This window comes from Odocoileus virginianus, chromosome 12, assembly GCF_023699985.2.
Source record: "Odocoileus virginianus isolate 20LAN1187 ecotype Illinois chromosome 12, Ovbor_1.2, whole genome shotgun sequence".
NCBI lineage: Eukaryota > Metazoa > Chordata > Mammalia > Artiodactyla > Cervidae > Odocoileus > Odocoileus virginianus.
Window position 1 is genome coordinate 45,932,612 of NC_069685.1, and position 144,179 is coordinate 46,076,790.

At 43.2% G+C, this 144,179-nt stretch overlaps 1 protein-coding gene across 6 annotated transcripts; it reads right to left on the reverse strand.

Annotated features, from left to right (window-relative positions):
- Positions 1–3,464: 3,464 nt before the first annotated feature.
- On the reverse strand, positions 3,465–96,217 carry LOC110149985 (transmembrane protein 132B-like). Of its 6 annotated transcripts, none has more exons than XR_011490654.1 (6): positions 95,985–96,217; positions 70,200–70,394; positions 68,430–68,762; positions 22,629–22,726; positions 17,472–17,696; positions 3,465–4,023 (listed from the first exon to the last, which is right to left on the reverse strand). XR_011490654.1 is itself a non-coding variant. In XM_070475077.1 (6 exons), exon 6 carries the CDS (start codon positions 16,530–16,532, stop codon positions 16,059–16,061), a length of 474 nt encoding a protein of 157 aa, XP_070331178.1. In that variant the 5' UTR covers positions 16,533–17,307; positions 17,472–17,696; positions 22,629–22,726; positions 68,430–68,762; positions 70,200–70,394; positions 95,985–96,217; the 3' UTR covers positions 7,946–16,058. The 6 variants fall into 6 exon arrangements, 4 of the variants coding, with proteins under 4 accessions (XP_070331178.1, XP_070331177.1, XP_070331179.1 ...); XM_070475077.1 differs by lacking the exon at positions 3,465–4,023 and adding an exon at positions 7,946–17,307; XR_011490653.1 differs by lacking the exon at positions 3,465–4,023 and adding an exon at positions 7,949–10,766.
- Between the last annotated feature and the right edge of the window lie 47,962 nt (positions 96,218–144,179).

Here is a 144,179-nt window from a genome sequence, read left to right on the forward strand (position 1 = left end):
AATTAAAATGACAGAAGAATTCATGAACTGATATATGTCTGTGTATAACACACACAACCACACATCCATACACATAGTATTTCAACTGTGTTTCTTCATCTCTGGTGCATATAAACAAAAGCTATTTTAAAAATCATGATGGGTCATATCAATATTTCTCAGTTAGAAGAATAGAATCTGTTTCTTGTTATATATTTAAAACTGGCTCAGAGGCATAATATATTGATTCTGGATAGTACATATTTTAACAATGTTTTCTAGCAGGTAGACTGTTCCACTGGTGATGTATAAAATAATTTTAGGTGACCCCAGAGAACATTTAACAACATAGGGGCACATCATGGGACATTTGGACTTTCAATTTTTACTTCAACTCTCTTTTAACCTTCCCCGTGGCATTAAGGAAAAAGTTTCATTTTGAAGATGGGATGTCTTTGATATCTCCACCTCTTCTTGATTTTGTTGGGGGAACCACTGACTGATACCGCTCACCCTGACCAGGCCCAGTAGTAGCCATTTGGTTGAGTTATCTTACAACAGGAGGTCCTGGTAAGGAATGCAGGACTAACAAACTACCACCAACCATAATTCAGGAAAGGTCCCACCAACCTCCTAGAATCCTCCTCTCTGGAATCCATCCTGGCTGAGTAATGCCAAGTAAGGACCACCAGTAAGGACCCTGAGTCACAGTGACTGGCCAGAGACAACCTGGAAACTAACCTCATCACCCTAAAACCTGAGACTATTAGCCATGTGGCAGAACAGTTCTCCTGGGTTCCCTGTCCCTCCTGCTCTCTGCCCAGGTGCCACTTCCCAATAAAGTCTTTTGCTTTGTCAGCACATGTGTCTCAGAAAATTCATTTCCAAGTGTTAGACAAAAGCCTGCTCTTGAGCCCTGGAAGGGATCCACCTTCCTGCAACAGCTTTCCTTTTCATTGGGGACAGCAGTGAACATACCAGCCAGTAGCTGTGGCGAGAATCTGGAGGCATTTCTTTGGACCAGTTAGAATGTTCAGCTACAACTAACACCTGATGATGAATTAGCTTGCACAACCAGCTGTCTGAAGGAATGCGGCTCTCAGAGATCTAAGTCTGTGCTTCTACACGGATTTGCTTTTCTTACCTGGAAACATATGGTTACCTGGGCTTCAAACATGAAATGCTTGCACATTATTGGCTTTAAAGCAGGAAAATGATTAACAACAAAAGTCTTTGAAAGACTCTTTTTCTTCTTGGAGTTTCTGCCTGCCTCCCCTATATTTTGGTTTGTCTCTTTGTTTTTCCAGAAGCTCAACTTCTGACTGCCCTTTCTACCTCTCTGGTCATTACTGGGTCACGTGCTCATCTTTAGACCAGTCCCAGCAACGGAGTGTGGTCTCACAAGTCCAGCTCAGACTAATCAAGCCTCATTCCTCAGGACTTGGGGAGGGGTTATGGGACCACTCTGTACAAAGCTGGGGTCGGTTGGCAGGGAGAGAAAAGTGGATTTTGGTTGGGCAATGATGACAGTGGGTCACATTTTTATTTGCATAACATTTTTCTTTTAAAAGCCATTTATAACAATGATATGAAACAGAAAAATTGTCAGATAATCAGAAGAAACACTGCAATAATTCTACCTTATTAGGTAGTTATTAATGTGGGCTTGTTTGTCTAGCCTTTAGAAGAAGTTGTAGTATTCCCATACATTTGTTATTTTGAACTATTATTTTATATACATTTTCTTTTCTTATCAGATGTTTTCTTAGTTTATAACTCCTTGTTCAAGTTACCATCAATCTCAAGTGAAGAACTTTTGAATTAATGAGGTTTATGGATCAGAAATGTTTTTTCTTTTCAGAGCAAAGGATGACTTAATTATGTCTACAAATATATGTGGAAGTCTCTCCATTGCCTATTTCCAACTATTCTACTTCTCCTCACTTTTGCTGATACAATTCACTACCTTGAGGGTTTTTCTGATCTCCTTTGTCAACAACATGTGACTAAATCCTTGGCAAAGTTACCTGTTGGAAAACCTGATTGAGGGCTTCTATAACGGCACTTTTTCATTAATTAAAGAAACCACCTGACTTTGTCCTGCTTTAAATATGATCAGATGAAGACATGATGCTAGGAGCAATGGAAGCTATTTTGGGGTCATGAGGTGATGACCATAAAGACTGAGCTAACAGACTGAAGAAACTGAAGCAGAAACATGGGAAAATCCTGGGTATTTAAAGATCTCTACAAGCTTCTGAACCAATTATGTGGTTGCTCTGCTTTAGGCCTCTGTTGTATAAAAGAGCAAAATTCTATTTTATAAATCCATCTACTTGAGTATTTGTTAGTGGGCACTGATGCAAAGTTGCATTGGAGAATTCCCAATGAAACCAAGTTTCAGTGGTCAAATCCCCAAAACTATAATGCTTAGGTGACAAATATATTCTGGCTTCTGTACAGTTTTCCCAGAGGTTCTTTAAAAATGCAGAATGTTTCCTATTGTTTTAGCATGAAACTGACCTCAGCACAAATATCCTTTCTTTGACAGTGCAAATTTTAAATACTTTGTCACATGTATGTTAATATTGGCTTAGTTCATGGCACACATCAGCAAAGTATACAGACCCTTCTATTCCTCTATTCAACATTTCAGGGATCTGACCTGGATATGTGAATTTCAATAAAGAAAGACTGCTAAATGCAGTCAAAACCATAGGGATGTGGAATTGAGTTATGAGGGTCAGGGAGTCTGGCTTATTTCTTTTTATTTCAGCAAAAAGCACTACTTCGTGATACCACAGTCTTTGGAAATATCTCATAAGAAAAATACAAAAGTACATTTCCTTTTGTCAGCTTGATAAGTGACCCAGTAAAAATTCCAAACTCTCTTAGCAGACTGAAAATATGAAAATTATTTTCCAGTTCAGATATATTTATTCTTCCTAAAAAAAAAAAAAAGAAACCTTCAAGCTTAAGTTGAGCTCCCTCCAATAGTTTCCAGGATTTTTACTGGGTTTATAAAAAGTAATGATTTTATTAAACTGTAAAACCATGACAGATGGAGAAACTATAATTTAGAGAGATTAAATGAGCTGAATTTTATATGCCTCTAGCATTTAAGGCATTGAGAAATATCAAAATAATTGGAAAACGATGCATTGTAGACACCAGGCTATTTCTCAGCTGAACAGCTAATAATCACTCCTTACAAGATTCCAGATGTGTGTGTTTCCTCTAATAATGGGGAGTTAAAAATAACACTCCTGATTCTTCCTCCAAATGATGATCAGCTGTCCCACTGCTACCAAGCTTTCCTCAGGAGGGGATGTCATTGAATATCTCAGAGCCGCTCAACAATAAATAAATAAGCATGTTCATCCCATTATTCAAATGCTCTCTTAATTACTTTAGAACTTACTCCAAACTTTTCCAAGTCGACTCATGGTAATGAGCTCTTGGGTTTTCGTCTTCCAGCTCACAACTTCATGCTAAATGGACTGCAACTGGACATACTGCCAGATGAATATTTATCAGTGCTGGATTGTTGTTGGATTTTGAGTCTCGGGATCTGCTAGCATAATTCAACTCCCTACTCACCTTCCCAACTCATCCATCTTTGTGGGGGTAAAAAGCATTATGCTAGCATAAGCTTCCCGTGCTGCATTGAAAGTTTTACAGCTCAAGGGACTGACTGTACAATTAGCTAGATTTTATACGTAGGTGTTACTGAATCCAAGCTTGGTCTGCTTGCAGCAGAACAGGCCAAAAATTGGGAGACAAGGTGCTGAAGCAAGGAATACAACTTTATTTGGAAAGCTAGGCGTCTCAGAAGATGGCAGGCTAGTGCCCCAGAGTATCATCTTATCTGGGTCTGAATGCCAGTTTCTTTTATAGACAGAGACAGAGTAGGAGGTGAGGAAGTGATGTAAAAAGTGAAGGAAAATATCTCTTGGCTTGGCCAGCATCGGGGAGGGGATGTGTTAATTTCTTCTTTCCTGTAGCCATTCACAGGTGGGCAGGGTCAGAATGTCTCCCTGTGAGCTGAACAAAGACACTTCAGTTTAACATTCAGACAGAGAGGCAGGTTCCTCAGGCAGGCCATTATGTATGCTCGCAGCTATAGACAGCATCCTTTTAGTGATTATAGTAACAAAGGCAATGGAGAGCAAACATTAAAGACACACAGATCCAACATGGAGTCAGACTCTGTTCTTCCCTGTGATGTGGGGAAGTGACTCCAGCCCTTCCTCCAGCCAGAGAATACGGTGGATGATGCAATGAGAAATACTGATGGTCTCCTAGGCTTGAAGAAGAGTTGTGGCAGCCTCCTCAATGCTCCACGCAGCATGGTAGACTTTTGGCTCAGGGTTATGAGAATAAGCCATGGATGGGGAGGAAAGCTTGGATCTTAGTTTCAGTTGGCACACCAACTCACTGGGCTGGGGGGCAACTTCTAACTGCTAGGGCCAGTTCATCCATAAAATGAAACTAGTATTCTGACTGTTAATTACAAATTGGCACTTGCCATCCACCTCTACAAAGGATTAAATCATGTGCTGCTGCAGCTGCTGATTTTCAACACTCCCTAAAATGAGGTCGAGGTGGAGAGCAGAAACGAGGCCCTCTGTGTGTGGGAGAAAAGCTGGCAGGACAGCTCTTCAGAGAGTTGGATAGTTTTAGGAGCTGAGTTTTATGAGCCCAATTCTTATACCTCCCCATATCTAGAAAAACACTAAAATCCTTCATTGTGATGACTGCATCTCGCGGCTAGCAGAAAGCTCACCAGACTAGCAGAAACCTTCTAGAAAAAAAAAAAAATCTGCTTGATTGCATGTATATTCCCCTTTCACCAAAATCACATACATACTAACCTCTTTGGAGCAGGTTCTCAGAGTTATCTGAGGTGCTGTCTCCCAGGCTGAAGTCCTCATTTTGCCCCAAATAACTTGCAACTCTCACATTGTACAGTTTTTTTTCAGTCTACATGGATGTGGTTCAATCACTCATACTTATGTGATGAAGCTCCAGTAAAGAAGCTCAGATGAGCTTCCAGATGGCAATGCTTTGTGCATGATGTCACACGTCACAGCTGGGAGGAAGCAATGCTGTCCAGGGCTCTGCAGGGAGAGGTTAGTTGGATCCCTCCCAGGCATCCTTTCTTTCGACTGGTCCTAATTATACCCCTTAGCTATAATAAAGTCGCAGTTCTAAGTGTCACATGTTCCTTAGTTCTCTGAATCATTCTAGTGGATTATTACAACTAGGAGTGGCTTTCAGAAACATGCCAATGAAATTGGTATTAGAAATGTCTCATGGAGACTTTTCCCCTCTTTCCTTCATCCTGTACAATTATCCATAGTCAGCTGAGGTAATGAACACAATCTCACTTCCTTCATTAAAATATCCTGTCCACTGTACAGATCAAAACCATGCTCTTGATTTAACTGCCTGAACTTTTCCCCTCCCCTCACTTGGGTCTCCTTCTGCAGGAGGTTTAGGGTGAGACTTCTTGCTTTGTCTCTCCTCCTTTGATCAACTCTCAGCCTTTGAGTGATGTTGTGGCCCCCTAAGGTCTGAGCAGCAGATCCTGAGAAGAGATCAGGGGTTAGGAAAAATCTTACTCAAACTGTTCAGTGAGTAAAAGAACTTCACACTTTCCGGATCCAGCACACATGAATGCCACATCTTTGGTCCTTTCGGAAGTTCTCTGTAAGGTTCACCCTTCCTGCAACTTCCATGATCAGGAAACACATGTCACCCATTCAGCAGGCCACTGCTCTTTAAAGAGATAAAATAGTAACAAAAGGAAAAATGCAGATATTCCTGCCCTATTCTTTTTACATAATTTCAAGCCAAAGAAAGAAAGGGAAGAGTGACATGTCAAGAATGACTTCATTCTTGTTTACACTTTAACAAAGTAAAATATGTTTAAATGGGTAGAAAAGTCAGTCATACCAACTCAGGGAGCTCAAACCAGGGCTCTGTGGCAACCTAGAGGGGTGGGATGGGGTGGGATGTGGGAGGGAGGGAACATAGGTATACCTGTGACTGATTCATGTTGGTATATGGCAGAAACCAACACAACATTTTAAGGCAATTATCCTCCAATTAAAAATAAATAAAAAAAAAAAAAGTCAGCCATACAGACCTCAGATACCAAAACAACCCTATCTCACTGTAAAGTTTTCCAAGGAATAAAAAAGGTAGCCTTTCCTTTCTCAGCCTCTGCAGTATCTTAAGAGACCATACTCAACCTAAAAACCAAAATAAACACATGGCATCTAAGCAAGAGAACCAGACCAACAATGAAAGCCAGACTCATTTTCACAATTCTCTTAGCTGGTTTTATCTATCAATAATATTCCAACCTTCTTAGAGTAAGAGGAACATTTCCCTAGGAGATTTTAATGCCCTTGGATGATTACTTTCCATCTACAAAGTCACAGTATTCCACTTGTCTCCAGCTAGGGAAGAGATTATATTCAATTCTTCTCTGCACTTTCTGATATATTTAAGTTTTCTAAAAGCAAACAACACCCCCTACCATAACCCATATAAACTATAAATTCAGGGAGACATCTTCAGTAGGTACTAAAGAACTTCAAGACCAAAAAAAAAGCTTAAGTGCAGTATTTGCACTTTGCACATAAACTTCTAAATAAAAAGTGTTCTTTTATGAATCTCGTTTTAAACTTTCCCTGTTCCTTCTATTTTTGAATCCAATTATACTAACAACAGTTATACAGACACACTGGGCTCTGGGAGGAGCTCTCGGTAGCCAGTGGCTCCATCCTCCTGTTTTCCATTAGAAAAAGAACTAGCCGAAGCTATTAGTGAAAAATGTCTTTTTTCTTTTTCATATTTCCAAAATAATGCTGATGGGGGAAAAATGGACTTGGAAATTTGGGAAAGCATTTTGATTCATATTCTGCCAACTCTTTTGAAGCAAGAGTCACGCTGCTTCTTCGCACATTCAGCTTCACAAAGACTGTCTACATCTCTGTCCACTTATTCACAGGCTCCTGTGGGGCTTAGAGAAAGACCAGGCTTGGTTTGGGCAGGGGGAGTTATTAAGACGTAGCAAGCTATTCAAACCCTGGATCTCCAAGGAGATTTTGCGTTTCATCCTGAGAGCAATATGTGGCATTTGCCAAAGTGGTCAAGGAGATGCTGGCAGTTTCCAGAGTGTGCACAGTGAGTGGAGAGACTTTGGGGCACTTGGCAAAAGCACCCACCTGTCTTGCCACTGGAACATCTGCACAAGTCTTCAGAGATTCAATTAGAATCCCTCGCAGTTTTATGTTTTTCTTAAGTCTCTGAAGTTTTGCCTCATCTGCACCAGTCCCTGGTGATCTTGTCCCTATCCCTACATATATATGAACACAGAGAGATACCTACATGCTCCTAGATACATATGAATTAAAAAGCTTTGTGGGGACTCGCCTGGGGGTCCAGTGGTTAAGAATCTGCTTGCCAATGCAGGGGATATGGGTTCAATCCCATCTCTGGGAAGATCCCACATGCCTTGGGGCAACTACTGAAGCCCATGTGCCTAGAGCCTGTGCTCCACAAGAGAAGCCGCTGCAACAAGAAGCCGGCAGACCACAACTAGAGTAGCCCCCACTCTCTGCAACTAGAGAAAGACGGAGAGCAGCAACAAAGACCCAGCGCAACCAAAAGTGAATGAATAAATGAAAATAAAAAGCTTTTGCATAGCGAAGCTTGCAACATCAACGAAACAAAAAGGGAATGGAAGACAATATTTGTAAATAAGGTATCCAATAAGGAGTTAATACCCAAATTATTAAAAGGAAAACCCAAACGATTAAAGAAATCACATAATTCAATGTGAAACAAACATACAATTCACTTGAAAATATGGGCAGAGGACCCACAGAGACATTTCTCTAAGGAAGGCATTCAGATGGCCTACATGCTCGAGAAAATATGTTCCGCCTCACTAATTGGGACTTCCCTGGTGGTCCAGTGGCTAAGACTCCAATCTCCCAATGCAGGGGGCCCAGGTACAATCCCTGGTCTGGGAACTAGATCCCACATGACCCCACTAAGTACCGGGGTCCAGCCCCGGCGGAGTCCAGGGGTTCCCTTTGGATGAGCGGCATCGGCGAAGAAAAGAAAGCGAGTCGAGTCTTGGTTGAGTGCAGGATCAAGACTACTTTATTCTTTTACATCAGTGCTTATATACCCTAAACCAATAATCCTTTAAAGAGGTTTAAGGAGGGGGGAATGATAAGATTGTACCAGGTGCATAATCATGGGTTACATCATAAATAACTTTCCAGAACAGTCAATACCTACACATAACTTTTAAACAATTCAATGGCAGCAGCTAGTCAACTGTGAAAAGCCATCTACAAACCTTATCTTGGGAAGCTCAGCCCCGGGCGGACTTAGCTCTGGTATGTAATCCTAAGGGTCAGAGGTCTCATGAATTCCCTCCTGATCACACCCTAATGAATCTTCTCAATGGACTCTATCTACTTTTGCTTATGGGATAGATAGGCCTGTTTATTGGGACCCATGTGCCCCCAGGGACTGTGTTGCTGCCACGCAAAAGTTTCAAGGAGGGATTTTAGGTAAGAGTCAGACTAGTTTTTAGGGAATACAGAAGAACGCCTAGCATCAGAAGATGAAAGGACGAAGGCCTGGGAGTGGATGGTGGGGCCGTCTCGAGAAACCCCCGGAGGTCCAGACGCCTTTGCGTGCCAGCTCCTTGAACCCAGACCTTGTCATGGGCGGGGTTTCTCTTGCCGGCTCCCGACAACTAAGGGTTCACACGCCACAGCTAAATATCTCACATGCTGCCACTAAGACCCAGCACCGGCAAATAAATAAATACAGAAATGAAAAAAAGAATTTAGAAAAAAATCACAAGAAAAATGAAAATCAAAACCACAACGTAACCACCCAGGAGTGACTGTAACCCGCTAACGGACTCTGTCCTTTCTCCTTACAAAGCCCTCTTTACGGAGGTGGGATGCTTTTCCATTTGATGGGAAGCTCTGCCATGTTTTCATTCTTTATTAAAAAAAATGTATTCATTTACTGGCTGTGCTGGATCTTAGTCGCTGTGTGGGCTTTTCTCTAGTTGTGACGGGCTTCTCACCGTGGTGTCCTCTCTTGCTGCTGAGCACCGGCTCTCGGCGTGTGGGCTGGCTGCAGTAGTTGCGATTCCTGGGCTCTAGGGCACAGGCTCAGTAGTTGTGCTGCATAGCCTAAGTTGCTCCAAATCAAGACCAGGGACTGAACCTGTATCTCCTGCATTGGCAGGCAGATTCTTTACCACAGAGACCACAGATGCCCCCAAGTTTTCATTGCTGGTTTGCTTCTTCCACCAAGCCCAGCCCTGTTGCCATGGGAACTGCTGTCATCTGCAGGCTACTTTCAATAGGTTCCTCATCGCTAAGGCGATACCCCTTGCTTCCCCATCCCCAGTGTAAGTCTCCTTGATCTCCACCTCCCCAGCCTCTGTAAAGTCTCCGTGTCCAAAGGGGGATGCCTAGCTGGCTATGACTCATCCTGTAATTGAATTTAGACGCTTCTATTTTAGAAATGAGTTCCCATTATGCCTGGGCCAAATGTCAAGTATCCAAATGGAGAGAATATTGAAAGTAACTTGGAGAAGTGGCAGGCTTCATTTGAATAATCATGTTGAAATAGCAAGCACTTCTCTCTACAAAGTGGGGCCACCTCTCCTCTGGTCACTGTGGAGGTTCATGGAATTATCCCCTGGCTAATACAGGAGCTCTTCCTACAAGCACTAGCCACCTTTCCAAATAATCTTTGTTGTTATTCTTAGTGGTGACTTCTGACCATTTTCACTTTTATATGTGCACACACTTTTTAGATATTTGACGGTAAATACCCTTCTCTATAATTATGAGAATGATTGGTTAAGACAGATACTGCAAAGGATCGAGGACTTCGGGATGAACTATAATTTGGGTCCAGGTATGGATGGTTGAGGCACCCCATGAAACACCCACATTTGGACTAGCTCATGATGCATGTATATTACAGCTGTCATTTCCAGAGTGAGTTTGGACAGTCACTAGTGAGTCCTCCAATAACATAAAATGCTTCTTATTTTCTCATGGGGACCCATTAGGCTAAGTGCACTAGAGGTGAAAGGTAGTGGCTTTTAAAGATAACATAAATTTCCTTCTCTTTCCTAGCAGAAAAAAAATCAAGGGTAAATGAGAGGTTTTTTTCCCCTCTAGGTCAACCTGCTCACATATTCAGGGTAATGTCTTAGAGGTTCTTATAGGGAGAGTTGAGTCTAATGTTCTCACTGCTGTAGTATCTTTTATTTTTACATCAAATGATTTGGATCACCTGGCTTTATTTTTTTTAAATCAAGCTTTACCAGCCTCACTTTTTCAACGTAATTATAACACCTTCAGGACGTGATTTTCACCCTGTTCTCTCTTTCTCTTTCATATACACATGCATATACACATACACAGACAGAGTGCAGGAAAAGCTTAGGGGAAACTGGTTTGGATGTTTTCACCCTTGGTCAATGATTAGAAGAGGATGGTTGTGCCCTGTTGTGAATTCCTGGGTCATCAGCTACTTGGAGTCATGGAGTTGCCTCTGATGACTATTGTAGGACCTTCCTTCCAAACCGCTCCTTTAAATTCCATTTCTTAGATTTGGTCGTCAGATATGCAAGTTCTACTCTTGAGGTTATGTGAGCTAGTTATGAGCACAGGCAGGACAAAAGGTTCCATAAACTGCCTCACACAGGATAAGCCATCCTCCTATAGGAGAGCAAAGGCAGAAGGGAGAACCACTGTTGAGATAAGAAGGTTGTCTCCTACACTGTTGGTGGGGATGTAAATTGGCGCAGCCACTGTGGAAAACAGTATGGAGGCTCCTTAAAAACTAAAAATAAAACTATCATATGACACAAGAATCCCACTCATAGGCAAATATCCAGAGAAAACTCTAATTCAAAAAGTTATGTGCACCACAGTGTTCATAGCAGCACTATTTACAATAGCCAAGACATGGAAGCAACCCAAGTATCCATCAGCAGAAGAATGGATAAGGAAGACATGGTACATATATACAGCAAAGTATTACTCAGCTATAAAAAGAATGAAATGATGCCATTTGCTGCAAGATGGATGGAGCTAGAGATTATCATACATAAGTGAAGTAAGTCAATAGAGAAGGACAAATATCATATGATATCACTTGTATATGAAATCTAAAATATGACACAAATGAACTTATATACAAAACAGAAATAGACTCACAGACATTGAAAGACATCTTACTGTAACCAAATAGCAAAATGGGGGAAAGATAAATTAGGAGGCTAGGATTAACAGATTCAGACTACTATGTAAAAAGTAGGCTTCCCCAGTGACTGAGTCGGTAAAGAATCCGCCTACAATACAGGAGACCGCCTGTAATGCAGGAAACATGGGTTGATCCCTGGGTCAAGGATATCCCCTGGAGAAGGAAGTGGCAACCCACTCCAGTATTCTTGCCTGGGAAATCCCATGGGCAGAAGAGCTTGATGGGCTACAGTCCATGGGGTCACAAAGAGTTGGACATGACTTAGCAACTAAACACCACCATCTCCATATATAAAGTAGATAATCAGCACGGACCTATAGATAGCACAGGGAACTAGATTCAATATTTTGTAATAACCTATAAGGGAAAAGAATTTGAAAAAGAATGTATTTATAACTGAATCACTTTGCTGTATGCCTGAAACTAACACAAATTATAAATCAGCTATACTTCAATAAAAAGATAAGAGAGTTGCAACTGAAAGGCAGTGTCAGAATAACAATAGTTAACCTTTTCGGAGTCATCATGGTACACCATGTGCTGTCCTAAACTCTATCTCTCATATTAAAATTTGTATCATAAAATAGTTTGAAATTATAGAACAATAATGAGGCCAATGTACAGACCATAGAAATATAGGATGTTTTGTATTTTTGCTTAAGTTCTAACTTTTTTTTTCAATAAATAAGACATTACTGATGCCACTTAAAAATTAAAAAGCTTAAAAATTTTAATTCCTCTCTCCTGTGCCATGATCGTGACTTTCATTCAGTTTACTTATGTTTAAGCAAATATAATCGAATTCATTGTCGCTACTATTATTTTGAACAGATTATCTGTTAGATCAAGAAGAAGAAAAATAAAAATTTTTACTATGACCTCAAAAATGTTTCTTCTTAAAAATAATTATTTATTTTTGGCTGTGTTGGCTCTCGGTTGCTGTGAAAGTGCTTTCTCTAGCTGTGAGGAGTAGGGGCTGCTCTCCAGTTGCGGTGCACGGGCTTCTCATCGTGGCGGCTTCTCCTGTTGTGGACACAGGTTCTAGTCATGCGGGCTCCAGTAGTTAGGGTGCACAGGTTCCGTAGTTGCAGCTCCAGGGCTCCAGAATACAGGCTCAACAGGTGTGGCGCACAGGCTTAGTGGCTCCTCTGTATGTGGGATCTTCCTGGATCAGAGATCAAACCCATTTCTCCTGCCCTAGCAGGAGGATTCTTTACCACTGATCCATCAGGGAAGCCCCAAAATCTTTATTTCTTAGTGATGAAAGGGCTCCACAGAGACTGGTGAACCACTCTAGCTCAATATCCATTTCAGCAGATCCTTTTTTCTCGGCTGCACTGGGTCTTAGTTGCAGCATGCGGGATCTAGTTCCCTGAGGAGGGATCGAACCCAGGCCCCCTGCATTGGGAGTGTGGAGTCTTAGCCACTGGACCAACAGTGAAGTCCGCTCAACAGATTCCATCTTAAGAAATAAAAATTATGTTAAATCTGCCTACTCTCAAATTCTTGCTTTGCTTCACAGCATTCCTGTAGTTCATCTGGTAGCATTTTATAGGTTATCTAAGAATAGTGCCATATGCAGTTTCTTTCTTCCTTGCCACTGGTCTCCAGTCTCCTGTTTTTCCTAACAACAATATCTTGGATTAGTCATTTCCTTGTATGATGTGTGTGTCTGTGTGTATGTATTTGTGTGTTCTTGTGTGTGTGTGGCTCACTCTTTGTGCATCTTGTGAATGTTTTGTCTCACAGGAAAACAACTGTGGATATTTTACTGGTCATCATCAAGCTAAGTGTTGTACATACCCTTAGATTGGAAATATCATTCTATTTCTTTCTTTCTTACTGTTGCTCAGGCAAATGGCAAGCCTCCTCTGAGGCTGTTTCCTAGGCAATTTCCTTTCTGTGCACATCAATACTATTTTTAGATTTCAGATTGGATATAAAAAAATGATGCCCACACAATGCTTGCATAAATAGAGCTAAAAGTAGTTTGAGAAATTTGACCCTCAGAAATGAACTTCATTTGTTTCCCATGAAATCCGTGCTGCCGGAGGGAACAAAGACAATTGTGTTTATGGTTCTCAACATTTCCTCAAAAATTCAAGCAGTAAAGAAAGGCTGCATGTAAATTTATTTGTTAAATAGCACTGTTTTATTGATACCCATTTATTTAATAAAACCTTTTGTCCAATTCAGATATAAAATATTCCATTAAGGAAAACCAGGAAAGATAAAGGCTTCCCAGGTGGCACAGTGGTAAAGAACCCGCTTGACAATGCAGGAGATGCAGGAGATGCGGGTTCAATTCCTGGGTCAGGAAGATCCCCTGGAGAAGGAAATGGCAACCCACACCTGTATTTTTGCCTGGAAAATCCCATGGACAGAGGAGCCTGGAGGTCTACAGTCCATAGGGTCCCAAAGAGTTGGACATGACTGAAGTGACTTAGCACACATAGGAAAGATAAAGTAGGGAGGAGAGTTTAGGTGCCACCCTGAAAACTAAAGTGATGAAGGTGGGGAAAACCAGCATCCAACATGGATTTCCAGTAAGCGACATGACATCACAAATCCCAGAAAATCAAACTTACATGCCAATCAAACAGACTGTGAGGAAAAGGCTGACTTATTCCCTCCATTCATGTTTCTAAAAGAATCTAGAAACCAGAGAAAGTAGCTTTTGATGCACATGCAGCGCAGAGACTGGTGGGGCTGAATGAGGAGCCAAAGGCACAAAATTTAACGAGGTCTTCATTCTCAGTAGGGCTTCCCAGATGGCACAGTGGTCAAGAATGCACCTGCCCATGTAGGAGATGCAAGACGCTTGGGTTCAATCCCTGGGTTGGGAAGATACCCTGGAGGAGGAAATGGCAACCCACTCCAGTATTCTTGCCTGAAAAATTCCATGGACAGAGGTGCCTGGTGGGCTACAGCTCAAGGAGTCTCAAAGAGTTGCACATGACTGAGCGACCAAGAGCACACACACACACACACACACACACACACACACACACACACACACCACTCTCAGTGTTGTACAGTGTACACCCCTGGCATCCTGGACCTCAGTCCCAGCCCTTTGCATATGTGAATAAAAGCAAGAGCAGAGCTTACTACAATGAAGTATCACCTCACACCGGTCAGAATGGCCATCAGTCAAAAAGTCTACAAACAATGAATGCTGGAGAGGGTGTGGAGAAAAAAGAGAACCCTCCTACACCATTGGTAGGAATGTAAATTGGTGCAACCATCATGGAGAACAGTAGGCAGTTTCCTTTAAAAACTAAAAATAGAGCTACCATAAGGTCCAGCAATCCCACTCTTGGGCATAGATCCTGAGAAAACCATCATTCAGAGAAGTACATGCACCCCAGTGTTCACTGCAGCACTATTTACAATAGCCAAGACATGGAGGCAATATAAATGTTCATCAACAGATGAATGGATAAAGTTGTGCTTCATATACACAATGGAATACTACTCAACCATAAAAAAGAATGAAATAATGCCACTTGAAGCAACATGGATGGACCCAGAGCTTATCATATTAAGTGACATAAGTTAGACAAAGACAAACATCATATGATACCACTTATATGTGGAATCTAGAAAAAAAAATGATGTGAATGGACTTATTTACAAAACAAAAGCAGACTCACAGACATAGAAAACAAACATGGTTACCAAAGGGGAAAGGAGAGGGGAATAAATTAAAAATTTGGGATTAACAGATACACACTACTATATATAAAGTTGATAAACAACAAAGACCTACTGTATAGCACAGAGAACTATATCCAATATCTTGTAATAACCTACAATGGAAAAGAATCTGAAAAAGAATATATATAATATGTACAACTGAACCATTTTGCTGTACATGTGAAACTAACACGATACTGTAAATCAACTATACTTTAAAAAAAAAAGAGCAGAGGTCATTGTTAATAAGAGCAGTGGCTACATTCTGTTACCTTTTTAAAAAATCATTTATTTGTTTATTTATTTTTGGCTGGGCTGGGTCTTCATTGCTGCGAGGGCTTTTCTCTAGTTGCTGCAAGTGGGGGCTACGCTCTAGTTGCGGTGCATGGGCTTCCCATTACAGTGACATCTCTTGTCACAGAGCACAGGCTCAGGGCATGGGCTTTAGTAGTTGCTGCTTGTGGGCTCACAAGTTGCAGTTCTCAGGCTCGAGAGCACAGACTCAATAGTTGTGATGCACAAGCTTAGTTACTCTGCAGCATGTGGGATCTTCCCAGACCAGGGATCAAACCCGGGTCCCCTGCGTCGGTGGGTGCATTCTTTACCGCAGAGCCACCAGGGGTAAAGTCCCTGGTCTTTTACATATGTCTACTCTCGGGCCACAAACAAGTGATGATCACTGAACTTTACCAAGGACTTACAAAAGACATACTCTCAAATCCTTTCTAAACCAAAAGGCTATTTCCCCAGAGATAATGAGTAACATCCACGATTTCTAGGTTTATTGGGTTAGCACTGAGCTGGTCCCAAGAAGTGTGCAAAAACATCCTATGAGCTTCCCAGGATCCCTTGGAGTTTATCTAGGGGCACATTTTGGTTTCCAAACCCAGCTACTTTGCTCTCTCTGATATCTGCTTAGAAAGGGATCCCGCCAGACCACCACAAATGAAGTTCTGTTAAATCATCCCCTATTGCTGATCAGACTCACGGCTCCACCATTCAAAAAACAGAAGGCATAAAGGTGAATACAAACATGAGAAAGGAGTTCACATCTGGTCCTGCAGCCTCTCCATGTAGTCTCTGAAGCCCTGGGACTCCCCCAGCCCCATATCTGGGCAGACCCACTGGATGTTGTCATCACTGTCAAACAGGATGGAGTTGGTGTAGGGGCCGCCGTCCTCTGGGAGGATGGTGGTGTAGGAAGTAAACTTGACCCTCTTCCTCTTGGGGCCTGTGGAACTCAGAGGGTCGTTTTTCATGTCTTTCTCATAGACATAGTCAGAAGGTCTGAGCAGCTGACTATGGAAAGTCTTCTGGGAACCGCCATTCAGAAGGAAGTTCCTCTCCTTGAACTGCAGCCCCCTGTCAATCATGGTGGTGCACTCCTCCGATGGGAGGGTCACGTCCACCGGGTTCTCTAGAAGCTCCACGTCGTTCCCCAGCCAGACCCAGTCATGGGAATGGGGGATGTTGCTTTGCTCACTCATGGTAAATCTTCTGTGTCTGTATATCCATTTCATACAACTCCATTCATTATCCCGGTATAAATAATATGTGTAACCCCATGACTGGGAGGAACAAATGTGTATACTCTGATGGATGCAGTTGGATGTATGTGAACTAACTGAATGTCACAGAGATGAATCTGACTTTGAATCTTCTCAAAATGGTTTAAAAGATCACAGGATACCTCTGAGCAGCCCATCAGGCTACTCCTGGAGATAATATCACCTCAAGCATCCTTTATTAGGAAGACAAGCTTCTCTGAAGCATCTGAGAAAAGAGGTATTATGCAGATAGGTATGCTTGAAAGGCTCAGTGACCTTGGTATAACTGAAATGGATTTGCTACAAGATTAACGATGGAGCAGAGGTTTCAAGTTGTCCATAATTAATACAAGCCAACAGATACTTAGGTGCCTGTTAGCCACACTGGCTTAAGCAGGGGAAATAGAATTTTCAAGTACCAATTATTACTTATTTTAGAAAAGAGAAGACGTGTGATCTTTAGTTGTGGTCTGAGGCAGTCTTCTTCCCACGGATAAGTGCATGCATCCTAATTTGCTTCAGTCATGTCTGAATCTTTGTGACCCTGTGAACCATAGCCTGCCAGGCTTCTCTGTCCATGGGATTCTCCAGGTAGGAATAATGAAGTGGGTCACCATGCTCTCTTCCAGGGGATCTTCCTGACCCAAGGATCGAACCTGTGTCTCTTATGTCTCTTGAATTGGCAGGCAGGTCCTTTTCCATGAGAGCCATCTGGGAAGCCCCTTTTGCACAGAAAACCTGCCACAATCTGATAGTTGGGACACATGGTCAGTGTGTAAAAGCTTAGAGACAGGATAAGAAGCAGGAAGAAGTTTCAAGAATCACTACTCCAAGCTATGAACCCCAGCTCTACCGATCTCCTTTGAGAAGCGGTCACAACTGTGCAAGAACAAAAGATCTCTGGAATCTTACCTGCTGTGGGGCTTGAAGAATGTCCTGTGCAGCTGCTATTGAGATGATGGCTCTTTCGTCCAATCTGTGAGACTGCAGAGAAAGAGACAAGCTGGCCACCAGCTGCACACCCAGGTCCATGATAGTGATGTGGTCATCTAGGACGGTCATTGTCTTCTCAGCCAGGATGGAGTCAGAGAGAGGCAACAGAACCTGTAGAAACCCTAGTTTCTGCTCCTCACAACACTAATGAGAAAAAAGGAAAGAAAAAGGTAGAATACCTACAGAAGTAAATGGAAGAGGAGCCCTTTATAATCAAGGGCTATGAGCTCATGGTCATCAAAGAGTTAACTTCTTCCATTTGATGGGGTTATAGCATCTGTAAAACAACAAGGAAATGTGCATCTGTTATCTAGGTACTTCAGGGAGGAACCAGAGATTCTGTGATTGCCATATGACTGATTTAATATTTGAGTTCTTACCAGTTTTCCTAGCCCAAATCCAATTTTGTCACTACATAGCCACATCCTTTCAATCATTAATTCTTGAGCCTGGCTTTTGTAAGTCAGTGGAGACTTGAGAGACTGCAGCTTTTCCACAAACAAGAGGCAGACTGAGACATGGGGGAAGGGTCTGTCCCAGGAAGGCCCCACAGGGTCCTGGTCTGTTACAGACTTGCACCAGGGCCCTCATTGTTACAGGCACCCCCTCCCTTTCTCCTCCTCCTCCATGTCTTCACTCTCTTAGTGGTCTTGGGAATCAAACAAAACCAAAATGAGCATAATAAGTATCTTCAATTTTCTAGTGATGGTGGGACTCTACAGAGTAAAATGTCTGGGCAGGGCTCCTCTCCAGATCAGAAAGGCCCATCACTGATTTCTTTACCAATCTCTTCAGTCATCAGGCACTAATTACTGCTTCCTGTCCAGAATCTAGAAGACAAAGACACTGTCTCTGGCCTTCAGTTTGGTTTTGCTCAAGTGAAAGATACAACGTCAGACAAGCCATTACAGGATGAAAAGGATGAGTCCATGGTCCCTTAATTTTTTTACATGTTAGAATCCCTTGGTGGGAGGCTCAACATCCCACTGCTATTTCAGCCCATGGCACTTCAGTTAGAATGTCTTGGGGTTGGAGCCAAGAATCCATACATCCTAAAGTAACTATTTTATTTATTGGCTGCACCATGTGGCATGTGGAATCTAGTTCCATGACCAGGGATCAAACCTATGCCCCCTGCATTGGAAGCACAGAGTTTTAACCACTGGATAACCAGGGAAGTCCTGAGAATCCATTGATTTTAAAGAGTCCTTGTTGATTCCAGTGTGAAATAAACCTTGGGAACCACTAGTTTGAGCTCTAGAATGAAACAAACCCAATTCCTTGACCAGGTCCACTCTGTCTCAAAGGACTTGAGCACCCGATCCTTATATAAAATCCTTATGTACCTCTCATGTGGATTTTGTATTTAATAGCATTAGGGAAATAAGACAGGCCATATGTTTGGTCTGATGACGGTATGTAGCGCTCAACAGAATTTCAGAGTGATGGTTATTAAGGATGCTAGGAGGGAATTTCACAGGGTTCAGCATAGGTTCTGTAGGACACAGAGAAAGAATGACTCTCTGGATCTTAGGGAACCACTTGCGGGGGAGGAAACGGGCTTGTTAGTAATGACAAACCCCCCATGTCACCGCCATGGCTCTGAACTGGTGACAAAACACAAAAGATTACAACAAAAGATGCTCCTACGCCTTTTATAACTTAAATTCTAAGGGTTTAGGGAGATGGGAGACAGAACAATAGATGACGACTAAAATATCTATTTATGAACTTCCATGGTCGTCCAGTGGTTAAGAATCTGCCTGTCAATGCAGGGGACACAGATTCGATCCCTGGTCCAAGAAAATCCCATATGCTGTGAAGTAACTAAGCCTGCGCGCCTCAACTACCAAGCCCAGGTGCCTAGAGCTTGTGCTCCAAAAAAAAGTAGACCCCACTCACTGCAATTAGAGAAAGTCTGCATGTGGCAACAAAGGTCCAGCACAGCCAAAAATAAATGGATACATAATACAATTAAATTAAAAAAATTAAAAAATATATCTATTTATATCATGATGTCACAAACAGCCTGTAACATGTCATCAGCTCTTGGGGGGAATATTCCTGGCTACATCACTGTTATTATTTCCTATATAGACCATATTTCTAACCCAGGGGCTTTTTCTAGTTGCCCTTTGTCTCCCAGAGGGCATCGGGACCCCCACTAGCACCCACAGCCTGGACAACTCTCCCTCACCTAGCAGAACTCTGGTCTCATCTATCTTTTTCAATCCGTACATCTGCCCAGCAGCAAGATGAGCAGAGTGGCCATTCGCAGGAAGCTCCGTCTTCTCCAATAATAGCGTCCACTTAAGAGGCTGTTAGATTCCATGAACATAAACGCTCTTCTCTCTAATTCACTTTTTGTTTATGCAACAGGACGGGTGCTTTATCTTCTCCTTTCAGCCTGTCTTCTGCCTCAAAAAATCAGATACTCAGCCGCAGGCAGTTATCAGCTTTCTCATGATGCTCCCATGCTGGGGAATTCATTGCCTCCGAAATGCTTGATTCTCAGACCTGATAACTATTTCGAAAGTCAAGGCAAAGCAATAACAACAAAAAGCACTTATTTGTGGTGGTATTTGGGAAAGTTTCCTTCTTCTTTTTCTCCCTCTCAGAGTGTTAATACTATATGTCTCTTTATAGACTCTGCAACACCCATAATGGAAAAGAGAGATGATAAAAGCAAATTTATGTCACCATACTTTTGTTCTGTGACAATGTTACGGAAGGGGCTCATGGCAGGCTATTCCAAAATGCGCCAAGGTGGCATATTGATTATTCTGAATTAAAGTTACTGGAGAAACAGCTGGTGCAAGAAGGGTGCTCTTACCCTTTCTTCTGTCTCCTTGAAAGCAGGAAATGAATCTCCCCTGTGAAAGGTACCCTCCCTTTACCAGGAGGTAGAAACACATCCCTATCACTGAAGAGGAGGAATTCAGGATCCAGAAGCCTATATAAACAAAACTTGTAACATTTTCACTAATTTACCAGCCCAAGCTCAAATTTGTCTTGTCAATTTTTCACAAATGCATTGTTTCTCTGCCTAAAAGGTATGAACACTGCCTGTTTCGGTTACTTCTTTGGGCTTCCCTGATAGCTCAGTTGGTAAAGAATCTTGCCTGCAATGCAGGCAACCCCAGTTTGTTTCCTGGGTTGGGGAGATCTGCTAGAGAAGGGATAGGCTACCCACTCCAGTATTCTGGTTTGGAGAATTCCATGGTCTGTCCAGTCCATGCGGTTGCAAATAGTCGGACACGACTGAGCGACTTTCACTTTGAGCCTCATATTTCTATGAACTCCCATCCGCATGACATTCAAATCTTATTTTCTCTGTCTCATATCCATTTAATTCTTAGAGCAGCCAGAATAACCCAGAAGGGAAGATGAGAATGTTTGCCTTCCCGCCACAATAAAGCAGCTGCAAGCACACCGCTCTAATCTGGGCTATCCTGTTTCCTTTTTAGTTCGGCTGCACTGGGTCTTCATTGCTGCCCTCCGGCTTTCTCTAGGTGCAGCAAGCGGAGGCGGAGGCGGAGGCTACTCTCTAGTTGTGGTGTGTGTTGCTTCTCATTGAGGTGGCTTCTCTGGTTGTGGTTAAGAGACTTAGCTGCTCTGCGTCACATAGAATTATCTGGGAGCAGGGATCAAATCCATGTCTCCTGCACTGGCAGGCAGATTCCTAACCACTGGACCACCAGGGAAGTCCTGGGCTATCTTGTTTCTTGATAGTTTTTGGATAAAATAAACCCATGAGAACACTTCCCAAAGGAAGCACCTGGATAACAAGCCTAAACAGTATTGACCACTCACTCCCTCCTATTTTTCAGCAGCGATGACACATTATCCTAGAATTTGTGTTAGACATTATTCTTCCTCCAAACCACGAAATTCTTTCCCACTGGTCCACCCTGATACTCAGCTCCTAGGGAAACTGCTGTGTTTCCTTGTGTTTGTGCAAGTGTGCTTCTGGTTTCTGTTCATGGAATAAATAATGATTGATTAAAAAGACCACAGTCTGGACAGAAGCCAAGCGCCAGTGCTCTGAGGTGTTTGGGGGGTTCCTGGCTTCACATATCCTTGGTCATGACCTCAGGGGACATTTTCCCGCTCTACTGATTCAATGCAAGCCAGCAGGTTGCAGAAACAGAGCCCATAGAACTTTACAATCGGCAACGCATGCCTGCTCAGCTGCTCAGGCACATCTGACTCTTTGGGACTCCAGGGATTGTAGCCTGCCAGGCTCCTCTGTCCGGGGGATTTCCCAAGCAGGAATACGGCATTGGGTTGTCATTTTCTACTCCAGGGGATCTTCCTGACCCAGGGATTGAACCCGCATCTCCTGCGTCTCCTACATTGCAGGCGGACTCTTTACCACTGGCCCACCGGGGAAGCCCCCTTAGAATTTGCAATACTATTATTAATAGAAAAAAGGCAGCAGAGATCATAGGTTTCGCAACAATCCACAGACTCTGGTTACAGCAGACAAGCTTTTTAGTTGGGAGTCACCTTTCACAGACACCCCTCCACCCAGGCATGGCCACGTGACTATTCTCACCAATAGAGTTCGAGGAGAAAAGAAAAGCCATTCCTAGCATAAGGCTTCAAAAAAGTACACTTTCCTCTCCATACTCAATTTTCCCATCCAGTAGCCAACAGACAGATTCTGGGTCCCTGAACCACTAAATGAACAAGAGTCAACTGTCAAGCACAGGTACCCACCAGGGATGGATATGAGAGTGAGAAATATACTTACTCTATTTGAGCCCTTATGCATTTATATCATCACACTGCACTATCCACTGTATTATGTACTATACATACATATGCACTTGAACCTTAACAACCAGGGGCTTAGGGGCACTGACCCTTGTGCAGTCAAAACTCCAAGTATAACTTTTGACTCCTTGAAAATGTAACTACCAAATAGCCTACTCTAGACAAAAAGTCTTACTGATAGTAGTTGATGAACATGTATTTTGTATATATATTATATACCATATTCTTCCCATTAAGTAAGACAGAGGGAAAAAATTGAGAAACAATTTTATTAAGAAAATCACAGTGGGGATTTACCTGGCAGTCCAGTGTTTATGACTCTGAGCATCCACTGCAGGGGGTGTAGTTTCAATCCCTGGTCTGGGAACAGAGATCCCACATTCTATGCAGCACAGCTGAAAGAAAAAAAAAAGATCAGAAGCAAGAGGAAATATATTTACAGTGTGTGCATGCATGCTGAGTTATGTCTGACTCTTTGTGACTCCACAGATTGTAGCCCACCAGGCTCCTCTGTCCATGGGATTCTCCAGGCAAGAATACTGGAGTGGGTTGCCATTCCCTTCTCCAGGGGATCTTCTCAACGCAGGGACTGAACTCCTGTCGCTTGCATCTCCTGCTTTATAGGCTTTTACAGTACTGTCAGTGTTAGTGGTAAAGAATTCACCTGCCAAAACAGGAGACATGGGTTCAATCCCTGAGTCAGGAAGATCGCATAGAGAAGGGAATGGCAACCCACTCCAGTGTTCTGGCCTGGAGAATTCCACGGACAGAGGAGCCTGGCGGGCTATAGTCCATGCCGTCACACAGAGTCAAATACAACTGAGTGACTTTCTCTTTCACTTCACTTTTAAGAATAGACTAGTATCCATACAAATTTTACACATTCATGACAAATCTTATAATTTTCTCAATATTTCTAGACTACATGGTTTGTCTGCTAGTTTTTTTCAAATTGTTACAAATCTCAAAAAAAAAAAAAACCTTCAAACATATTAAAAAAAATAATCCACATAACTAGTGGAACTGCATAGTCCAAACCTGTGATGTTCAGGGTCAAATGTATATGTAGTATGCGTGTGTAGTATATATGTATAGTAATGATATATATTGATATAATAGATAATGTATATTGTAGATATGTGATATACTATATAGTAATATGTATAGCAATTATATATAATTTTTATGTATGTTTAATGGATTATTGTGAATTTCATGTGCATTTTCTACTTATATAATATACAAGCAATTGATATTTATATGTATTATATATGTATATTATATATTTGTGGTAAATAATTTGTATGTATGTTTTATAGATTGTCTATGTCATTCATTATATATATATACAATGTGAATATTTTATATTTATATGCATTATATTCATCATGTGCATGTGAGCATGCTAAGTCGCTTCAGTCATGTCCGACTCTGTCAGACCCCATGGACTGTAGCCCGCCAGGCTCCTCTGTCCATGGGATTCTCCAGGCAAGAATACTGGAGTGGGTTGCCATGCCCTCCTCCAGATGCAACACAGATATGCACTATATATATATACCGTGTATACCTATACATTTACTAATAGAATCATTGGAACAACAATATGGAGCAGTACTATCATTCCCAATAGCATATGAGAAAGTGAAGAATAGAAGGGTTAAGTACTTGTCTCGGGCCACTGAGCTCTAAGTAGCAGAATCAGGATGACCACTCAGAAGGTCATTCCAGCACCTCCCTCTCCATGGTTACACCACCTCCAGCAAATGTGTGTTGACTTCAATAAGTAGTAAAAGCAAAATGATAGAAGAAAGCGCCAGTGGGTCAACAGAGCATGAGTGAATGGACCTAAGAACCTGTCCCTAATGCTTGCGCTAACTCTGTCTGACTCTGTGTGAACCTATGGCCCGTAGCCCTCCAGGCTCCCCTGTCCCTGGGATTCTCCAGGCAAAAATACTGGAGTGGGTAGCCATGTCCTCCTCCAAGGGATCTTCCCGACCCAGGGATCGAACCCAAGTCTCATGTCTCCTGCATTGGCAGGAGGGTTCTTCACCACTAGCGCCACCTGGGAATCCAAGAAATGAACCCAGAGGAGTTAAATAATATTTTCAAGTCAAGTTGCTAGAGGTTGACAAAGCCTGACTTTTGAGTACATGCCCCCCATCACTACCTTCTGGCTTCTCTCACCACAAATGGGTGGCACATCAGAGCCATCAGAACCCCAAGCTCAGGCTGTCACCCCCTATGGATACTGCTTCCCTGAGGCCTGGGTCCCACCTTTACCAAAAGTCCTGGGGCACAGAGAATGGGCCCACCATCCTCTCTCTGGTTCCTCTCCTTTTGTCCGAGGACCCCGGACCCCTCCATCTTCTGATCTGGCTCAGCTCCGGGTCTAAGATCTCAATCTGCAGGAGGAGTCTGGGCTCCCAGATGGTGACCTCTAACTGCTGGGTGAAGGTCACAGTTGTGTTCACTCTACTCTTCACCTCCCTCCTGTTCACAAAAATGGAATCACAGACTTTGGAAGCGGCGGGTGGTGGGGAGGGCTGTCTCGAGATGTACCAGCAGAGAAAAAAACAAAAACAGGAGCAGAAATCCACAACAAGGAAGGTTCATGAAACTACAAGGGCTCTGGTTTATAAGTCATCAGGACAACTGGAGAAGACATATCTAACATGCTTTCAAGCACTAGTTAGTGACAAATGATGATAAATATATTACAGAAAAAGCAAGTTATCCTAATCATTCATAACTCACAAAAGTGTAAGCCCCACTTAATGGAAGTATATAATCTCTTTAGCCTCTTTGTGTGTGTATATATGTGCATATAAGTGTGTGTATATGTGTATGCATGTGTGTGTGTATATGTATGTGTATATTTGTGTTTATTTGTGTGTATGTGTTTGCTTGTGTTTATATGTATATGTGTATGCATGTGTGTATATATGTGTATATGTCTGTGCTTATCTGTGTATGTGTATGGATGTGTGTGTATGTATGTGTATATTTCTGTATGCCTGTGTATTCCTTACCAGATGTACTCAGTCCTTCATAAATCAAATCTCAGATTCATTCAAATTTTATGCTTGGGCCATTTCTGACAATTCCTAAGTGTTGACCATATGGAACTAAAATAGTTTTATGCCAACCATAAACAGGATCCTTTAACAAATTGAAACAGTAGAATTTTTTGACAGATTGAAATTCTACTAGGCTAAGCACTCAACAAAGGCTTTTAAAAAAGGAGTGTAGGTATTTTTAACTCCTTGAAACTGTAATTTTGCAGAATGAAAGTGATGGATAACATTTTCACTATGGCCTTTGTCTTCAGCCTTCTGAGAGCTCTCTAATCAGAGGTTAAGGATGAAATAAGTAAGGCCCCGTTTTACTTCACATCTTCCTGTTGAACAGACACCCCACTTTATGACTTTTCAGGCCCTCAGGAAATAGCACAAAGGTACATGGATGGAGGAGACTCATGAACAATTATACTTCCCATGAAAAAGATGCCAGATGCAAGAAAAGTTCTCCCCAGAATCACAAGCAAAAATGGGTCCCTCAACCTCGTTTTTCAAAACAGAAATGGAGACCCAACAACATGACAAGGCTAGATCCAGATAGCCAAATACTTTCAGAGACAATGGCAAATTTGGGCTGTTCACAGAGCTCCCCACTGTCATGAACCATTATTCCAAATCTCTCTAAAGCTCTCAAAATTTTTAACAGACTTATAATAAGGTCCAGAATAGTCACTAGACTAGAGATTTTGTCTCTTTTGGTCACTGGTATATCCAAGGCACATCAAGCATTGTCTAGCACCTAGGAGGCACTTTACAAATGTTTACTGAATCACAAGTTTTAACAAAAGATACAGAAAAAAATAAATGTCAGAAGATGGAATTGTGCAGATGCAAGAACACCCATGAGAAAATATAGAGAACAGGTGGTCTTTCAAATGTTTTCTTCATGTATCTTCCTCTCCTATTTCAGAGCTACTCCTAGATATTCAATGTTCCTATTTAATCAAGACCTGGCTATGGTCTAATGAAAGCATCTAACCCCAAAGAACCCATCTGTGAGTCCTACACTCTTGTTTGCTCTCCGAAGACCAGAAACTGGGATGCCCCATTCCCTTTATTTTCCAGTTATTTACTCCAATATCTCCTTTGAGACTCAGATTCACTAAAGTAATATGAAGATTACAGTATTTTTTAAGATAAAAAAAGCAAAGGAACATCTAGTTAAGAGAAAACACAAAACATTTGCAATCATACTAAAAGATACCTAATAACACTACTATTCAAAAACATGTAATCAAGGACTTTCCTAGTGGTCCAGTAGTTAAGACTCTGCCCTTCCAATGCAAGGGGTGCAGGTTCGATCCCTGGTCAGGGAACTAAGAACCCACATGCTATGCATCAAGGCCAAGAAAATTTCTTAAAAATGCAATCAAACATTCTGAACATACAATTTTCTAGATTTATAAAATGTGTTAAGTAATCCAGGTTGGTTTCTAAGCAGAGGTGTGCTAATCCTGGCTCATTTTGGTTCACAAGAGGTGATAGTTAAATTGTCAAAAATAATTTGCAGGATTCCTCTAAAGCAAAAGAATTCATGTCAACTTCTGAAGTGTTAAACTATTTATTTTCCAATGGAATATTCCACAAACCATAAGTAAATCCTTTAATGTATTTGGTATTTAGATAGTAATCTCCAGACCTTTAAAATAAAAAGAAAAAATATATATACTTGTTTGTTTTAATGTTATACATATTATGCAAGTGAAAGTGAAAGTCGCTCAGTCGTGTTTGACTCTCTGTGATCCGATGGACTATATGGAATTCTCCAGGCCAGAATACTGGAGTGGGTAGCCTTTCCCTTCTCTAGGGGATCTTCCCTACCCAGGGATCGAACCCAGGTCTCCTGCATTGCAGGCAGATTCTTTACCAGCTGAGTCACAAGGGAAGCCCTATGCATATTATATACAGATATAATTATACACATATAGATAATATATAGATGCAATATGTTAGAGTTAGAAAATTATATTAAGAACATTAATAGCTGCTATAGAATATATTTATTTACTGTTTTAAGTACATATATTATAATACAGATAAAATATGTGATATATATATATATATATATTATCAGTTCAGTTCAGTTGCTCAGCTGTGTCCGACTCTTTGTGACCCCATGGACTGCAGCACGTTAGGTCTCCCTGTCCATCACCAACTCCCAGAGTTTACTCAAACTCATGTCCATTGAGTTGGTGATGCCATCCAACCATCTCATCCTCTGTCGTCCCCTTCTCCTGCCTTCAATCTTTCCCAGCATCAGGGTCTTTTCCAATGAGTCAGTATATATAATACAAATTCTTAAGAAAGGCTACTGAAAAGCAACTCAGTCTCCCTCTTAGTAAAAGCACATCAATAAAGACAAAATGTTTGGGGAAACATGGGTTGTGTGTCATCCTGTTTTTGTGGATGTCACCGTCCAGGAGCATCCAACAGACAAAGCATCCTGGTCCATCCATTTAGTATCACAAGACTGTTAGAAGGGAGCAGAGAGAGGCATTCTGATAACTGTTCATACTTCCCTTGAGCTTGCCCACCTCATCCATGCCATTGGATATTCCCAAAATAGCCAGCCATGTGAATTATACCACATTAAAAAGGTCACTCTGACAGAGCCATTAATTGTTTTTTAGAACAGATCTGAGGGATTTAAAACCTCATTATTATGTCCAGGTTTGTAAAAAGGATAATCTTAGCAGGATTTTCAGTAAGAGCTAAAAATGGAATGAATGGCCATCCTTTGTTTTCTTAAAAGCCTATGATGCTGACAAAGCTGAGCCTAACAGCCATTCCTTCAGGCTCCTTATTGAGAATCCTTCATTCCATCCTCTTCAAGTCAGCTTGGTCCTCATGCTGCAGCAGTCCCAGGAATCATACATGATACAATACATCCAACCAGAGAAAGGAGTGCCTTTGTGTCGCTTTGTAAATCCAGTAAGTCTCTTCCAGAAGCACCGTCCCTCACTGTACTGATTTCTGTATTTCCATTCTTATATCCATCACTGGCAAGAAGGACTAGAGTAAAATGACCGGAAGCATATGATTTTTTTTGAGAAATGTGATTGGGGTAAGTGTTTTTTTTTTTAAGAAAATAAGAAAGTGTGTATGTATGTTGGAGCATATAAAACATAGTCATGCAGCAAGTCTCCAATAATATCTGTGTCTGATATGAATGATGACACAGTCACAGTCAAGGGAAGTTCTGGAGAAAAAGTATTCCAAGTAAATGGAGAATCAGTTGTAAAGCAGTCCTTTCATATCTGCATAGTCAAAGCTATGGTTTTTCCAGTAGTCATGTATGGATGTAAGTGAATGAAAAGTGAAAGTCACTCAGTCGTGTCCGACTCTTTGCGACCCCATGGACTATACAGTGCATAGAATCCTCCAGGCCAGAATACTGGAGTGGGTAGCCTTTCCCCTTTCCAGGGGATCTCCCCAACCCACAGATAGAACCCAGGTCTCCCACACTGCAGGCGGATTCTTTACCAACTGGGCCACAGTGGAAGCCCAAGAATACTGGAATGGGTAGCCTATCCCTTCTCCAGGGGCTCTTCCTGACCCAGGAATTGAACTGGGGTCTCCTGCATTGTAGGTGGATTCTTTACCAACTGAGCTATCAGGGAGGCCCTGATAAGATGTTAGAATTGGACCATAAAGAAGGCCGAACGCTTTCCAACTGTGGTGCTGGAGAAGACTCTTGAGAGTCTCTTGAACAGCAAAGAGATCAAACCAATCAATCCCAAAGGAAATCAACCCTGAATATTCATTGGAGGGACTGATGCTGAAGCCAAGGCTCCAATACTTTGGCCAACTGGTGCAGAGAGCTGACTCACTGGAAAAGATCTGATACTGGGAAAGACTGAGAGCAGAAGAATGGGGTGACAGGGGATGAGATGGTTCCATGGCATCATCGACTTGATGGACATGAGTTTGATCAAACTCTGGGAGATAGTAAAGGACAGGAAAACCAGGCATGCTGCAGTCCATGAGGTCGCTAAAAGTAGGACATGACTTAGTGACTGAAAAACAACAATCTGCTTTTTATTCACAGACACAGCTCCCAGAGGAAATCAGATAGATCTTGCATCCAAAGGGGCAAATATGACCTTTTGACATAGAAATGAGTCCTATTTGTATCACATCAATCATTGCCTGTGTATTGGAGGGACTAATGTTGAAGTGAAACTCCAATACTTTGGCCAACTGATGCCAAGAGCTGACTCATTTGAAAAGACCCTGATGCTGGGAAAGATTGAGGGCAGGAGAAGGGGACGACAGAGGAAGAGATGGTTGGATGGCATCACCAACTCGATGGACATGGGTTTGGGTGGACTCCGGGAGTTGGTGATGGACAGGGAGGCCTGGCGTGCTGCGGTTCATGGGGTTGCAAACAGTCGGACACGACTGAACTGACTGACTGAACCATTGCCTGTGTGTTGGGGGGGATAGGGGAGAATGGAAGGGCAGCAGACACATAGAACAAAGGTCATAGTCAGCAGTCTGTCATTGAGCTAAATGATACCTTCAGGGTTCTCTGAGTCTCAAGGACAATGAGAAACAAACATAGGGCATCTAACGTTGAGAGAACTGAAGGCCACGTGAAATTCGATAGGAAAAGTTAATGGTTTATGTCATCTGACTTTGTGAACACATGTGAGATGATCTACAAATATTATCTAGCAAAAGCTGTCTTTGAATATTGCTTTCCTCCAAGATCTGGCCACTGTATTACTCTAGAGCAATAGCAGCAGCAAGAGACGCTTCAGAGGAAAGTATCTTTCATATGTGGGTCTCATAAGAAATATCCATTGCTTTCTTTTCCATTTAGAAGAGAAGCAAGAATTTAATAAGCGTGATTCCTTTTGCAGAGTCTTCCACTGTATTAACCTTCCTCAACTAAGGGACACCTGGTCTTCCATAATAATTCCTCCTTGTCAGCCTGCTCTCAGCATGAGAAATGTAGAGCTATGCAGAAAAGCTCCTGAATCAGAGGTTTCTCACACATACGCCAAAAATGCATAGATCTATATGAAGATCTATGCAAACTACATAATAACCATTTACTAATCAATTTTCCTGAGAATGAGATATTTCACATCTTTACAGAGTTTTGCAAAGTGAATGCTTAGAGTTTGACACTTAGGGAGAACCTACATCTTTTTTTTTGTTTTGCCTTGTATTCAAGTAAACTCTGTAGTAAGAGTAGGGGTAATAATCACTACCCTATATGGAGTGCTCATTATGAGTTGGGCATGATTCCTAGAACTTAATATCTACTGTGAAGGAAAAATGTTGCCAGTCACTTCAGTAAACAAAGGCCACTGCAGCCATCAAGCCACTATTGTAAACCCAGAAATTTAGGATGGAAACAAACAAGTGGCCAGCTGCTAAGCCCTCAGCCACTGCAACCACCCCCAAAAGTGACTCTAAGGGGATTCAGGATGGAGAAAAGCAGGATACTGGTCCTAGATGGTTAAGGTTCATAACAAGGGAATGATTTTAATGAGTCCAGTCTTATATCTTCCCATCAATAGAAAAGTGCTATATTTATTAACTTAAGATATCCGTTTTTCTTTAATAAACAGTAATCTTTTGACGGGCTTCCCCAGTGAATAACAGGTTTTTTTTTATAATAGCTGATTAATAGGTTTTTTTAATGGCTATCTTAAGAGGTTTGCTTCATACACAGAAACTCAAAGGTACTAGACAAGAAAGCAAGGGTGAATACTTTTAACTAAAGGTACCTCTTCCTCAGTCTTATCGAAGTACCAGAGAATTTTTTGGCAGTAGATGCCTCTAAACTTTCTTAGACCAGCCTTTGCACACCACGTGTAAGCACCAAACCAACCCTTCTTTGCCAGTTTTAAAACTCATGGAAGAGACTCTTTTGCCCTGAGAAGGGGTCTGAAAGTATTAAAGGACTCACTACGTAAAAGTACAGAGTGGAGGAACTGAGGTGTTTTTGCAGCATTTGGACAAGTCTAGAATTGCTTCCCAGATGGCTCAGTGGTAAAGAATCCGCCTGCAAATGTTTGATCCCTGGGTCAGGAAGATCCCATGGAGAGAGAAATTGCAACCCACTCCAGTATTCTTGCCTGGGAAATCCCGTGGACAGAAGAGCCTGGCAGGCTAGAGTCCATGCGGTCACAAAAGAGTCAGACATGACTGAGTGGCTATAACAACAACAAGGACAATCTTTTGCCATTCCAACTACCTGGTCTTTGCTACAAAAACTGTGGTTTTTTTTTAGTTTTCTTAAAGGAATCTCCATACTGTTTTCCATAGTGGCTGTTACAATTTATGTTCCCAACAACAGTGCAAGAGGGTTCCCTGTTCTCCACATCATATGTAGCATTTATTGTTTGTAGATTTTTGGTGATGGGAAGCTGCTATATAGCACAGAGGGCTCCGCTGGGTGCTCTGTGATGACCTGCAAGGGTGGGATGAGGGCAGTCAAGAGGGAGGGAATATATGCAGACATATAACTGATCCATTTCACTGCACAGTAGAAGCTCACACAACATTGTAGAGCAATTATACTCCAGTTTAAAAATGAATAAATTTAGTTAAATTAAAAAACCAAAACTCCTATATATGATGGCTCCTTCATTACCTCTTCAGAGCAGTCCCTCAGACCTGTCTTAGAGGCTGTGTCTCAGGTTTAAGTCCTCAGTCTGATGAATAAAACATAATTCGCAATTTTGAGGTTGTGCTTTTTTTTTTTCAATCAACAATAGTTGCATAATCCTCACAGGAATTCTGCAAAGTATTCTTATTCTTATAATGCAACAAATGAGGTGCAGAGAAAAAAAATTCCAATTGGTCCAGGGTACAGAACTATAGAGACAGAACTAGAATTAGAACACATAGTATCTGAATGCAAAACCACTGTTCTTAGCAAATTTAGTTTAATACCTGAGCACAACTGCCCAAGGAGAAGACAGAACTGTCAGCTTTGGTAGTGACTTGAACCAAGGAAGCTGAGCCCTCTGGGCTCTCCTGCTGCCTGACTATGTCCCAGATCTCACACCCATTCTCCTAAAACTACACATATACAAAATAAATAGTAATTAGTTAAACTAATTGGGGTTCCTTATGAGAAATCACATTTTTAGTAAGAAAAAGTAACTTTGATTTTTTTCCCCTGGTACAAAAAGAGTTTCTTTTTCTTACATAATTGACTCCAGAAAAGCTTTCTCTGCCTCCTTTGAAGTGTATGTGACTCTTTTCAAAACTAAATAAGCATTTGTCTACAACTCAGGAATGTCTTCTTTCTTTTCAGTGTTAATAGCAAGATAACACCTCTATCTCCCAATTTCTGTGGGAGGGTCTTTGTAACTTCCACTGATACCTGCCTCCAGGTTGTAAACCCACCTTCCGTCTTAAAAATAGGAAAAATTTATTTTTCTTAAAAAAATTTTTTTATTGAAGTATAATTGTTTACAATGTTGTGTTAAGTATCTTCAGTGCAGAATCAACTATACGTATACATGTATCTCCTCCCTCTTGAATTTCCCTCCCACCTCCCCTCCTACCTCTCTAGGTCATCACGGAGCCCCACACTGGGCTCCCTGTGCTGCGAGAAATTTCTTTCTCCTTAGATAAAAGCAATTTGCAAGCACCAGTGAGGACCCTAATTAACAGGAGAGTTTAGGATGAAGTCCCTCTGACAAACAGTGCTATTGAATCCTTTTACTTACTGAACTAGTTATTGTTTATCTTGAGAACATATACAAGAGGGGTGGTACCAGTTTAGCTCTATACGATGGTGAAATGAACGGCTTTCTGTCTTTGCAAGGTATTAGTAATGAGCCTGTGATGTGCAGGTATTCTGGGTTAATACTTACTTGATAATAATTTTTCCCTTCTTCTGTTTTTGGGAGAGGTTTTCTGAGTTGGCAGAGATACAATTTTTCATTATATTTCCCCAAATCTCCCATGGGGGCCTGGCAGATGTACACAGACACTGGTTTTCATCTCAGATCTCTAACAAGGGTCAGCTGCTCACCTTAATTTGGGGCAGACAGAACCGTCTTCACAGCAGGGCTCCCTGACACCCTTCTCCAACCTCCAAAACCTCCATCAGACAGCAGGGAATGTTTGTGATTCTGTTTGATGGGCTACTCCCAGGGGAAAACCAAGACTTTTTTAGTTGTTTTCCCCTAAAGAAAAAAGTCTACCCAAAACACTTTCAATAAGGCTTTACTCTTTCTAAAGCAGGTATCTTTCAAAAATTATCTCTTATCCAAATCTCAGAGCATCCTAAGTCCCAGACTATGACTCCACACAAAATTTAGCACTTATTTTATTTGCAGAATGCTTTCACTTTAGCATTTCCTCCCTAGACCTGGAGAACTTTTTAAGTGTCACCCATGAAAATTAGCAGGTCCCTCCCCAACCCCCTCAGTACAAAGGCCCCTCCAAGTCCCCTGCCTCTTGTTTACAGAAAAGCAACTGAGCGACTTCCTTGGTGGTCCAGTGGTTTAGACTCCGAGTTTCTAATTCAAGGGGTGCAGGTTCAATCCCTGCTCAGAGAACTAAGATACGACATGCCTCATGGTGTAGACAAAAAATAAAACAGAATCACACAGCTTTAAAAAAACTTCTTTCAAAAAGCACTGAATCTAATGGACCATAAAGAAAGCTGAGCACCAAAGAACTGATGCTTTTGAACTGTGGTGTTGGAGAAGACTCTTGAGAGTCCCTTGGACAACAAAGAGATCCAACCTGTCCATCCTAAAGGAAATCAGCCCTGAATATTCATTGGAAGGACTGACGCCGAAGCTGAAACTCCAATACTTTGGCCACCTGATGCGAAGAACTGACTCATTTGTAAAGAACCTGATGCTGGGAAAGATTGAAGGTGGGAGAAGGGGACAACAAAGGATCAGATGGTTGGATGGCATCACCAGCTTGATGGATATGAGCTTGAGCAAGCTCTGGGAGTTGGTGATGGACAGGGAAGCCTGGTGTGCTGTAGTCCATGGGTCACAAAGAGCTGGACACTACTGAGGGACTTAACTGACTGAGACCTTGAGCCTTCTTACACGCTCACTGTAACACACTGGCATCTAAATGACATACCTACCAGAGCCATGGCAGTTCTGAAGAACTAAAGAGCCTCTTGATGAAAGTGAAAGACAGTGAAAAAGCTGCTTAAAGCTCAGCATTTAGAAAACTAAGGTTATGGCATCCAGTCCCATCACTTCATGGCAAACAGATGGGGAAACAATGGAAACAGTGAGAGACTTTATTTTTGGGGGCTCCAAAATCACTGCAGATGGTGACTGCAGCCATGAAATTAAAAGACGCTTGCTGCTTGGAAGAAAAGCTGTGACAAACCTAGAAAGCATATGAAAAAGCAGAGACATTACTTTGCCAACCAAGGTCTGTCTAGTCAAAGCTATGGTTTTTCCAGTGGTCATGTATGGATGTGAGAGTTGGACTATAAAGAAAGCTGAGCACCGAAGAATTGATGCTTTTGAACTGTGGTGTTGGATAAGACTCTTGAGAGTCTCTTGAACCACAAGGAGGTCAAGCCAGTCAATCCTAGAGGAAATCAGTACTGAAGATTCATTGGAAGGACTGATGCTGAAACTGAAACTCCAATACTTGGGCCACCTGATGCAAAGAACTGACTCACTAGAAAAGACCCTGATGCTGGGAAAGATTGAAGGCGGGAGGAAAAGGGGACGACAGAGGGTGAAATGGTTGGGTGGCATCAACAACTTCATGGACATGAGTTTGAGCAAGCTCTGGGAGTTGGTGATAGACAGGGAAGCCTGGCGTGCTGTAGTCCATGGGGTCGCAAAGAGTTGGACACGACTGAGCGACTGAACTGACTGAGACCTTGAGCCTCATTATATGCTCACTGTAACACATTGGCATCTAAACGACATACCTACCAGAGCCATGACAGTTCTGAGGCCAGCCATAAAAGGCCAAAAAGTGGACAGTGGCCCAATTCCTAGAAATCCCCATGCATTCTCCAAAATAGCTGGAATAATCCTCCAATTCATCAGCCCATGAAATTACCCAGTCCGTAAAAACGAACCACACCAGAAACTTCCCTGGTGGCCTGGTGGCTAGGACTGCACTCCTAATGCGGATGACCAGGGTTCAACTCCTGGTTGGGGAACTAGATCCCACATGCCACAACTAAGAGTTCACATGCCACAACTAAAGATTCCCACATGATGCAACTAAGACCTGGCACACAAAATAGACAGACAAATATAAAAGACAAAAACAAAAGCACCATCTTCAAGAAAACAACAACAACAAACTAACTATGTCGTATTTCGGGGCCTCTACCCTTCTGAAATGGCCCACACTTGGTCTGTGTTTCTGTCTAAATAAGTCCACTTCTTACCTACCCCACCCCCCAAAAAAAGAATAATTAACAGATCTCTTCCCCAGCTTTCCCTTCAGTAATCTCACAAACTACCTACATAAACAGAGAGCACTGGGAAAAAATCACAGAAAGTCAACAAACCTGCAGAGTCGGGGATGATTCTGGCCCCCCAATTTCAGCAATTAACTGAGATTACTTCCATATTTCCCTTTAAAAACTTTCAGAGCAGAATCTTTGGAGATGGGTTTGGGGGGATAGAGTCCACTCTCTCCCTAGATGGCCAGCACTCTGATTAAAACCAATTTTCCTTTCTGCTAACATTCGCCTCTCTCGAGTACTGATCTTTGAGTAGCAGGCAGCTGGACCTAAGTTCAGTAGCACCAACACTTGTTAGCATAGGAGAAGATCCAAGCGCTTCACATGATTCAAACAGCAGCCCAGGAGGGATGAAGAGCTGTTTATCTGGTGAGAGCCCAGCACATGGTGCTGCGCAGCCTCCTGTACCAGCTCGGACAGCAGACACTGAACCTGGTGGGAAGCACGCTGAATGAGCTTCCATTGGCACAGAGGCTGGAGTCACAAGCTTAGGGGTTCAGGGTTTGCACATGAATTAGTCACATTTTTTTCTTTCTTTTTTTTTTTTTAAGGTATTTTGGCAGGATCAACAGATTTTCAAGGTGGGAAATAAGAAAGGAATGTCTACAGAATTTTTCTAACTCCTATTAAAGCTACTTAGTAAAGTTCCTATTAGGAAAAAAGAAGACCCTGTGAATATAAGAAAATTGTGTATCGTGCATTGTGAACCTAAGGTGCGTAGGCAAAGAATGTCAGCTTCTGTATCAGTAAACAAAGATGTAGCAGCCATCAGCCACTGAAGTCACCCTGGCCTGTGTATCCTGAGGGAGCTCAGGGTGGAGAAAACAGGATACTGGCCCCAGACAGTTAAGGTGCATATCCAAGGAATGATTTCAATGAGACCAGTCTCTCGTATCTTCTCATTCAAAGAAAAGCACTAAATTCATTAACTTAAGATATTTGTTTTTTCCTTTAATTAACAGTAATCTTTTAATAATCTGACTATCTACCCAATCTTTGTTGCAAAAAGTCCTATACTGAAAGTCCCATACATAATAACAAGTTAGCCTAGGTACCCAACTAACACGATCAGCTATATAGCACTGCAGTGTAACAGGTTTATAATGCTTTTTGCACAAATAATACATGAAAAACAAGCAAACAGAAAAAAATAAAGCAAACATTTTTAAGCTTATAGTACAGGATCTTGAAAATACAGTACCAGCTACAGCACTGTTGATTTTTTTTTTTAATATATTGATTTTAATTGGAGGATAATTACTTGGCAATACTGTGACGGTTTTTGCCATACATCAACATGAATGGGCTGCATTTATGCTTGCTCCTGGACATCTTGGGCTTGAAATAAAGATACTGTGCTACTGTATCCTATACAGTGATGCTCAGTAAAGTACACAAAAGCATAACCACATGTAGAGGATGCACACACAGGACAACGTACGCCGGACACACAAGCTGACTTACGTGATTGGACATGTAAAAGTCCGTCCTCGTCTTTGAAAGTTCATTCACAACTTGGAACTTTGCACGTAGGGGATCTTACTGTACATCCTGGCTCCTCTCTTACTTCTTCAGAGCAGTCCCTCGGAGCTTCTTTAGAAGCAGTCACACAGCCTTGAAGTCCTCAGAAACTCCACCGAATAAAACAGTATTCTCAAATTTTAGGGTGTTTATTTCTTTCATCAATAATGGACAGTTTGCTTCTATGATTCCAGGGAAGGGGAAATAAGTGAATATAAATGTAAATAAATAAATTTTTTAAAAATGTGACCTCTCAACCACTTATTCCACAGAGTCAAAAAGAGGGACTAAGAAAGACCTCAGCTGGCAGGACCTGGCAGATACGGATGGGGTGCCCGCTGCCAAACTCCCAATCTTGGGGTATTTCTCAGAAGACTCAGAAATCCAGAATCCAGCCAAGCCCTAGTAGTTTCAAAGGGAAGTTCTTGGTGCACAAGCAACGCCTTCAGCATTACAATCTTACCATGGATGGAGTTTGTGTTCTTCCAGCCATGTATACAGAGAAATCAAACCCTTGCCTCTGCAGGACCTTTTCTGAGCTGTCCGAGAAATTGTGTGTGCAAGCAGTGAGCTCACCAATAGAAACAACTCTTAACCCCTACCCCGCCCTCTGCCCCTACTGCCGTGGTGAAATGATACCAATTTATTGCTTCATGGAAAACCTCGGCTTAAAGTAGTAAAACAGAACAAACTTATCATCATCTCATCTTGTACGGCCATAATATAATTCAAATTACAAAAAGCTAATTTACCCATAAATTCTCAGTGCTCCTGGACAAGAATGGTATTTCATGATGTGTCTGGACTTAAAAAATATTCTCAGCTTAAAAGAGGAGAGTTATGTTTTATTCAGTGGGAATTTTTTTAGGACTTCAAGCCCGGGACACAGCATCTCAAGTAACCCTGAGAGAACTACTCCGAGGAGGCGAGGGGAGGAGCCAGGTTATATAGAATTTTTGCCACAAAGGGCAGGTAGTCTGAACATCAAAAGATTGTTGCTAATTAAAGGAAAATCAGATATCCTAAGTTAAGGAAGTTAGCGCTGGGAAGATGCAAGAGTCTAGGCTCACTGAATTCACTCCTGTGATAGTCTCCTCAGCTGTCTGGGCCAGTATCCTGCAGCTCTCCATTCTGAGTTCCCTCAGGCTCCTGAGTCCTGGTGAGCTGGGTCTACTCTCTAGATGAGGTGAGCAGGCTTCTTGTTGAGGTGGCTTCTCCTGTTGCAGAGGGGGGCTCTAGAACACACAGGGCTTTGGTAGTTCGGCACGTGTTTTCAGTAGTTACAGCTCCCCAGGTCTGGCACACAGGCTCAACAGTTGTGGCACGCAGGCTTAGCTGCTCCGAGGCATGTGGGATCTTCCTGGATCAGGGATGGAACCCATGTTCCCTGCATTGGCGGGCAGACCACTGAGCCACCAGGGAAGCCCTAATTTTTTTTTTTTTTAAGATAAAAATCCACAGATCATATCATAAAATTCAGCTTATAAAGTGTACAAATTAGTATTTTATTTAGATACATAAGTATGCGATATTAACTATTAACAATAGTAACCCTACTATTAATTATAGGATTTTTTCATCACCCCCAAAGGAAACCTCCTTCTCATTAGCAGTCACTCCTCATCCCTTACACCCTGCCTAACAGCTTCTGGCAACCACAAGTCCAGTTTCTGTTTCCATGGACTTTTCTGTTCCAGACCTTTCACGTGAACATAGTTATACAATGCATGGCTTTTCATGACCGACTTCTTGCACTCAGCATGTTTTTGAGTCTCATCCATGTGGTAACATCTACCAGTGTCTCATTCCTTTTAATGGCTAAATAATACTCCGTTGTAAGGATAGACCACATGTGTTTATCCAATTACCAGAAAATGGATATTTGAGGGTGTTTTGGTATTACAAATACTGTTGCTATGAAGATTCATGTACAAGTTTTCACTTGGACATGTATTTTTATTTCTCTTGGGCATATACCTAGGAGTGAGAATTCTGGATCTATGAGAACTCCATGTTTAATATTTTGAGAAACTGCCAAGTTGTTTGCTAAAGCAGTTGCTTCATTATACATTCCCACAAGTATGGGTATTCCAATACCTCTGTTCTCAACAGTCATGATTTTGAGAACAACTCTCCATACAAGCTATGAACTGTTACATTCCAGGCTTCTCTACCCATCCACCAGCATATATCTGAGAAAGATCTTGCTTTGGATTGTTCATCAAAAAGAAAAGTTCTCCATTAGGGAGGATGCCCTATGTATAAAGTGCCACTTGCACAATATAAATGGAGACACAGAAGCACCAATGCAAACATCTATTGGTTTTTGTTTATCAATCTGGACATTATTTCCTTCCAAATACCTACATATCAACCAATAATGCTCTTTTTTGATAAACCAGCTGGAGTAGGTATTCATTAAGTGCTGCACTGAACAGATGACTGGGTATATGCATGACTGAATAATGACTGAATAAATGAATAATAGATGGATGAATGAACAAACTCTGGGAATATTTACTGAACACCCTGTAGATACCAGATGCTGTGCTGGATGTAGATACAGAAGTGAACTCCAGAGACTTGTGAGAACCCATAGGGATCATGTTCTATTGTGGACAAAAGACAGAACCAAGCAAATAACAAGTGAAAGAAAAATTCCAGCCCATGGTTAATGCTTTAAAGGAAACAAGGATTTTAGTATATTGTTTGGATTTTGGGAAGAGAACTTTAATAATAACCTTTCCTCTAGTCTAAGGACCACCTGTATTGCTGTCAATTTCATTATTTCCAAAGATAATTTAAAAGAATTCTCACCCAGTGGCCATTGTCCAATGACCCTTCTCTGACTAGAGTAAACCTGAAACTCATTTGCTCAGCTTACACAATCTTCATAATTCTGTTATGGAACTGGTTGACTAGACTTGTGCCAGGGTCCTACCCTGAGCCGAGACCCCCTGTCTTAGCCAGGGAGGTTCTTTTTCCAATCAGATTCGAAATAATGACACTGATGCTGAGACTGGAACAGCACAAGATTTATTCAATGGCTAAAGAATGGAGAAATGGGAACCTAGCTTGCAAACAACTTCTCAACCCAATTTGGGTGTCGGGTGAAGACACCACATATACAGGAAGGCTGAGGTAAAAGGGAGGGATTTGCAAGAGTGAGAGGAATATTCATGAGTTATCCAAGAACAAGGGTGTGGTTTGGACCCGGAATGGATGCAGCTGTCCTTTTCAATCCTTGTTTGGGCTTTTCTGGTTGTTGTCATGGTAACTGTCAACTGTCATGGTGCCGGTTGGTTACCATTATTCAGTAAGGTACTGTGAAAGTGAAAGTGTTAGTTGCTCAGTCCTGTCCAGCTCTTCGTGACCCCGTGGATTGTAGCCTTCCAGGCTCCTCTGTCCTTGGAATTCTCCAGGCAAGAATACTGGAGTAGGTTGCCATTCTTTTCCCAGGTGATCATCCCAACCCAGGGATCGAACCCAGGTCTCCCACATTGCAGGCAGATCCTTCACCACCTGAGCCACCAGGGAAGTACTGGTGTACAATACCAAGGCTACAGTGAGGCTCAAGGTTCTCTGGAACCTTGAGAAATCCTTGAAACCTTGTCAAATCCTCTGCCAGCTTGGATCTCGGTGGTTCTAATGAGTTTTTGCTTTTTCCTCTTTGCAGCTTCCTCCTGACACTGAGATAACAGTTATCAGTATTTGTTTATCTGAGGGAGGGGCATACATAGGATTCTGGGGTGACACTTATCCACCAGTATCATCGCTGACACTTGCCCTTACAAGATGAGCTTTGAGACAATTGCTATCTCCTCTATTTTCCCTAGCATTTTGGGAATTTTATTTAAAAACTGGCCAAAGCAATAACCAACAAGGACCTACTGTATAGCACAGGGAACTCTGCTCAATGTTATGTGGCAGACTGGAGGGAAGAGGGGTTTGAGGGAGAATGGATCCATGCACACAAATGGCTGAGTTCCTTTGTTGTTCACCTGAAATTATCACAACATTGTTAATCAGCTATACCCCAATACAAAATAAAGTTTAAAATTGTGGGGAAAAAATGGCCAAGGCTTTTTCAACTGCGAGAATGCCTTATTTCTCATTGTCTTCCTAATCAAATTCTGTCTGCTCCCTCATAAGTCCCATATCTGCTTCCAGACCCTTTTCAATCATTTCCCAAATCACTAAAATAGAGTTTCTTATCACCATCTGCTGAAATGACGTAGGGTATTATCCCAGTTTAGCTGCAAATCTAATAAACTGCACTGAAAACCTTTCTGAGGCAGGACACAGGTGAGCTATTTATCTTTATATCCTCAACACTCAAGACAGTGAATAGTACAAAGTACATGATTGATGGATGGGTGGATGGATGAATGAATAAGTTTCTTATCTTCTCCTTAGCAGGAAACCCCTGCCCAACAGGAGAAGAGATGAGCCAACTGGAGTCTGTCAACTCCCCCGAAACACAGACAGCTCCAGAGTGACTTGCAGATTTGTTACTTAAGCTGGAATAGAACGCTTCCTGGTGCTTTTGGCTTGAACTTGGTTGGAAAAGATTCTTTTCCTTCCTTATTACAGAGTTGCACAGATATGAGTTTCAGTCTATTCATGGTCATGGTCTCTATTTTGTGAAGAAGCTTATCTGGAGAAATAAAACTGGTGCAGAGAAATAAGAAACAGAAGAAAGTATCCAGGGACTTTCCTGGTGGCCCAGTGCCTACGATTCCACACTCTCAGTGCAGAAGGCCTGGGTTCAATCCCTGGTCAGGAAACTAGATCCCACATGCCGCAACTAAATAAAGATCCTGCATGCTGCAATGAAGTTTGAAGATCCTGAGTGCTGCAACTAAGACCTGGCACAGCCAAATAAATAATTATTTTTAAAAAGAAAGTGTCTAATCAGAGTTTTACCTCTGATTCCTATCATCACAAAGGCCCTAACCTCCTAAATATTGGTTTATAAGGTTCAAGATATTATCTTCTTTTCCATAATTTTTTTCTGCAAGTAAAATTCAATTCTTACCCAGGAACAATTTCAGCCTGAGGGTAAAAGACTTTCCAGGGGACATTTAGCAATGTTTGGAGGCATGTTTGCTAATTACAACTCAGGCAAGGAGTTGACATTGGCATCTAGTGGGGAAGAGGCTAAAGATGCTGAGAAACACTGCACAAGGACTTTCCTGGTGGCCCAGTGGCTAAGGCTCTGTGCCCCCAATGCAGGGGACTCAGGTTCCATCCCTGGTCAGGGAACTAGATCCCAAATGTTCCAACTAAAGATCGTGTGTGCCACAACTAATACCCAATGAGGCCAAATAAAATTAAAAAAAAATTTTTTTTAAAAACCCACTGTACAATGGATAGGATAAACCCTTACAATAAATGATTATCAGACTGCAAATGGCAGGGTTGAGAAATCCTGAATTAAGATCTCAAGGCTTAGAGGGCTTCCCAGGTGGCACCAGTGGTAAAGAACCTGCCTGCCAATGCAGGAGACATAAGAGATGTGGGTTCAATCCCTGGGTTGGGAAGATCCCCGGGAAGAGGGCATGGCAACCCCCTCCAGTATTATTGTCTGGAGAATCCCCATGGACAGAGGAGCCTGGTGGACTATGGTCCATAGGGTCGCAAAGAGATGGACATGACTGAAGCAACTTAGTAGCAGCAGCAGCAGCAAGACTTATAACAAGGATTCTAGCTGGTGCATTTATATCTAGGACTTAGGAAGACCATGTCTGGAGGCTGCAGGCTACACGCCACTCTGAGGCAAAGCTTCCAGTTTACATCTGCAAGTCAATCCCCAAAACATGCATTCTACAAAGGTGGCATGGCCATGTGAAAGTCATTGAGTTCTGTTGGTACATGCCCTTCCCTGGGATGCAGGTGAAAAACGCTTTTCTTCCCTACTTAATTTTGCTCTCCTCAGGTAAGGCTACACCAGGATCTTTGAAGTTAAATCGAATAACAGCAGAGCTTATTAGCCTTGTTTTTTTGAAACAACTCCATTAATGTTCCCCGGCTTATGCAGCCTGGAGATGTGGGCCTATTGATTTGACTTGAGAAAACTTCTTCCTGGAGAGTAGCCATCTACTTTTGTGCAGTTCGCACTCCCTGGGCTGTCAGACAGGCCTGGGTCCCTGAAGCTTTATCGATCGGCGAGGCCACTGATTTTTTAACGAACCCATGTACAATGCAGGAGATGAGTAACCTGTATTGATTCACCCTCAAGGGATGCTCTCTTTACAGAGAAATCCCCCTTCTAAATGGTTCCCATTTCATTTTGTCTTTGTATTTTTTGTTTTGCTGTTCACTTTATCTTCAGCACGCAGTGAAATGAGATGTTTAACATCCATCTGGCTTCATGCAGAAGTGTTTGCTTCCAGACACTTCCCCAGACAGTCAAAGCCTCTGACTGATCTTAGTATGTTCACTTTAACCCTTCAGCATCCTTTAAGAAAAGGAGGTTTAGTCATGATTCAGGGGGCTCTCCCACCAAAGCAGCAGCCAATTAAAACATCCATGAAGTTCATTAGGTGTTTCCTTAATGTTCATCATCAGGAGTGGTGGGCTTGCTTGGTGGTCCAGTGCTAAAGAATCCACCTGCCAGTGCAGGGCACACAGGTTTGATCCCTGGTCTGGAAAGATCTCACATGCCTTGGATCAACTAAGCCTGTGGGCCACAACTACGGAGCCTACGCACAAAAACTACTGAAGCCCCACACACCTAGGGCCCTTGCTCCACAACAAGAGAGGCCACCACGATGAGAAGCCCTTGTGCAGCAACAAAGTCCCAGACTGGTCGAAAGTAACTGAATAAATAAATTAAAAAACTAGGAATTTAATCATCCTCATAGGTGACAAGGCACAGACACTGGAGTGGGATGAATGGGACTCAAACCTCACTTTTCTTGTTTCTTACATGACTGATCTTGGCATGAAAACTTTCAGAGCTTCAGTCTTACTGTGAAATGGAGACTTTTGTTTAGTCACTCAGTCATGTCCAACTCTTTGTGACCCCATGGACTGCAGCACACCAGGCTTGTCTGTCCTTCACCATCTCCTGGCGCTTGCTTACACTCATGTCCATTGAGCCAGTGATGGACTGCAGCACACCAGGCTTGTCTGTCCTTCACCATCTCCTGGCACTTGCTTACACTCATGTCCATTGAGTCAGTGATGCTTTCTAACTATCTCATTCTCTGCTGCCCCCTGTCCTTTTGCTTTCAATCTCTTTCCCAGCATCAGAGTCTTTTTCAATGAGTTGGCTCTTTGTATCAAGTGGCCAAAGTATTAAGAGCATATTCCTTCCAATGCATCAGTCCTTCCAACGCATAATCAGGACTGATTTCCTTTAGGATTGACTGGTTTGATCTCCTTGCTGTTCAAGGAACTCTCAAGAGTCTTCTCCAAAACCACAGTTTGAAAGCATCAATACTTTAGTGCTTAGCCTCCTTTATCATCCAACTCTCACATCCGTACATAACTACTGGAAAAACCATAGCTTTGACTATACAGACCTTTAAGTAATGCCTCTGCTTTTTAATACACTTTCTAGGTTTGTCATAGCTTTTCTTCCAATTGAAATGGAGATAAAATCACTTATATCCTAAATGATTGCTGTATCCATCACTTGAAAGAACTGGGTGCCTGGGAATCACTCAGTAAATTCAGTTGTTCACGCTCACCTTTCTGGTTAAAAGATGATCTGAAAAAACTCGGGAACTTTGGAAAATCTCATATTGGTCCTGCTGCTGCCGCTAAGTCACTTCAGTGGTGTCCGACTTTGTGCGACCCCATAGACGGCAGCCCACCAGGCTCCCCCGTCCCTGGGATTCTCCAGGCAAGAACAGTGGAGTGGCTTGCCATTTCCTTCTAGAACAAACCAAATGACACTTTCACTGCATAGAATGAGTATTTTGAAAAGGTTAAGAAACCAAGGCAAGGACAAATTGTACAGTAAGTCCCCTCTACATTTGAATAAGCTATGCTATGAGAGCATGTTCATAAGTCAAATTTGTCCATAGGTCCAACAAAGTTAGCCTAGGTACCCAACTAACACAGTTGGCTATATAGTACTGTACTATGATAGGTTTATAACACTTTTCACACAAATAATACATAAGAAACAAACACAAAAAATAAAGCATTTCTAATCTTACAGTAGACTGCCTTGAAAAGCACAGTAGCACAGTACAACAGCTGGTGAACAGGGGCTGGCATCCTGTGAACAGGCAAGAAGAGTGACTGACTGGAGGAGGAGAGGAGGTGAGAGATGGTGGAGCTGAAGAATCGTTAGCAATAGGAGATGGAGGGCAACTGCAATGTCACTTATGCCTGATGTTGACGGCACAGGTTCTGGTTCCTTGCTGGATTCCATTCTATCTACCCTCTTGTCTCAGATGGTAAAGAATCTGCCTGCAATGCAAGAGGCCTGGGTTTGATCCCTGGGTTGGAAGATCCCTTGGAGGAGGTCATGGCATCTCACTACAGTATTTTTGTTGGAGAATCCTCATGGACAGAGGAGTCTGGTGGGACACAGTCCATGGGGTCACAAAGAGTCAGACACAACCGAGCACAGTACCCTCTTGAAAAAAACAATCTAGTGATGTCTGGGTAGTGGCTCTTTTTTTTTTTTTTTATCATAGATGACCTTCTGGGCTTGAAATGAAATCACTGTAGACTGTACTCTAGACAGTACTAGGATAGCAAAGTACACTACAGCACAACCCCTGGTAGAAGACACACACGTGACAATATACGTCAGACACATGAACTAACTGACATGACTGAACATGTGAATGCACATTCACATCTTTGGAAGCTTGCAACTTGAACATTAGTAGGTAGGGGACCTACTGTGTAGCACACGAAACTCTACTCAAAGTTCTGTAATAACCTATATCGGAAAAGAACCTGAAAAAGAATGGATAGATGTATATGTGTTTCTGAACTACTTAGCTAACACCTGAAACTAACACAATACTGTAAATCAACTATACTCCAATATACACTACAAATTAAATATAAGAAAGAAACCAAGCCTTGAACAGATGAGACAACTAGCCCAAGGCCACAGAAGGTGTAGTAGAACCTGGATTTGAATCTATGTCATGTGACTTCAGACTCCGTACTCTGCTGTATGGCTGTCTATGCAGGGTATCCACTGACGTATAACCACAGTTCCAAGACTGCTTGAAATGCATCACGACCAGTATAAAATAGAAAGGAACGGAGTATTTGATGGTGAGATTAAAACAGGGGCATAGGATTAAAGAAGAAGCAGAAAGGCCAAGGGGTTGGGTGGTGGATGGATGATGGGGAATGGATTTTGAATGTTTACATAACCTGATTTTAAAAACAAAAACAGGTTCCAGCTCTTCCCTGGTGGCTCAGTGATAAAGAATCTGCCTGCCAAGGTGGGAGACACGGGTTTGATCCTGACCTGGGAAGATGCCACATGCTGTGGAGCAACTAAGTCCACGCACCACAGCTACTTGAGCCTGTGTTCTAGATCCTGGGAACCACAACTACTGAAGCCTGTACATCCTCGAGCCTGTGCTCTGCAACAAGAGAAACCACTTCAGTGAGAAGCCCGGGCACCGCAACTAGAGAGTAGCTGCCACTTGTCACAACTAGAGAAAAGCCCAAGCAGCAATGAAGACTCGGCATAGCCAAAAATAAAACAAATAACTAAAAATTATTTTAAAAGTACTAATATTTAAAAAAAGAGGATCCAAGGGCAGAAAGGAGTAAACATAAAAACCTCCTGGACTCCTGGAGGCAAGCAGAGAGAAGGAGGGATCAGGTCCCTCCTGGAACTGGAAAAGAGCACAAATGTCCTCCTTGGTCTTCAGGCCACCTGCCTGGGAGCTGCCTACCCATCTAGGCCTCACCAGGCAAAGGGCCAGGCCACTGCTTTGTTTACTGTCCACTAGGGGGATCCCGGAGTTGTGAAAACTTGAGTTTCCGGCACACATCTTTAGATATACCTCACTCTCTCCTTTGCAAAAGCAGGCAGTCCACTGGTGAGTTCTTTTATGGAAAGATTCTGAGACAGAGCCAAGAGGTAGAGCCAAGCTCCACGCAGAAGGGGTCCCCAAGGGCTGACCAGCTTTATGTGCCATGGTTAAGACGAGGCTGAGAGGTTGGAACCAAGCAACTGCAGGACAGTCTGGCCACAGAATTCCAAGTGTCACTTTGTGTTAGAACAATGGTGACAAAGGGAGAATTTGACAGCCTTAATGCTGTGACTTATTAGCATCTTTTCAAGTTAAAAGGAGCCTATTAAGGGCTAAGCTAAGCTATGGCCCCTTTGGTCCTCAACACATCTGGACAATGCTTTCTAGTTTAGGTGTTTGTTTATTTGTTTGTTTTTGGCTGCACTACATGACTTGAGGGCTTCCCAGGTGGTGCCAGTGCTAAAGAACCCACCTGCCATTGCAGGAGACATGAGAGACATGGGTTCAATCCCTGGATCAGGAAGATCCCCTGGAGGAGGGCATGGCAACCCACCCCAGTATACTTGCCTGGAGAATCCCATGGACAGAGAAGTCTGATGGGCTACAGTCCACGGGGTCACAAAAGAGTTGCACATGACAGAAACGACTCAGCATACACACACACACATGGCTTGTATGATCTTAGTTCCCTGCCCAGAGATCAAATCCAGGCCAGAGCAGTAAAAGTGCCGAGTCCTCTGGATCACCATGGAATTCCCTCTAGTTTAAGTTTTTAGCACCCCAGAGACAGAAGCAGAAGATATTAAGAAGAGGTGGCAAGAATACACAGAAGAACTGTACAAAAAAGATCTTCATGGCCCAGATAACCACGATGGTGTGATCATTCACCTAGAGCCAGACATCCTGGAATGCGAAGTCAAGTGGGCCTTAGGAAGCACCACTGTGAACAAAACTAGTGAAGGTGATAGAATTTCAGTTGAGCTATTTCAAACCCTAAAAGATGCTGCTGTGAAAGTGCTGCATTCAATATGCCAGCAAAATTGGAAAACTCAGCAGTGGCAAGAGGACTGGAAAAGGTCAGTTTTCATTCCAATCCCAAAGCAGGGCAATTTCAAAGACTGTTCAAACTCCTGCACAATTGCACTCATCTCACACGCTGGCAAAGTAATGTACCGCTGGCAAAGTAATGTTCAAAATTCTCCAAGCCAGGCTTCAACAGTACATGAACTGTGAACTTCCAGATGTTTAAGTTGGATTTAGAAAAGGCAGAGGAACCAGAGATCAAATTGCCAACATCTGTTGGATCACTGAAAAGCAAGAGAGTTCCAGAAAAACATCTGCTTCTGCTTTATTGATTATGCCAAAGCCTTTGACTGTGTAGATCACAACAAACTGTGAAAAATTCTTTAAGAGATGGGAATACCAGACCACCTTACTTACCTCCTATATGCAGGTCAAGAAGCAACAACTGGAATCAGACATGGAACAATAGCCTGGTTCCAAATTGGGAAAGGAGTACCTCAAGGCTGTATATTATCACCCTATTCATTTAACTTATATGCAGAATACATCATGCTAAATGCCAGGCTGGATGAAGCACAAGCTGGACTCAAGATTTCCAGGAGAAATATCAATAACCTCAGATACACATATGACACCACCCTTATGGCAAAAAGTGAAGAGGAACTGAATAGCCCCTTCATGAAAGTGGAGAGTGAAAAAGCTGACATAAAACTCAACATACAAAAAACGAAGATCATGGCATCTGGTGTGATCACTTCATGGCAATAGATGGGGAAACAATGGAAACAGTGACAGACTTTATTTTCTTGGGCTCCAAAATCACTGTAGATGGTGACTGCAGCCATGAAATTAAAAGACCCTTGCTCCTTGGAAGAAAAGCTATGACCAATCTAGATAGTATATTAAAAAGCAGAGACATAACTCTGCCAACAAAGGTCCATCTAGTCAAAGCTATGGTTTTTCCAGTAGTCATGTATGGATGTGAGAGTTGGACTATAAAGAAAGCTGAGTGCAGAAGAATCGATGCTTTTGAACTGTGGTATTAGAGAAGACTTTTGAGAGTCCCTTGGACAGCAAGGAAATCCAACCAGTCCATCCTAAAGGAGATCAGTCCTGAATATTCATTGGAAGGACTGACACTGAAGCTGAAACTCCAATACTTGGGCCACCTGATGCAAAGAATTGACTCATTTGAAAAGACCCTGATGCTGGGGAAGATTGAAGGCAGGAGAAGGGGACGACAGAGGATGAGATGGTTGGATGGCATCATCAACTCGATGGACATGAGTTTGAGCAAGTTCCGGGAGTCAGTGATGGATAGGGAAGCCTGGCATGCTGCAATCCATGGTGTCACAGAGTCGGACACGACTGAGCAACTGAACTGAACTGAGAGATACGACCAGTGAACCCTCTGAATTAATTTCAGGAGCAGCAATGATGGTAATAATAGTGTTTACATCTGCTTCACGATTTGCATTTGACAAATTGTCAGTTATACAAAATGCCTTACTCACTGCTGTTGCCCATTTTGCCTCAAGGAGCACATGACAGAATGGACTCTTGCTGATTGACCGTGTGATAAATAATGATACTATATCATATTCATAGAACAATAGGGCCTGCGAGGTAGCGTGAGCTTACTTTTTCTGTTAAGAGGAAAAGCTAAGATTCTTTAGAGTTGAATTGACTTGCTGAAGATCCTGGAGTCAGTGGCCAAGAGAGGAATCTACTTTTCTGTATTTGAGGCAAAATGACCTGATGTCAAGAGTCAACTCATTGGAAAAGACCCTGATGCTGGGAAAGAGAAGGGGAGATGCAGGAGGAGATGCTGGGAAAGATGCAGGAGGAGAAGGGGACAACAGAGGATGAGACGGTTGGATGGCATCACCAACTCAATGGATATGAGTTTGAGCAAGCTCCGGGAGACGAAGGACAGGGAAGCCTGGCATGCTGTAGTCCATGGCGTCCCAAAAAACCGGATACGACTGAGCGACTGAACAGCAACAAAAAGAGAATCGCTACGAGCACAAAGAGCAGGATACCCTAAGCTTGGGTTCAAGTTCCAGCCCCACCACTTACCTCTTGGGTAGTCACTGCATCCAGGAGTTGCAGCTGGATGGATGCTGCTGACACTCCCTAGAGGTGATGTCAAGTCCTACTGTTGATCAATCTCCTTTCCATTTCTGAGCAAGCAGCTGGTCACATTAGATTTCCTCTGACAGCCCATCCATCAGAAGACACTCTGCCTTACTTTACCCGTCAGAGACCATGTTTGAAAACAAGATGCTTCCCTAGGGCAGGGAAAGCTTTAAAATGTTAATGAAACTTCTTTGAACACTTTAGCATCTCATTAGTGTCTGGTCAGGCTGATAGTGAAGCCTGCAAACTTAATTATTGCAGAGGAAGTTGGCAGGCGCTCTCTTGCAGGGCAAGCAATCGTGTTTTATTTATTTCTCTCCAAGAATGAAAAAATCCGGTCCCAGGCTGACAATGCTTGACTGGTTTCTGGTGTTAACGGAAGCCAAGGTTCACTGGCAAAGTATACACTTCCTAATAACACAAAGACATGAGACCATTCTTTAGCCTGAAAGACAGATTCTCAAAGGTAACAATATAATCACACCCTGGAAATCACATTTTTCTTTCTCCTCCAAAAGACTTTCAAAGAAACTTAGTAAAAAGAAGAAAAGAAGCCTCATGGTGGTATGGTTGGAAACGCATGTTTTGAAAATTCAAAAAAGCTTTCTCCCAACAAACCAATCCCTTTACTAGAAAAACAGTAGCCAGGGGTACTTCTTCTGATGGTTTTAAGAATGTCCTGTCCACTACAAATTGGCACTTGCTACGGGCACTTGTCATCTACTTCTACAAGGATTAACTCATGTGCTACTGCAGCTGCTGACCTTCAACATCCCCTGAAAGGAGTGCAGGGTGGAGACCAGGAATGAGGGACTCTGTGCTAGGGGCGAGAGGGAACTGGCAGGAAAGGTCTTCAGATAGTTATTTTCAGAAACTGATTTTATGAACCCAATCTTTTCATCTCCTCATATCTAGAAAGGGCTTCTTCCCTGGTGGCTCAGTGGTAAAGAATTCACCTGCAATGCAGGTGACACAGGAGACACAGGTCTGATCCCTGGGTGGAGAAGATCCCATGGAGGAGGGCATGACAACCCACTCCAGTATTCTTGCCTGGAGTATCTCATGGATAGAGAAGCCTGGTGGGCTACAGTCCATGGGATTGCAAAGAGTCCAACATGACTGAAGTGATTGAGCACATATCCAAAAAAGCACTTAATTCCTTCATAGTGACATCAGCTCCTCATGACTAGCAGAAATCTCTGGCAAAGATAAATGCTTGATTGTGTGAATTCCCTCTTCATCAAAATCACATATATTGACCTTTACCCTCCTCCTCCCTGCTTTGGAGCGGTTTCTCAGAGCTATTTGAGGTACTGTTCCCTGCACTGCAGGCTTCATTTTGCCCCAAATGAAACTTAACTCTGAGCTGTCACATTTGCATTTCTTTATTTTTTTTTCCCCATTTATTTTATTAGTTGGAGGCTAATTACTTTACAACATTGCAGTGGTTTTTGTCATACATTGAAATGAATTAGCCATGGATTTACATGTAAAGTCGACAGCCCTGTATCTACACAACACACTAAAGGTTTAGTTATTTATTCACAGAGCTGGCAATCGGTAGCTCTAGTGCCAGCAAGCACCAATGGGAAACTGCAGATCTACCACCTATGAGCTGGGTGACTTGAGGTGAGTTACCTAATGTCTCCACATCTGTAAAGTCACACAATAAATAGCATTTGTGTGTGTGAGTGTGTAACATCTATCTCAAAAAGTTGTGTGGATTAAATGAGTCAATACATCAAACATGTTTATAGGAGTGCCTAGTGCATACATGCTCAAGTTCAAGGAGCTAGCAAGTTGCGAGACCAGGATCAGATCAACACCATTGGTGCTTGAAAGTTTAATTCCTGCACTATGCACCAGGCCATACTTCTTGGTTCTTTATCCTGAGCTAAGGGGCTTCCCAAGAGGCTCAGTGGTAAAGATGTAGCCTGCAATGCAGGAGACATGGGTTTCATCTCTGGGTCAGGAAGATTCCCTGAGTGGAGAAAGTAGCAACCTACTTCAGTATTCTTGTCTGGGAAATTCCATGGACAGAGGCGCCTAGTGGGCTACTGTCCATGGGGTCACAGCAGAGTTGAATACACTTAGTGACTAAACAGCAACAACAATAACGAACCTGAGCTAAAATTGATAGCCTTTTAACTTCTACTCTGGAATTCATTAAAAAAAAAAAAAAAAGAGAAGACTCCATTGACATGATGACCCTTCCAACCCTTAAGAAAGAGTTCCTATCCCTTCTCCTTCCTCCCAGCCATGAGTCCTCTTCTTTTCTCACCTGATAAACATTGATAATTTCTTTGATTGTTTCTCCTGTGGTTTCACCACTGGGGCACTTGGCACCACCAACCTGCTGCTATTTGGTCACTAAGTCATATCAGACTCTTCTGCAACCCCAAGGACTGGATGAACACCTCTTAAAGAACACAGTGCAAAAAAAAAAAAAAAAAAAAAAGAACACAGTGCAATACACCAGAGTTCGTCATGTGACCAATAATGACAGAGCAAGCAAAAAGGGATGAGGGACATGAAGCTTGACTCTCAGAATAGCCAAAGGGAAAGTACTGAGGGTTCACACAGTCAAATCCAATGAGTCTTAGAGTGTGTGTGTGTGTGTGTATATATATATATATGTATATACAATTTTTTTACTTCAACTTTTTTTTTGACACTGAATCTTTTTAGTTATAGCATGTGAACCCTCAGTTGTGGCACGTGGGATCTTAGTTCTCCAAGCAGTGGTCAAGTTCATGCCTCCTGCATTGGAAGCATGGAGTCTTAACCATTGGATCACCATGGGAGTCACTAAAATGTATATTTTTTGATAGAGCAAGTGTTTATTTTCCAAATGAGTTATTCAGGGATACTCCAAACTTTCCCATCAATTCAGATCTTTCTTGAAATTCTGGTCCTACCCATTTTATCTTTTCACAGTTCACTTTTGACAGAGACCAGGGTGCAGAGTTCACATTCCTCTGAGCTATAGTTTTAGGAAACAAGCAGAATAAGAATAAAGAGAGATGGCACGTGTAATTATAGCGCTACCTTAACTTTCTCAACAATCTATGTGATAAGTATTATTTTTCTTCCCTTTTAAATACAGATGATTTGCTTTACATTGATATTAAATTGGGAACTAATAGCTACTTGTCAACAGAACAGAACATTTAGAATGAAAGTCTGAAAACATGATAATTGAGCCAGAGAAGCTGAAGCACTGTTACGTTGTACATTTATTTTTCCCCTCTAGATAAATTGCAGTCACTCATTCATTTTGCACCAAGTATTACCTGAACATACCTTACGCATGTGTGCTTAGTCATTCTGTCGTGTTCAAGTCTCTGAAGCCCCAGGGACTGTAGCCCGCTAGGCTCCTCTGTCCATGGGATTCTCTAGGTGAGAATATTGGAGTGGGTTGCCATGCCCTCCTCCAGGGGATCTTCCCAGCCCAAGGACTGAACCCACGTCTCTTGTTAGCCAAAAAGTCCATTCAGGTTTTTGTACCAACTACAGAAAAACCTGTATGAGCTTTTTGGTCAATGCAAAACTCTTGTCCAATTTCTATTCTGGGTGTGAAGATAATAAGTAAACAATCAAATGGCACTGAGATCAAGCTTGAAAGAGACCATTCCCACCAGGAAGATTAAACAAACACAAAGAGATGTTTCAGATATCCATTAAGGAAGGGAAGTCCTGAGGGACTGGGGATGGAAAAAAAAAAAAACTCATTAAAGCAGAGATAAAAGTATAGATATGGAGATAAGATTATTGGAGCTGAACTGAGGTTTCCATTAAAAAAAAACACAAGAACTTCAGCCTGTGAATTGCAAGGTCAGCTCTTGTCTGAATTTTCAGTTTCCCATCATCCTTGCGGCCTGCCCTGCGGATTTCCAACTAGTCATGCTAGCCCCTACCATCACACAGACCAATTCCAGGCAAGTCTCTTCTTAAGATGTGCACGTACTATTACTGTTTCTGTTCTTAGCACTGAGTGAGCAGTTGAAACACTGACTGCCCAGGGGCACAGCCAAGATGACTGTCAACTTACAAGTCAACACCCACTGCTGTAGCTCCCATGGTATTGCTGCAGCCAGCCAGCCCTTCCTAAGTCATTGTTGAGTCAAATTCAGTCGTTTCTGACTCATTTGCGACCCCTATGGACTGTAGCCCACCAGTCTTCTCTGTCCATGGGATTTTCCAGGCAAGAATACTGGAGTGGGTTGCCAGTTCCTTCTCTAATCTCTTCCTATAAATGAAGCTAAAACTTTACCGTAATGAACATCAAAGGAACCTTTGCATATAAAAAATCAAATTCCTAAAACTTCAACTCAAACAAACAAGCAAAACAAGCAAAAATGCCCACCCAAATTGATTAAATGGGGACTTCCCTGGTGGTCCAGTGGTTAAGAATCCACCTTCCAATAGAGGGGATGTAGGTTTGGTCCCTGGTCTGGGAACTAAGATCCCACATGATTCAGGGCAATTAAGCCCACGCCACAATTAGAGAGTCTGTGCTCCAGGGTCCTGGTGCCGCAAAAAGAGAAGCCCTTATACTGCACACACTGCCGCAGAGACCCAGATATTTTTAAATTAAAAATATTTTAAATATATATAAAATATTTAAATATATATAAAATATATAAATATATAAAAATATTTTAAAAATACAGATATTTTTAAATTAAAAAAATAAAAAGCCTGGTTAAGTGTGTTTTGCACAATGTGAAGTTCTGTTGGTAGGAGAAATGCACAAAGAGCTCCAAAGCTCATAAACACTGAGCACAAGGCTTGTCGTGGTTTATACACTGGATTCTCTTCTATCCAGAAAGCCCCAGGAGTAGTAACCAAATCTGAGATCAGTTTGCTCACCTTCTGTCTTCTGGCTTTCCCGCGCCAGCGTCTGAAGGGGACTCTCGTGATAACTTTATTTCATTTTTCTCCCTTCACCTCAGATGCGATAATCGATTTATGATTGATAAAATTTCAAGACAACTGCAAACTTCAGCCAGAGAGAAACTAGGGTTTCGGTTATGAAACTAAATCATGATTTTAAATTTTAGTGCTGAGCCTCAGATACCTATGAAGTCTGCCTAGCCCACCATTTATACACTATTTTTGTGGCCTCTGATAACACGTTATCTGGGCAGAAGATACTTTCAAAATCCAGCTACCTGCCAGTCCCTGAAGAAAATGAAGAGAAACGTTTCAAAAAAGACAGTACTTAAAGGAAAATTCAATAAAAATTCAGCTGGACTCAAAGTATAGTTCTTGTGTCAAGGAGATAATAGTTAATAGGGGAAAGAGGGGAAAAACAGGAAGAAACTTCTATTATCATTCTACCTGTGGACAGAGAACATCCATCAGTAGCAAAGATTAACTAGACTGCAAGGAGATCCAACCTGTCCATCCTAAAGGAAATCAGTCCTGAATATTCATTGGAAGGACTGATGCTGAAGCTAAACTCCAATACTTTGGCCACCCGATGCTAAGAACTAACTCATTTGAAAAGACCTTGAAGCTGGGAAAGAGTGAAGGTGGGAGGAGAAGGGGACGACAGAGGATGAGATGGTTGGATGGCATCACCGACTCTATGGACATGAGTTTAAGTAAACTCTGGGAGTTGGTGATGGACAGGATGGCCTGGCCTGCTGCAGTCCATGGGGTCCCAAAGAGTTCCATAGGACTGAGCGACTGAACTGAACTGAAGCATCCACCTATCAGACCCCTCTAAGGGGTTACTATAAAAAAGATCGGAGTGGGGAGCCTAATGCTGTTCAGAAAGTTTTTTTGATCCAGTCTTTCTTCATAATTTGTACAACAGAATATAAAGCAGATGTGTCTGTAACCCCTGCATGGAAAACTTGAAGCTGGGGAAACAACACTAAACACAAATGTTCCTCCTAGAAAGTGGAAGGAACTGAACCAAGAAAAATCCAAGTGATTGGAAAGTCCATGAAGGTACAGACCAACTTTCATGTCTGGCATGTGGTAAGAGTTAATGTCATGAATGTTCAATGGATGAGATGCCATCAGTGTTGTTCTAGACACTCATCAGGAATTTCTCATTTCTTGATATCCATCCCCCTGGTACCAGCAAGATGGACATTGGCCGGCCATGTAGGGAAGCATCAACTGCCCCCCCCCCAACTCTGGCCACCTTCAATTGGATAACTGGTGAACATGTGACTCTGGCCACCTTAGATTGGTTAATTGGTGAACACGTGACCCAAACTGAGCCAATGAGACAACAGGAGTGGAATTAAGGGATGAAGTCTGTCTTAGTTCTTTTTCTGAAAAGTAGAGACATCAAATTAGGAGCAGTTGGTGGCCCCGTGGACTGAAAAGCAGGGAACACTGTTCTGTAGGAAGACTAATAATGAAATAAGTGTTCCAAAGCTAGTTCCAGGTTACTCTTGAGGAAGGGGTGCTTAATTTCCTGCCCTTGATGTCCATAAGTCTTCCATCATAATAACAAAGATTAGTGAAATTTCATCTTGAGTCCACAGGGATGATGGTTTAAGGCTAGGCAGAGCAGACTTTAGAGGTGCCTGAGGCTCTGCACTAAAATTAAAAATCAAGATTTAAGTTAAAGTCAAAACGCTAGTTTCTCTCTGGCTGAAGTTTACAATCTCTCTGGTTGAATTTTAAAATCTTGAAGTATTTAAGACATTGTTCACTTATCAGTCAGAGACAAGCACCAGATCCTACACACCCAACTCACATCCTTGACCTCGCTGCTAGGAAGGTCAGCAGAGTCTTTATAAGAGGCACTGAAATAAGAGTCACAGAACGTGGGTTCATCTCCCACTTATGAAGCAAGGTTTCTGGATCATCCCAAGAAAGGAAGTATTTCACTGGTCTCCAGTCCCTCATCTGTAAAACTAGGCATCATACTGGAGCTGGCTGGACTTCTGAAGGATGGAAAATGATTTGACCATGATGAGAGGTGGCCGGTGAGTACAAGAGGGAGGAAGAAGGGTCGGGAGAGGAGGTGGAAGAGAGGAAGGTGAGGAAGAGAAGAGAGAATCAGTATATTGACTAGCAGAGAAAAAGACAGTTTCAAGCTCTGAAAGGAGTGTGCCTGTGTTCTGAGTCATTCAGTTGTGTCCCAATCTTTGAAACCCCATGGTTGCAAAGTAGCCCTCCAGGCTCCTCTGTCCATGTAATCTTCCAGGCAAAACTACTGGTGTAGGTTGCCATTTCCTTCTCCAGGGGATCTACCCGACCCGGGGAGAGAATCTGTTTCTCTTACGTCTCCTACATTAACAGGTGGATTCCACTGTGCCACCTGGGAAGCCCCTGAAAGCAGCAACAGTCACCAACAACGGCGAGTGAAAGTCGCTCAGTTGTGTGCAATTCTTTGTGACCCCGTGGACTATACAGTCCATGGAATTCTCCAGGCCAGAACACTGGAGTGGGTAGCCTTTCCCTTCTCCAGGTGATCTTCCCAACCGGGGATCAAACCCAGGTCTCCCGCAGTGCAGGCAGATTCTTTACCAGCTGCGCCACAGGGGAAAATGTCTCCACAAAGATCAAGCAGGTGATAAATGAGCAGAACAGCTCAGGCGAACACAGAAAAAACAAGAGCGCCCTTAAAGGGAGGTATGATTATTACACGAATTTTACAAAAGAGGAAACCAAGGCTGAGATGGAAGTGACTCAACTAAGGTCACACCTAGTCAGGGGCTGAGCCGGGATTTGCCAAACTCCAAAGCACATGCTCTTAACTGATGCCCCGTGAGCCACAGTAATCAATGCTGGAGGCCAAGTGTGACTTATCTTTGCTGTGTTGGTCCCTGAGTTGGACGATACCCACGTCCCAGTGAATGAAAACTACAAGAGGCTTGGGTCAATTCCATGCATAGCTGTCTCTCTCTCTCTCTCTCTCTCTCTACTGGATAAATAATAATGAATAGAAAAAGTGAAGTCTGCTCAGTCAGTGCAAACCTCCATCTGCAGACCAGGAACTGGAAAACAGGCATCTTTCAGGCTTCTGTGGGTGGGATAGTGGCTCAGTGGTAAGGAACCTACCTGCCAAAGCGAGAGACTCAGGTTCAATCCCTGGGGCAGGAAGATTCCCTGGAGAAGGAAACGGCAACCCACTCCAGTGTTCCGGCCTGGGAAACCTCATGGACAGAGGAGCCTGGCAAGCTACAATCCATAGTCACAAAAGAGTCAGACATGACTTAACAACTAGAACAACAAACAAAGGGATGAGGAATCTCCTATCTCTGTACTGTGGAGGACCAGCAGAGGGCCCTGTGAGCAGAACCCCCATCAGGGTGAGTGAGAGAGAGAAAGGCGGACAGAGGGACAGCACAGCTAAGACAGAAAGAGAATCCATCTCCTCAAATAAGGGAATAACGTGGTGGCAGTTAGGGGAAGTAGACGGCTTAACCAGAGGACTTTAAACATAACTAGAGGACTTCCCTGGTGGTCCAGTGGTTAAGAATCCACCTGCCCATGCAGCGGACATGGTTTGATTCCTGCTCCAGGAAAATCCCACGTGCCCCAGAGCAACCAAACCTGTGTGCAACAACTACTGAGCCCACACACCATAGAGCCTGTGCTTTTCAATAAGAGAAGCTGCTGCAATGAGAAGACCACACATGGCAACTAGAGAAAGCCCATGCACAGCAACAAAGACCCAGTGCAGCAAAAAATAATAAAAAAAATAATAAATAAATAAAATTAATAAAGGTTGTACCAAAAAACCTATTAAAAATAAACACAGTTCGAGAGACCACTAGAGACAGCGAAACACAGGTTGCAAAGCAGAGAACAGGGAAGCTGAGAGACAAGAAAAGATAAAGACAGAGTTACAGAAGCAAGGCAGAGAAAGAGAGGGAGAAGAAGATACAGTAAGCCCAGAAATGCACAGCACCTCCCAAACGAGGTGCCATCATCATGCCCATTTTACAGGATAGAAAACCGAGGCTCCGAGGTGGTTCCTGGTATGCCCAAGGCCAACATCTGATAAGCAGTAGAGATGGCCAAGTGCCCAACTTCCAAGAACCAGCTCTTGGCTAATGCCCCAAATAGCTTGATGGCAATTATCTCCTGAAAGGAAGTCTTGATGGCAATTATCTCCTGAAAGGAAGTGGTTTCTACCTTCCCAGAGGTGGCAGGGCAGGTCAAAAGTGATCACTTTGTTCACGTTGGTAAAAGCCTTGCTCTTAGTCAAGGTCAAGAGAAGTGATGGGTTCTTTTGTGCACACCTGTTCTGGTCTTCATCCACATGGCTCCAAATAGGAGATGCAGCTCAAGACAGATGTTCCTGTCTGTCGGTCTGTTGAAAAAGCCAGTTAGTTTCTGGTTCTGGGTCAAAATGGAACAGCTGAGGAGTCCTTAGAAAAGCCACTACTTGGACTTCCCTCGTGGTGCTGTGGTTAAGAGTCTGCCTGCCAATGTCGGGGACACAGGTTTGATCCCTGGTCCAGGAAGATTCCACATGCCTCAGAGCAACTAAGCCTGTGTGCCCCAAGTATTAATACTGAGTTCACACTCTAGAGCCTGTGTTCTGCCACAAGAGAATCCACAGCAGTGAGAAGCCTGCACACCCCAGCTCGGGAGTTCTCCCTGCTCACCACAACCAGAGAAAGCCCGAGCATAAGCATTGCAGCAAAGACCCAGTGCAACCAAGAATAAATAAAAAGAGAGGCCCTTCTCTGAGCGGCGAGAAGGAGAACAAGAGAGAGACAGAACAGTATTCAGACCGAAGGACTAAATATTGCCATCCACACCCTACTCCCTGGAATCTGCAAATGTCGCCTTAATGACAAAAAAAAAAAAAAGGGCGGTGACTTATAGATGTGATTCAGTTTAGCATCCTGAGATGGGAGTAAGATTATCCTGGAATATCCAGGTGAAACCTGAATACAACTGGACATCCTTATAGGAGAGAGGCAGAGGATAATGTGACACAGATAGAAGCAGCCAATTAGTTTCCAGGGGCCGCTGAAACAAACCACCAGATAATGCTAAAAGAAGCATACCTTCTCATGATGCTGGAGGGTGAAGGTCCAAAATCAGTGTGACTTGGTCAAAATCAAGGTCAGCTAGCAGCTCCAGAGTCAGCTTGAACTTGGCCACAATCAAGGTCTGCAGCGTGATGCTCCCTCCAGAGGTTCCAGGGGAGAATCTGGGCCTCCGGTCCCCTTGGCTTATGGCCAAATCACCCCCATCTCCACTTCCGTGTTCACCTGAGCTGTTCTGCTCATATCCATCACCTTCTTGGTCTTTGGGGGGACATTTTTGTTGGTGATTACTTCTTTCAGAGTTTGAAATTGTCTTTTTCTCTACTTGTCAATATAGTGATTCTCTCTTCTCTCCCCATTCCACTCCCTTCCCTTCCCCTCCTCTTCCTTCCTCTTTCTTTCTCCCTCTTGCACACCCACCCCCAACTTCTCATCATGGTCAAATCATTCTCCATCCTTTGGAAGTCCAGCAGGCTCAATCATAAATCGGCAGGACCCGCCTGCATTATAGAGGCACAGGACATGAATATGCAGAAGAATCCATCCACGTTGACACTGACGTGACCTTAGGAGTGGAGACTGGTGTGATTGGGGCCACAAGCCAATGGGCTGGAAGAGGCGAGGACCAGATTCTCCCCTGGAGCCTCTGGAGGGAGCATCACCCTGCTGACCTTGATTGTGGCCAAGTTCAAGTTGACTTTGGACCTTCTACCTCCATAACTGTGAAAGGATACATTTCTGCAGTTTTGAGTCATCCATTATATGCATGCGTGCTAAGTCACTTCAGTCGTGTCTGACTCTTTGCAACCCTATGGATGGTAGCCACCAGGCTCCTCTGTCCATGGAAGTTTCCAGGCAAGAGTACTGGAGTGGGTTGCTTTGCCCTCCTCCAGGGGATCTTCCTGACCCAGGGATTGAACTACGTCTCATGTCTCCTGCATTAGCAGGTGGGTTCTTTACCGCTAGCACCACCTCGGAAGCCCCATCCATTGTATGGTGATTTGTTATTGTGGCTATGCCACCCAGACAGAGACGGAGAAGACAGCAAACACACAAGCTGAGAGAGACTGGTAAGAGGGAAAGATCCACAAATAAAGAAACAAGAGCAAAAAGAGAGACTGGGAGAAAATGTTGACAGCATCTAAGTTTAAACGTGGATGGATTCTGCATTTTTATGCTTCCACCTTCCATATTTCAGGTGGTCCTGCCAACTCACATACCCCAGCACCAACAATGAATAATAAGTGTGTAAGTGTTTATTTCTAATTCCTCTCCAGTACCTGAATCTATTAGCAGTTCAGTCAAGCTGTGCCTAATTACATCTGTAACCTGTTAATACAAGCGTCTTTGTTGACTGAAGGAATCTTCTTATCGGGCTTAGGCCAAATTAAAATTTAATACGACACCAAGTTGCCACCAAACTAGCATGCAAATATCAGTCATTTAATTAACACCCAAACCTGATTAGACAGAGCTGCTGAGAGAAATATTCCATAGGACAAGCAGATGGTGCAGGTTCACAACAATGACCTCATTGAAGGTAGGTGAGCACTGCTCTAAGGCTTTAGCATCTGGTCCCTAGTGGTTCCAGTCACAGGGAGATGTAGCTGGGTCTCTGGCTGGCTCCCATCCCCTGGACAAGTCCTGTTTCCGGATGTCTGAACAGGAGATGGGAAGAAAGAGGGAACCGGAGAGGGAGATGGTGCTGGAAACAGACATAGAGGGGGACTTCCCTGGTGGGCCAGTGGTTAAGAATTCACCTTCCAATGCAAGGGATGCAGATTTGATCCCTGGTTGGAGAACTAAGATCCCACATGCGACAGGGCAATGAAGTTCACACGCACTGTAACGAGGACCCAGCACAGCCTCCCTCGAAAAAGAAACACATGCAGAATAAGAGAGAGAAACATGGACTGAGAATCAAAGGCTTAAAGAGAGTCCAAGACAGAAATGCAGGAAGGCAGACAGGAGGACATCAAGAAGGAAGACAACATTGGAGGAAGATACAGTCAACAGAGAGAAGAAGAATGAGGAAGCCAGACTGCTTTCTAAGGAGAGTTAATCTAGGACAGAAGAGAGTTAAGGACACAGAAATAAAAACCAACAGAACAAGGTGATGGCGAGACAGATCATGAGATGCAGAGAGGGATTTCCTGGGTGGTCCGGTGGTTAAAAATTTGTTTTCCAATGCAGAAGGATGCAGGTTTGATTCCTGGTCTAATTCCTGAACTAAGATCCCACATGTCTCGGCAATTAAGTCCATGTGCTGCAACTAGAGAAAAGCCTTCAATCTCAACTAAGACCCAGTATAGCCAGAGAAAGCAGAGTCAAAGAGATATACACAAGGAGAGGCACACGGACCTCTGACCCAGGGATGCTGTGATCAATGCCCTGCAGTGCCCTGGGCTCCTCAGAGGACCACTGGTCCAGCCATGCCTGGAGCTTAGTGCCCTGTGACCATTAGCAGAGGCTGAGTCACTTGGCTCCAGCACTGAGAATCCCTCTTCACACGACCCCGTTTAAGCAGCATTTCCAGGGCTTCTCATGTACCTGGCAGGTAATACTCAGCAGACACCTGTCTGCTGAGAAAGGAGGAGGAGAAGGAAAGAGAGGAACCCAAAGGAAAGGGATTCTCACAAACCCCTGGGAGAGAGGACACTTGCCCATCTTGCTTTGTCAGCTGAGGTTCAGAAGGACTTGATTATCTGCCCCCAAGTCACAGGGCTGGTGAGTCACACACATCCCAATCCTTGGGCAGGTGAGATACACACACTTTCTTCAACCATTCATGTGTCATCAGATTTCTCTCTCTTCCCAGATGCTTCTTCCCAGAACAGCAGTGTGATATGATAACTCAGAACCCAGGTTTTAGGAACAGTCTGCCTGTTTCAAAAGCTACCCATAACAGGAAGAGTCAATTTTCCCAGTCTGTAAAATGGGTATAAGGCTTTCTATAATTCATACTGTTGCCATGATTAATAGTAATAAGGCATTTTGAACATGTAAAGGTATATGTGGCACATAGTTGTTGCTCAATTAAGAGTAACTATTGTTTTATTACTCACAGGTCATTGTTCTCCCTAGCAAACTCCTACCCATCCTTCAAAAACCCATTTCAATGTTATCTTTACTTGAAAGCCTTCCCTGATTAAACATTTTCCTCTTGGGAGAATTAGCTCTTTGTCTAAATATGTAACCATATCACTTGTAAAATATTTCCTCTTAGCATACAGGAACATGGCCAGCTAATATCTCTCAGCTTTACTGTAAAAATCTTGAAGGTAAGTGATGGGTACTTTTTGTATGCCTTATACCTAAAATCAAGGAGAGGGCCCAAAGCACAGATGGTACTTGAGTAACTGTATACAATGCTTTTTCCAGTAACCACATACTGATGTGAGAGTTGGACCATAAAAAAGGCTGAGCGCCAAAGAAAATCCCTTGGACTGCAAGGAGAACAAACCAGTCGAATCCTAAAGGAAACCAATCCTGAATATTCATTGGAAGCACTGATGTCAAAGCTGAAGCTCCCATATTTGGCCACCTGATGTGAAGAGTGGACTCATTAGAAAATACCCTGATACTGGGGAAGATTGAGGGCCAGAGGAGAAGGGGATGACAGAGGACGAGATAGTTGGATGGCATCACAGACTCAATGGACATGAGTTTGAGCAAGCTCTAGGAGATGGTGAAGGACAGGGAAGCCTGGTGTGCTGCAGTCCATGAGGTTGCAAGGAGTCAGACACAACTGGGTGACTGAACAAAAACACAATAATAAAAGAGAATTCTACAACAAAGACCTACGTATAGCTCAGGGAACTCGACTTAATATTCTGTAATAACCTACATGGGAAAAGAATTTGCGAAAGAATGGGTAGATATATACGTATAACTGAACCACTTCGCTGTATACCTGAAACTAAAACAACTGTAAATCAAGTATATCCCAATATAAAATAAAAAATAAATTAAAAAAAAAGTGAACTCTGGGAGGGTGAGGTGAGTGGGGTTGATCATATGCAGGTGACACGGGTATTTGGAAGAAGCTGGTGGCGATTTCTTGGTCAGAGAAGGTCTGAATGTTTAACCCCCCTCCCCTTTAACCCTGAGCCTGTCAAAGCCCCCTTCCCTCTCCCCATGTCCCACCTAGAAGCAGACACATCTCAGGAGAGTTGGTCTGGCTAAGATATTCTTTAAAATATCTCTGCATACCGGAAAGAAGGTTGTGTCATTATGGGCAAATCTTACGGAAAGTGATTTTTTTTTTTTTCCTCCAAAGCCCTTAGAATTGTTATCTTTCAAATAAAGCTAAAAGAAGGTAGCAATAAGCCAAATTCTATGAAAATTCTATCTCCTGTTTTACTGACTGCCACCCACTGGAAGCAGATGCTCTCAGAAGGGTGCCCGGTCCAGTCAACTTTCTATTTTAGGCGCTAGACATTTAGACACTGGACTGTGTGACTCTGTCCCTATGTGACAATCATTCAACCCTTTATTTTCTTTAGATGAAAGGGCAAGGAGATATGTTGACTGAGTCAGCTTAATCTATAAATTAGATCATTTGCTACATTATGATCATCCAAAGCAATTCTGGATTGCCGCGCCAGCTCTTCCGAGTCACACTTCAGGGCACAAATACATATGGATGGACCCGCCAACGACAACGCTATTTCTGATTTCTAGTGTTAGAGCAAAGCCAGCTCCATCGTTTCTTTGCCAACGTCTCAGAGCATGCAAGTGGGCTCATTTCTCAAGGCTGCATGAAATGAGACAGAAACGAATCGTCCCTGGCATTTACCTTGTTAAGAAAACACAAAATCGGACGGCCTTCACCTTCACACAGAGAAAATCTTTCTTGTCCTCTGACAAATACCTCAGGAGTTTGGGGAAGCTATCTGGTATCCCATTTGTCTGAATATCTCTTAAACTGAAAAACAATCACAAACTCTAAATTTAAATTAGGAATTTGGGATTAACAAATACACACTAGTGTATATAAGATAGATAATCAACAAGGACCTACTATATAGCACAGGGAACTACACTCAATATCTTGTAATAACCTATAATGGAAAAGAATCTGAAAGTATATATACACGCATGCATGCTTAGTCGTGTCTGACTCTTTTTCGACCCCATGGACTGTAGCCCGCCACGCTTCTCTGTCCATGGGATTCTCCAGGCAAGAATACTGGAGTGGGTTGCTATTTTCTCCTCCAGGGAACATTCCTGACCCAGGGATTGGACCTGGGTCTCTTGTGTCTTCTGCATTACAGATGGATTTGTTACCCATTTAGCCATCGAGGAAGCCATATTCCTCTCTCCTCTCCAATGCTGTCAACATATTGTTCTCTAAAATGAGCCCCTGGGCCTAAAGGGGTCACAGATTTGAGACTGTGCTTTTATGACATCCTGCCCAGGCCACTCAGGGATCGTCTATTACTAGAGTTGATGGGGGGACGGTGCCCCTGCCCACCTCTTCCAGAGATGGAAAGTGAGAAAATTTATGGTTGTGTGAGAGCGGGAAACTGCAAGCAGCTTAGCCATTTCCTTCAGTTTCTGATCCTGGAAATGAACTCCTCTAAATACAATTTGGAAGACAGGCCCCTGGGGTACCGGTTTTGGATGTTTGATTTGAGCTGATCCTATTATGAGACAGGAAAAAAAAAAAATCCATGCTTCTACTTAATAGATCAATTTAAGGAGCAGTTTTCTTTATCAGGAAAATGGATGGAGAATGGTGGGGGATAGAGACAGTTCCTGAACCAGGGAATTTATATTGTTCAGTGTTCAGGGGGCTTGCTAATGCCAGTTGATCTAATTTCTTTTTTCTTTTTTTTGACCCCACCTCCCAAGTGGTGCAGTGGTTAAGACTCTGCCTACCAATGCAGGAAACACAAAAGACACGGTTCAATCCCTGGGTTGGGAAGATCCCCTGGAAGAGGAAATGGCAGCCCACTCCAGTATTCTTGCCTGGAGAATCCCATGGACAGAGGAACCTGGTGGGCTGTGGTCCATGGGGTCTCAAAGAGTTGGACACAACTGCGCATGCACGTGTGCACAGGCTACTTGCAAGATCTTAGTTCCCAGACCAGGGATCAAACCTGGGCCCCCTGCAGTGGAAATGTGGAATCCTAACCACTGGACTGCCAGGGAACTCCTCTAATTTCCACACTGACATGCTGTGATGGAATTTGGAAATGACTTTCATCAGTGATGCTGTAAATGCTGAAACTCCCATGCCCATCCCAGAAAGCAGAAGAAGGCTTGTGATGTTCAGGAGAAGAGATGCTGGCTACAGCTCAAAACCACTGAGTTGGATGACTGTCTTCACTTGACAGACAGAAGCTCTGAGAAGCTGGATGTGTCCCTCAAGGATCCCCAGCTAGAAGCGGGGAGAACTTGGACTCAGCACCTGGCCCCGAATTTCCTTCAACGATTCCTCACTAATTCAGCCACTGAATACCTCAGATTTTTGTGCAATGTGCTGAGACCTGGGAAATGATATTCAGAATCCCTAATCAGTTGCTGCTTCATTTTTAAAAAATTTTTACGGATTATAGTTGCTTCACAGTGTTGTGCTAGCTTTATTATACAGCAAAGTGAATCAGCTGTGTGTGTGCATGCTCAACTGCTCAGTTGTGTTCAACTCTTTGCAGTCTCATAGGCCACCAGACTCCTCTGTCCATGGAATTCTCCAGGCAAGAATACTGGAGTGGGTTGCCATTTCCTCTTCCAGGGGATCTTCCTGACCCAAGGATCGAACCTGTGTCTCTTGCATTTCCTGCATTGGCAGACAGATTCTTTATCACTGAGACACCTCGGAAGCATATACACATATATATATCCCTTCCTTTTTTAATTTCCTTCCCATTTAGGTCACCACAGGACATTGCATTGAGTAGAGTGCCATGAGCTATATAGTAAGTTCTCATTAGTTGTCTATTTTATGCATATATGTCAGCTCCAGTCTCCCAATTGATCCCACTGCTCCTTCCTCCCTTGCTGCTTCATTGTCAAATGGAATCTTTACTTCGAGCAATAACCTAACAGCATATGCAGGATGGTAGACCCAGTCCATCACACACAACTGCTGTGATTAATGAATTATTTATATACATTTGGGTGCCCTGGGTCTTCATTGCTGCATGCTGACTTTCCCTAGTGGGGGCTTCTCTTGTTGAGCACAGGCTCAACTGTTGTGGCCCGGGGGCTTAGTTGCCCCGAGGCACTGTGGGATCTTCCCAGACCAGAGATCAAAGCTGTGTCTCCTGCCTTGGCAGGTGGATTCTTAACCACTGGACCATCCCGGCAGTCCCACGATTAGTTTTTTGACCCAAGGAAGCCTGGCATGTGTCTGTGAGAGTCACTGCACCTTCCTTCCCACACCGTGTCCTGATTCTGAGACCCCCTTTGCACCTGCAATTCTCACAACCACCCTGGGAAGTGAGAAGGGGAGAGATTACTGCACATAAGAGACCTGCAACTGAGATGGGAGGTCAGCTGGCTCGGCCACGGTCATGCGTGAAGTTTGAAATTATATGAGCCGCAGCCAGCACACCTCCACCTGCAGTTCAGTACGCAGCGGGGAACAGATTCTGAGACCCACACCAGTGGCCTCGATCTTTCACTAAGTGATTTCCTTAAAGTTGTTATTGATTTTCCTATGGGGACTAATTTCAGCTCTTCTGTTATGTTACTGTGATGATTAAATGTGAAAATCTATAGAAATCATTAAACACACAAAACACCGCCCTCCTCTGAACTGTTGCGTTTGCTGTTCCCCTGCCTGGAACTGCCCCCCTCTGGCCCCCCATCCAATCTTGGCCAACTTGGCCCCTTCTCCGCTGTGGGACTCAGACACCCCTCCTGGCAGGGTCTCCCTGAGCAGCCCCTTTCTCTAAGGGAGCCCCACCCACTCCAGCCTCTGATCCCATTACCTGGTATTGTTTTCCTTATGACATGTGTCACCGACTGTGGATTCAGGAGCTTTCCAGGTGGAATCCATCCATACCCAGAGGGCAGGGAAAGACTGATGGAAGAAGTAGCCACTCCAGATGGACAGGTGGCGGTTTAACTAGCAGGTAACTTCCTCCAGGGCTGGCCTTTGGTGCCCAGGAACCAGGTCTTCACCTCCCCTCTGCCAGCCTGTGGCATTTGAGAGTTTATAGAGGCCTTCCCGGGGTTCAGTCACCCTCAGCATCCCAGGTCTTCATTACTCCTGCTCTCTTGAGGTGCATCCTTGAAATGGTGGTCGTTCTAACTACTAATCTCTGTTTGAAAAAAAAACCACAAAACCTCAACATGCCAGTCAGTTCCCTAGAGATTGTATTAAATCAATGGCCGCCATCTGAATTATGGGAGGATGAGCAGGCTTTCCTGTTTCTTAGGTATCATGTATATATCCCAGTCTTTCTGTCTATAAAAGCAAATCCAAAATGATGGATTACCTTCTCTGCCAAAGAAATCTGGTCACAGAGGGCCACCCTATGCCAGTCTTCACCCAGTTGATTTCATCCCTCTGGAAAACAATAAACCGCGTTCTTTATCTGATTGTCAGTTTCACCTCAGCATAGTTTCTGGTTCTGTCTGTCAGCTTCACAGATTTCAGACGTATGTTTCAACTCTCCATTCACTTGTCACCTCTCTTGAACGGAAGAGGGAACAGGGCTGACTCCTATTAGAGACGGCAGAGCAGACTAAAAGGAGTGATCAGAGATAACCCCTAAGGTCACCTAGTGGGTCCCCACATCCTGTGACAGCCCTTGATGCTATGTCTAGAGAGGAGACAGACCCTGGAAGATGGGTTAGTAAGACACACCCTGAAGAGGAAGGAGGATGGTTGGACTGACCAGGTCACAGCTAGAACCAGTCACCTGCAGACTCAGGGCATCCTAGGACCCAGTACCCACAGGTCCCCCATGCCCTGCAGGCCACTCTGATGAGGGCCTTTTATTAATATTAGTGGCCTCATCCTTTCCACACTCCCCCAGCCCCAGCTCTTACCTTGCCTGGATCTTATAGAAACATGCTTGATGCTTGTACAGAGGGGTGAAGTCAGCTAAGTGGAGACTGGTGTGGGGTGACCCTCTGTGGCGGTAACCCATCATTTGGATCCACTTTTGTAGACAGAGAAACTGAGATGCATACCTTATACCTAACAAACAGGAAAACCTGCTCTTTCTCTCAAAATTCAATGGTGGTCATTGATTTCATACGATCTCTAGTCATCACTGTGGTCTCTGTTCAAATACATCAGACCCTTTCGTGCCTCTCCTCCCCCACTTCCCCGCTCAGTGGGAACCAGACACTTCGCCTCCACAGCTGTGAGTCTCTCCCCTTCCACCCTTGGCTGCTTCCGGCAGCCCTTCCCAGTCTCTGAGGTCACCCGTTCACTGGCTTCTCAGGGTGGGTCTCCCACGCTACACTGTGAACTCCACGAGCCTGAGTCCCGGCCCTCCTGGCTTAGTACCGTGTCCAGAGGGCCCAGTACAGAGCCTTGACTCAGTAGGTGCTCGGTTAATGCTAATTGAAGAAGTAAGCAAGTCTGAGTTAATACAAAGAAAACTGTCATTCCCACCTTTGCAGATACCTCCTTAGGCAGATGAACTCATTGGCGTCTTTAAAATAGTGGTCCTTTCAACACTCAATGGCATAAACAGTATAGGGCTGACCCTGTCTTCTGCCTTCCTGGTATCTTATCTACCCACCTTCTTGGCAGCAGCTCCATTTGATCCAATAGCATGTGAATGTCCTTTATCTCAGGAAAATTACTCCCTTCTGGAGCTCAAAACATCAGCCAACAAAGGTAACCTCAGTTCTCCAGGGCAACGATCTGCTGGAAGTCAGGCTCAGTTCTGACCAATGAGATATGATCAGAAGTCTCATGGAATGCCCTTGCCTCCCTGAAAGAAAATAATAATAGTAATAATAATAGTGATCACTGTGTACTGAAAGTGAAAGTGTTATTTGCTCAGTCTTGTCTGACTCTTGTAACGCCATGGACTGCAGCCCACGAGGCTCCTCTGTCCAGGATTTCTCCAAGGCCAGAATACTGGAGGGGGTTGCCATTTCCTCCTCCAGGGGATCCTCCCGACCCAGGGATTGAACCCATGTCTCCTGTGTTACAGGTGAATTCTTTACCCACTGAGCCACCTGGGAACTTACAGACAAAAGCATTCCTAATCAGCACAGGCTGGCTAAAGGCAAGGATAAAAAATACTATGAGCCATCCCCTCCCAATGACTTAGTAAGGTCAGGAAAAATAAAGAAAAAGGACCAATGGGCTATTAGCACTCTGGAAAAGGGGGTTAGAGGAGAGATAGGGAAGAGAGAAGTTGGAAGAAACATTAGTTGACCTGAAAAGCTCATTCTGCAATTCTGTTAGGAAGGACAGTGCTAGAATAAATTTATTGTGAGATACAGGGAATATCTGATGTAATACCACACTGGGTGGTACAGCCTCTTCATTGGAAGTTAAAAATGGACTTTCATGTATGTAAATTAAGCTTCTAAATCTTTCTTCACAAATCCAGGTACACTCCTGAGAGCCGAGAATCACAGCCGCTGGGTGCCTTTGTTTGACGGATCCCTCTAAATCTTCCTAATGTTCTGAATTGCATGGCACTTTATCTCATGTCTGAGTCCTCATCTCCTTCATCCCTCCCCTCTGAACTTCTCCAGGCATCCCTAAGTTGAAATAGGCAAAGAGAATCGTCTTTCTGCTTTAAAAGTTACCACTTTATTCACCCTCGATCAATTTCTCAGCATGAATTATAATTCATAAAATGATTCCTCACTCTTTATCTCAGCTGCTATCACCCCTGCTGCGTAATTCTTCAAAGGACTATGCTAATTGCTTTTTTCCTCTCCTTTTCTCTAAAATTGAAAAGAAACAGTCTCCACAATACAGGTGCACTTTTCTCCTAATTTCTAACCGCAAGTGTCTCAAGAACATGCAGGAAGATGGGACTTGGGTCAGATTTTGATGGCCTTCTCATCTTCAATGGCAGCGCTGCTGCCCTGGCTTTTTAAAGCCACATGTGCAGATGTCCAGGGTAGTTGATGGTCAATGGCATTAATAACAACAACAACAAAAAGGATGTGTGTTTGGTGGCTCAGACGGTAAAGAATTTGCCTGCAATGCAGAAGACCCAGGTTCGACCCCTGCGTTGGAAAGATCCCCTGGAGAAGGGAATGGCAACCACTCCAGTATTCTTCCATCCTGGAGAATTCCGTGGACAGAGCCTGGAGGGCTACAGTCCATGGGGTTGCAAAGAGTTGGATGCAACTAAGCGACTTCTAAGTGATGACACAGAGCAGTTCGGCTCCCTGATCAGAACTGGAAATCCTGGGGGAGAAAAAACAGTGATTTTATCTCAACCAGGCTCCTTCCTTTACGAAGAGCGTGCACTTCTCTGAGGCTTTAGGGATCACTGCACAGTATCACCCAGGGATTTGTCTCTGAGCCTTTGAGGATGGCTGATGGACACTCACGATGGACAGATACCATGGGAGCAGGTAAGCCTGAGCTCAGGCCTGAAGACACAGAGTCCTCAGCACCATTGTCCAGATGCTGCTATCCTCGGGCACACAGTTTACTATAGACATGTTGTCTTCAAAGCGTGACTTGCCTGGGCTTCCCTGGTGGCTCAGTGGTAAAGCATCTGCCTACCAATGCAGGAGACATGAGTTCGATCCCTGGTCCAGGAAGACACCACATGCTAAGCCCAGGAGCCTGTGCTCTTGAGCCTGGGACTATTGAAGCCCACATTCTACAGCCCGTGCTCCCCCACAAGAGAAGCCGCCGCAATGGGAAGCCCACACATCTCAACTAGAGAGTAGTCCCCGCTCACGGCAACTAGAGAAAAGCCCCGCAGCAATGAAGACCCAGAAAACCAATAAATAAATAAAATTATTTTTAAAAAATGACTTGCTTGATACTTTTATTTAAACCAACTCAAGCCCAACTTCCCAGACGAACTGAACCTGTTTTAAGTAAGAGCACTGCAGAATTCTAAGTCTGATGGGTTAGATTCATTTTGTTTTTTTTTTTCTAATGTATTTACATGATAGGAATATACACATGTGGTATATACACACGTATCGATACACTTTCACACACAAACACATACACTCCCTCCCTGTGCACTACTTAGCTTGTTTTTTTACTTTGTGTGTGTGTTGTTTTTTATTATTTTTATTTTTTGGCCACGTGGCACGGGTTGTGGGATCTCAGTTCCCTGACTATGCTTTGAACCCGAGCCACAGCCATGAAAGCGTGGAATCCTAACCACGGGTCACCAGGGAATTCCCAAACCATTGCTTCAAGTTGAAAAGTCACCATTACTTAACCCCAGTTGAATCTAAATTTTCAACATATGTAAGTAAAATAAAACTAAAACCTTAGTACAGTACTAGCCACAACACAGCAAGTGAGCAAAGGAAGGATACACAAAATCTGTCTCCCAAATGAGCACATAAGACCTCCCATCCTGTCAGTGTCTCCTCTCGGTCTTTTGGGTGAAGATTACTGAATGATCCAGCGTGTCTGGAAGATTCTAAAAGGCTGTATCCCATGCGGTAGAAAGAGCTGAAATCCAGTTCCAAGGAAGGGATGGCTTGCATTTTTCCCAGCTTCTCTTCACAACTTTTGGTCTGTTGCTCAGTTGTGTCTGACTCTTTGCGACCCTCATGGACTCAGCACGCCAGGCTTTCCTGTCCTTCACTATCTCCTGGAGTTTGTTCAAACATCTGTCCATTGAGTCAGTGACACCATCCAACCATCTCATCCTCTGTCCCCCTCTTTTCTTCCTGCCCTCAATCTTTCCCAGCGTCAGGGTCTTTTCCAGTGAGTCGGCTCTTCGCATCAGGTGGCCAAAGTATTGGAGCTTCAGTTTCAGCATCAGTCCTTCCAATGAATGTTGAGGGTTGATCTTCTTTAGGATTCACTGGTTTGATCTCCTCGCTCTTCACAAAAGAAAAGGAATAAACACAAGTTCTACCTGTTAGTGATGCAGGGGAAAAGAACATCACCATGCCACCCTTACCTTACACTGCAGAATGTGAGGGGGACAATAAGGGGTGGGTGTAACTCTGGGGTCCCTCAGCTGGAGAGGCACAGAGCGCCTTAAGCAATAATCAAAGAGATCAACCTTGGAACAACCTGGCAGCCAAACCAACCTGCTGCTTGCCATCCCATCTCAAGTTGTTTTATCTCCGCTTTGATAGCAATGTGTCACAACAGGCTGCCAAGTATATCTTCTGCCATGGCACCTCTATTTATAGTTCCTAGAAAATGATTTATTCTTGGAAACTTCCTAGGGGTAACTTTTCTGTCTGCCAAAAGCAACTTAAAATTTTTTTATTGGAGTATAGCTGATTTACAATGTTATGTTAGTTTCAGGTGTAGAGCAAAATGAATCACTTATACATACACATATATTCACTTTTGTAAGATTCTTTTCCCATATAGGTCATGACAGAGTGTTCCAAAAGCAACTTTAAAAGGGATCACCAGTCACAATGAACGTAACTGACATAGAAACTCTGGTCCAGTCCAGAATCATCCAGATGCTTTGCTCAGATCAACTCAGCCGACTTGGAGAAACTATCTCAGGGCTGCCCCTCTCCTTTAAAAAATTTTTTTAAAAAATTGGCTGCACTGCATGTGGGATCTTAGTTCCCCAATCAGGAATCGAACCGGAGCCCCCTGAACTGGAAGGCTGAATCTCAACCGCTGGACCACCGGGGAAGTCCCCAGGGCTGCCCTTCAAGAGGTTTCAGCCTTTTCCCTGCCAGCATCACCTTTCACCTGGATGAGAACAGCATCCGCCACAGCAGAACCCCAACTTGCTTCTTCCGGTCCTCTAAGATCCTCCCCACACAGCATCCTGACTTCCAGACGGGACCGTTTCAAGTAAACAGAAGATATAGTCACTCTTCTGCTCAAAAACCTCCAGTCACTTCCTACTGTTCTTGGCGGGGGGGTGGGGGGGGGTGGGGGTGGGGAGGTGAGGGCGAGGAACTTTTAGGGGAAAAAAAGCAAACTTTTCTATGGTCCTAGGAAGTCCCACACCATTGGGTATCTGCTTGCATCCCTAATCTCTTTCTGTTCATTTCACCGCCTACAAGACCCACTGTCTTGTCCTACTTCCTGAAATAACAGGCCCCCTCCTGTCTCTGAGCCCTGGTCCATTCAGTTCCCCTAGCAGTGAGCTCTCCTCCCACACTGCCTTGTAATCAACTTGTAGGATGCAGCTTAAAGCCATATTCCCATTAAAGTGGATTGTTTCAAACTGTCTATTGAAATACATGAATGTCAGCATTTCCTTTTCATCCGTGCAGGGATCTCAAGGAGCAGGAGCTGTGTAGAGCAGAACTGCAGTGAATGGCCCCATGACCTCACTCACTTCTTAGGGGCGAGGCACCCAGAGCCCACGGCCACCCCGTAACCAGATCCCCGGGGGCCGTATCCTCCCCCATGTGTTTAGTTCTTTGGAAGCAAAAGGGGAAGAAAAGAAGGGCAACAGAGAAAAAGGAATAAAATTGTTCTCTCTGCCACAAATGCAGGGCAATGCCTTCACCAAATGTGCTTATCAAGTATTCACCATGTGTCAAATGGTATTATCAGCTTCCCAGGTGGCTCAGTGGTAAAGAATCCGCCTGCCAATGCAGGTCGGGAAGGTCCCCTGGAGAAGGAAATGGCAACCAATCCCTGTATTTTTGCCTGCAAAATCCCATGGACAGAGGAGCCTGGCGGGCTACAGTTCATGGGGTCGCAAAGAATCGGACACAACTTAGCCTCTAAACAAGAACAACAACAAAAATGCTATTTTAAAAACTTTTAGGGAGGTATGCATGATATAAGATAGAATGCATGTTTTTAAAATATATTCTGTTTCATAAGTTTTGACCTATATATAAGCCTGGGAGTTTAGGACTGAAATTGAGATGAGGATAAAGAAGCTTACTTGTGCCACTCTGTCATCCCTCCACCCCATCCCTCTCTGGAACCCTCATCCCAATCTGTACACAACTGCTGATCTGAGTTCTGAAGTTATGGATTTGTCTGCATCATCTATAATTTCATAAAAATGGAATCATACATCTTCTGCGTGACTTCTTTTTTAAAAAAATTTTGACTGTGCTGGGTCTCCCTGTGGCTCAAGGGCTTCCCTAGTTGAGGCCCTCAGGCTTAGCTGCCCTGCGGCATGTGGGATCTCAGCTCCCGGACCGGAGATTGAACTCAGGTCCCCTGCAGGGGAGGGTGGATTCTTAGCCACTGGACTGCTAGGAAAGTCCCTGCATGACTTGCTTCATTCAGCATAATTATTTTCAGATCCATCCATGTTACAGCATGTATCAGTAAATGTCATGTCATTGTTTAGTTGCATTTCCCTGTATGAATATACCACTGCTTATTTATCTATTCACCTGCTGTGGGCATTTGTGCTTTATCCAGGTTGTGGCAAGCACAAACAGTCTGCTATCAATATTCATGAACAAGTTTTTATATGGATAACCGATTTCATTTTTCTTAGGTAAATATCTAGAAATAGAAAGACTAGATCATAGGGTAGGTATATATTTAACTTTAACAAAACAGCCAGGATGTTTTCCAAACTGGTGCACTATTTACAATAACCAACACATAGAAACAACCAAAATGTCCAAAAGCAAATGAATGGATAAAGAACATATGGTACATATATACAATGGAATATTATTCAGCCAAAAAAAATGAAATAATGCCATTTGCAGCCACATGATGTACCTAGAGATTATTGTACTAAGTATAGAAAAGACAAATACCATACATCATTGATATGTGTATTTCAAAATATGACACAAATAAACATATCTATGAAACAAAACCAGACTCATAGGCTCATATAAAAAAAATAAATACATATGCATAACTGAAGCATTTATTGTACAGCAGAAATTAAACACAACACTGTAACTCAACTAGACTTTAATAACATTTAAAAGCACACAAATGGCTGTACCGTTCTACCCTTCCCCCAGCAGAAAGTTCCCATCCCTCCCCATCCTCACCAACTTGGAATGGTCAATCTTTTCTTAAATTGTAGCCATTCTGAAGGCTATGCAGTGGTGTCTCACTGTGGGTTTAAAATGCATTTTCTTAATGGCTAATGATGTCCAGCATCTTTTTTTTGTTCACACATCCACTGGCCGACCACCCATTCCACTATATTAGATGTTTGTAATTAGCTTCAGAAATGCAGCCTTTTGAAGTGGGTATCATGTGGCAATGACTGAGGGATCAGACCAGCCACTGGGTGGGAGAAAGCTGAGTAGACAGGCAGTGAACTGAGAGTTAAGTGAGAAATGGAAGTGGCTTCTGCCAAATGACTCCTAATTGTGGGTCATCTGAAATGAATGGGCTGCCCTGATGACAGGGTGCATGTCCTGTCCAAGATGATGAACATTGTGATGGCCCATGAGACTATAAATAGTAAAGCTCTCATCCTAGAAGTCTTTCTTTTCCACACTGTAAGGCAAATGTTAGCCAGGAAAGAGCCAGGTCTCTGGAGACGCAAGTTACCTGGTTGTTCAGTTCTTGACTGGGTGAGTGAGGACTAGTACATTCTCTACGGAACTTGAGAAAAGCAGAATAAGGACCTGGAAATCAGAGGTTAAAATTAAGGGACTTCCCTTCGTGGTCCAGTGGTTAAGAATCCACCTGCAAGGGACACATATTTCATCTCTGGTCCAGGAACTGAGATCCCACATGTGGCGGGGCAACTAAGCCCTTGCATCACAACTACTGAACCTTCTAGCTGCAACTACTGAAGCCTGTGTGTGCTAAAGCCCATGCTCTACAAGGAGAAGCCACGGCAATGAGAAACCGGCACACCGCAACTAGAGAATAGTCCCCACTCTCTGCAGTTAGAGAAAGCCCACAGGCAGCAATAAAGACCCAGCGAAGACATAAATAAATAGATAATTTTTAAAAATAAAATTGATTAAGGACCTCCAAAGTCTTCATCTAAATAAGATACAGTCTGTGAACTCTCTGCCCTTGAATGCCCAGTGCTGGAGGCAGAAATAAACACTCTGCCTTCAAGATGAAGCAAGTGGGTGAGCAAGTGAAGCTGGTCTGGGTAGGGTGTGTTGATGTGGCGTGATGATGGAAATGTAGTCGCTGATGCAGATTTTGCTCACCCTATGTCTGACCTTGGCGAGTTCCTTAAACTCTGCCTCAGTGGCAGAACCTGTAAAATGGGCAACCACAGCACAGTGCTCATGAGGTGTCATTATCCCCATGACCACTGGAGGGCACAATTCTATCTGCAGGGAGCTGCAGCTCCCAGGCTTCAGTTGCTTAATCCCAGTGTGTGTGTATGTGTGCTAAGCCACTTCAGTCCTGCCCAACTCTGTGTGATGTTATGGACTGTAGTCCTGTCCATGGGATTCTCTAGGCAAGAATACTGAAGCAGGTAGACACCCCCTTCTCCAAGGGATCTTCCTGACCCAGGGACTGAACCTAGTTCTCCTGCATTGGCAGGCAGATTCTTTACTGAGCCAGCAAGGAAGACCTGTAGCAGAAATATATACAAACCTGTGGGAATCTGTTTCAGGGCTCCTGGTGCCTTCATTCCTTGGCAGGTCAGAGCGGGAGCAGAGTCAGGCAAAAGGACATCTAACAAGCAGATCACAGGGGCAGTCTTACACACCCAGAGGCAGCTCCCTGCCGAAGCAACCTTGGTTTTACAAAGCTGCCTCTTCATCGGGAATTTTGAACAGCCCACCAGGGAGCCCCAAATGGGAACTCTGATTGGATGTCAAATCACAGGGTGGCTGCCTGGCTCTCCCGGAAAATTAGACCATGTTCTGTCCCATTAGGTTTCCTACGGCTTGGGCGGCTCATTGCACTGAATAAGTGGCTCCATCTGCAAGCTGCCCGCCCCTGGAGAGAGATTGGGCCTCGCAGTCACCATCCGTGAATGAGCTGCCTCATCAGCCAAAGGTAAATATTTTCCAGAAGCAAGATGATTCTAGAGAGATCAGGAAAGGCAGCCAAGTCCGCCCAGAGGTCCTTCGCAGCCTTTTCTGGGTCTTTTCCAAGCTTTCCTGTCCCCTTTCTCTGCCCTCAATTAAAAACAGCAAAGGAGACACAGACATTAAAAGAACAGACTTTTAGGCTCAGTGGGGGGATGGAGAGGGTGGGATGATTTGTGAGAACAGCACTGAAACATATACATTACCATATGTAAAATAGATAACCAGTGTGAGTTTGATGCATGATGCTGGGCACCCAAAGCTGGTGCTCTGTGACAACTTGGAGGGATGGGGAGGGGAGGGAGATGGAAGGGGCTTCAGGGTAGAGGGGACACGTACCTATGGCCGATTCAAGATGATGTATGGGAAAAGCGATCACAATATTGTAAAGTAATTATTCTTCAATTAAAATAAATAAATAAGTAAAAAAGAAACGTAAAAAAAATTATTTGAATTATAAAGGGAGATAAAAGCCTACAGGGACTTCTCTGGTGGTCTGGGGAAGACTGACTGGACTCCCAATGTAGGGACATGGGCTTGATCCCTGGATAGGAAACTAAGATCCCATATGCCTGCACAGCATGGCCGATAAGTAAATAAAATTTAAAAGCAGAGATTTTCAGAATGGATTTTTTTTTTAAAGTCTAGTGCTTTCTTCACCTAATCTTGGCTAGGGCACTTCCCTCAAGGGTATCAGAGTTTTTACACATGATCTTTGCCTGAGGGGTAAAACCTATAGCAGACTGACTGACCAAGAGTCTCGGCAAAGATACATTCACATTATCTGCTTTATGTTTTCTTTTTAAATTTTATCAAAGTATAGTTGATTTACATTGTTGCACTAATTTCTGCTGCACAGCAAAGTGACTCAGCTATACACACACACATATATGTATATTTGTATTTTTCCATTATTATTTATCACAGGGTATCGAATATAGTTCTCTGTACTCTCCAGTAGGACCTTGCTGTTTATACACTCTCTACATATGATAGTTTGCATCTGCTAACCCCCAAATCCCAATACACCCCTTCCTCACCTCCCCTCCCTCTTAGCAATCACTACTGCAATTCCCTGGTGGCTCAGTGGTAAAGAGTCTGCCTGCAACGTAGGAGACATAAGAGATGCGGGTATGATCCCTGGGTCAGGAAGATCCCCGGGAGAAGGGCATGGCAACCCACTCCAGTGCTCTTGCCTGGGAAATCCCAGGGACAGAGGAGCCTGGCAGGCTACAATCCCTAGGGTCGCAGAGTCACACAACTGAAACGACTGAGCACACACGCAGTCTAATGTCTGTGTCTCATTCACATTATCTTAACTTGACACTAACCGTGTCACTATCCCAAGGTGAGGTCCACAGTCCCTCCCCTTGACCTTGGACCAGAATTGCAGCCTCAGTAGAAGATGCACTGCGTGACTGTTGAGGCTTCATCGTAAAAGACCCACTTCATCTTTCAAAGGAGCAAAAGTTGAACAATGTTATCTGGATTCTTGATCTCCTAATAAATTTGAATAAAAATTAATTCCCCAAATGGACTCACAGACATAGAGAACAGACTTGTGGTTGCCAGCGCAGGGACAGGGAGAGGGGTAGAGGGGGAAAGGAGGAAAGGATTAGGAGTTTGGGGTCAGCAGATACAAACTATTATCTACAGAATGGATAAACAACAAGATCATACTGTATAGCACAGGGGACAATATTCAGTATCCTGTGATAAAATATCACGGAAAAGGATAAAAAATATTAGAGGTATTGGCAGAACCTTCAAAAATTTGTCATGCCCCATTCTTGCCACAGAAAACAGTCAGGATTCTATTCAGTTCAGTTCAGTTCAGTCGCTCAGTCATGTCCGACTCTGCGACCCCGTGAATCACAGCACGCCAGGCCTCCCTGTCCATCACAAGCTACCGGAGTTTGCTCAAACTCATGCCCATCGAGTCGGTGATGCCATCCAGCCATCTCATCCTCTGTCGTCCCTTTCTCCTCCTGCCCCCAATCCCTCCCAGCGTCACTGGCTGACAAACAGCAGTTTCTCTCTGGATTTGCTTAGCCAGGTCTATTTTTCCAATCCACCTTAAGAAACCACACATCCTCAAGGGGGTTCCCAAAACCCTCTGAATCAAATATTTTAGAGTTGGTTTTTCCCTTCTTTTACATTTAGCTGTCTTCTGTCTGCTCTCTGGGATGAATTATTTTGTATTTCTATATTTTTGAGTGTATGCTAGGAAATGACATAACGTATAGTTCCTGTTATGTGGCCATCACAGTAGCAAATTTACTGAAGATGCTTGCCAGCGGTCCTGTGCTGCAGTAACACACGGATGTGGCTGTCTTGTTTTGAGCATCTTAGAAGTGTGACTGATTAGTCTGCAGTAACCAGACAGTGTAAACCAAAGTGTGCTGCTCATTTTAATTTATGCAGAAGCATAAAGGATCAAATTTCCCCAAGCTTATACTGGAAATCAACATCCATAGAGCAGCAGACTCTCATGGGGTAACAGTCTCAAACAAAAACAGCCAAAGGGACACTGGGAAACAGACCTGCAAGATCTTGTGTACTGAGAGTTCATCAAAGGCAATTTTCAAAGATAAGAACCTATTTGTTGTCCTAATAAATAGAAATTAACCACATTACCTAATGTGACACTTCATTGTTCTTGATCACTATGAAGATCTATATCTGCAGGCTCAGTGGGAATTGGGAAGGTGAAGGTGTCAATCCCTATCAATAAAGCCAGGATATGACACATCTGGTATCCACTCCACTTCTCCACTCAATGCAGACACTGCTAATCAATCACAGCACCCAGTATCCACTCCACACCTGCACTCAAGGCAGACATTGCTAATCAACCCCAGCACAGGACTGCACTCTTTCCATCAGGGGCCAGATTTGTCTTCAGAATTCTTCTCACCACAATGCTCCTGATGCAACCAATTAGCCTATGAAACAAAAACCTGTTTTTCATCCTCAAATCAGATCAGACTTCAAAGACTCCAATGGGGAGGAAAAATTGAAAATGTGACTAGATATCCAATCTGGAGTATTATTCAACAGTTTTAAACATATGAGGAAGAACTACTCCACTGACTCGGAAAGTTAGCCAAGATATCCTAGAGTCCACAAACCAATACACAGAGTACAGTACACAACACACACAAGGAGACTCATCCAAGTCTAAAGACAAACAAGCAGGTGCCAATCTCTCTCCTTTCATTGCAAGTCCTGGCCTGTGTGACAAAGTGGGAGGCAGGTCGGGGAAGAATTCATGCACATGCAGTCAGACATCAGATGTGTCTAATTAGCTGCCTAAGAGCTAGAAAGTGATATTTGGAGGATGCTGCAGGGAGCAAGCTAATACACATTTAAACAGAAGCCTTTGGAGGGGATGTCTGGAGACAGATGAAAGACTGAGCTGTCATCACTGGTCTTAATTGGCAGATCACAGTTCTGACAAATGTGCTTAAGATAACCATTCAGTGCACTGGTCCTGTGGGGGGGTAAGGGTGAGGGAGGTGGGAAGGTTGACTTCATTAACTATGGATCCCAAGATTCTCTCGACAATGGACCACTTTCAATCAGAAAGATGATTGCTCCTCCTTGGTTACTGGCCTCCTTTTCTTGTAACTTTCTGCCACTCTATTTAAAAAAAACAAAACAAAACTTGGATTGATTTCCATCTTGACAGCTGTCTTTGGAGTTCTCTTTTTAGGCTGACCCTATTTCGCAGAAAAAGATGTTTCTCTTTTCATTTCTACCCCTTCAATGTGATCTGTGTAAAGTATTGTGTTGTTTCATCCAAGGTGAGCTCAGAAACAAAACCATCCCTCCACTTTTGGGCCATTGTGGAGTTATTTTCAAATTTTCAAGGATCCAGCCCCTGTCTACACTGGGGTAAAGAGTTATTTATCCAAAGTTTCCAGTCCCCATCAATCAATGAGAGCAAATTATTGTTATATTCACTTTGAAAGGAATCAAATTAAAAGTCCAGAATGTCCATGTGATTATGTTTGAATTTTCACTCAGTGCTTATTAGCTGATCAATATTAACTCAAACTAAGAAAATTTAAGACACTCCCCCCAATAAATCTTGCCCCAAAAAGGAAAAAATAAATTCAGGTCCTAGTAGAAAAAAAAAATAAGGATTTTACAAAGAAAGATAAATCAAGTGGAGTTAAGAGTTACTTATTTTAGCTAAATACTTTTCCAGAATTTTCTCTCAGAAGGCAAGAGAACAGATTAAATAAGAAAGAATATGTACCATAAATCAGAATAATTACATTATTTCACCACCTTCTTGGCTCAGTTTTCTCCTTACAAGATGTTTAAATTATGAGGAGATGCTTTTTTGCATTTAAAACATTTTATAATACACTCAGCCACTTCTAAATCATAGTAAAATATATATCATTCTATAAAGAAGGATAGCAATTCAGGTTGAATTCTAAGCTCAATGGGCAGTCAGCAGTTCAGACCATTAGGACATAAATTATCGTTTGTGTGTGGATGAAGAGGGATCAGTTCTGGTGGAGAAGATAGTAAATCTGAATTAGAATAATGGCTTCTTGAGTCTGATTGTAAGCAGGAGCCTCTTCTGAAATATACTCATCTTTCCACATATGGTAAGTTCCCCTCCACCAACAAGTATAAATTTGGGTGAAGAGGAAGATTAAACTTTATTACGTTCCAGATGAATCATTTCCAAGTCCTAAAACAGTGCATGTAATTAGATTGAATTCTCAGATATTTTCTAATCAACTTGGGGATATTTGTGAGAAAAATCAAGCTTTAAACAGCAGGGGATGCTAAGAAGTAGGTTTCAACTGGCATCCGGACCTGTCCATTAAGCTCTCAATTTTTATAACTATTTTCAAACATTAATCCTTTTTTTTCTTCTTTTACTTGTTAGAAAGATAAATAGGCTCATATTATCATATTTTAAAATTCCATTTTTATTACCACTCTCTCCGAATCTTAACTCAAATGCATTGCCATTGACATATAAGACAGGCAGATAAATCACATTTTTACATTATCAGTCTAAAAACCATAGTTCCAACCATTTGCAGCAATTTTATACTCAAGATTTATGAAAGCAGTATTGGATAAAGTTTAATTAATGATTAATTATTAAATTAATTAATGCAAATGACATCACAATGCTTTGTAGACCTTTAACTCCAACCATCTGCTTGGCACTGAAAAAAAAAATCACTTTCTTTTCTTTTCATCATCACAAAGGAAGGTACTTGGAGAATTAAGATTATTTCTTCAGTCTTTCTTCTTGGTCCGATATCTATTTTTAAAATATGGACTTTTGGCAGTTGGAACTAATTAAAAGAACTAATGTTTAACAGACATAGAAAACAAACTTACAGTTAACAAAGGCGGAAGGGGGAGAGGGATAAATTGGGAGTTTGGGATTAACAGATACACACTACTACATATAAAATAGATTTTTTAAAAAAGACCTCCTGTATAGCACATGGAGCTACCTCAATAGCTTGTAATAACCTATAATGGAAAAGAATCTGGAAAACAACAGATACATACATTTGTATGACAGAATCACTTTGCAGTATACCTTAAACTAACATTGTAAGTCAACTATACTTAAAAACAAAGAATTCACATTTATTAATTGTAAGCTATGGATCAAATACTGTGCTGGGTATTCTACATACTTATTTAATGAATCTTTCTTCTGTACATATTAGACAGGTATGGAAGACATCTCTAAACTTCCTTATGCACCTCTATCCTTTTGCTTACAACACTGTGATGGACTGCATCCTTATCCTCAGTCTCCATACCTGGGACTTCCCTGGTGATCCAGTGGCTAAGACTCCACACACCCAATGCAGGGGGCCCAGGTTCGATCCCTGATCGGGGAACCAAGATCGCACGTGCAGCAACTAAAATGAACCTGCATGCTACAAGGAAGACCGAAGATACCATATTATGCGATGTAAGATCCCGCACGCTGCAATGAAGATCCAAGATACCATGTGATGCAATTAAGACCTGGTGCAGCCAAATAAATAAATGAATATTTAAAAATTAAATAAATAAAATGATCAATTAAGGTATTTCTAAAAGAAAAGGCTAAATCTGAACTTTAATTATCTAGAAAGACAGTCTGCCGTGACTTATTCATTCCATGTTGCTAGAGGGAGTTGTTTTATGATTAACTCTTTTCCATTAAAACAAAAGTATTAGTTTGTGGAGGGATCATTAAGCTAGTCATTTAATACGTTTGATGCACACAACAAATAAATGTGTTAGGTCCTATTCCCTTCAGTTAATCCATGAAAATATTACATTTGCTTAAGTTAATTAAGCTTGTTTAATTTTTGTTGCATTTTAATGAATTCATTTATAAGAAAATAAACTTAAGAGGACAGTGTATATTTCCTGGATCAAAATAAGAAAAACAAAAGTGTTCCAAATTAGAATCTACAGACAGCATTCAGAAAATCCTGTTTAAACTCAGCATCTTTTTAAGGTGCCTGGTATTTCAACTGATTCCAAGGACTGTTGTTCAGTTGTTGTGTCCAACTCTTTGCAACCCCATGGACTGCAGCACACCAGGCTTCCCTGTCCTTCACTGTCTCCCAGAGTTCACTCAACCTCATGTCCATTGAGTCAGTGATGCTATCTAATCATCTCATCCTCTGCTGCCTGCTTCTCCTTTGGCCCTCAGTCTTTCCCAGCATCAGGGTCTTTTCCAGAGTTGGCTGTTCACATCAGGTAGCCAAAGCAGGATCCAGATTAGTGACCCACATGTCATATCTTCCAAAGCCATGAAATGTGCTTCAAGTCACCACTGCCTATTCCTCCTTTTCCACTTTCAATAATGATTTATCAGCCTTTGGGTAGGATAAACTATTCTAGGTGTTTCTTAACATCCTTCTTCTCATGGAAGAGAGGAGGTTCATAATCCCATGAAACCTAGATGCCTCCTGCCAGTGTCTACTAGGTTTTTGTTTAATCTCAGCTCAGCAGAGATCAAGATGACAGTAAAACTCCCTGATGTCACATTATGGCATGTAATAATGTAATAAGGTCTACCCATAATGCTTAGCATATCAGAAGGACTTTATTTTTACAAAGCTCAAGCAGATCTTTGTCCATGAGTGTGTGTGTGCTCAGTCATGTCAGACTCTTTGTGACCCCATGGACTGTAGCCCACAAGACTCCTCTGTCCATGGAATTTTCCAGGAAAAGATACTGGAATGGGTTGCCGTTTCCTCTTCCAGGGGATTCTCCCAATCCAGGGATTGAACCCACATCTCCTACCTCCCCTGCATTGGCAGACAGATTGTTTACCACTGTGCCACCTGAGATGGCAACCTAAAAACAGTGATCCAAATTCTTTTCCAGCTCATTCTCCAACTGTGAATAGACCAAGAAGAGCTAAAAATCGTCTTTATTATCCACTGGACTCAGCCACTGGCCAGTCCCTACAGCTCAACCTCAGCCACGAGGCATGGTTGATGGTGATACTGTTGATTTGTTTAATCCGCAAGTATGTACTCAGCACCAACTATATGCAACACACGTATCTAGACATGGATGATCCTTCAGGGAGGATGACTTCAATGATCAGAAAGTTTTTTGTTTTTTTTTTAGAGTGAAACAGATAGCAATCAAATAAATATACAGCAGGTCAAATGGTAATTAATGCTAAAAAAAAAAGCAGAATAAGGGAATAGAGAGTGAAAATGAGTTGTTTTTTCTTAAATTTACTTTATTGAAGTGCAACTGATTTACAATGTTGTGTTAATTTCTGCTATACAGCAAAGCTATCAGAGGATACATTCTTTTTCATATTCTTTTCCATTACGGTTTATTACAAGAAATTGAATATAGTTCACTGTGCTATACAGCAGGATCTTGCTGTTAATCCGTTCTCTATATAACTGTTTGCATCTGCTAACCCTAAAATCCCAGTCCTTCCCTCCCTCAACCCTCGCCCAACCTCGGCAACCGCAAGTCTGTTCTCTATGTCTGTGAGTTTGTTTCTGTTTCGCAGACAAGGTCATTTGTGTTGTATTTTAGATTCCACATATAAGTGATATTATATGACACTTGTCTTTCTCTGTCTGACTTACTTCACTTAGTATGATAATCTCAAGGTCCATCCATGTTGCTGCAAATGGCATGATTCCATTGTTTTTTATGACTAAGAGTTGTCATTTTAACTTGGGTATTCACAGAGAGCTTTAACTGAAAAGGTGACAACCAAGGATGAGTACGATGAGAATTGATAATAACCGTAGGGGTCCTTTGTTGGTGTTATATTCACCACGTGGCATGCATCAACAAACTTACAATCCTGCAAAGTAGATTCTGTTATTACCTCCCGTTTTAAGACAAATGCAAAAGCTGCATTGTCTTTTGCACAAGGTCACCCCCATTAGTAACTGGCTGTCGTGTTGCCGATGCATTTTATTTCTGAATCACGGATTAAAAGGAGCAGCACATTTACTGGGTTCCAGGATATGGAGTGATGGCAACCTTACTCTGAATTTCTTGTTGATTGTGCTGGATTGGGCTGAGTTGAACTGGCCATCATCGGTGATTGGTATATTTCTAGATAGCAGGTGGACACATCACAGCATCATGCATTCCTTCATAGAGTCAATGACTTATCTGATCAACATGTGAAATATGTATTAGCTGCCTTACTCTAATCATCTTTATCAATGTCGATTTTATCAAATCTGCCTAGAAATGCTGGGACATTACGCCATCATACTGTTACTGACCAGGGTTCTTGGCCTTCCCCAATCAATAGGAAATGACTAGAGCCCAGAGAAGAAATTCAGCCAAGGCTTTACTGGGGGTCCCTGCTACACAGGGGGGAGCCAGAACAAGTAACAGGTTCCCTTGCTTGCTCACTCCACGAGGGTGGACGAGCTTGTTCCTTACACTGGGTGAGGGTAGGGGTGTGTCCTGAGGAGAGCATGGCAACCCACCCCAGTATTCTTCTGGTCCCCATGGACAGAGGAGTCTGGCGGGCTGCAGTCCATGGGGTCACATGAGTCAGACACGACTGAGGGGACCGGGGGACTAGGCACAGCACAGCACAGGGATGTGTCCATGGGTCTGGCCAGAGGGATGGCTTAGGTGGTCTGCCCTCCCCTTGGGTGGTGTTGAGCGCAGGGGGCATGCTCTGTACCATGCTTTTGCTCCAGGCTCTTCAAAATGGCAGTTGTGTTTTTTGGTTTTGGGGTTTTTTTGGGTTGGTTTTTTTTTTTTTTGGTCTCTTTGTATATTTCATCCAGAATTTCCCCCAACTGCATATCCACACAGTTATTTTTAGTCTCATACAGTTTCTTTGTATTTTGTTGCTGGAGAAGAGGAGTGTCCAGCTACAAGCAAAGTGTCCCAGGTCCCAGCCTATCTCAACCCCTTGCTGTAAATACTAGATGAATGACCATTTTAAATTTGACATACTTCCTGGGCAATTGCTAGTAACTGGGAAGGAATCAGGATACATGGATGTGTAAGGTTTGAGCAGCAGCATTTTCTTGTTCCTCTATGCTTTAGAGAGTGCTTGCTTAGTCGCTCAGTCCTATCCTACTCTTCACGACCCTTTGGATTGTAGCCCACCAGGCTTCTCTGTCCATGAAATTTTTGGGGCACAAATACTGGAGTATTTCCTCCTCCAGGGGATCTTCCCAACCAGGGACAGAACACCTGTCTCCCGTGTCTCCTGCCTTGTAAGCAGATTCTTTACCTCTATGCTTTAGTGTCTGTTGGCTGATCACATTAGAAAACTGGCCAGGAAGGAAGTATGTGCTAGATTGGGAATGGTGAAAACAAATTCCAGAAATCTAGGAAGGAGTTATAAGCAATTTAATTAACTAGACACATTCAATTCATTCGGAAATTGTCTGAATGAAAGCTCAATCTAGATAAGAACAATTAAATCCAACCCATGACAATGGAGAAAACAGGATGCTAAAGGTGGAACATGGTTTTGAAATTTCTACAAGAGGAGAAATGGTTGAAATGTATAATTGAAGATATTTTAAGACATCAATCAGTTTCCATCTCAAGGCTCCCTCTGCCATTCTGTCTGCCTGGAATGTTCCCACTCCAAATTTTCCATTCCTCACTTCCCCGGTGGCTCAGTGGTAAAGAATCCACGTGCAATGCAGGAGACTTGGATTCGATCCCTGGCTTGGAAAGATCCCCTGGAGAAGGAAATGGCAACCCACTCCAGTATTCTTGCCTGGGAAATCCCATAGACAGAGAAGCCTGGTCGGCTACAGTTCATGGGGTCGCAAAAGAGTCAGACACAACTTGAGTGACTAAACAACAACGACTTATAATTCAAATCGCCACTCAAATGTTACCACTCTCAGAGGTACTTTCCTGATCCTCCTCCCAAAGTCACAACCCCCACCTCAATTATATCTTCTAATTGTATTTGCATCAAATTAACCTTTGCTTAATTATTCATTTATCATTCATCTATGTGTTTTTTGTCTTTGCTGCTAGAATGTAAGCTCCAAGAAATTAAGAATCTAGTCTAATTTCTCCAAAGACATACAGATGACTAACAAACATATGCAAAGATGCTCAATATCACTCATTATCAGAGAAATGCAAATCAAAACCACAATGAGGTACCATTACATGCCAGTCAGGATGGCTGCTATCCAAAAGTCTACAAGCAATAAATGCTGGAGAGGGTGTGGAGAAAAGGGAACCCTCTTACACTCTTGGTGGGAATGCAAACTAGTACAGCCACTATGGAGAACAGTGTGGAGATTCCTTAAAAAACTGGAAATAGAATTGCCACATGACCCAGCAATCCCACTCCTGGGCATACACACTGAGGAAACCAGATCTGAAAGAGATACATGCACCCCAATGTTCATCGCAGCACTGTTTATAATAGCCAGGACATGGAAACAACCTAGATGCCCATCAGCAGACGAATGGACAAGGAAGCTATGGTACATATACACCATGGACTACTACTCAGCCATTAAAAAGAATTCATTTGAATCAGTTCTAATGAGATGGATGAAAGTGGAGCCCATTATATAGAGTGAAGTAAGCCAGAAAGATAGAGACCAATGCAGTATACTAATGCATATATATGGAATTTAAAAAGATGGTAATGATAACCCTATATGCAAAACAGAAAAAGAGACACATGTACAGAACAGACTTTTAGACTCTGTGGGAGAAGGCGAGGGTGGGATGTTCTGAGAGAATAGCATTGAAACAAGTATACTATCAAGGGTGAAACAGATCACCAGCCCAGGTTGGATGCATGAGACAAGTGCTCAGGGTTGGTGCACTGGGAAGACCCAGAGGGATGGAATGGGGAGGGAGGTGGGAGGGGGGATCGGGATGGGGAATACATGTAAATCCATGGCTGATTCATGTCAATGTATGGCAAAAACCACTACAATATTGTAAAGTAATTAGCCTCCAACTAATAAAAATAAATGAAGAAAAAAAAAAAGAAAAGAATCTAGTCTACCCACATGGGCTGCTCTTCTCCTAATGCCTAGAAAAGCACTTGTACATAGGAGTTACCCAATGAGTGAATGTCTCACTTACTTTATAAGTGAACAAGTTGGAGAAAAGGAATGTTAAATATCTGTCTAAGGTCATGTTACAATTGCTGTTGTTTAGTTGTTTGCTTAGTTGTTAAGTCATGTCTGACTCTCTGTGACCCCATGGACCCCCCAGCTCCCCTGTCCATGGGATTTTTCAGGCAAGAATACTAGAGTGGATTGCCATTTCCTTCTATAGCAGATCTTCCCAACCCAGGGATCAAACCTGCATCTCCTGCATTGCAGGCAGATTTTTTACCACTTGGGAAACTTCATGTTATAATAGGGAAGAACAAATCTGACTCCATAGTAGATCTATTTCTTTTACTTTAACCTTTGTATTTTATTGTTTTGCTACAAGAATGTTGCCTACAGCCTGAAATACACAGGATCCTCAAGGCTCTGACCTTAAAGGTATAGCACTTTTCCATTCATACGGAGATAAAAAGTTGCAAAATGGAGAATAATATTACTGTTGGAGGTTTATAGGAATATCATCACCTGACCTACATAGACAATTGCAAGAACAAAGGATTCCTACACCAAGTTTGCAGCAACCAACCATGCCCCTCCTTTATCCTGCCTTTAAAATGCTTTGCTAAAACCCTTCAGGGAATTTGGGGTTTGGGCGGCATAGAGTTGCCACTTGTCTCTTGGCATGGCCCTACAATGACATGTCTCTGCTCCAAACTCCAATGTTTTTGTAGTATTTGGTAACACTGTTGATACCCAGAGGCAGAGTTGGGTCTCAAATGTTAAGACCCTTGACTATTGATGGATTCAGCTTTCCAGACTCCTGGTGAAAAAATTCCTAATACATGGAATGGATGTTTTATGGTGGATATTAAACTGAACACTGATGCTTTGGAGATACACAATTTTTTTTTTTTTTTTTTTTTTGCTTTCTTTTGTTTGCACAATCAAGTCTTGTCACCAGGAAAGTTGAGCATGGAAACTTCTCTGAAACACACACATTTCACCTCCAGAAGGAAATCAGATGTTTTTCTTCCACAGATGACATGAGCAATTTAGAAAATAATTTGCAGCATGAAGGCATTTCACAGTAATGCCAATAAGATTGAACAAATCTCATTAATATAAGATATACTTACTTGGAAATTACCCCAATTCTATTTCACAATCAAACTATTATAATTAAGTCACAGTGTGTCTCTGTTATTTAGGAAAATAAGCAATTACACTCTGCATCCTTGAGACCTATTGCTAATTGGGTTTCATTGAGCGTATACTTCTGCAGTGTGGTCTGGAACTAAATCTGATCATCTGAGGTCGAGGACCCAGCTCAGGGCACTGGACTGCCTCATGCAAAAGCTTTGCTAGTGCCTCAGCAACCCTGCCTGATCAACCGCAGGTCACTCAGCAAGCTGACTGCTGGCATAGACTCACGGTATCTTTGATTATGAAACACACAGGGATATTCATCCAGCAGACAGTGACCGAGGACATCCCAGGCCTGTGAGAAACATGGGCCACACTGTGGAGCTTGCTACATAAGGGAATTATAAAGAACTGAGAGAGTTAACCTAGGCAGGGAGTCCAGGGCACTTTAAGGAGGAGGTGAACATTCTAGTTCATGTTTATTTTAAGCCTTGTGCAACAATGTATCTTACCCAAGAACTGGCTTTTCCTTAGGTCCAGAGCTTATTACACAGCCAGTGTCTTGCTCATGGAAATGCTTTTCTTGGGCTACATGTTACTGATTATAATTGTAACAAATCTTGCCTGGGAACCTGTTTCTCAAGACTTGTACCCCTGATTACACAGCAAAGCACAGTATATCTTGCCCTGAGACATTGCCTGGAACCCATTCTCCCTGGCTAATCTTGTGCTTAAATTATCTCAGAAAGTATGCCTTGGGAAAGGGTCGGGTGAAACTCTTACAACCTTGAGGTATTCTTTTTACCTATTCTCAGCAGCCAGTTCAGAAGTATATAATGCCCTGCTTAAACTAGTGAGGGTGGGTACTCTTTCTGCCCTTTCTGATGTCTACGTCAGAATCTTTCTCTGTCCCTTTACACTTTAAGAAAACTTTGCTACACGATCTGAGTAACAGATCCATCTTTGGTCCTAGAGTTAAATTTTCTCCTTCAGAGACCATGAACACCAACACTGTTCACTGTATGCGTAAGCTATCAGAACCTTCAAATCAACTTAAAGACGCACCAGTATCACAAAATAGGCTATCTGAGGGCTGAAAAGAAGAATTTCACTCCAATATTCAAGGCATGCTTGCCCTTTGTGTGCCCTATCTGTAATTACTGAAAAAGAGAAGTTTTGATTTACTCTGAGTATGTAATAACCTGGTTGAATGAAAACTTAGAGCTTCTGGGGTCTCACCTTTCCCCTACAAGGAAATATAAGAAAACTCTCAGAATGCTGAACAAAAGAAGATCCTAATAATATTATCTCAATGCTTTGATCTGTATGAATTTATTATGTGAGTTAATGAATTGCCCCTGTGCATTAAGCCAGTTTCAACTGAGTTTCTCTCATTTGCAGTCTTAAATAATATATTAATAAAGCTAGAGAACAATGTGAGGTAACACATAAATTGTTTCCAAAATATGTTGTATGTGGAGTAAAGGATAAAGTATTGAAGAGAAGGTAGAGATCAGAGTGGGTGTATCAGTTAGCTGTAGCTAAATAACAAATAACCCCAACAATTTGACATAAATAAGCATCTATGATCATGCTCCCTGGTCTTCATATTAGCTATAGCAGCTCTTCAGACTATAGATCTGTGCATCTGTGGGTCAGTTAAAGAAGCACATATACGTTGACCTGGTTTTTTCACTTAGAAATACTCAGGTATATCCAAGGTAACAGGGACAACAATATTCATGTAAAGAACAACTGCCAAGCTCTCTGGATCTATCTAGACCCTAAACAAGGAGCCTGTTAGTGTGATTCTCATTTCCTTTGGCTTGACATTACTGGTTAGAATACTTTCAAATGTGCTCCTTTTCCTAATCTCTTCTGTCCTCCTTTATAATCACATGACTTTCAAATTCATTTACTCACATGGCCTCACAATGAGTATTCATTACAATACTGTTTAAAATCAAGACTTTTTCTGCCTTTCTAACCCAATGCACTGGGTTTTTGCACTGAACAGCTTTTAAAATTCTTATCACAGTACTGCAGGCAGTTTGTAAGTTATATTCTATTAAAACGATTCCACCTAAGGTTGTCACAATTCAGAGATTACAGCTTCTGCAGGATTTTTTTTTAGGAATATATTCATATACTCACTTTGTCAGACACATCCCATGAGTCTGCATTTAACATCTCATCTGATAGCATAATTCAACAGAAAGGATAAAATAAGCAATATTTATTAATATTATGGAATAGATATTATGGGAATATTAGGCACACATTGGCATCCCAAAGCAAACATTTCTGTGTTTCTAGCAGCACAAGCAAGGCCAACAAGGAAAAGGGGAGGAAGAGTGTTGAGGGGAAGAGGCATAAAATGTGAAAACTTGGACTTGCCTGGCAGTCTAGTGGTTAAGAATCCACCTGCCAGTGCAGAAGACACAGGTTCGATCCCTGGTCCGGGAAGATCTCACATACCACGGCACAACGAAGCCAGGGCTCCCCAACTACTGGGCCCACACTCTGGAGCCTGGAAGCCACAACTACTGAGGCCACAGAGCACAACTACCGAAGCCTGCACACGCTAGGGCTTGTGCTCTGCAACAAGAGAAGCCATGGCAATGAAAAGCACACGCACCAGGACTAGAAAGTAGCCCTCTCTCGCCGCAACTAGAGAAAGCCCTCTTGCAGCAACAAAGACCCAGGGCCATCAAAAACAAATAAGTAAATAAAAATTTTAAACATATGTAGTTTTAAAAAATGTGAGCCCGTCTCCTAATTATGTAACTTTGGTTATATACTTAGTTTTTCTCATGCAATCTTTCTTATCTCTTCTAAAAGGAATGCAAAATTCATTCTCACAGAAGTAATAAACACCATCTGAGTTGTTCTTGGAGTTTGAAAACATTACTACTTGATGAAATAGTGTAAGAAAATATATGTATGCCCTATGATACAGATATCCATAGATATCACATATCCACAGATCCACAGATATCCAGACAGAATTTTCTGAGGGTGTAGAGTTGGAAAACCACATTTGGACTTCTCAGGCCCAATATCTGGATGGGTAAGACCACGGTGGCCACCTGGCCACCTCTTGCAAGTATCTTGGTTGGTCCCCAGTACCTTCCCAACTAGAACTCCCCAGCTAATTTCTAAGGCTTTGCTGGTGACTCATCAGTAAAGAATCCGCCTGTCAATTTAGAGACAAGGATCCAATCCCTGGGTTGGGAAGATCCCCTGGAGAAGGAAATGGAAACCCATTCCGGCATTCTTGCCTGGGAAATCCCATGCACAGAGGATCCTGGAGGGCTATACTGTGTCGCAAATAGTTGGACACGACTTAGTGACTGAACTTAGCAACTGAACAACGACAATACAACGGTCTTATTCCTTGAAAAAAGATCTTCTAAAGCAGACAGACAAGGCAGGCGAAGACAAGATTCGGTGGGGTCAGCAAAGATACAGCCCTACTGAATAACTGCACCAGAAAAGGAAGCTCCAGCCAATCTCACATGCCACCATTCATTTGCCACTCACAAATTCATCCATTAGACAAGTATTCGCCAGCACTTCTTTGTGCTTTACATCATACAGCTCAAATATTTTAAGGACTGAAGAAGAAAAAGAAAATTTCAAGACTCTGTCACAACTACACAGCTTGGTTGTTGGAGCAGGAAAGCAGCCAGAGATGATGAATCAATGAAAATGTGCCACTGTATTCTAACACTTGATCTACAAAACAGATGATGGACTGGATTTGGCCCCTGGCTGTAGTTTTCTGATTCCTGATCTAAGAAAAAGGAGGTTTTTGCACTTCTTACATAAAGACTCCTGAACAGAAAAGGTGGCGATGAACAAAATCAGATGGTGAACCCTGTGTCCTTTGTCCCGAAAGTGGAAAGGAGGAAGTAAAACACAGAATTACGAGTGAGAGTCCTGGAAGCTGAGTTAGACCAATACTAGTTTACAAATGAGCACTATAGATTCTGAACTCCATTTGGTTTGAAATGCAATTTTCCTTATGGGAACCGCCAACAAATAATTCTACAAGATCCACGGGGCTTATGAGAGTCTTGAAGGTGAGCCCCCCCCCACCCCCAGCCTCGATACCCGCACCCCCCAAACTGCTTTTATTTCAATCTCGGGTGCCTCCGGGCGGTCCCATATTTCTGGCAAGAAACTGGCTCTGTAACCTTGCCTTCCTCCGTAGGCCAACACCGGCTCTTGGGACCCCAGAGTTGTGGAGAAGGGGGAAAAAAAAACTGGATTATCTAGGAGCGGCGGAGTGAGACCCCACAGTTGTAAGGATGGACGTGATGAGATTTCGCTCCAACTTCCGTGATGACAGGTTGACTGAACTAGAAGCAGGGCAGGGACCCCTCGTGTGAGGTGAAGTAGAGCAAGAAGCCAGGACACGCCTACCCCAGGACCGCAGTTTGACTGACCTGGGGGCAGGAAGTTGGGAGACCACCCACAGAACCCTCCCCTTGGCCACGTCCCCTCATCGACCGTGGGGCACCACTTTGAGATGCAGGAGCAGGCAAACTGGCCCCCAAAGCCCCAGAGCTCCAGACAGGAGCCATCCATTCAGGGAGGAGGACACGCCCCTGCGCCGGCGCCCCTGGGCGAACAGCCAGCTCGCCAGATCCCCCGCACAAACTCCAGGTTTGGGTTCCCTCCTCCCAGAAGCCCCTGAAGGTCGGATGCTTCCCAAGCCGCCAGCATCAGCGCCACAGCCGCCCGCGCTCGCCTTACCTCTGCTCTGGGGCGACCTCGGAACGCGTCGTGCGTCTCCCGCCGGCTCCCCGAGCCCCAGGGCGTCACTAGCGGTCGAGTCACCGGCCGTGCTGCTTCTGCGATGTCCGCGCCCGGCCCAGTCCGCCTCCCGTCGGAAGACCAATTCCCGCAAGCCCTGATCTCTAGAGCGGCTGCCAGTGACCCCCAACTCCCAGGAGCAGCTAGACTTCGCGCGCTCTAGACCAGACCGCCCCCGGACACACCCAGACACGCCCAGGCCCCGCCCCCACCCAACCCACCCAGGCTCCGCCCCCACCTCGCTGGCCTCTCTCGTCGGTCCTGTCTCTAGTTCCATTCCACCAGCGACTCCCCATCCTCACCACTTTCGGACCCTACCCAACTCCCGACCTCCCACCCACACTCCCCACCTCGTCCCCGGTCCATCTCTGGAAATGCCTGTCCGCCACCCCTGTCCCTGTCCTTTACCTCCGCCCTGCCCCGCTGCCCAGGCCTTCCGTACCCACCTGGTAGGGAGGTGAGTACTAAAGCGCAGTGTGACTTAACACCCAGATCCTTCCAGGGTGAAGATAACCATGCTCTGGGGGACGTCTGGGAGGATGCACTCCTCCGACTGAGAAGTTTCGTGTGGCCGGGCCCTTCCTTCAAGCTCTGGGTCTCAGCCCTAGAGAACTCTGCCCACATGATAAGGTGCAGAGCCCTATGGGGCTCCTGGGTACCGGAGCCTTTCTGTGTCCCCGGTTTCTTTGATTATAGGAAACAGCCTTAATTTAGCCTCCAAGACCTTGCCTGAGTGCCAACGGGCAGATTTAAGCAGTTGTTAATTAGGGAAGGGAGGGGATGCAAGACCAGGAGAAAGAATCAAGAGCAGCCTTGGGGCAAAGTCCTGTTTCCCTGTGAATGGATACACACAGCAATATCTTCGAGTTTATTTTACAGACACTGAAACCCCTTCCCGGACAAGGAAAATGCAACCCACTCCAGTATTCTTGCCTAGAGAATCCTGTGGACAGAGGAGCATGCTGGGCTGCCGTATATGGGGTTACACAGAGTTGGACAGAACTGAAACGACTTAGCAGCAGCAGCAGCAGCAGCAGCGGAAACCCCTTCCAGGTGGGAGAAGCTAAGGGTTAATGACCTTATGCTACCCACAAGCACGTAGACCCCAGACAGTTGGACCTGAAGGTTGATGATGCTGACTCCCACTTACTTCATCACCAATTCATCAGAAGAGGGTCCATGAGCTGATCACGCCCTCTTTGAATAATTACTATAAAACTTGTCACTATTTTCCCCAAGTTGGGAGGCATGGATTTGAGGACATTACCCCTCTGTGTCCCCCTTCGCCTGGCAAAACAATAAAACTATCCTTTTCTACTTCATCCAAAACTCTCTCCAAGATTTAATTCCATACCTATGTACAGATAAGCTGGACTTTCTGCATCACGGATACGCAGGGACTCAGACCTGGAGCTGACCCTTCCACCTTCCCATGGCCCTGCATGGTGGGTTGTCAGCACACCCTAGCCCCCAGTTCTTGGGTGACACCCTGGGAACAGGAAAAGTGGTAAGATTAAAAGCCCTATGTGGTGTATATAGTTGTGATTTTTATAGTTGCAAGATTTATAGTTGCAATTTTTTTCTGATTTTGCTTTGTTATTATTATTATCATTATTGAGGCAAACCATATAAAACATTATTATTATTAGTTGCAAGTGTACAACACAATAATTTGGCATTTGTATATAATGCATAATGATCACTGCTGTGTCTAGTTGACATATGTCACCATGCAGAGTTTCAATTGTGTGTGTGATAAGAACTTTCAAGATTTACTCTCTTAGAGTTGCATTTTTATTTTATATTTTGTTTTATTTTTAGGCCTTGCCCCATGACTTGCAGTATTTTAGCTCTCCATCCAGGCATCGAACCCAGGCCCTAAGCAGTGAGAACTTGGAGTCCTAACCACCAGACTGCCGGGGAATTCCTTGTGGCTGCATTTTTAAAAAGGAAAAACAAGGTGCAAAAAATAGGGACTCCATGGCACATCCGTATATGAACGTCACAGCAAAAACCTCGAACAGTAGTTCCTCAGGAAGAGAACAGGGATGTCGGGACAGGAGAAAACTTGGTTGGTTAATTCATGCTCTTTCTGTATTGTTCGATTTATTTTTTTAATATGCTGGTATTGTCTATTCAAAAGAGTGGTGAAAAGCAAACCAAAAGCATAAGTCGCTGCTGCTCTGACCTTGTCGTGGTGATGTCTGTGCAGTTAGGCTCCCCCCCACCCCACCCCCTGCCCCGCTGTCTCTTCTCTCTGGTTTTCCCTGTGCTGCCCTATCTTAGGATGATGCTCCAGGTGGCATTCCCGTGCTCAACCTCCTGGTGATTACAGAATACTGGTTAGAGTTCCTTGTGCTATGCAGAGCGCTGCCCCTTAAAAAGTATACAATGTGGGGGACTTCACTGGTAGTCCAGTGGTTAAGAGTTTGCCTTCCAATGCAGGGGACACAGGTTCAATCCCTGGTCTGGAAGGATCCCACATGCTGCAGTTACTGAAGCCTGTACGGGAAGCCACTGAAATGAGAAGCCCTGCAGCCATTACATAAATAAAGTGAGAGTGTTAGTTGCTCAGTCTTGTCCCACTCATTGAGACCCTATGGACTGTAGCCTGCCAGGCTCCTCTGTCCCTTGGATTCTCCAGGCAAGAATAGTGGAATAGGTTGCCACTCCCTTCTTCAGAGGATCTTCCCAACCCAGGGGTCGACTGCAGGCAGATTCTTTACCATCTGAGCCTCCAGGGAAGCTTATTTTAAAAATAAGTTTAAAAAAAATTTTTTTTAAAGAGAAAGAAAAGAAAAGAATCTACCTTCCAATTCAGGGCACATGGGTTCCATCTGTGGTCAGGGAACTAAGATCTCACAGACCGCAGGGCAACTAAGCCCTTGGGCCATAACTAGAGAAAGCCCACTCTCTAAAATGAAGACCCATTGCAGCCAAAATTTAAAAAATAAAATGTATATAATATACTGTTTTGGGTGGCATGGTCTTGCTTTAGAACCCCAAGAGCCTGTGTTATGATTCTACCATTGGGACTTCCATAAGCTTCACCCTGCATCTTTCTCCCCATGGGTACCTCGGGCATTGTGGATCCATCTGTCTGATGCTTCACTCCAAACATTAGAACTGATTGCATCAAACCCTGGATTGACTGCAATGCCTCTTCCTGTTGTTGGCTCCACTCAAACCTGGCAGCCTTGCACATCACTTGGTACATGGTGGTGTTTCCTCTGGAACCCAGAGAGACCCACTAGACCCTGTGCTTTCCTCACTGTTGTATTAGATACAGCCCTTTGCCTTTCCCTTCAGAGAGGATATCTGCCTGCCTATGACCCCTAGATGTGATACAGCATCCCTGCAATGTGGATCCCCAAATCGTGTCCTCTGGAGCACATGTGTCTTTCCAAGACCTCCAGTAAAAGGCACTAGCCATGTTTTACTCATTCTGTCCAATCAGCACAATGTTATTGACATAGTGCACTAACATGATCATCAGTGGTGATAAAAGAAATGTTCACATATTGAGGTAAAGGGAAGTCATTCTGGCTTATTCATGAGTTAACTTGAATTTATGTTTGACTGCTCTGGTTCTTCCTTACTGCATAACGATTTTCTGTAGTTTCGGTGAGCAGGGTCTACCCTTCCTTGCAGTGCGTGGGCTTCTCATTGTGGTGGCATCTCTGGTGGCAGGGCATGGACTCTAGGGTGAGTGGGCTCAGTAGTTGTGGCTCCTGAACTTAGTTGTCCTGACCATGTGGGATCTTTCCCAACTAGGGATCAAACCTCTGTCTCCTGCATTGGTAGATGGATTATTTTTTTTTCATTTATTTTTATTAGTTGGAGGCTAATTACTTTACAATATTGTAGTGGTTTTTGCCATACATTGACATGAATCAGCCATGGATTTACATGTGTTCCCCATCCCAATTCCCCCTCCCACTTCCCTCCCCATCCCATCCCTCTGGGTCTTCCCAGTGCACCAGCCCTGAGCACTTGTCTTGTGCATCCAACCTGGGCTGGTGATCTGTTTCACCCTTCATAGTATACTTGTTTCAATGCTATTCTCTCAGAACATCCCACCCTCGCCTTCTCCCATAGAGTCCAGAAGTCTGTTCTGTACATCAGTGTCTCTTTTTCTGTTTTGCATATTAGGTTATCATTACCATCTTTTTAAATTCCATATATATGCGTTAGTATACTCATTGGTCTCTATCTTTCTGGCTTACTTCACTCTGTATAATGGGCTCCAGTTTCATCCATCTCATTAGAACTGATTCAAATGAATTCTTTTTAATGGCTGAGTAATATTCCATTGTGTATATGTACCATAGCTTCCTTATCCATTCATCTACTGATGGGCAGGTAGATGGATTCTTAACCACTGGACTAGCAGGGAAGTCTCGAGTTAACTTGAATTTGATGCTAACTAAAACAGCCTATTTGTGGTCTATGAAACAGACATCGTTCATCTGCTTTCATTATTAGAGAAAAGGACACATTGGCCAAAAGTAAAAATGTCCATGTTAAAAACAAAGATCAAGTGCCTCTCTTCCTGGGATGCCAATGCTGGTTTTCCTTTGATGGTAAGACTCCCTTCCCACATGCCAAAGCCATGCTGACTTGCTGTGTACATGTTGATCTGTGTGTGTGTGTTTCCTTGAACTGTATCCCTGACTTGTTAAATGTTCTTTGTTCTGACAAGATATAAAACTGTGTTGGAAACCACGATTCTCTAGAGCAGTTTCTCAGAGTCACCTGAGAAGATGATCCCTAGGGTATAGTCCTCAATTTGGCTCAGATAAAATTATTTTCTATTCTTTTTTGTTTCTTGCCTTTAAAAAAAAAATTATTTGACTGTTCTGAGTTTTAGTTGAGGCCATAGGATCTTTAGTCTTTGTTGCAGCATGCAAAATCTTTTAGTTGTGGCATGCAAACTCAGTTGTGGCATGTGGGATCTAGTTCTCTAACCAGGGATCGAAGCCGGGCCTCCTGCATTAAGAGCTTGGAGTCTGAGCCACTGGACCATCAGGGAAGTTCTTCTATCCTTATTATAGATTGTTTATTGACTATTTTGATTGATACTGTGATGTCCAAGGGAATCCAAAATGCTATAGACTGTATTTTGACAGCAAGAAGGAGTATTAATCTAGTCCTGAGACCACACTGTCATTTCATACTTTTGTCTATCCACGTGAATATAAAGATATGTATGTGTGTGCATGTGTGCCTTTGTATATGTTCTGAGTTGTCATGTAAAATCTATTTAATAATTGTGTTATGATTTTTTAAAAAGGTAATGCTGTGCCTTTAATGTCTGTACATAGCCATAGAGTCCCCTACATCCTTGGGTACACATATCTTTAACTTTCTATGTTGTCACATTTCTCCCCAAAATGGTTGTACGGATTGGCATGCTGTACTTGAAGTGAGAAGGTTTCTTTATTCTCTGAAATGAAAGAATTTTCCTGAAGCAAGGGCTTGTGTATCTTATTTTGGGGTGATGCACATCTGGCTGGGTTTTATAGTTCTGCAGTTGGTGTTTTATTTTCCAGAGTAACACTCATCTTTATGGCTCACCATTTAATTTCCCTGCTGTCAAGAGGCAGAATGAAGTTATTTCTCTTTTAAAAGAATGATCTAAGTAGGGAATAATGAATGCAAAATGCTGTAGTTAAACACCAACAGATAAGCTGATGGATCAGCTGTCACTTAGACGATGCTATAAACGGAAAGAAAGTAATATTTAATCATTTGCAAAAAACAAAAACAGTGGTGATGGATTTGGAGTCCTTTGACTCTGAGTGACTCATGAAGGCAAATTGTTATTTTCCAGTTAATAGAGGGAATGCAGGCACGCATGCGCAGTCACTTTCATGTCTGATTCTCTGCACCCCCATAGACTGTATGTAGCCCGCCAGGCTCCTCTGTCCATGGGATTTCCCAGACAAGAATACTAGAATGGGTTGCCATTTCCTCCTCCAAGGGATCTTTCTGATCCGGGGATTGAACCTGCATCTCCTGCTTGGCAGGCGGATTCCTTACCACTGAACCAGTTCTATACTCTGGTTAAAAAAGAAGAAAGAAAGAAACGAGCACACTGAATCTCCTGCACTGTTGAAGCACATGAACTTTTGCAAAATTAACTGTTATGGTTGGACTTGTGTTCTCCCCACATTTACATGTTGAAATCCTAACTTCCAGGACCTCAGAATAGGTCTATTTTTTGAGATATGGGGCTTCAAAGAGGTAATTAAAGTAATATGAGTCCATGTGAATGGGCCCTGAACCAATCTGACTGATATCTTTTTTTTTAATTATCTATTTATTTTACTTTACAATATTGTATTGGTTTTGCCATACATTGGCTGGAATCCGCCATGGGTGTACATGTGTTCCCCATCCTGAACCCCCCTCCCAACTCCCTCCCCATCCCATCCCTCTGGGTCATCCCAGTGCACCAGCCCCAAGCATCCTGTATGACTGATAACTTTTTTAAAATACACTTTTTAATTTATTTGGGTGCACCAGCTCTTAATTGCAGCATATGGGATCCCTTGGAGGAGGGCATGGCAACCCACTCTTGTATTCTTGCCTGAAGAATCCCCATAGAGAGAGGAGCCTGGCAGGCTACAATCCACGGGGTCGAAAAGAGTCAGACACGACTGAATGACTAAACACAGCACATTATTACATCAGCTCCACCTCAGATCATTAGGTGTTAAATCCAGAGGTTGGGGACCTCTCTACTACAGGACCCACCTGTTTAATCCACAGTGATTTCTTCATTTGAGATCCTTGATTTGATATCGAATCTGCAAAGAACCTGTTTCCAAAGGTCACATCTTGGGATTAGGAAATGGAGATGACATTGGGAGATATTATCAGCTGTTGCATCACCCAATAGATTTGCTTTGGGTATTAAACTATTTTATCCATGTAAATTGCTTGCAGTAGTGTCTGGTACTGAGTGAGGGACCTGTATGTGTTGACTAAATTAATATCTTTATTTTATGTGGCCATGCTGTGCAGCAAGGGGGACCTTAGTTCCCCAACTAGGAATTGAACTCAAGCACCCTATAGTGGGAGCACAGAGCCTAACCACTGGATGGCCAGGGAACTCCCCAAGTTAGTATTTTTATTATCCACATTGTCTAAAAAGTTGGGGAAGGCTAGACAAGAGAGCAGTGTGCTTCAAGATAAATGAGAAAGCATATTTCTTAATCACACAGAAGAATATTTCTATATGATTAATATGTAAATAGCAGCATAAAATGTTGAAAGAATCCATTTAAAACACCCATTAGAAACAAGCCTTTGTACCACTGTAATAAATACACAGAAAAGATAGATGATGAAAAACATAATGAACCAATAAAAAGGCTGAGGTTTCAACTTGGCTATTTTCTAAATGCAAATAAGCTGAGCGTTGCTTTCAAGAACAACACTGTGTGTTTTACCCACTGAGGCCGTCAGCTGACCCTTCTGGGTTTGAGACCACTGCATACCACCCATCATGTAGCTGTGGCAGAAGCAGTTCTCAGTGGATATGGAAGGAATCATTCAGATCCAGGGGAAAGGGGGCCTTTTTAGAGGTAAGTGTGGGACTTCCCTGGAGAAGGAAATGGCAACCCACTCCAGTATTCTTGCCTGGAGAATCCTGTGAACGGAGGAGTCTGGTAGGCTACAGCCCACGGGGTCGCAAAGAGTCAGACACGACTGAGCGATTTCATTTTCACTTTGTGGGGCTTCCCAACTGGGGCTAGTGGTAAAGAATCCGCTTGCCAGTGCAGAAGATGCGAGAAACACGGGTTCGATCCTGCATTGGGAAGATCCCCTGGAGAAGAAAATGGCAACCCACTCCAGTATTCTTGCCTGGAGAATCCCAAGCACAGGAAGCTGACATCAGAGCTGAGCACAGAAGCAGGTGTAGTGTAGCCTGGAGTTTGGAGGCTAAGAGTGGGGTTCCTTGGTGGCATCTTTGCCTCTGAACAACCGTGTGCATTGAGTCAGAAATCAAACTTCTCTGTATCCCTTCTATCAAGTGGGAGTTTCCTTGCAGGTTCACTGTGGGGATTAAATGAATTAAAATAAGAAAGAGCAGTCCAGGCTTGGAAACATTGTTCTTAGGTTTCTTCTCTCAGTAGAAATCTACCCAAAAGGATTGATTCCAAATGAAGTGTGGTTTTTGTTTTTTGTTTTTTTAATTTCTTTCTCAACCATGAAGGCAAAACTGATTTTGTAATGAAAACATACAATTAGGTAAATGAAAATAGATACTCGAAGATAATTGCATGCTATATTTTGCTTTTCTTCTCAGAAACCCCTTTGGGTTTTCATTTTACCTGCTTCAAAGGCAACAACAAATAAAAGAATTGCTTTGTCAGGGCCCGGACCACAGTACAGTCAGACCTTGGTAAAAATGGCTTTGTAAAGGTAAAAGTAGTTTCATTAAGAGCAGGGACAGTATCTGATGAGGGACTTCACTCCTCTTGAGACGTGACCCTCGAAGGGTATTTTTCTGAGGCAGCTTTTTATCATTATGATAAGATCATAGTCTGTCCTGTAATAAGTGAAGCTTCTGACCAATAGAAATGCATATCTTCTTATGACATCTATCATTTCAGTGTTGACAAATGTTAAGTAGGCTAAATGAAGACGATCAGGGGATCAGAGTTGGCCTCTGGTCATCATTTGGCTATTCTTAGACACTGGCTAATTCCTATTGATGGCAAAATTTCAGCTTCCCTGTATACCAGTGCCAAATCAAATCTCAGAGACAGAGTTTTGGGTGAGGCAGAAAAGAATAACTTTATTGCTTTGCCAGGCAAAGGGAGACATAGTGGGTTAATGCCCCCAAAACCATGTGTCCTCACTTGGGAGAGATAGTGAGAAGTTTTACAGTAATTTTTCAAAGAGGAGGTTGTGATTAACTGGTGGACACTCTTCTGATGGGTTGATGGTGAAATAAGTGGGAGTCAGCATCATCAACCTTCAGGTCCAACTGGCCTGGGGTCTACATGCTTGTGGGCAGCATACAATTGTTAATTGCTAACTGCTCCCACATTGAGAGGGTTTCCATATCTGTAAAGACAAATATATTGTTGTGTGTATCCATTTTGGGAGAACCAGGACCCTATCCTAAGGCTGGTCTTGACTGTTTGTCCCTGGTCTGGCAGCCCCTCCCTTCCCTAATTAAGAATTGCTTGAATCTGCCCATTGGAACTCACATGGGTCAAGGAGACTGAGTGAAGGATGTTCCCTATCATCAAAGAAATAGAGGACACAGGTTTGTGCCCGGAACCCCACAGGGCCCTGCACAATATCACTGTGTGTCCCTATCAGGGAGGAACAGATTTTCTTCTACCCTTCTGAGTTCTCCTGGCTGGACGAAGAATTAAATCAACATAAGGCAGATTAAGAGGAGGACATCAAAGTTTAAAAACATGTTCTTTATTGCTCAGCAATAAAGAATCTGTCTGCAGTGCAGGAGATGCAGGAGACCAGAGTTCAATCCCTGGGTCAGGAAGACCCCCTAGAGGAGGGGATGACAACCCACTCCCGCGTTCTCACTTGGAGAATCCCATGGGCAGAGGAGCCTGGCGGTCCACAGTCCATAGGGTCACAAAGAGTCGGACATACCTAAAGCAACTTAGCACACACACACACAGAAGAGATTCAGGAAAACTGAGGAAATTGCCAAAATGGCTGAAATCCTCTCCTTAAATACCATCCTCAGGTAAAGAACTATGGGGTGGTTAGTTTTTATAGGCTGGGTAATTTCATATGCTAATGACTGGGAGGATTATTCCAACTATTTTGGGGGAGGGGCAGGGATGTCCAGGAATTGGGCTACTGTCCACATTTTGGTCTTCTGTGGTTGGCTTCAGAACTGTCACGGTGCCTGTGGGAGCGCTACTTAAATTGCTGATGTGTTATAATCCACGTGTGCTGAGCCTCGAGGTCGACTGGTAAGCACTTGTCCACCATCCTGAATCTAGTTTGTTCCAACCAATTTATTTCATGTCCTCAACAGCTATGCCATTTTTTCTAAAGATTGTGCCCTGCCCGCTTCCTGTCTCACAAGAGACAAAATCTGGTGGCAAATTTTGCTCCCCCTACAGGGCTGACCTGGTACTTACTCACATCCAGATTTCATCATTACCCAAACTTTAATTCTCATTACTTTGCAATGCACTAATGAATCTGTTTCCCCAAAATGAGGTTTTCAGTTCTGTTGATGTGAGCTGAACATCAGCTGGTGCAAAAGAACTGGTGCCCGAATCTTCTCTGGACCCAACTTTCCTTTTCTGGAGCCTAGAAAAGTAACTCCTCTAAAAACCATCGTAGCCACTTTCTATCCGGAGCCATCTCATTCTGGCTTTCTCTCATTGGACCTGAGAAAGTTTTGCAAGACAAGAAACACACTTTTCTTTAGTATGGTTTACCATTTCCTCCTGTGTGATTCTAGCTGATACTTGACTAGCCAGACAAAATAATATCGTTAATTAACGCATTCTAGACAAGAACATGTTTCCATCAAAAGAATATCAGGATTACTCACATAGCTATAATTAGCAAGGAATAATTTACAGAAATCACATGCACACAATCCTTTTAAGTATGGTTGACTTAAAGCCTAATTACTTTGGAGTAATTGGCCTATAAGAAAGCTTTGGAAGCTGTTGCAATGAATACAATGGGCCAAGTGGGGAGTTGTGGTGGAATCATTGGGTTTTAATTAATTGGATACTGGGGAACACATATTTCCTGAAGGAGAGCTCTTCACCAACGAAGGTTTATAAAGTTTGAGATCTCAGGAGCCTATAAAAATTTCTTCCATTGAATTTCTGCACAACTGGGAAGTATTGAAAACCAGCAGATGAATTGAAAGTTGCAAAAATAACTTCTGATTTCTTAGTGATGATATTTGGCATGTAAATGTGCTCCTAAGCTTCTCTCTCTCTCTAAATTTTTCTTGTGCTAAAAATAAAAATACAGCAAACTCTTAATCATTTTAAGTGTACATTTTAAGTATTTGGTGGTATTAAATACATTTATAATTCTGTGCAACATTCATCACCATCCGTCTTGATAACTCTTTTCATTTTGTAAAACTGAAACTATTTACATATTAAACAATGTCACCATCTCCACTCTGCCACTCCAGCCTCTGATAATCACCATTCTAAGTATCTCATATAAGTGGAATCATATAATATTTGTCTTTTTGTGACTGACTTATTTCATTCTGCATTATGTCCTCAAGGTTCATACATATTGTAGCAGATACCAGAATTCCTTCTTTCTGGCAGCACAGCATGTGAGATCTTAATTCCCTGACCAGGGATTGAACCCTCACCTCCTGCAGTGGAATCATGGAGTTTTAAGTTCTGGACCATCAGGGAAGTCCCAGAACTCCATTCCTCTTTATAGCTAATAATATTCCATGGTATGGATAGACCACATTTTGCTAATCCATTCATCTGTCTCAGAGGACGTTTGGGTTGCATCCACATTTTAGCTCCCGTGAATCATTTTGCAATGAATATGAGTGTACATGAATCTCTTTGAGACCTTGCTTTCAATTCTTTTGGGTATGTAACCAGAAGTGGAATTGCTGGATCAGATGGTAATTCTAATTTTTTGAGTAATCACTATAACAGTTTCTATAGCAATTGTACCATTTTACATTCTCACCAATAGTGCATAATAGTTCTAGAGGGGAGCAAAAATTGCCACCCCCAAATGTCTCTTTGCATGCAAAGTTTTTGAGATAAAAACAAGCAAGGCCCACAAAACTCAGGGAGGGATTCTGATTTTCCTTCTAACTGCACTAAAAATAGGGTCTGCCTTAAATATAGAGTGTAGTCCCAGAATGGAGCTGTTGATTTAAAAAGTTGTCACAACCTTAAAGTTGAGAGTTGTGTTTTATTTGGAGGGAAATTTTAGGACTTCAAGGCCTACATCTCATGTAACCCTGAGAGAACTGCTCCAAGGAGGTGAGAGGAGGAGCCAAGTTATATAGAAGTTTTGCAACAAAGGACAAGTAGCTTGAACAACACAAAATAATCATTAATTAAAGAAAACTAGATATCTCAAGTTTAAAAAAAATTATCACTTTCCTGTGTATGGGAAGATGCAAGAGTCTGGGCTCACTGAAATCATTCCTTTCATATGCACTTAAGCTATCCCGGGCTGGTATCCTGTTTTTATTCACATCCTGAGTTCCCGTGGGGCTCACCATAGAGAGTGGCTGCAGTCCTGATTACTGCCAATTCACAGATATTCTCCCTCCTGAGTGCCCTTAGGACTCACCAACTCATTCTGGAGGGCTGGAATCAATGATGACTGTGACATCTTGTTTACTGATATAGCAGGAAATACTCCATTTCTCAGAGCTAACACCAAAGATGTCTGTAAGGAATCTGGATTAGGTGTGGTGTTGGGGGAACCCTTAAAGACTGGAATCAATGCTATCCCATGATCTCTGACTGACCCAGCAAACACTTATTTATCAAATATTTGCTCATCTCCATGTGAGTTGCATTCCTTCTCTTCAAAGTTCTAACCCCCTACCTGTAATATCTTCTAGTGTCTTTAGCTGAAGTTGGTATTTAAGTTTAGGGTTTTATCCATTTTGGCAAATTGCTCAGTCCCTGATAGCTCAGTTGGTAAAGAATTTGCCTGCAATGCAGGAGACCCCAGTTCAATTCCTGGGTCAGGAAGATCGGCTAAAGAAGGGATTGGCTACCCACTCCAGTATTCTTGGGCTTCCCTTGTGACTCAGTTGGTAAAGAATCTGCCTGCAATGCAGGAGAGCTGGGTTCGATCCCTGGGTTGGGAAGATACCCAAGAGAAGGGAAAGGCTACCCACTCCAATATTCTGGCATGGAGAATTCCGTGGACTGTATAGTCCATGGGCTCACAAAGAGTTGGACACAACTGAACAACTTTCACTTCACTTCTCTTCACTCATGTCTACAGGTGATTAGAGTTTTGCTTTCTCCTGTTCATCTGTCTCATGTCAATTTAATTCTTAAACCAGCTAGAGAACTTACAGTATAGAGGGAAATTTTTCCTCCCCAACAGTTCTTGCCTCAGTCAAGGTGCCTTGCTTCAGAGTCCTAAGGATGGTTCACTCCTTCTCCTTTGGATTCATGGGAGGATGGTCCTTGCCAGTACCCATGGTCAGAAGGGGCCTTGGGACTGGTTCTGTCCTCACTTCCCAATCAAAGCACTTCATTGTCAGAGAGAATGACCAGAGCCCTCCTGTCCTTGTGTGTCAGAGATCAGGCATTTGAGAGGCTGAACGGACATGTCTATTACAAATTGGCACTTATCATCCACCTCCATAGGGATTAAATCATGTGCTGCTACAGCTGCTGATTTTCAACAACCCCTGAAAGGAGTTCAGGGTGGAAAGCAGAAATGAGGCACTCTGTGCTCAGGGAAGGGTTTCCCACATGGTGCTAGTGGTAAAGAACCTGCTTGCAATGCAGGAGACATAAGAGACATTGGTTCCATTCCTGGGTCAGGAAGATTCCTTGGAGGAGGGTATGATAACCCACTCCAATATTCTTGCCTGCGAAACCCCATAGACAGAGGAGCCTGGCAGTCTACAGTCCATTGGGTCACAAGGAGAGTCAGACAATATTGAGGTGACTTAGCATGCATGCATGTGCTCAGGGGAAACTGGCAAGGCAGGTCTTCAGATAGTTCAGGAGCTGATCTCAAGGGCCCAATTTTTGTATCTCCTCATATCAATAAAAGCACTAAAATCCTTCATGACTAGCAAAAGCTTCATGAGACTAGCAGAAATCTTCTGGAAAACACATACTTGATTACAGGTATCCCCCCTTCACCCAAATCACATATACATTGTCCCTCCCCCTGGCTCTTAGTAGCAGGTTTTCAGAGCTATCTGAGGTGCTGTTTCCCAGGCTGCAGTCCTCATTTTGCCCCAAATAAAACGTAACTTGCAACTGTCATGTTGTGCATTTTTAAAAAAAGTCAGCAGAGGGAACAGAGTACTCTTTTTGCATGAAAATGAGGCTAAGAGGCACCCATATTCAGGCTCATAGATGCCCAGACTATCTAGAGGGCCAATGAGAAAATGAATAAAAGCTTTGTTTGGCTGAAGACTTGGGGGGAGGGGTCAGCAATGGAAAATTTTGTTCAGCCCTTTTCCTTAAGATTTTGAATTTTGAACCCTGAGAATGTATTCTTTTTGTTTGAAAACTGCTATTAAGTGTACAATTAAAAATACAAATTCCCCAGTGCTGCCTTAAGACAAGCCCACAGACCCATGAATATTTACTCCAAAATCCTTAAGGAGAGCGGACAAGAACTGAAGGTCCTTCTCCTGTGCATGTAGCCAGCTTATATTACCTCACGTCTTAGGATTTCTCTCTAACTCAGGGAGATTCATTTAGCTATTGAATCTGTAAGTCTTCTGCATAATATGTATTTTTTTTTCCAATTTTTTGGCCACATCGCACAACATGCAGGAACTTAGTTTCCCGACCAGACCAGGGATTGAACCACTGTCCCCTGCAGTGGAAGCGCAGTGTCCTAACTGGACTGCCAGGGAAGTCTCTGTAATAAGTATTTTTTATCAAGAGCAATCACAAGAGGAAACAAAAAGAAGGACAATTTCTAAAAAATTGTCTTTGAGGCGTTTGTTTTAAATGATTTTCAACCACCATTTTTCTAGGAAGGTTTGGGATATTGTCAGAAAGAGAGAGGCAAAGAAAAGAATAATTATAGCAGTTGTTTTAGCTGTGGCTGAACTTGGTCATGACGATGCTGATAAAATCAACTAAGCTGGAAGTGAGTGTGAGCTGTTAACGTGAGAAATAGCTGTGGATCTGGCAGCTGAGAAAGCAGAAGAAAGCAAAGTGTTTGTTCATTATCAAGATTTATTGCTTTCAGCTCTGGGAAGTGTTGGCAAAGCAAAAATAAGGTCACTCATACCCGTCTGCAAGGTAAATTTCACTTTAAAAAAAGAGAGAGAGAAAGGAAAAAAATTATTTTCCTGTGAATGGAAAGTAGGGCAAGGGACTGGATTACCTGCTTATGTTCTGTTTTTGTTTTTAAAAATATTTATTTATTTATTTGGCTGTGCCAGGTCTTAGTGGTGGCATGTGAACCCTTAGTTGTAGTATGTGGGATCCAGTTCCCTGACCAGTGATCAAATCCATCCCCTTGCAATGGGAGCATGGAGTCTTAGCCACTGGACCAACAGGGAAGTCACTGGATTACTTGTTAGATCATTAAAGAGCCAGATGGGAAATTTCATATAGTACACATGCTGGAGAAATATATTTGAGATTAAAATAATATCAGAATCCACCAACAAGGGAGATTTGGTGATGCAAGTTTGGTGATGCCAACTTCATATGGCAGAAGGGGTGAGGGAGCTCTCTGGGTTTGTTTTTTTTTTCCCATAAGGGCACTAAATGCTATTCACAAGGGCCTTGTTCATTCATCCTATTGGTAATTGCCTTGAGATTCATCCAAGCTATTGCTTAAATTAACGGTGTTCTTTTCTGTTTCCTAGTGCTCCCTGGTATGAATGTACACACTACAGTTTTGTATAACCATTATATTTGAGCAACATTCTACACTGAAAGTGAAAGTGGAAGTTGCTCAGTCATGTCTGACTCTTTGTGACCCCACGGACTACATAGTCTATGGAATTCTCCCAGCCAGAATACTGGAGTGGGTAGCCTTTTCCTTCTCCTGGGGATCTTCCCAACCCTGGGATCAAACCCAGGTCCCCCACATTGAAGGCAGATTCTTTACCAACTGAGCTATCAGGGAAGCCCTATTCTAGACTGGGACTCTTTCAAATAAAGCTGCTATGAATCTTCATATATAGGTTTATAATTGATTCATTTTCTTTGAGCTCTTGCCAGCATTTACATATATAGTTTGAACCATTCTGATAAGTGTGTGGTGATATCTCCCTATGGTTTTAATTTGCTGTTTAGCTTTTGGATACATATTAAACTCCTCTATTTGATTTTGATGATAACAGTTATTGCTACTTAGGATTAATTTACTTTATTACCAACACAGAGGCTACATCACTTTTGTTTACCTCTGTATTTCCATTTTCTGGCACTTATTGGTGCTAAATAAAAATATACTAGTTACTAAGTTAAACCCTGGAGTTTCTACGGTGTTAAAAACAGGCTCTGGCTTTTGAAAACCTTAAAGTTCAAGTGTAGGTTTTCTTAGCCCTGGGGCCATGAACATTTTGAGCCAGAAAATTATCACGGAGGGGAGATAAAACAGCTGTTCTGTGTTTAATAAGATATTTAATTTCTTTTTGGCTGCACTGGGTCTTCATTGCTTTGCATGGGCTTTCTCTAGTTGCAGCAAGTGGACATGACTCTCTAGTTGCAGTGTGTGGACTTCTTATTGGCTTCTTTTATTGCAAAGCGTGGGCTCTAGGCTCTTGGGCTTTAGTAGTTGTTGCTCAGGGTCTTAGTTGCCCCGTGGCAATGGGATCTTCCCAGACCAGGGACCGAACCCACATCCCTTGCATGGGCAGGCAGATTCCTAACCACTGGACCAAGTTCTTCATAAGATATCAAGCAGCATCTCCAGTCTCTACCCACTGGTAGTGTCACCCAAATTGTGACACCCAAACTCCTCTCTACACATTGCCAAAAATTCCAAAAACTGCCCCCAGTTTTGAGAACTAATGCTCTTTCCCCCCTTTATTATAATTGTTGTAGTGCTTTTATTTTTTAACATTTTTTTATATTAGAGTTGATTAACAATGTTGTGATAGTTTTAGGCGTACAGCAAAGGGAGTCAGTTATACATACACATGTAGCCACTCCTTTTCAAGTCCTTTTCCCGTTTAGGTTGTCACCATAATATTGAGCAGAGTCTCTTATGCTACACAGGGAACTTATTGGTTATCTATTTCAAATATAGCAGTGTGTACCTGCCCATCCCTAGCTACCCCTCCCCCCAACTTGAGAACTAATATTCCAATAGGAGAGACAGACTCCTCCACTTGGAAGGAAAGTGCATCTTAATATCCTCACCAGACAAGCCCAAGAATTCAGTTGAAGACTCAGTTGACTGGTAGTTCCTTGTCTCCCACAGTATAAACTACATCCCCAGAATTTTACAGGATGCCCTGCCAGAACTTTGAGGATATTTAATCATTAAACAGACACTGAATGAATTAGAACAATTGCCAGCACCATGCCAGATGGAGCTGGGAATGACACAGACACACTTTTTGTTCTCATAAAGTTACTCTCTGCAGAGGAAGTCAGAGATTGGACAAGTTACCTTGAGAATGAGGATCACTTGGGACGTGAAGTCAAGGATGCTTTGAGTTCGTTCAGTGTAGTCATCATTCAGAACTTACCTTGCTTTTTGGTCAGCTCTTAAGTTTAATGCTCAGGAGAAAAACATTTTTAAAAAAAGACAAAAAGAAAAAAGTCTTAAATACCAGAAACAATCTCTCTTGATCCATTTCCGGGACTGTGAAAAGTAAGAGAAGCTTTGTCATCGCATCCTTGGCACATCCTGAAATTGATCAGAGTAAAATAATCTATGAGAGGACGTGATCATTACAGAACAAGGAAAGTCCCTCTCTCTCTCCCTTTTTAAAATGACCTTTACTGTCACTGTGAGTGATAAGCTGACAAGCAATGTCTGGAAGTGGTCCCTGAAGGCAAGCTTCTGGGTTAGGCTGTGTTACCCACATCTTTTATTTTTTGTATCTTGATGCTTTGACATCTGGGCCCTTGCTGTCATAAGACACTGCTCTTCCCAAGATCAGCAATTCCTAAGACAGCAGGAAGCCCTGAAGTGAGCTTTGCAAATAAAAAACCATCCATCTAGAGTCCCCACCCCAACCACCTCCCTTTTGGAGTTCTCACACTCAGGACCACTATCCACCTGCCCTCATCACCCCAGGGCCAGGTGCCAGAAAACCTGGGACAGTCTCTTTGTCCCAAGCCCCCATGAATTAGTGGATCCTAAGTCTGGCTGCTCTGCTTGGACACTTTCTTTCCAGGGAAACCAGAATAAAGGCTCTTGCTGTCTTATTCCCTGGATCCAGGTAAAGTTAGAAGCAGGGTGATGGACACAGACTTAAACAACAGACGTCATTCACAAATCCCATGCTGGGTGGCTTTTTGTTTGAACTTTCTATTTAATGCAGGAGTCAGCCTACAATTCCTAAGTTCATGTCAGTGATGAGAGGCTTTTCCTGAACCAAAAGATGCTGAGAGTGACACTTGTCCTTTTCACTTACACGTGCCCCATCCGCTTTTTTCCCCCTCCTCCAAATACATGTACCATATTGCTACTCCATGAATGAAGGCAGGTGGGGGTTTCTTTTTGTTTATTTATTATGGAAGAGTGGTTCATCTACAATGTTGTGCTAATTGCTGCTATAGAGCAGAGTGATTCGGTCATGCACACACACACAGACACATATATATATTCTTTTTTATTCTTTTCCATTATGGGTTTACTATAGGATATTGAATATAGTTCCCTGGGCAATACCATAGGACCTTGTTGCTTACCCATTTTATATTTAATAGCTTGCATCTTCTAATCCCAACCTTCCTCTGTATCCCTCTCCCAACTCCCTCACCCTTGGCAAACACAAGTCTGTTCTGTACATCCACGACCCTATTTCTGGTTCATAGATAGGTTCATTTGTGCCATATTTTAGATTCCACATGTAAAGGATATCATTGCATGTGTCTTTCTCTTTCTGACTCATCTCACTTACTATGATAATCTCTAACTGCATCCATGTAACTGCAAATGGCATTATTTTGTTCTTTTCTATGGCTGAGTAGTATTCTATTGCATAAATGTACCACATCTTCTCTATCCACTCATCTATCAATGGACACTTCCATGTTTTGGCTACTGGGAATGGTGCTGCTTTGAACATAGGGGTGCATGTATCTTTTTGAATTATCGTTGTTGTTGTTTTTTTTTTTTTTTTTTCAGATATATGCCCAGGAGTGGAATTGCTGGATCATATGGTAGTTCTATTTTCAGTTTCCTGAGGAACCTCCATACTGTTTTCCACTATGGATGCACCAACTTACATCCCTGTAACTTACATTCCAGGTAGGGTTTTTCTTATATTTCATCCCATTTCAGGTGAATCCACTATAGTCCCTTATTGCACATCTCATAGTTGATGTCATGAACTTGTCATGATGTTCATGAAGGTACATGAACCCCATGTACCTTCTGGGGTCCTTTCCCAAGATTGGTCTCATGATGCTCCCATAAGGCTAGGTGGCCACTGATATTCTTCCCAAATTCTAAAGCTCACAGTTTGAACCACGGGTCCACAGACATACTTAAGTAGCAGTAGAAACAGCCAGATCCAGGCTACATCTCAGGGCTGGAGTGATGGTGACCCTAGATGAAGGGTTTGGCCACGTCCTGTGTGTGGTCCTTGGATCATGGTGGAGGCACACGCGGGGCTGGGGAGGACAGAGCTGTGACAGTGCCCAGAGATGTGGCGCGGTCTGAGCTGCTCACTCGGGGAAGGACGGTCAGCTTTCCACAGAGCCCTGAAGATGAATGGTCCATCCACTCTGAGGTGTGGGTCATCTGTGGCAGCCTGTGAATCAGGCTCTATCGACACTGCTGTGTGACTTGTTGAACTTGGCGATCCTTCTTCAGTTTGACAAAGAGGAATGTGGCAATTCATCTCGTGCTTGACATTCTGCTGAATCTCAGTTTTAAACTGCACTTTACCGTGTGTGTTTGTTTTCCAGAACAAATGGCTCCTTCTACGAGATCTTGCAAGTGGACTTTGGAGTTGACAACAGCAGTGGCCTGTCCGGTGCCCAGCAGATCACCTGGCAGGTGGAATACCCTGTGGAGGACGCCCTGAGGGAGCTGGTCATCTCCGAGATCTTTGTCAGCCAGACCTCCTTTTGTGGGCATTGTCCCACTTGCAATGGTGAGATGTCAGGCTGCAGAATCAGTGTCACAAAGATGCTTTACATGAAGACTTTCAGTATGCAAAGAAACACGAGCATTTTACAATCTGCTGCTTCCTATGCACCTGATGAAGCTGCTTGAACTTAAATTGCATTTTGTTTACCTACTTTCCATAATGCCTGCTTAGAAACTATTCGGGGTCTGTTGTGTAAATCCCTTTTCTTTTGTGGATGTTACTGAACTGTGTCCCGAGAAGTCTGGGGGTGTGTGTGTGAGAATGAAGCAACTGAGTGTGGCATGCACACAATTCCGGATTCAAATCAAGTTAGAGGGACTTTCCCTTAGCACCTTGGCTGAACTGCAATCCCCTGCTCCTACCCCTGTCCCCCTCTCACCTTCTGCCTCCAAGGCCATCATTTTCACCAATCTTTCCTTTAACTTCCAACTCTCATTCGCTTTTGACCTTAACATGAACATGAGTCATGTGATTTGTTTTCAAGGACTTTTCTTATAAATGTTGCTCATGGTCTAGAACCTCTTTTAAAATATGTGATTTCACGCTGGGGCCAGGACCCCAAGATTAGCATCCAGCACCCCTATGAAGTCCCAAGGGTAATAGTGCCCGGTGAATGGGGCACCGTTCTGGACCTCTGCCACAGTCACACTCTCTGTGACCAGAGGGCCCGTCTTGTGATCTCACTTGAAGGACTAGCACAGAATTCTGGGCTCTTTCTCAGAGATTCCCCGGGAGCCAAGGCAAGGGGCTGATCAGGACATTAGAGACAGCAGGACATTATGTGGACGAGAGAGATCCGGGCTGGAGGGAGAAGGGTCTGGGGAGTGATTAGAACAAAGAGCCTGGGATCCCAGCTGAATAGAAAGCAGGACAAAATCAAGATGCTGGCCATCTCTGCCTATTTTCCTGCTTACTGAAAAACTATAGGGACTTCCCTATAGCTCAGGTGGTAAAAGAATTCTACCTGCAATGCAAGAGACTGGGGATTCAATCCCTGGGTCGGGAAGAGCCCCTGGAGAAGGAAATGGCAACCCACTCCAGTACTCTTGCCTGGAAAACCCCATGGACAGAGGAGCCTGGTGGGCTACAGTCCACAGAGTCACAAAGAGTCGGACACGACTAAGCTAGTTGTGTTTGTTTTTCACACACGCTAGTGGAAAACAAATATCAACCCAGGGTTAGGGCTAGGGGGTTCCTGTCTCTCTGTTTCCTTAAGGGCCAGCTCCTTCAGCCCAGCAGCTCTGCTGTGGGGTCTTCTGGAAGAGCAGAGTGCAGACATGGTGCTTTCTGAGGACAGGAGAGTGGTGGGGACAGGAGCCTGGAACTCTCAGAGGTGGTGGGCAGCTGGGGATGATGTCAAAGTCCAAGAGCCTCTCTGGCAACAGCCTGAAGAGGCACTGAGCTGTGAGCTGGTGCAGGTGATGCCCTGGGGAGGCGACAGAGGAGCGGGCGTCTAGGGGAAGGGCTTGGAGGACTGAGGAGCCTGAATAAGGTCATGTGGGAGAGTTGGGACCCTGCCCCGGGCAAGTGAGTCTCACCCAGCCAGGCAGCAAAGGTTCTGCCTGTAGACAGAGCATTCATTAAGCACCAGCTGTATACGAGACACCATGCTCGGTGCTGGAGAAATAGCTGGTGAGCATCTAAACGAAGTGCTTGTGATTCAATACAGAAGCAAACAGGTAAGCATGAATTATAGATGTGATCTGCAAGAGGCAATTGCAAGTGAATGAGGAGGGAAAGAAAGAATTTATCCAGGTGGGCAGGAGAGGCCTCTCTAAAATTTGGCCTTTAAGGTGAAAAGAGACCAAAAAACTCAGCTGAGCAGAGCATTCTGGGTCAGTGGACCCTTCTATATTCAAAGAACTCATAAAACTCAGCAGAAAAACAGCCACCACAACAAATCCTATTAGAGAGTGGGTGAAAGGCATAGTTATGTCCTCAAAGAGGAGATATGGCTGAGAAATAAACTCTTGAAAAGATGTTCAACGTCATTTGCCATAAGGAAAATACAAACTAAAACCACAATGACCCCTACATGCCTATCGCTCTTGCTGTTTAGTTACTAAATTGTGTCTGACTGTCTGCAACCCCATGCACTGTAGCCCTCCAGCCTTCTCCATCCATGGGATTTCCCAAGCAAGAATACTGGAGTGGCTTGCCATTTCCTTCCCCATTTTCATCTTCGTGACCTAGGGATCAAAACTGCATATCCTGCTTGGCAAGCAGATTCTTTACCAGCTGAACCACAGGGAAGCCCCACACACCTATTAGAATGGGCTAAACTAGAAAATACTGATCCAGCAAATGCTGGTGAGGATGCAAAGTAAATGAGCAGGGCAATTCAGCTACCCACAGCTAATAATCCACCACGTGGACACCAGTGAACACATTCAGCAAACCTGTCAGTAGAGTGTTCACTTTACAGGGTATGGGGGTGGGTGAGGTTATGCCATTTACTAGGAGTTCAGATGATAAAGAATCTGCCTGCAATGCAGGAGACGTGTGTTCGATCCCTGGGTCGGGAAGATCCCCTGAAGAAGGAATGGCTACCCACTCCAGTATAGAATATAAACCTCTATTGTTTTATTTTTTGGAGTTCCCCTGGTGGCTCAATAGTGAAGAATCCACCTGTTAATACAAGAGACTCAGGTTTGATCGTTAGGTCAGGAAGATCCCGTAAAGTAGGAAATGGCAACTCACTCCAATATTCTTGCCTGGGAAATCCCATGGACAGAGGAGCCTGGTGGGCTACAGTCCATGGGGTCACAAAGAGTTGGACATGACTGAGCACATATGCATGGGATAAAAAATTGAGGATAGAAAGAGAAAGGGCCGGAGAGCAGAATGCAGGCAAAAGTTAGTTAAGTAGAAAAGAAAAAGAAAGAACCCACTGAGATGTTGGATTCAGTTGACCTGTGTTGGCTCTGGAAAACCTTTGCTCATGGAGTTTCTGAAAAGATAGGTCCAGCCACACAAGTTCGAGAAAGAAACTGGTGGCTGTCAATGGGAGGAACAAAGTGACAGAATTCTGGGTGTTTCTGTTGCAGGAATGTGACATGACAAATTTCTAAGGCTCTGTCAATACCATTAATATTTATGACCTATTCACCAAAAAAAGTCCGTCGGGCGGCACATCCATCAGAGCCTCCTGCTCAGGAATTATTCTCTTCTGTTGGGTGATGAGCCCTGAATGACAAAACTGAGAGCGATTATGTGAAGGGTTTGTGCTTCTGTTTGACTCACCCTTCAGGGTGGTAAAATCATTAGAAAGCTGTATTCTGAGAAAATAATTTTCTTTTTGGGAAAAAAAAAATTACCCTGACTGTTGAGGGAGGAACAGAGTTATTTATCACAAGGTGGCATCATAAATATGCAAATGTTTATGAGCACCTAGAGACATCAGCTCTCTCCCAAATTCACCTCAGTCTCCTTTAACTAAATTAAAGCTTCTGCTTAGAAATGCTGAACCTGGGTCCTGCCTACGTGTTTCTCTGCCTCAGTGCTCATCAATAGAGGAACAATGCTTCCTCCTCCCCCACAGCTGCGAAAATGAGGATGCCTGTGATGAAGTGAGGACATTTCCTTAAGCCATAGGATCTAACACACCTCCTTAGCCTTCTGGAGCCCGGGTTTCCCTCTCCGTCAAGGGTGTAATAGGACTACCTCAACAGGTGACTTTGAGGATGGAATGAGGCAACATAATTTGCATAGTTCTCCTTACTAAGTAAAAGTATGATCGAGGTCATCAACTATTATTTTTTATTAGAATGCCAACATGCTTAAACGGGAGACACTTAAGATGAGTGGTGAAATTAAATAAACTAAAATTATTTTATTTTATTTTATTTATGAAATTAAATAGAATATAATTTTAATATATAAAATAGAAATATTTCCTAACAGGATGGCATGGTCACTGACCCACGGGACTAGATACAGCTTGTAGGTAATTATTGCAGCCCCTCCTCGCCTCACCTCCTCCGCCGCTCCCAGGGCACACCAGCTGTACTTCGGCTCCGCTTGAGAGAAACTGCAAATAAATGCTACGATGCATTTTTTTTTTTTTTGCATAGCTTACTGCAGAGTCCAGCACATCTTTTCCTAAATCGCTTTAACTTCTGCAAACCGCTAAAATGGCGTTTTTGATAGGCTTGAACTCTTTCTTCGGAGGAGAGGGGATCATGGGCGGCAGTCCCCGGGGTGCCCACTAGATGGCGCTCACAGACCGACCAGCTCGTGACCGCAAAGGCCCTGCGCTCCCCTCCCCCAGGCTCTCTGAAGTCCGGCCCCTCTGGCCCAGTGTTCCCCCATCCAGCCCTTTGCTCATCCAGGAGTGAGAAATGAAGGCCCCTCCCGCAGCCCCATCCAGCTCTTAGCACAGCACCTGAGACGCACCTGGCCTGCGGCATCCGGGCCCTTTGGAAAGGCGCTTCCTCTCCACCCACCCTACTGCCGGCCCTGAGCTGAAAGGAACCAGCGTGTGGCTTCTAGAAAGGCTTTATCATTTTAATTTTAAATAATATATATTCAGTCAAAATGTTAAAAAAGTGCAAATCCAAGACACCCCACCCCCCCATGACATCAGTGATAGAGAACTATCATTCGGGGCGGGTCACATCCACGAATCCACAGCCAGAGGATTGGCTGGTGGATAGAGAGTGGTTGGACACCATATTTTATAACAACGAAATCCTACTTCAGGCTGTATTTTGTTTGTGAAAGTGTTAAATTCCCTTTTATTTATAGATACAAGAAGACAAAGAATCCGGAGTAGAGATGTCATATTTCATATTTCAAGGGGGTGGGTGGGGGGAAGCAGACAAGAAGAGATTTCGATTTTTAAATACCTTGGTAAATTCAAGAAAGGAAAGTTTGTAGAAAAAAAAACTTGCCAAGGTTTGGAAGTATTATTATTATTACTAAGACTGCTACTGTCGCCTCCACCTTCATCACCACACCATGTCTGTTTCTTCCAGGACACAGTTTTAGCCAGTGAGACTGACGCTTTTTTGACGCTTTTATTTGAAAGTAGAAGCAATGACTCAGATTTCTTGCCACTTTCCCCATCTAGATAGTTATCGGTTTTGTGAGTTTTCCGTTGTTGAAGTCTGTAACGTTGATAATTTCTGTGGAGCCCGGTTACTCTCTGTCTTCATTGTTAACTCCCTGACAAAGGGAAGCCTGTCTTGCTTGCTTCATCTGTTACCCCAGCCATCTGTCTCTTTCCATCCTCAGAGATGGTGCGTGTCTTTTATCTGCCGATGGCTCTTTTCCGTTGTTGTTGTGGATTACAGTGTTTTTATTCCCTTATTCCCGTTTTAATGTGATCTAGAGGCTAAATGAGGGTAGTCCAGTTGCTCGAACACCATGACCCCAACATTCTTTAGAAACTGTAGAGCGCGGTTCACACTGGAGGGTAAGTTGTTGGTTATTTCTTCATGCACTCGCTGGAGGAGGCCTGCGTGCCAGCAAGGGCTTTCTGCCCAGGAACAGAACTGTGTGTGTGAAATTGCTTTAACAAAGCATGAGATATTCTGTCCCACGATTAAAGACCAAGTTGAAACACTGACATCCTTGGGTGGAGCAATTGTGCCTTTATTGATTTAGACTCAGCAGGAGAAGCTGCTGGTTCTTCTGAGAGGAGCAGGGAGGGCGTTGAGAGACGACCAGGGGACGGGGCGCTGTGGACCTCGGGCCCCCCGGACCCATCTCCCTTTTTCCCAGAACCACCCTTGACGTGAGAAGCTCACCCTCGGTTGGTGAAGGTTATGAGGCGCTGCTGTCTCCGCAGGAGGGGAGCTCACGGATGGAGGAATAAATCACTCAGCAGGGCCTTTCCTGCCAGGGGAAACGGGCGGGGACGGGACGCAGTCCGGTTTGGGTAGGGCTGAGCTCTGCCCGGGATGCGCGTCCACCTCCGAGCGCCGCGTGGTCCCCCGAGGCGGCTCAGAGTTCGGACGCGAAAGGCAGCGCGCACAGCCAGGCTCCCGGGCAGGGCGGTGTCGGCGCAGGGAGAGCGACCGTGCTTCTGTCCCCACGATGGCAGGTTGGCCCTCATCTGCCGTTCTTCTGACCCCAAAAGAGGGGGGACACGAATCCTCGAGGGTGGGGCTGACCCTGCCTCGTCCTCCTTGGGGTGATGATGGGCTGCCGCTCGGGGCGTTACACGTCAAAGCCAGAGTGAAGTTGCTGGTAATGAGGAGGCATCGTTCCCAGGGAGGAAGCCATCACTCTGCATCTCCCAGGAGGAAAAAAAAAACAAAAACAAAAACACAGGGAAACAGCAGGAGGCATGGCAGGCAGGCTGCCAGGTTCCTTCCCAACCGGGCTCCACGGAGTTCTTGTCTTTGGAATCATAAACCTCCTGAGGACAGGCGCACCCGTTTATAAAAACTCCGCGGTGCCTGCCACGGTGCTACCACCGATGCTGTAGATCCCGGGCTTCACATCAGATCCTGCAGGAACGGGTTCCCATTTGGATGGGTGAGCTGTGGGTGAGCCGTGGGCCTGAGAACAAACGCAGCGGATGGAGACGGGAGAACAGTGCTCATTCCCGCCGAAAGGGGGCGCCACCACTCAGCTCTCCTCTTCAGGTTGGCCCCCCACCTTCCTGATGTCCATGACAGACCAGAAACTTGAAGATGAAAAATGTTTGCAATTTTAAATTGTTATCTAAAAATTTTAAAAGGAAATAAAGTCCAGTGTGGCTTACTGGCATGCCCTCATTGAGGGCAGGAATTGTCCAATTTTTCATTCTTCTTCCTTTTCCTTCATTGGGAATGGAAGGAGAGAGATAGAGATTGATTGATTGCATCCTTGGCTGTTTCCACGTAACACAGGCAGATGTGGGATGTCTGGTCAAGTTGTTTCTTGGCCAGTGTGAGTAGAGGAGGTGAAAGCCGTGGTGGTCTGTCAGAGATACAGCAGATGGCAAAGTATTAGATTACACTGGTTAAGAGTATTGGATAGTATGGAAGTTCCTTCAAAAACTAAAAATAAAGCTACCATTTGTTGGTTGCCTAGTCGCCTCCCACTCCTTGCAACCCCATAGACTGCAGCATGCCAGGCTTCCCTGTCCTTCACCATCTCCCAAAGCTTACTCAAACTCATGTCCACTGAGTCGGTGATGCCATCCAACCATCTCATCCTCTGCCGTCCCCTTCTCCTCCTGCCTTCAGTCTTTCCCAGCAGCAGGTTCTTTTCTCATGAGTCAGCTCTTTGCATCAGGTGGCCAAAGTATTGGAGCCTCAGCTTCAGCATCAGTCCCTCCATTGAATATTCAGGGCTGATTTCCTTTAGGATGGACTGGTTGGATCTCCTTGCTGTCCAAGGGGCTCTCAAGAGTCTTCTCCAACATCACAGTTCAGAAGCATCAATTCTTTGGCACTCAGCCTTCTTTATGGTTCAACTCTCACATCTAGACGTGAGTACTGGAAAAACCATACCCTTGACTATGTGGACTTTTGTCAGCAAAGTAATGCCTCTGCTTTTAAATATGCTGTCTAGGTTTGTCAGAGCTTTTCTTCCAAGGATCAACACCTTAGTTTCATGGCTGCAGTCACCATCTGCAGTGATTTTGGAGCCCAAGAAAATAAAGTCTCTCACTGTTTCCATTGTTTCCCCATCTATTTGCATGAAGTGATGGGACCGGATGCCATGATCTTTGTTTTTTGAATGTTGAGTTTTAAGCCAGCCTTTTCACTCTCCTCCTTCACTTTCATCAAGAGGCTTTTCAGTTCCTCTTTGCTTTCTGCCATAAGGGTGGTATCATCTGCATATCTGAGGTTACTGATATTTCTCCTGGCAGTTTTGACTCCAGCTTGTGCTTCCTCCAGCCCAGCATTTCACATGATGTGCTCTGCATGTAAGTTAAATAAGCAGGGTGACAATATACAGCCTTGATATACTCCTTTTCCTATTTGGAACCAGTCTGTTGTTCTATGTCCAGAACTGTTGCTAACTGTTGCTTCTTGACCTGCATACAGATTTCTCAGGAGGCAGGTAAAGTAGTCTGTATTCCCATCTCTTTAAGAAATTTTCCAAAGTTTGTTGTGATCCACACAGTCAAAGGCTTTAGCTTAGTCAGTGAAGCAGAAGTAGATGTTTTTTTTTTAATTCTCTTGCTTTTTCAATGATCCAACAGATGTTGGCAATTTGATCTCTGGTTCCTTTGCCTTTTCTATATCCAGCTTGAACATCTGGAAGTTTTTAGTTCACATACTGTTGAAGCCTAGCTTGGAGAATTTTGAGCATTACTTTGCTAGTGTGTGAAATGAGTGCAATTGTGCAGTAGTTTGAACTTTCATTGCATCGTTTCATTTGGGAGTAGAATGAAAACTGACCTTTTCCAGTCCTGTGGCCACTGGTGAGGTTTCCAAATTTGCTGACATATTGAGTGCAGCACTTTAACAGCCTCATCCGTTAGAATTTGAAATAGCTCAGCTGGAATTCAATGACCTCTACTAGTTTGGTTCTTAGTGATGCTTCCTAAGGCCCACTTGACATTGGGATTTATATCTCTGTCTCAATCAGATGTATTTCAATAGCTGAAGGTTGATAGATGGTATTTGATTTAGATGGCATCATTAGATATCATTTTAAAAATTAATTATTTATTTGGCTATGCTGGGTCTTAGTTGTGGCATGCAGAATCTTTAGTTGTGGCATATGGGATCTAGTTCCCTAACCAGGGATCCAACCCGGGCCCCCTGCATTGAGAGTATGGTGTCCTAGCAACTGGACCACCAGGGGAGTGCTCTAGAGATCATCTAATCAAGCTCAAACAAAGAAAACTGAGACATGCGGATGACTTTTCCTGGTCATTTATTTGTTCTTTTCCAGATTCAGAGAGGATTTAAGATACTCAGCCAGGCAGAAACTGAACTGACCCCCAAATTCCTATCTCCCAAGTCCCAGATCTTTCCTGGGATGAGCAATAACAATGTGGAGTCGCGGGTGAAGGGAACCATGACCCAGCTCGGGGGTCGTCACTCCTTCCGGTGGTGCAGCTCTAGAATGTCACTGTCCCAGCAAGACACACAGATCTTCGTCAGCATGAGACCAGCCAGTGTCTCCCAAGACAAACGCTGTTAGATAGTCATTTGGTCACAGGCAATTTGTGCTTCCCCAAAGCTCATTCTCTTTGCATTGCCAATTGATTATGTGTTTTATTCACGGCTCGTGAATGATTACTCAAGTGATGTTGATGTGAGTTCCAGTTTAAAGGGCTTCATTTGTAACTTGGAGAACAAGCCTCTAATAGAGTGAAATTCCTGTTAATCAACTCTTTCTGTAGCATTGGGCTTTGGAAATCTAATTTGTAAAGGGTTTGCTAAGCTTTTAGTCATTCCAGGGTTCATGAGGCTCTTCAAGTTCTATTCTTTGTGCCGACAGGCAGCACTTACCCACCGATCTTCCCCATCTCAGTAAATGGTACCTCCCTGTTGCTCAGAATAAAAAAACTTAGAATAAATATGAGGCTGGCATTTTGAAAGCCTAAGACATTTTCTAGACAAAATTCACATTCAAATCTTACATGTCTATATAAGATTTTTTTTTTAAGTTATGACTTTTTAAATAGGTGACCAGAGTCTGGTTTTAACTGTAGGAGGTACTTCTTGAGCTGAGAGAATGATTTCAACAAAAGGACAATGGATCCTTTTTGTCTTATCACTCCCCCCACCACCTGGTTACTCTGTGAGAAAAAGAAACTTCCCATTTTCCCTTCAATTCCTTGCAGTAATATTTCCTGTCACTTTGTATTCTACATCAATATCCAAGCTTATTGAAAACTCATCTAATAAAATAATAATTTTCTTCTCAGGTGAAATGAGAAAAAAATAATAATAGCAATATTAGATACTGGCACAATTATATTTGTAGCAGCTCTGAACTCCTGGTGATAATGCAGATTAAAATAATAGCTCAGTTTGTATTTGCCTCCTGAATTAATGCATTTTGCTGGGTTCCTGGAGGTGAACTGGTGTCCTAGGGGGTCACTGGATTGTTTTCTCAGCAGAGATGGAGAAAGGGAACTCTGGTTTGAGGTTCTGGCAAAGATACAGGGGAAGGAGCTCTTAGCCTGGATCTACTTTTTAATCACTTTCCAGTGGCAGCATAATATAGAGCTATAGTCTAGACAAAACAGAATTCTCATATGATAAAATCTCCTTAGATGTTAATGAATATGATTCAGTAAGGAATTAAGAGAACAGGTGATCCATTATTTTGCAATTTGAGTTTGCTGTACAAATGGAAAAACTTAGTTTCTGCAACACAGTGAATTGACAGATGATGAAAAAGTTGAAACTTTTTTTTAAATTGATGGAAGGTTCAAAGAATTTTGTTTGTCTAGCCAGATAAATGTCAGTCCTGAGAAATAAGCCCATTTAGATGCGAGGAAAGACCCTGATGCTTGGAAAGATTGAAGGCGAAAGGAGAAGAGGGGGACAGAGGATGAGACGGTTGGATGACATCAATGGACATAAGTTTGAGCAATGGACCTGAGTTTGAGCAAAGTCTGGGAGACAGTGAAGGACAGGGAAGCCTGGCATGCTGCAGTCCACGGGGTGGAAAGAGTAGGACATGAACAACTGAACAACAACAGCAACAACAGATGCTTTAAAGTCAGGCAAAGAAATGATGAAGTTGGATCTAATATACAGCTGTGAAGACAAAAATAAATTTATATCCAGCGGTTTGTTTCATATGTATTTGATTCTTGGAAATGCTATTCATAAGCTCTGGGGTCGCACTTTAGAATTAGTTTATAATAATTTCCCAAAGCATTCACTTTATACGTTAATCTTAATAGACTTAACGTCTGCGAAGGAAAAAAGTGGTGAATGGTTTATCAGACAGAAAATTGTACACGTTATAATATAGCCTGTTACTTATATTTTCTTTAATTATGGAATGTTGGATTAGATCTTAACATCACAAGGTTCCTCTGGGCAAGTGAATATGAAAGACGTGGAGGATGGGATGAATTTTTGCTGAGTTCTACTTCTCACTCTTTTTCTTTCAGGCTTTTTTCAGTGATAGAAATTTCAAACACTTTGAAAAAAAAGTTGCAGGTCTCTGTCAGATTTGCCCCAAGTGACATGCAACCTTCTTCACTTGATATGTTTTTTAATAAAAATGTCTGAACTCAACAAGTTATTCTAAGAAGAGATTTAGTTTTGGGGGATGGCAGTGGGGAATAAGGCAGATTCAGGTATACCTTCAGATTTGTCTCTGTAATGATGTGACATCAGGATTTAACTCACCTGCACTTAATAGCACCCAGTTTAGTCAATGAGAGTCAATTCATTTATTTATTGTTTCTCAACATTGGATGTGAAGTATAAAGGGTTTGCAAACATTCACGTAGAAATATTTTGAGGGAAATGTTTCAAACCCCCTGGTTATATATCAAGGAGCCATTCTATTATTTGTTGAGCAGTCTGCCGACATTTATATCTTTGTTTCTTTATGCCTAATATTTCTTTTTCTGTGACATCCTTTAACTTTCCTCTGTATCACTGATTTTTAACAGTTTGATTTTCATGTCCCTTACATGATTATTTAAAATCTTTAGACTGCTTTGGGATTTTTGAGCTTCTTGGAACTGTGGGGCTTTGGGTTTTATTAAATTTGGATAATTTTTGACAATTATTTCTTTGAAATTGCTTTATTTTATATATACATAATATGACATTACATATAATTTACATACAATTATTATATGTGTGTTTTTGTTGTGGTGGTGTTGTTTAGTTGCTAAGTCATGTCTGGCTCTTTTGTGACCCCATGAACTATAGCCCACCAGGCTCCTCCATCCATGGGGTTTTTCAGACAAGAATATTGGAGTGGGTTGCCGTTTCCTACTCTGGGGGATATTCCCTACCCAGGAATTGAACCTGAGTCTCCTGTACTGGAGGGAGAGTTGTTTACCACTGAGCCACCAGGGAAGGCCATAATATATATATAATCTTATATATGTATATAAGTTTTCATATGTAATATGTATTATATATATATAAAATCCTTTCCTTCTTAGACCCCAGTTATATGTATATTAGATAGCCTGGTGGTGATTCTCAGGTCTCTGATGTTTTATTGATTTCTTTCTGTCTCTTTTCTCTTTGTTCTTCATTTTGAAGAGTTTTCAATATATTGTGATGTCTTCTATTTTCTCTTGAAATGTGTGATCTGCTGCTGGTCCTATCTAGTGTATTTTCTAATTCAAACTCTGTATTTTTCACTCCTTGAGTTTCCACTGGGGGCCTTTTGATAGCTTTTCTTCGGCTGTCTACCCATCACTGTCTCACCAGCTCTAGGACTTTCTGTTTGCTTCCCATCATCTCCATCCTCATGCCTTTTCTCAGCCTGTCACACTATCGTTCTCTCTGCCTGTCTGACTCTTCCTGACTTAACTGAAGCTTCCGTGTTCTCTTGCTTTAAACTGATCCCTTTTTTCCCCTCTTCTCACTGTCTCTTTCCCTCTCTCTCCCCATCTCCTTCCCTCTCCCTGTATTTCTCTGTCCTTGTCTTCCTCCCACTTCTGCTCTGCCCTCCCCTCCTCTCTCCATCCACCCGTGGATAAACCTTGATTGAAAGATTGGGAATCAGCCCAAGCCTACAGCCAAGGTCCTCACTGCTCAGTGAAGTCACCAAGGCACCAGCCAGCTCACAGTAAGAAACGCACAGAAGGGTTTATTCATATTCAAATAAAATCCTGACCATGGACTTGAGTTTCCATAGCCCTTTGCTTTTCCTCTGGAGTATTTCTCTCCATGGAGCCGTCTAATCAGATTTAGGTTTTTCATTGAGCAGCTGTCATTGGCATGCTGGTTCTGTGGCAACCGGAAGCTTCATTCAGTTTTAATTTAGCCCAAGATGTACAAGGAAAGGGGCTTCCCAGATGGCACTAGTGGTAAAGAACCCACCTGCCAATGCGGGAGAACTAAGAGATGTGGGTTCGATACCCGGGTTGGGAAGATCCCCTGGAGAAGAACATGTCAACCCACTCCAGTATTCTTGCCTGGAGAATCCCATGGACAGAATTGCCTGGCAGGCTACAGTCCAGAAGGTCGAAAAGAGTGTCATGACTGAAGCAACTTAGCACACCCACATGTACAAGGAAATGTGTTTCAGGCAACAGAGGAACCATTGCAATGAAGCAGAACTTTGCAGAAGTGGTGATAGTAAGGTATCAGGAAGGAATTAGAGAAAATACTTATGTAATTGTTACTTGTCAGACTGGATGGGCAGAAGTGAAGGACACAGAAATGCAGAGAACACGGACCAGAATTTTATCTCATATATGCTCTCTCTCTCTGACTTTCCTTTTTTTTTGTCTGTAGGAACTGTTTCTCTCTATCTTCCTATGTCTCTATACTTCATTGTTCTTTCTGTTTGCCTCTCTGACACACTTTAGCATCTAACTTGTTTAGACACACATATAAAATTACAACTTCATAAAGCTGTTAAATAAGAAAACTTTTAAAATGTAAAAAAGGGTGTTTTAACATCTTACAGTCTTTTTTTAAAATATTTTTTTTATGTGAACCAATTTTACAGTCTTTATTGAATTTGTTGAAATATGCTTCTGGTGTTTGCGTTCTGTTTTTTTGGCCACATGCCATGTGGGATCTCAGCTCCCTGACCAGGGATCGAACCTTCACCCTTTACGTTGGAAGACAAAGTCTTAACCACTGGACCACCAAGGAAGTCCAGCATCTTGCTAATACAGTGTTTCATTTAAACACCAACTACTAAGACAAAGAATCATACTGTGTCATACATGCATAATTCTAAGATAAATTTGCTCAAATAAATGCAAATAGGTTATATCACATTGACTTGCATGGTGCCAAGAAGAACCGTTTTGTTGACCCTTAAGTTTGAAATTAAATTTCCCTCGAATCAAAAAAAAAAAAAAAATTCCCTCGAATCTACTTCAGATGTGCTCATATTCTTTTTCTTTTTTCTAACGCAGAAGGAAAAGCCTTCCTTTTCTTCTCCAGCCTGTTTGTGCCCCCAGCATCCTTAAATCCAGCCCTTCTTTCCTCTTCTTTCTCCATCTAGAACCTAATTCTCAAATTTTTAGTAAACCCACCACTCTCAGTTCTCCTTCCTCAAAACTCACAAAAATCTTCCCTCAATCTGATTATAGGTTCAAGCCACCACCTTCTGTCTGTCTTCCTTTTCTCATGTCCAAATTTCAAATAATTCAGTTATGGGTTCTATTTTGTCATTTTGTTATCTGGCTTTTGCTTCAATTCAGTATCGAAATTGCACTCTTACAGTTCACAAATAATTGTTGATCAGTACAAAATCAATACATTTTTTTGAGCCCTCATTTTTCTTGACTTTTTTTTTTTTTTTGATAGTCGATTATCTTTCCTTCTTGAAACTCTCTTCCTTGGTTTTGGGACATTGCAGTACCCTGTTTTTTCTCCTCTAAACACTGTCTTCCTTTCATTCCATTCATAGCTTTTTCTTCCAACACACCAAAATAAGGTGCTCCCCAAGACCCTGTCATCTTTTCTTGGCAAGCCCTTCCTTGATCTTTTCTATTTACCCTTCCATTTCAAATATCACCTTTATGTAAATGACCGCCGAGACTATACCCAGCCAGTATGTCTTTTTTGTGAACTGTTAACCTACACTTTCTCTGTTTAAGTGTGTATATTTTCACATTCTCTTGGGCTCTCTCTTCCCGCTTGTCATCTCCTGTCTAAGTCTGTGTGTTCTGTCTTTCTCTGTCTGTCCCCAGTGCAACAGCATCAGGTCCATTCTGACTGCTTTGCTGGCCATCCTGTGACTGCTTCCTCCATCCTGGAAAAGCTGGGTTCTCATGAATCACAATATGTGTATTGATTTGCCCAGTCCTACGAGACACTAAATGATTTTGGAATTGCCACTTCACATTTCTGTGAAGGAAAAAAAAAAGTTTGTTCCCAAGTTTTTGCTTTGTTTTGTGGTCTCTAAACTGAGATGACAGAGTCGAAAGTCATGTGTTCAAATGTTACTTATGATCCCAAAGTTTTAATCCATAAAACAGTAGAGGCTGCTTCTTCCGCACATTGCGTGGCTAGCCCGGGCCAACTGGGTCCTTGTTAAGTGTTATCCTCTCTCCAGGACCCAGGCTGACACAGTGGTCACCATCACTGTGGCCGAGAAACAGCCAGTGAGGGACTTCCCTGGTGGTCCAGTGGTTAAGAATCCTCCTGTCAATGCCAGGGAGACACGGGTTTGATCCCTGGTCTGGGAAGATCCCACGTGTCGAGAAGGAGCTGCAACCACCGAGCCTGACAGCCACAACGACCGAAGCCCACCCTGGAGCCTGTGCTCCGCGACAGGAGAAGTCACTGCAAGGAGCCTCAGCACCACAGCCAGAGAGCAGCCGCCACTCGCCACAGCTAAACGAAGCCCACACAGCAAAGAAGACTCAAGGCAGCCCAAAAGAGGAAAGAAATCTTTAAAACCACACAAAGAGCCAGAGAGGGGTCCGGCGCTCTCAGAGGATCTGTTTGGAAATGAGCATGTGGTTCTGCCCTGTTTGTTGGCAAAGCATCACAATTTAAAAGGGGCAGGTAATGCAATCAGACCACATGCTCAGGGGGGTAGGTGGACACGCCCACCTCATTTACTAAAAGGATCCCCAGAATCCTCCGAAATACATATTTTACAGGTAAGAGGACTGGGGTACAAGAGATGAAGTGAACATCCACCCTAGGGTTGCAGAACTGAGAGGCAGATCCTGTTTTTAGACCCCAGGAGCCCAATTTCAACCTGCTCTTCATCAATATATGGATCCAACAGCATCTTCTATCTGCCTAGTGTCCTAATACAGACACACACACACACACACACACAGAATTCATCAGGCAGCTCCCGCACTGATGGATGTTTAGAAGCTCTTTCTGACATCTTCTTGTTAGAACTGAGCTCCCATGAACATCCTTGAACAGATTTCCCCTCTGACCATTTTTTCCCTCCAATCCCCAGAAGCTGAAGTGCAATTCACATTCTTTTCTATTTAGGGCCTCCACATATCCTGAGTTCTGTGTAAAATGAAGATGCAAACAGAACCACTGCTGTACCTCCATTAATAGTGATTATATGGGATGACATATCCTTGTAATAGTTCCTGACCCACAACAGAGGCTCACTTATATCAGAGCTATTATTTCTTCCCTCATGAGTGGCTGGTGGCAGCATGCAGCATCATGGCGCTGAAGTCCAGGATCTAGTTTTCTCTGTTGCTTTTGTGTTGGCTGGGGGGTACTTCAGTGAACCCACGAAGGCTTCAGTTTCTATACACGGAAGAAGGAATCACTGTGACCTTCCCTTCTTGGAGGTGTCTGGCTGAAGCCAACATACTCGTCTTTCTAGCCCAAAGATCCTTCTGAGTTTCAGTGGTCTCTGAAGATGAAAAGTCAACAGAAGTGTTGATAAAATCATTTATACACAGACTGGTGGTTGCCAAAGGGGAGGAGAGGTGGGTGAGGGAAGGATTGGAAGTTTGGGATTAGTAGATACAATATATATATACCATATACAGATATAGTATATATATATAGTATATATAGGATGGATAAAGTATAGTTGATTTACAATGCTGTGTTAATTTCTGATGTACAGCAAAGTGATGCATATATATGTATGATTTTCCATATTATTTTCTGTTATGATTTGTCACAAAATATTGAATTATTTCCCTTTGCTCTACGGTAGGACCTTGTTGTTTATCCATCCTATATCTACTGCAGTGAACTGGCCAGGTTGAGTCGCATGTTCACTGGGGCCAAAAGCATCACTACAACCAAGGTACATGAGCAGATGGTCTCTGTCTTATGATTTCTTGACTTACTGTTGCTGCTGCTGCTAAGTCACTTAAGTCGTGTCTGACTCTATGCGACCCCATGGACTGTGGCCCACCAGGCTCCTCTGTCCATGGGATTTTCCAGGCAAAAGTACCGGAGTGGGTTGCCATTGCCTTCTCCTTGACTTACAGGAGTGAACAAATGATATGCACTCAGTAGAAACCCTTGAACATTGAATTTTGGTCTTTTCACAGGCTGTCAATATATGGTACCTTCTTTTATGTGATGCTAGGCAGCAAGCCCCAGCCATGAGATCGTGAAGGTTAACATTGATCCATTTACAACCATTCTGGTTTTCAGTTACATTACAGTATTCAATACATTACATAAGCTATTCAACAGTCTATTGTAAAATAGGCTTTTTGTTAGATAATTTTTCACTGTTGTAGGCTCATGTAAGTTTTCTGATCATATGTAAGGCTGGATAGGTTAAGCTCTGATGTTTAGCAGGTTAGGTGTACTAAATGCATTTTCAGCATAATGATATTTTCAACTTGTGGTAGGCTTATTGGGACATGAGCCTGATAAAAGAAATTTTCACATAGTGAGATATGAGGAAGTCATTCTGGCTTATGCGTGAGTTCACTTGGGTTTGATGCTAACTAAAGCAGCCTGGTTGTAGCATATCAAACAGACATTGTACATCTGCTTTAATTATTAAAGAAAAGGACACACTGGCCAGAAGCAAAGAATGTCCATGTTAAAAATAAAGATTAAATGCCTCTCTTCCTGAAATGTCAATGTTGCCCTCCTTTGATAACCATATACCCTTCCCAGGTGTCAAGGCCATGCAGGCTTGCTGTATATATGCTGGATTGTTCTTTTATTTGGAAACTTTGAAAAATGTACCCCTGACTTTTAATGTTCTTTGCTCTGACAAAATATAAGACTTTGCTGAAAACTCTGCTTCTTGTAATCATTTGGGAAGCAGGCTTCCAGGCTATAGTCCTCAGTTTGGCTCAAATAAAACTCTTCCATTCTTCTTACTGCTTGTTGATTGATTGTTTTCCTCAACAACCCCTCTCATAAGCCAAAGAAGATCTGTGCTTCTGCCAGGAATGAGTGGTACCCAAAGGAAGAATGTAAGATTGTTATTAACAGAAGGGGGAAGAGAGGTACTGACTGGGCATGACTTAGCAGGTAGATGGATGCTGGGTGATAAAAAGGAATAGCTTTCCGATGTACATGGGAAACATACATGTAATTGAATGAGCTGTGTTGGAAGAGGTCATGGAGAGTACATGACCTCCAGCTGACCAGTGAGCTTGAGGTGGCTTGATGGGCTCATGGGTGTGCCTGTGGCTGACATGCTCTCTCTTCTCTTCTGCAAGCAGGACTCGGAAGTTCTGAACACAGCCATTCCCACTGGAAAGGCTGTTTCAGGTCCCATCAAGACTGTGGTGGTTCAGGAGGATGGTTCAGCGGTGGGTGTGTCAGAGGCTATGAAATGCAGGTCTGCGGATGAAGACGTCATCAAGGCACAATGGGTTTTACTTCCAGATGCCCCGGCGTTTGGTCCTTTCCTTCCTGTTCTGTCACACGGCTGCTCTGAGCATCCCAGGCTCCCAAGGGCTGAACCTGAATGGGGATGCTGATGGGGAGCAATAGGGATGCTGATGGGGAGCGATGGGGATGCTGAGGTGGGGAATGATGGGGATGCTGATGGGGAGCAATGGGGTGCTGATGGGGAGCAATAGGGGTGCTGAGGGGGGAGTGATGGGGATGCTGAGGGGGGGAGTGATGGGGATGCTGAGGAGGGAGTGATGGGGATGCTGAGGAGGGAATGATGGGGATGCTGAGGGGGAGTGATGGGGATGCTGAGGGGGGAGTGATGGGGATGCTGAGGGGGAGTGATGGGGATGCTGAGGGGGGAGTGATGGGGATGCTGAGGGGGGAATGATGGGGATGCTGAGGGGGAATGATGGGGATGCTGAGGGGGGAGTGATGGGGATGCTGAGGGGGGGAGTGATGGGGATGCTGAGGAGGGAATGATGGGGATGCTGAGGGGGAGTGATGGGGATGCTGAAGGGGGAGTGATGGGGATGCTGAGGGGGAGTGATGGGGATGCGGAGGGGGGAGTGATGGGGATGCTGAGGGGGGAATGATGGGGATGCTGAGGGGGAATGATGGGGATGCTGAGGGGGGAGTGATGGGGATGCTGAGGGGGGAGTGATGGGGATGCTGAGGAGGGAGTGATGGGGATGCTGAGGAGGGAGTGATGGGGATGCTGAGGAGGGAGTGATGGGGATGCTGAGGGGGAGTGATGGGGATGCTGAGGGGGGAGTGATGGGGATGCTGAGGGGGGAGTGAGCAATGGCAGGGACTCACCTGGGATCAGAGGCAGCTGCAAGTGCTGTTTCCTTCCCCCCAGAATGGAGGAAGGGGAACTTCTTCCCCTTCTTTTACTCATAGGACAATGTTTCTTAAATTTTAGCAGTCTACCTGCCATCTTCTCAATTTTTGCTGACTTCCTGTGCCAAATAATGTAATTTACTCAACATATTTTTTTTAAATGCCTCACTTTTTCAACCTTAAATATCTCTAATGGCTCATTAGAGGGCAGTAAAATCCAGTAGCTTGATGTACTAATTTTTTCTTAATATTCACGAAATGAACGACTATTAACTTCTTAAAAAGTGTATCCATGTGCCCCCTAACTTCACTGGGGTACCAGCGGGACACAGCTCACAGTTTGGGGAATCTGGTTATGGCACATTTCTTTGTGTTCTCCATCTTAATGAGCTGGATTTACAACTCCAAATTCAACCAGGAACCAGCCTGTGACTTTTTTTTTTCTATATTCTTCACAGGGGTCTGTTTGAATCACCGAATTTAGAGTTCCTGCCAATTTTTTCTTGGCTCACCAGTTGGCAATTTCCTTTTGTAGCTGAGAACCTCAAGAGAAAGGACTTACATCTTTAGAGCAATCCTTTCTCCTTTAAGCTGCTAAGAGAGCTCCCAGGTCCTGTGTCTTCATTCATTTTAGAAAAACACAATAGCGCTGAGGTCTGCCTTCTTTCTATTCTGTTGGCTCCTGTTGAGAGGTTAAATGAAACTTTGTTCCCCTCTGATGAACTTTGTGGTGGACGGAAGATCCTGCGGGGGTTTCCCTGAGGTGGACAAGACCTGGGAGGCATTGATTCCTTCTCATGGTGAACTGCAGGAGGCTGTGTCTTAAGTAGGAGATGATTTTGATAAGGAAGAATTGATGTGAGGTCTAATTAAAATTAGAAAAAAAGAATCCTTGGGAAGCCCCAATTTGGCATAGCCTATTTCCTGGGTTTCGAAGGCTAATTTTCCCCTCAAGACAGAAAGTGGACTGGCTTCAAAGTACACACAGCCTTGCCCCGGGGCTCCTGGCAGGCCCTCGACTCTGGGACGGTTTGATTAAACAGATCTAAAGCCTTCGATATTCAGTCTGGAAAGAGCCAAGCCAAGTCACAGTTGATTGTCCGCTCAGGAATGAAATATATGTTGGTGATTCATTTCTCATGGTTACCTTAGACAATGCATGTTATTTAACTTTCCACATCGTTACTACGATCACGTTATTTAGAGAGAGACAGTATCTGTGTGATTATGCTGCCACAGGCTTAAATAAATGGCTCAGCTCTGTAGTCTGTTCAGCCTGCTTCCTTCCCAAGTGCCTGGTGGGGAGCACCCCACGGCAGGACCCCCACTCTCCTGTCCTGGAGAGCTCTACCCTACAGAGGCGTGGCCAAGTTCATGGATCCCATTGTTGCCTTACACTTGGTTTTCTCCTCTTCCCAGAAATATACTAAAAATATCCTCCACCCTGCCTGATAGAGGAATTGCTCTGGGAGGCAGTAGGTTTGGGTTCAACTGTCACTTTTGTGGCCACATAAAGATGAGACTTTCTTCTAGCAAATTGTGGCCTGATCTTGGCAAACCAGAGAGTGCACATCACGAAGCTCAGGGCTGCCATAAGATGCTTTTTTTGTAGGGGAGCCCAGGCTCTGTTGCAGATTCCAGGGCCTGGCTCAGTGGAGGGGGATTCATTAAATGGCTGTGATGCACTTGTCACAGCTTTCGTGTCCATATTTGTCATACATTTTGTCACAACACTAAGGTGTACAGTGTCATCCTCAGAGCTGTCCTCTGGCCTCAGCATCACCCAGGGGCACCCCAAATGTGGATTCTCCTTGAGAGACACCCTTGGTCTGTGGAGTGTCTTTCTGTCACTTCTTCATGGTCCAGGAGACTCTGTGTGACTCCCCAGGGAGAGTCATGCAGATTTCACCAAAGATTGTCACGTGATGGAAATTCTGAGTGTTGGGATGATGACTTAGGTAAGGGAGAAGGAATAAATTTAGAAAGGTGTCAATTGTGGTGATGTCCAAATTGGCTTCTTTGACTTGGGACTTTGGGGCAAGTGAATCTGAGAACATAAAGGGTTTTGAAGGGCTGGAACCTTTGCAAGATTGGAAGGGATCAGTGTCACATTATAAGTTGACAACTACTTCTATGTTTAAAAAAAAAGTAGATGTGCATTAACGATGTGTATATATGTGTGTGTGCAAGAAACCTTGGCACTTTTGTTCACAGTGAGATCTAATGAACCAACTATTTTTAATGGAAGTATAGTTAGTTCGCAATATGATATTAGTTTCAGGTGCACAACATAGTGATTCAGTATTTTTACAGATTATACTCTATTAAAAGTTATTAGGTCTTGGCTCTAATTCCCTGTGGAACCACCTGTCACCTGTTTGAAGAGGCTACCACAGATTGATATGTTGTTTTTTTTGGCATTAATGGGACCCCCAGAACAGAGGTCGCAGGTAGGCAGACGGCAGGCTGCATCTGGTTCAAAGAAATGTGTGTGTTTGTTTAATTTGCTGCCATCCTGTAAAAACTGGCAAATCATATTTGTTGTTATTATTGTTTACTCTCTAAGTCCTGTCTGAGTCTTTCTCAACCCTGTAACCAGCCAGGCTCCTCTGTCCACGGGATTGTCCAGGCAAGAATGCTGGAGTGGATTGCCATTTCCTTCTCCAAATCACATAGACATCTGAATTTCCAGCTTCTTATGAAACTCACAAGATCAGGTAGCCCTGGGCCCACACTGCTCCCTGCAACCCTTGACCTGAAAGTGACCAGAGGCCGCCAATGTGTGTAAGCCCCTGCACCCAGACCACCATAGTCTCCCACCACGCTCTCGTCTCCCCCACGGAGGCAGAGGGATGTCTGTGATTGCTCACCACACTGGTGCTGTTGGTCTTCTGATAGTAGGTTTCAGACAAAACGGACCTATTTCTTTGTCCCCTGGTCTCTATAAGTCACGGATGATAGATGTCACTTGTCACTCTGATAGAGAATTCCATGTCTTTCTGGGCATAAGAGGAAGGCTGGAAATTGGATTGTGTTCTGTCAAAGAGTGTCTGAGGGGCAGAGAGTCCTTGAGATCAAACTGCAGGAGAAATGATTGAAGAAAGCATTAGTGTTGAGCTCGCTGAGGAGAAGAAAAATCCCATGGAGAAGTGAAGAGGGGGACATGGCAGCTCTTTTGAAGTCTTTCGAGGACCATCCTCTGGAATATGGAGTAGATTTGTGCTTTTAAGTTTCCAAAAGTGAATGTCAAAAAGGAACCCTTTTTGGCTCAAAAGAAAAAAGAATGCAGGGGTAGTGAATTCCTTGGTCAAATTTTTAGACAAATGACGTTGGCTCAATCCCGGCTCCATCTTATTTTCTATTTGACCTGGGGTAAATGACTGCCTGAGCTCAGTTTTCTTATCTGTAAAATGGGGGTGATAATAGGATTGTGAAAGATCTGCAGAGATTCATTCTAACATGAGCATGTAAGGCAAAACTACCTGGAGTCAAAGTAACCCTGCAAAATCCTTTAAAGAACACTTGAGCTTGTAAAAGTTCAAGAGAGAGTTGTTTCTTTGTTTTTTGCTTGCTTTTGTTTTCAATTTATTCTATTTAAACCACAGGCAAATTTCCTGTGGCAATATGTGGTGAGATCTTCTTTTATAGGTGGTGTTGAGTGGAGTCATAGATAAGATTTGGGAGAAATTGAAGATAAATTGAACTTTCCTCTCTTCATTTCAGTCTTCTCTCCTTTATATCTTCTGATGAATGTGTTGTCAGATGGAAATCTACACAATGATAATTGAATTATCATTGAATGCTTAAAACTGTGTGTGATGCAATCCCTATGGGGGACTGTAAAATATAATACAGTTCAAAATCTTTCAAAAAAATTTATTGAAATATGTAGAAGAAAAGTAGAAAGCATTAGTCCCTCAGTCTTATCCGACTCTTTGTGACCCCCATGAACTGGGGCACCTCTTTCCGTGGAATTCTCCAGGCAAGAATACTGGAGTGGGTTGCCATTTCCTACTCCAGGGGATCTTCTTGACCCAGGGATTGAACCTGGGTCTCCTGCAATGCAGGCAGATTCTTTACCGTCTGAGCCACCAATAGTGATTACAACGTCATGTTATTTTTTACTGTACAGCAAAGTGACTCAGACATATATCCCTTTCCATATTCTTTTCAGTATGTTTATCACAGCATATCGACTACATATTACATGATACTAAATATAGTTCCCTGTGTTATACAGTAGGACCTTGCTGTTTATCCATCCTACATATAATAGTTGTGTCTGCTAACCCCAAACTCCCAGTCTTTCCCTTCCCCACCTCCTTCCCCCTCGGCTCTTCTCTAGGTTGGTGAGTCTGTTTCTGTCTTGAAGATATGTTCATTTGTGTCATATTTTGGATTCCATATGCAAGTGATATCATATGGTGGAAATACTATTTTAGAGCTTGATTATATTTTAAATACCTGATTATGCTTTAAAATAATTTTAGAGCTTGATTACATATAATCTTAAAAAGTATTCTATTTATTTATTTACTTATTTATATTGAAATATAGCCGATTTGCAATGTTATGTTAGTTTCAGATGTACAGTAAAGTAATTCAGTTATACACATATATATTTTTTCTTTTTCAGATTTTTTCACCTGTAGGTTACGACAAAATATTGAATATATTTCCCTGTGCCCATATAGTAGGAGCTTGTTGGTTTTCTATTTTATATTATATTGTAATTTTTGAGCACCTTTCTCATTAGCTTCTGCTGGTGGGCTCGTTTTTCTGTGATTAATAGCTGTATTGTTTGTCAATGAACTGTAGTTCCCAAGCCCCCAGAAGCCAGTCATGCATCCGTTGATAGGGGATGAACTCTATCCTCTTGGAGAGAAATAAAAACGCAGCCATGTGTGTTGGTGGGTGGGTGTACCATCTCAAGGATGATGCTCTCCATCTCATTTTTTAAATAATTCATTGTCTCTCCTTCCAATAAGTATCAGCTGTGCCTGCTCAGTCGCTCACTCGCGTCTGACTCTGCGGCCCCGCGCACTGTAGCCCGCCAGGCTCCTCTGTCCATGGGATTTTCCAGGTAAGAATACTGCAGTGGGTAGCTGTTTCCTCCTCCAGGGGACCTTCCTGACCCAGGAACCCAGGGATCCAAGTAACCTGCATCTCCTGTGTCTCCTGCATTGGAAGGCAGATTCTTTACAACTATGCTACCTGGGAAGCCAGACTAGCAACTAAGAGATGCAAAAAGACTGAGGGCATTCCCTGCTAAAGCCTTCCTATCCCCAGGGAAGCATCATGTGTTCAGGCTTGGCCTGTCACTGCTGAAGGCAGAATCTTCTGATGGATGTGCTGTCAGAGGGAAATCAAAAGTTCCCCGCTGCTTACACAAACTGTTTGGTTACTAAACAGAGTCCCACATCACCTCTGGAGAAAATACTGGCTTTGACAAATGAGCCGAATTTCCTGGGTTGATTTTTAGCAGCTGCCAAAAGGCTGTCCCCCAAAGGGGCTCAGTTTTCCTCAAGTCTGAATCTTGAGGGTTATGATAGGAAATATGTTTCTTGGACTCAGTACTCTAGAGGGACATGATGGAACTACACTCTTTGAGCGAAAGATCTCATTATCCATTTGGATGGGATTGGACAGTGGTGATAACTCATGAGGTCTGGCAGGTATAACTGGAATTCCGTCCCTAGTTATGTCTGGGCATTTTGTTTGTTGGTCAGGAACAAAAACCCAAATCTCACTTGCTTGAGCCAACAGAGCAAGTATTGGATTGGCCAAAAGGTTCGTTTCAGTATTTCTGTAACACATTACAGAAAGACTCAAATGAACTTTCTGGCCAACCCAGTATGTTGGCTCACGTAACTAGAAGTGAATGTAATGAGTTCAAGCAAGGTTGGATCAGAAGCTTGTTAGGATTTGGTTTCTCTCTACCTTTAGTTCCGATATCTTCTAGGTTGTATTTATTCTCAGGTGGACTTTTTCTATAAATTAATTTTTTTATTGAAGCATGGTTGATTTACAATATTGTGGTAATTTTGGCTATACAGCAAAGTGATTCAGTTATACATAAATATGTATATATCCTTACATATATGTGTTTCTGTGTGTTTGTGTGCGTGCTCATTTATGTCCAACTCTTTGCAACTCCTTGGACTTTAGCCTGCCAGGCTCCTCTGTTCATGGACTTTTCCAGGCAAGCATACTGGAGTGGGTTGCCATTCCCCTTTCCAGGGATATATATATGAATATATATTATATATACACACATTCTTATATATGCATATGTATGTATATACATGGGCTTCCCTGGTGGCTTAGACGTTAAAGTGTCTGCCTGCAGTGCAGGAGACCCAGGTTCAACCTCTGGGTTGGGAAGATCCCCTGGAGAAGGAAATGGGGTCCATGGGATTGCAAAGAGTCGGACATAACTGAGCAACTTCACTTTCACATGTATATATATAAATATTTTTCATATTCTATAGTCTATCACAAAATATTAAAAAGAGTTCCCTGTGCTCTGTAGTAGGATCTTGTTGTTTATCCATCTCATGTATACTAGTTTGCTTCTACTAATCCCAAGTTCCCAATCTTTCCCTCCTCCAACCCCCTGCCCCCGTGGCAACCATAAATCTGTTCTCTACGTCTGTGAGTCGGCTTCTGTTTGTAGATAAGTTCATTTGTGTCATATTAGAGGCTCCACCTGTAAGTGACACCATGTGCTATTTGTCTTTATCTGTCTGACTTGCTTTGCTCAGTGTGATCACCTCTAGCTGCATCCACGTTTCTGGGACTCTTTCTATATGTGGCCTCTGACAGCCAGCGGTTCATGTTGTTTTATATTCAAGGCCAGAAAAACGAAGCTTCTCTGCTCTAAGGCTTCCTACGAGACCCCAGGTTTGAACAATATTGGGTCTGGTATCTGTTCTTGATCCTGCAGTTCTGTGGCCATAGAAGAGAATATACACCTTGGTCTTGCCTGGGTCAGATATCCACCTGTGAGGCTGGAGGTGACATCACTTTAGCCTAAAACACAGAGTCTAGGCATGAGAGAGTGAGGGAGGGTTGATTCATCAGGGAAATTTTCATCTCTCTGTATCCCAAGAACACTGCACCCTACCCAGGTCCCCAGACAGCTGGAGGCTTTGTGCATCTTTTTCCTGGGCTCATAATACTCCTTCCTACACCCAGCTCCCCTCCCCCACTCTCTGCACCTGGAGAAACCTGGGTTGTCCTCTGGACTTGGCTCAGGGGCCCCTGCCCTGCGCTGCTGCCCGCTTCCTGCTGCTCTGCATCTCTGGTCCACTCCCACCCTGGAGGCCTCACCTTTGTGCTCCCACCCCCCGTGTAGACGGACATATTAGGGAGGCCTGCACCATGCGTCCATGTCTTAGTTCTCTTCCTGCCCCAAAAGTTCTGCTAGAAGGAGCAGTGACAACCATCACAGCCCACAGTGACACCATGCCAGACTCTGTTCCCCTGGGTTAAACACATTGCAGCCTCCAACACACCCAGCAGCCCCACAGAGTAAATTATTATCCCTATTTTACTGCCCAGAAAACTGAGGTTGGAGAGGTTTAAGTGTCTGGAATCAGTGAGTTGTGCATACACATTAGCCTACTGCACGTTGAAATTCATGGTACTGAAAAGTGGCCTGACAGTCCCTTCCTATTTCTTCTCTCATTTAAAGACAGAAATTTCTGAAAATCCAGATTTTTATGCCCGATTTGTGACTTTTCAATGTTCGCACATCATCCAGTTGAAAGAGATAGGCAAATGCATTTTGCCTGGGGTCTGTCATTCTCACCTTCTCCATGTGTCCTGCGCTGTAGGAGCAGGTTCACTAATGAAAGATGGGGCCTGGTCACGGGTGAGAGTGGGGTTGAGGACCTTGTGGGGACCCCATGATGTTGATGAAGGGGATTCAGAGCAGTCTCTCTGCACTGACTTACCTTGGAAGGGTCCTTGTCTGCTGTAGGCTCCAACAAGCTTCCAGAGATACCCTCAGATGGATCCTAATTTTATCAGAAGGAGATGGAGAGAAATCCCAGAGCAGTTTAAGCCCATTTCTTACTCTTTCAGTGACGCTTGGCAAACATTCCTCCAGAAAACACTGTTCTTCTATTTCTGGGCATGAATATCCTTCCCTTCACCCATCACCAGGAGCCAGGCAGCTAAGAATAAGTCGTCAGGCAGCTTGGATGTTATTGCCTAATTTTGTCCTTCTTTATGCTGGTAATTTGGACTTTTATTGTTCTTCCTGATGGGAGATGTGTCATATATTTCCTGTTGGCCAGAGGATAGCTATTGCTACATCCCCAATCTTTTGTTCCATCAGCATCACTCTGATTTCAATATTAATTAGATCTTTTGTTCCTTTCTGTCTTTAGCATCTCTAATGAAGAACTAGCATTCTGGAATTGTTTTGGCATCACGCGGAGAAACCCTGGAATGAGCCAGAGTAGGTCTGTGAGCCTACCGACTTCCTCCCTCAGTAAACACGCCTGCACGCTTCCTTCTCCTCTGCGGGCCACCTCTCACCTCTCCTCTCCATCAGGCCCTGCTCCGGACAAGGTCCTGGGGGTTCACCAGGGTCTCGGGTCTGTGACTGTATCTCCAATATCAGGGTCAAGTACAGCCACTCTGCCTGTGTCCCTTGAAGACACATGTATCTTTTTTTTTAATTGAAGTGTAATTGATTTACAATGTTGTGTTAGTTTCAGGGCTGCAGCAAAGTGGTTCAGTTATTACATCTATACTCTTCTGCAAATTCTTTTCCATTATAGGTTATTATAAGATATTACATATAGTTGCCTGTGATACAAAGTAGGTCCTTGCTATTTATTTTATGTATAGTAGTGCACATCTGTTAATCCCAAACTCCTAGTTTATTCACCCCCCATTCCCCATTGGTAACCATGTTTGTTT

What these genes read in the sequence shown, in the direction of transcription:
- LOC110149985 (XM_070475077.1), bottom strand. Translation starts at nt 16,532, where the DNA reads ATGAAATGGATATACAGACACAGAAGATTTACCATGAGTGAGCAAAGC.